Source organism: Euleptes europaea, chromosome 1 (genome assembly GCF_029931775.1).
Source record: "Euleptes europaea isolate rEulEur1 chromosome 1, rEulEur1.hap1, whole genome shotgun sequence".
Classification (NCBI taxonomy): Eukaryota; Metazoa; Chordata; class Lepidosauria; order Squamata; family Sphaerodactylidae; genus Euleptes; species Euleptes europaea.
This window is the reverse complement of record NC_079312.1, coordinates 181,178,631-181,281,584: the sequence shown is the minus strand read 5'-3', so window position 1 is coordinate 181,281,584 and position 102,954 is coordinate 181,178,631. Positions and strand designations below refer to the sequence as shown.

At 48.9% G+C, this 102,954-nt stretch overlaps 3 protein-coding genes across 3 annotated transcripts; 1 reads left to right on the top strand and 2 right to left on the bottom strand.

Moving 5' to 3' along the window:
* Positions 1-1,213: 1,213 nt before the first annotated feature.
* PODNL1 (podocan like 1) lies at positions 1,214-19,585 on the top strand. Its single transcript, XM_056850531.1, has 13 exons — positions 1,214-1,285; positions 3,124-3,136; positions 4,724-5,108; positions 5,290-5,350; positions 9,008-9,253; positions 10,362-10,455; positions 11,415-11,479; positions 12,674-12,783; positions 14,382-14,538; positions 15,675-15,790; positions 16,254-16,911; positions 17,514-17,662; positions 19,435-19,585. The coding sequence occupies exons 1-13, from the start codon at positions 1,214-1,216 to the stop codon at positions 19,583-19,585; spliced, it is 2,277 nt and encodes a 758-aa protein (XP_056706509.1).
* Positions 19,586-24,630: 5,045 nt separating this feature from the next.
* Positions 24,631-66,703, bottom strand: CC2D1A (coiled-coil and C2 domain containing 1A). Its single transcript, XM_056850525.1, has 30 exons — positions 66,658-66,703; positions 65,100-65,312; positions 62,173-62,293; positions 61,664-61,773; positions 60,615-60,683; positions 57,841-57,978; positions 55,977-56,343; positions 55,216-55,340; positions 54,645-54,717; positions 53,040-53,153; positions 52,708-52,838; positions 51,434-51,506; positions 50,467-50,585; positions 49,067-49,205; positions 47,496-47,668; positions 46,064-46,180; positions 44,181-44,239; positions 42,683-42,799; positions 42,057-42,130; positions 40,605-40,663; positions 40,199-40,250; positions 38,655-38,754; positions 36,964-37,054; positions 35,701-35,832; positions 34,194-34,249; positions 29,924-29,990; positions 26,939-27,065; positions 25,999-26,075; positions 25,746-25,793; positions 24,631-24,680 (listed from the first exon to the last, which is right to left on the bottom strand). Exons 2-30 carry the CDS (start codon positions 65,151-65,153, stop codon positions 24,660-24,662), a joined length of 3,003 nt encoding a protein of 1,000 aa, XP_056706503.1. The 5' UTR covers positions 65,154-65,312; positions 66,658-66,703; the 3' UTR covers positions 24,631-24,659.
* An 18,887-nt stretch (positions 66,704-85,590) lies between these two features.
* Positions 85,591-86,969, bottom strand: NANOS3 (nanos C2HC-type zinc finger 3). Its single transcript, XM_056850520.1, has 2 exons — positions 86,568-86,969; positions 85,591-85,596 (listed from the first exon to the last, which is right to left on the bottom strand). The coding sequence occupies exons 1-2, from the start codon at positions 86,967-86,969 to the stop codon at positions 85,591-85,593; spliced, it is 408 nt and encodes a 135-aa protein (XP_056706498.1).
* Positions 86,970-102,954: the final 15,985 nt, after the last annotated feature.

The following is a 102,954-nucleotide window of genomic DNA, read 5'->3' as shown; positions in this document are numbered from 1 at the left end:
CCTGGCAACCCTAAATACCCATCTCCTCCATGAATATGTCCACTCCCCTCTTAAAGCCTTCCAAGTTGGCAGCCATCACCCCATGCTGGGGCAGGGAGTTCCACAGTTTAACTAAGCATGTGTGAAGAAATACTTCCTTTTATCTGTTTTGAATCTCTCACCCTCCAGCTTCAGAAGATGACCCCGCGTTCTGGAATTAAGAGAGAGGGAGAAAAGCTTCTCCCTGTCCACTCTTTCCAAACCGTGCATGATTTTATGGACCTCTATCATGTCTCCCCCTAACCGCCTTCTTTCCAAGCTAAACAGCCCTAAGCGTTTTAACCGCTCCTCATAGGGCAGTTGCTCTAGTCCTGCAATCATTTTGGTTGCTCTTGTCTGCACCTTCTCAAGCTCTGCAATATCCTTTTATAGGTGTGGTGACCAGAACTGTACACAGTATTCCAAGTGTGGTCTCACCATAGATTTGAACTTGCAGGGAGAATTCAAAAATGTGAATTATTCTTTCCTTACACTAGTCTGAAGGCAACTCTGCTAACAGGGTGGCCAACTCTGACTTGGGAGATTCCTGGAGGCTTGGGTGGGGCATTGACATTTGCATGGGAACAGCCTCTTTCTGCCTATTACGCAACTCTCTGTTTTCAAATTTGCATCCAAATCAGAGCAGATCTGAATGTTCCTATAGGCAACAAATCTTGCAAAGGTGTCCAAGCTAATGGGCTTTGGAGTGAAGATCTGTCACATTGTCCTAAATATTTGTGCTGGGCATGATTCCACTCTTGCAACAGTAGTGGAAAAGTACAGCTTCTTGGCTGTTACTACTGACCCGCATAGGCTTTTCCTCGTGCATTCATTTGAGCGCTACATTCGACTGAGCCTCGGTTTTCTGCAGGCGAGAGATCTCACCTTGATATTTCTCCTCCCCTTGTGAATACCCGGGAATACTATTACTATTATCAAACCCGGTACTCCAGACCAGAGTCCACCGCTCCAAACCACCGTTCTTAACCACCACACCACGCTGGTAAAGAGGAACCGGGTAACCCTACTCGTTGGGCATGCAGAAAGGCGTCAGTGGGTGCCAATCTAAATCTGTTTGCAGATTTCATTTTTCAGTCATCAGAGTATGTGACGTTACAGCTGCTCTTCAGATGTTTCTGGTTGTCAGCGTAGTCGGGGAACGAACGTTGGCTAGCCTGGAAAAGGACACCAGACCATGGCTGAAGTCCCACAGCGCCTCGTGAGCTGGCCCCGTGCTGAATGCGTTGGCAAATGGGACAGGGAGGAGGTGAGAAGGACAAGGACAAGGAAGGAGTGTTTACATCTCCCACTGCTGGAGCCCAGCGAAGGAAGGAAGCTGTGAGCAGAGCCCTTAAGCCAGTTTGTCAGATGTTATTCTTTGGCAGTCTGGGAAGAGCCGAGCTGCCCTTTCGCAATCAAGTAAATGTCAACCCTGTAATTCTTCTGGGGCTTTCTCGTTCTGCTGGATCTCTCAGCAGCCTTCGATAATATCAACCCCAGTATGCTACTGAGCTGCCTCGCAGCACTGAGACTAAGGGGCACCCTAATATGTCCTATTTGGGGAGTCAGGCTCAGAAGATGCTGTTGGGGGTCTCCTGGCTGCCCCACGTCCGTTGATATGTGGCGTGCCGCAGGGTTCCATCTTATCCCCCTATGCTATTTAATACCTATATGAAGCCACTGGAAGAGATCACCAGGAGGTATGGTGTAGAGCCAGCGTGGAGTAGTGGTTAAAAGCAGTGGTTTGGAGCAGTGGACTCTGATCTGGAGAACCGGGTTTGATTCCCCACTCCTTCACATGAGCGGCAGAGGCTAATCTGGTTAACTGGGCTGGTTTCCTACACACGAAGCCAGCTGGGTGACCTTGGGCTAGTCACAGCTCTCTCAGCCCCACCTACCTCGCAGGGTGTCTGTTGTGGGGAGGGGAAGGGAAGGTGATTGTAAGCCACTTTGATTCTTCCTTAAGTGGTAGAGAAAGTCGGCATATAGAAACCAGCTCTTCTTCTTCAAGTACCCCTGCTTTCCTTTCCTTTAATCTGGTGAACCAGGTTTGATTCCCCACATGAAGCCAGCTGGGTGACCTTGGGCTAGTCACAGCTCTCTCAGTCCCACCTGCCTCACAGGGTGTCTGTTGTGGGGAAGGGAAGGTGATTGAAAGCCGGTTTGAGTCTCCCTTAAGGGGTAGAGAAAGTCGGCATATAAAAACCAACTCTTCTGCTGGATCTCTCAGCGGCCTTCGATAATATCAACCACAGTATTCCACTGAGCCGCCTCTCAGCATTGGGACGAAGGGGCACCGTATTACAGTGGTTTGAGTCCTATCGGGAGGGGGGGCGGACTCAGAAGATACTGTTGGGGGACTCCTGCTCTGCCATATGGCCGTTGACCTGTGGGGTGCCATCCTATCCCCTTATGCTATTTAATACCTACATGAAGTCACTGGAAGAGATCATCAGGAGGTATGGGCTATGGTGCCATCAATACGAAGAGGAGTTGGTTTTTATACCCCACTTTCCTCTACCTTTAAGGAGTCTCAAAGCGGCTTCCAATCACAGTCCCTTCCTCTCCCCACAACACACACCTTGTGAGGTAGGTGGGGCTGAGAGAGTTCAGAGAGAAGTGTGACTGGCCCAAGGTCACCCAGCTGGCTTCGTATGTAGGAGTGGGGGAAACAAATCCCGTTCACCAGATTAGCCTCCGCCGCTCACGTGGAGGAGTGGGGAATCAAACCCGGTTCTCCAGATCAGACTCCACTGCTCCAAACCACCGCTTTTAACCACTGCACCACGAGGGCTCTCCTTTATCAGGAGATTGCAGAGAAAAACGTTAATGGCTAGACTGTGGGCCTTGGCCTGAGCTCTGATGCTGGGAAAAGGTCCTGGGGCTCAGCCTGGTTCACATTAAATCTCGCACGTAGGCTGATCCTGGAAGCTCCGTCTGTGGCTTTTTGAGCATTCCTCTATCATCTATGTAACCCAATCGCTTTTGGAAGAATCCTAGCGATCCGTTCCAGAGGCTCTGGGAATGTTCCCGGCAACGGCCTTGGGAGCCGCATTAATCTGCATGGTAATCAGAAAAACCTGAACCACCTGCTCTCTTTCACAGGCTGTCTCATTCGGTAAGGGAGGATTTCCCAGACGGAGGAGCCTCACCTGGCCCCTCCCTCTTCCTGCCACAGGAAGCCTGAAATGGGGTGGAAACGCTTGTGACTGAACGGCAAATGCTCAGTATTATGGTGCTTGCCGTGTCCCATCTGAATCAGGACTCCCATGACTTCTCCTGTTGTTAGTGGGGAGAGAAGCGGCCGAGATTCTCCCCTCCAGTCAACTATGAAAGGCACATCTGCAATCTCCCAAAGGGCGATTTGCTAAAATATCTCTACGTCAGCACCCCCTTGCCGGATTGAACCAAAGGTCCATCTAAAGAGACTGTCCAGATGCCTTCAGATGCACCATGCGGTTACAACAGCCAGCATGGTATAGTGGTTAAGAGCAGCGGTTTGGAGCGGTGGACTCTGATCTGGAGAACCGGGTTCGATTCCCCTCTCTTCCACATGAGCTGCAGAGGCTAATCTGCTGAACTGGATTTGTTTCCCCACTCCTCCACATGAAGCCAGCTGGGTGACCTTGGACTAGTCACACTCTCTCAGCCTCACCTACCTCACAGGGTGTCATAGAATCACAGAGTTGGAAGGAACCACCAGGGCCATCTAGTCCAACCCCCCTGCACAATGCAGGAAATTCACAACTACCTCCCCCCACATTATACCTGGCTGAGGTTCCTCCACGCCCCCAAAACCTGCCCTCCCCAGGCTCCACCTCCAAATCTCTAGGAAATTTCTAAACTCAGAGCTGGCAACCCCTATGCACTGATCGGGAAGGTTTCTTTTGGATATCAAGACGAACAGCTATTGATAGACGTCCTCCAAGAATTTGTAAAATCTCCTTTGAAAGCAAGCGGCTGCCACAGGGTTTTATGGCAGTGAATCCCACCCGTGAATGATATGTCCGGCGCAGAAGCAGCCAGGAACTCAGCCGGGGGGGGGGGGGGAATATCTCCCTATTCTCTGCGCTACTCAAAAGTCTGTTTTTCATTGCAGCTACCTGATTGCTAAGGATTAGCCCATGGGGGGAATCTTTGAGGGGGGGTGCTTTGGGGATGGGAGGGACCAGGGTATAATGCCATAGAGGCCACCCTCCAAAGCAGCCATTTTCTCCAGGGGAACTGATCTTGGCCATCTGGAAATCAACTGTAATAGCGGGAGATCTCCAGGAGCCACCTGGAGGTTGGCAACGGTGTCACTGAATAGGGGTTTGACTCCCCAGGTCTCCCTAGCCTGAGTCTGGCCCACTGACCAGGGGAGGGGAGAGGCCGTGGCTCAGAGGTGGAGCATCTGCTTGGCATGCAGGTCCCAGGTTCAGTCCCTGGCGGCATCTCCAGTTAAAGGGACCGGGCAGGTAGGTGATGGGGAAGACCTCCGCCGGAGACCCCGGAGAGAAGCTGCCAGTCCAAGTAGACAATCCTGATCTTGATGGTCCGAGGGCCTGATTCAGAAGGCAGCGTTCATGTGACCGCTCTCTACAGACTCAACCTTAGAGCTCCTTACAAGTCCCTTTCCAAGAACAAAGTCCTGAAGCCCTGTTGGCGCGAGGAAGGCGCTCTGCTTAGGCTCAGAGGCTCTGCGCTCGCCTCCCACGCGCTCTAGGGAATTCAGGCCCAGGGGGTCCTGTGGCTGAAGTCATCTCGGGGCGGGGGGGCGAGGTCAGGAAGCCCCAGAAGGGTGGGTGGTGGCGCCCCTACCCGGGGAGGGGGGCATCTGGGAGGGCGCGGGAGCGCAGGCGGCGAAGCGCGGCGGATCCCCGGCCCCCGGGGAGTCCTCCGTGCCTGGCCGGCCTTCCCCCAGCCTCCCCCGGCGGGGGGAGCCTTATGCAACCGCCCCCGCCCCTCCCCGGCTGCCAGGGGTTGCAAGACGCCGAGACGCGCCGGCTCAGCGCGCCCCGTCCCCGGCTGCGCGTGCAGACCGGCGGGGAGGCCGGAGCCAGCGGCCGGCGGCCCCGATCCGGGAGCGGCGCCTACCCAGCAGGGCGATGGTGAGCCGGCGGCGCCTGCAGGGGGCGCGGCGGGGAGGGGGCTACAACCCCGGGAGGGCGCCCCAGGCGGCTCACAGGCGGGTTGCCAACTCCAGGGGCGGAGATTCCTGGAGCGCTGGGGGACCCTCAGCAGGGTGTCAGGCCCTCGAGTCCACCCTCCCGAGCTGCCCCTTTCCTCCAGGGGAACCGAGCTCTGGGGTCCGGAGACCTCATTCTGGGAGGGCTCCAGGGCCCACCTGGAGGTTGGGAACTCTGTGTTAGTCTTTTAAGGAACCGCAAGACTCCTCAGGGCGGGTAGCCGTGTTAGTCTGTCTGGAGCCGGAGGGAAGCTCCAGTAGCTCCTTAAATTTCTGGCAGGGCGTGAGTTTTTCGGGGCCACCTGATCCTGACCCAACTTGGAGGCTGGCATCCCTAATTGGGGGGCTAATCTCTGCAATCCGTCATGATTTTGGGAGAGCTCCAGGCCACACCTGGAGGGTGGCAACCCTAGCTGGGAGAGTGATCTCTGTAGCCTACAGATCTGTGGTGATTCTGGGAGATCTCCTGGCCCCACCTGGAGGCTGGCAATCCTAACTGGGGACTGTCCTCTAGTCTGGGGATCCCTCATGATTCTGGGAGATTTCCAGCACTTACCTGGAGGTTGGCAACCCTTAGAGGGACTGTTATATGTAGTCTGGGGATTCTGGGAGATCTCCAGGTCCCACCTGGCGAATGGCAACCCTACACCCCGCAGATCTCCTGGCTGCACTGGGTAGAGTTGCCAGGTTTTTCTTCGCTACCGGCAGGAGGTTTTTGGGGCAGAGGCTGAGAGGGCGGGGTTTGGGGAGGGGAGGGACTTCAGTGCCATAGAGTCCAGTTGCCAAAGCGGCCGTTTTCTCGAGGAGAACTGATCTTTATTGGCTGGAGATGAGCTGTATTAGCAGGAGATCTCCAGCTAGTACTCCCGGGCATGCATTAGCGATGGTCAAGGAATGCGTGATCTGGCCAATGTGGCTGGCTGCCAAGGGGGGCTGACTGGGAAGGGTTGCTGTCTGCCCCCCCCCCATATCGTTAGCAGCTGCATGAAAGCTGCCCTTTCACACATGCAGGAGCTGCTAGCATGGAGATGTTGGGATGGAGAAAGTGCTACCTGGGGAGAGTCTGCCTGGCAGGAAGCTTCTGGCACTTGGGCTCGCTTGGCAAGGGTCAGCCCCCAGCTCTTCCCCTGCCTCTTCTAGCCCTCCACCCAGAGACGCGGTGCAAGGGTTTTTAAGCAGAGGTTTTTAAGCAGAGGCTAGGTGGCCATCTGTCAGCAATCTGTCAGATTCTGTGGACTTAGGCAGATCATGACAGGGAGGGCAGGAAGGGTTGCGTCAGTGCTTGGCTCTTGTGGCCCTTTCTCACATACCCAGGGTAGTGCCGATCGCCACTTTGGGATCAGGAAACAATTTTCCTTCTGGTCAGGGATCCTGGAGGTTTTTTTTTTTTTTTGCGGGGACATCTTCTGGGCACTGAAAGGGGTTACTGGGGGTTTTCCTGCATTGTGCTGGGGATTGGACTAGATTAACCTGGTGGTCCCCTCCAACTCTACGATTCTATGATAGTTCTGGGGCTTATTCCTTTCTCCTTCCTCCCAGGGATTTTGCGTAGTAGGTGGGGTGGAGAGAGGGTAACAATCCCTGGCCGAGTGGAGGTATTCAGGGCTTCCCTCTGGCCTTGACATGCCCAGATTTTGACCTCTGCTCTTCCTTGGTCAGCCACATCATTAATAGGGTTCTCAGCCTCCAGGTGGGGCCGGGAGATCTCCTGAAATTGCAACGGAGAGCCAGTCAACAGAGATCAGTCCTCCTGGAGAAAATGGCTGCTTTAGAGAATGGACTCTATCGCACCACATCCCTGCAGAGGTCCCTCCCTGAACCCCATCCTCCCCAGGTTCCACCCCCAAATCTCCAGGTATTTCCCAACCCAGAGTTGTGCAGCTGCTTTAGACTAAACTTTAAAGGTAAAGGTCCCCTGTGTGAGCACCGGGTCATTCCTGACCCATGGGGTGACATCACATCCTGACGTTTCCTAGGCAGACTTTGCTTTTTACGGGGTGGTTTGCCAGTGCCTTCCCCAGTCATCTTCCCTTTACCCCCAGCAAGCTGGGTACTTGTTTTACCGACCTCGGAAGGATGGAAGGCTGAGTCAACCTTGAGCCGGCTACCTGAAACCGATTTCCGTCAGAATCGAACTCAGGTCGTGAGCAGAGCTTGGACTGCAGCTTACCACTCTGCGCCATGGGGCTCTTAAGACTAAACTTTAGGCACCATTAAAGGAGACAGAATGGGAGGCAGAGAGCCACAAAGCAGAAATAATCCACCAGGAAGTTAACTGCAGCTCTTGCTGATGTGAATAGGCGTGGCTCACAACCGAGGAATTCCAGGTGGATTCTCTCATCCATCAATGAGAGGGAAAGGGTGCTATTGGATTTCCTGCTGTGGGAACCAAAATATTTTGGGCTGACCCTGAATGGGACATGCCAGAATGGGGGGGGGGGCAGAAAAGATCCAGATACTTCAAGTCCCGGGGGAACCTCCAAACGCCTCCCTCCTTCTCAACAATCAACCCCGACACACACAATGCCGCATCCTGCCTCTCAGTCGTCCCTTTTTCTTTTATTGTCTGCTTCTTCCCCCACCCCCCGCCAAGAAATGCCACGGCCATAGAAGTCGGCTCAGTGGGAGAGCATCTGCTTGGCATGCAGAAGGTCCCAGGTTCAAACCCCTTCCCCCCACCCCCAGCCTCTCCAGTTAAAAGGACCAGGCAGTAGGTGACAGGAAAGACCTCAGCCCGAAACCTCAGAGAGCTGCTACCAGTCTAAACAATACTGGCCTTGGTGTAGTGGTTATGAGCAGTGATATGGAGCAGCAGAGGCTAATCAGGTGAACCAGGTAGGTTTCCCCACTCCTACACATGAAGCCAGCTGGATGATCTTGGGCTAGTCACAGTTCTCTTAGAGCTCTCTCAGCCCCACCTACCCCACAGGGTGTCTGTTGTGGAGAGGGGGAGGAAAGGTGATTGTAAGCTGGTTTGATTCTGCCTTAAGTGGTAGAGGAAGTCGGCATATAAAAACCTCCTCCTCCATCATGGTGTAGTGGTTAAGAGCGGTTTGGAGCGGAGAACCATGTTTGATTCGCCTACTCCTCCACATGAGCGGCGGAGGCTAATCTGGTGAACCGGATTTGTTTCCCCACTCCTGAACCTGGATGGTCCAGGCTAGCCTGATCTCATCAGATCCTGGAAGCTAAGCAGGGTCAGCCCTGGTTAGTATTTGGATGGGAGACCACCAAGGAATACCAGGGTTGCTGTGCAGAGGAAGGCACTGGCAAACCACCTCTGTTAGTCTCTTGCCATGAAAACCCCCAAAAAAGGGTCGCCATAAGTCAGCTGCGACTTGACGGCACTTTACACACACACAAACACGAAGCCAGCTGGGTGACTTTGGGGTAGACACAGCTCTCTCAGCCCCACCTATCTCATAGGGCTTCTGTTGTGGGGAGGGGAAAGGAAGGAGATTGTAAGCCGGTTCGATTCTTCCTTAAGTGGTAGAGAAAGTCGACATATAAAAACCAACTCTTCTCCCCCTCCTCGTTTCCTTAACCTCCTCGTTCAAGATACCCATTTGCGTAGCACCCCCTCCCTGAAAGGGACAAACACCCCCTTGTGCCTTTGAGGTCCCCCGCCCCTACAGCGAGTGACGCATTTCAGGGCTCGTAAGGGGCTCTGTGTTCCCAGGAGAACTAGGCAGGGGGAGAGAAGGGGAGGGGGCTTCCGGCCTTGCCCGGCGAAGCAGACAGGGGAAGCATTGAGAGAAAATCCGGGGAAGGTGGTGTATAGAGCCCCCATTGACTAACCTTGCCGGTCTGTCCCCCGACCAGCTGTGCGGCGGCGGCCTCTTCCTGCTGCTACTGAGCATCCCGGACGGCTTGCCGTTCGAGAGTCAGGAGGACGATGACCTGCCACCGGCGATGCCCCGGCCCATGTCGGGCACCTCTGCCCGGAATGTGCTCAGCTGCCCGGCCAATTGCACCTGCCCGGTGGAGGAGACGGTGGACTGCGGCGGCCTCGACCTGCACATCTTCCCCAGCAACCTCTCCAAGAGCATCCAGCATCTGTCGCTGCAGGTGATTGAAAGCCCAACAGTGGGGAGAGCCAGCGTGATGTAGCGCTTAAGAGTGGTGGACTCTAATCTGGAGAACCGGGTTCGATTCCCCGCTCCTCCACATGAGCGGCGGACGCTAATCTGGAGGGGCTGTGGCTCAGCGGTAGAGAATCTGCTTGGCATGCAGAAGGTCCCAGGTTCAATTCCCCGGCATCTCCAGTTAAAGGGACTAGGCAGGTAGGTGATGTGCAAGACCTCACCCTGAGACCCTGGAGAGCCGCTGCCAGTCTGAGTAGATAAGACAGACTTTGATGGACCAAGGGTCTGGTTCAGTAGAAGGCAGCTTCATCATTCCCGCTGCTCCAGATGAGCAGCGGACCCTTATCTGGTGAACCAGGTTCGATTCCCCACTCCTCCACATGAAGCCTACTGGGTGACCTTGGGCTAGTGACAGTTCTCTGTGAACTGTCCAAGCCCCACCTACCTCACAAGGTGCCTTGGTGTGGGGAGAGGAAGGGAATGGGATCCGCTTTGAGACTTCTTAAAGGTAGAGAAAATCGGGGTATAAAAACCAACTCTTCCTCTTCTTCTTTGGGGGTGCAGGTGGAGGTCAGTGGGGGCGTGGCAGAGCCCTTGAACCGCTCAGTTTGTGGCGTGCACTGCTGAATCTGGCGGGCCCCGACCTCCGCATGGTTCCTTTTTGGCAGCGGTCGCAAGCGGGGCCAGCCTCGCCCAGCAAGTAGAGATGAATGATGTTCCTAAATCAAACTGGAAATCAAGGGCAGTACTTTGGCGTCACCATCTGAGCCATAGGCTCAGTGGTATAGTCTCTGCTTAGGATGCAGAAGTTCCCAGGTTCAAGCCCCGGCATCTCCAGTTAAAGGGACTAGGCAGGCAGGTGGCTTTGCAAAGCCTCTGCCTGAGACACTGGAGAGCTGCTGCCGGTCTGAGTTGACAATACCGACCTTGGTGGACTGAGGGTCCCAGATTCCTTTCAACCGGACATGATGTGGATTGAATCGGGGACCTTCCACGTGCCAAGCTGATGCTCTACCACTGAGCCACAGTTCCTCCCCAACGCATGAAGCTGCCTTACATTGAAGGAGACCCTCTCGGTTTGCCTTCCACAGAATAATCGGCTTCAGGAACTGCCCTACAACGAGCTCTCTCGACTGGCTCACTTGAAGACCCTCAATCTTCACAACAACCACATCACCTCGGAGGGTGAGTGGCTAACCGGGGGCGGGGGGAGAAGGGGGCTGTCGGGCATTCAAAGGGACGGCTAGCATGCCATGGGATCCCCCTCAAGGGGTTACCGCTGCTGAACAAGCCCAGAATTCTGGGTTGGGTAGGCGGGAGGGAGGGAACTCTCAAAACCTTGGAGTTGCCTTACACCACAGGTGCTGTTTGGGCACTTTCAGTGTGGTTCTGCCCGAACAGTCATGCCAAACCTGGAAAAGGCTGTTAAACTAGCAAACGAACTCAAAACCCAACATGGGAGCCTCAGCAGGAGGGCCAGCGTGGTGTAGCAGTTAAGAGCGGTGGACTCTAATCTGGAGAACCGGGTTCAATTCCCTGCTCCTCCACATGAAGCCTGCTGGGGGACCTTGGGCTAGTCACAGTTCTCTCAGAACTCTCTCAGCCTCACCTACCTCACACTGTGACTGTTGTAGGGAGGGGAAGGGAAGGTAGAGAACTGCTGCTTTGGGGGCATGGGTCCCAGGCGGGGCTTGCGCCAGGTTTTGGGGGGCTGTGGGCAGACAGTGCCCGGGGGTCCCCGTCTGCCCACCACTGGGGGCCCGCTCATGCCCCCTTTCCACCCCACACCTCCTGCATGCCCCCACGTACCTGTCCTTCCACCGTCCACCCCCACACCTACCTCTGCCCCCCCTGTGCCCCACACCCATCCTCAATGACTCAGAGCCGTCAGGAGCATGGGTACAGACAAGTGGCACAGGAGGCGTGTGGGTCAGGGTCTCTGGCAGTGGGACCCACCAGATGTTCTGCACCCTGGCAGCTGCCCCACCTCAGGGTATGCTGATGCCGGCCCTGGTCCTAGCAGGAAGAGGTGGGTTTGGCCCTTGGCGAAGAGGGGTGGGCTTGTGCCGGGCAGGCAAAGCAGGCTGACCCGGAAGCTCGGCAAGACCACCGCATGCCTTTTTCTAGTGTGTCCCGTTTTAAAGGTCTCCCGGATGAAGCCTTCGAGTCCCTGCAGGCGCTTCAGTACATCTACCTGGCCAACAATCAGGTGAGTGGCTTCAGGTGAGGCTGCCTCCTGGCTTTGGCCTGCCAGGTTACCGCATGACAGCACTCACTTGTCTCACAAGGAGATGCCCGACCACAGTCATTATTCTCTCCCACTCCCCCAACGGCCTCCTGCTTCATACAGAAGAAATCCTGAATGCCTGACCCAGGCAATTGTTGGGGGTCTCATAAGAACATCAGAAGAGCCCTGCTAGATCAGACCACTGAATGTCCATCTAGTGCAGCATCCCGTCTCACACAGGGGACAACCAGTTCCACTGGAGGTCCAACAACAGGGCAGAGAGAGGCAGAGGCCTTCTCCTGATAAGAACCTCAGAAGAGCCCTGCTGGATCAGACCAGTGAGGGTCCATCTAGTCCAGCATCCCATCTTACACAGGGGCCAACCAGTTCCTCTGGCGGTCCAAGAACAGGGCATAGGGGCCGAGGCCTTCCCCTGATAAGAACCAAAGAAGAGCCCTGCAGGATCAGATCAGTGAGGGTCCGTCTAGTCCAGCATGTGGTAGAGACCCCAACAAGACCCCACTAGAGACCCCAACAATTGCCTGGGTCAGGCATTCAGGATTTCTTCTGTATGAAGCAGGAAGCCGTTGGGGGAGTGGGAGAGAATAATGACTGTGGTCGGGCATCTCCTTGTGAGACAAGTGAGTGCTGTCATGCGGTAACCTGGCAGGCCAAAGCCAGGAGGCAGAGGCCTTCTCATGATAAGAACCTCAGAAGAGCCCTGCTGGATCAGACCAGTGAGGGTCTGTCTAGTCCAGCATCCCGTCTCACGCAGTGGCCAATCAGTTCCTCTGGAGGTCCAACAACAGGGCAGAGAGGCTGAGGCCTTCCCCTGATGAGAACCTCAGAACAGCCCTGCTGGATCAGACCAGGGGTCCCTCTAGTCAACAGGGTTGCTAGGTCCCTCTTTGCCATCTCTTAACGGACGAGGCCAGGCATGGTCAGGGATGCTAAAACAGACCTGCAGGATGCTGAGCCCGGAGGCCCCGGTGGTTCCGGCCGTGCCCCAAAGGTCTCTGGGCTCAGCTTGCTTCTGGCCCAGTGGCTCTACAGGATCATTCCCAGTTAGGTCAAGGGACTGCCCACCCCTGGTTAAGGCATAACTCGTCTTTATTAGAGGGTTGCCTTGTCTCTCCATGGGGCCACTTTGACTTTCTTCGTGGCTCTCCGCTGCAGCTCTCGGATGCCCCGCAGTTCCTGCCTGGCACTGTGCGCATTGTGGACATGGCGGCCAACCACCTGACTCAGCTCTACCAACTCACCTTTGGACATAAGCCTGGCCTCAGGTAAGGCTGGGGTGGGGTGGGGTCCAGCCCACAGGCACGAGCAGATGTCCTGAGATGTCAAATGGCTCCATGGACTCTGAAGGTCCCCGAGGAACAGGCCCTCAGCCAAGATCATCGTCAGACAACCGTCTCCTGGTCGACTTTGTGGAGTAGCCACTGAGAGCCAGCGTGGTGTAGTGGTTAGGCGCGGAGGACTCTAATCTGGAGAACCGGGTTCAATTCCCTACTTCTCCACATGAGCGGACGACTCTAATCTGGTGAACCGGGTTTGTTTCCCCACTCCTCCATGTGAAGCTTCCAAGGTCTGAAAAGATTGGGCTAGCCTGGCTCATCCAGGTCAAGGCCCCCTGTAAATAACATCTCATTAACCGTTTGTTAAATCACGATGGGTGGCCGTGTTAGCCTGTCTGTAGCCGTAGAAAAGAGCAAGGGTCCAGGAGCACCTTAAAGACTAATGGAATTTCTGGCAGGGTGGGAGCTTTCGTGAGTCACACAGGTGATTTTTCCTTTGGCAGCTGGCAATCCAAAGTTTGAGGGAGAACATTTTGAGCAGAGAAATAACTGGCATGTAAAGAGCTTAAGCAGCCTGAATAACCCAGACTAGCCTGAGCTTGCCAGATCTCAGAAGCAAGGTTGATCCTGGTTAGGACTTGGATGGGAGACCACCAAGGAAGTCCATGGTTGCTACGCAGAGGTGGGCAATGAGAAACCGACTCCATCTCTTGTCCTGACCTGGATGGACCAGGCTAGCCTGATCTCATCAGTTCTTGGAAGATAAGCAAGGTCATCCTTGGTTAGCACTTGGATGGGAGACCACCAAGGAAGTCCAGGGTTGCCACGCAGAGGCAGGCAACGGAAAACAACCGCTCTTGAAAACCTGATGAGGGGTCACCATAATTCAGTTGCAACCTGACAGCACTTAATTATTATAAAAAGCCTAAGTAACCTCCTACACCCCATTAGTTTCAAACCGTTTTAAAAACCTTCAAGTTTGGGGTGAATGATTCTCACCCTAATGTATGGGGGCCAGGATACTGTGAGGTAGGGTTGCCAGCTCTTGGTTGGGAAATACCTGGAGATTTGAGGGGGGTGGAGCCTGAGGGGGATGGGGTTTGGAGAGGAGAGGGTCTTCGGTGGGGTATAATGCCATATAGTCCACCTTCCGAAGTGGCCATTTTCTCCAGGTGAACTGATCTTTGGTTGCCTGGAAATCAGTGGTAATCCAAGGAGATTTCCAGCCACCACCTGGAGGTTGGCAACCCTAGGGTTGGGAAGTACCTGCAGATCTTGGGGGTGGAGCCTGAGGGGGATGGGGTTTGGAGAGGGGAGGGTCTTCAGTGGGGCATAATGCCATAGATTCCACCTTCCAAAGTGGCCATTTTCTCCAGGGGAACTGATCTCTGGTCGCCTAAAAATCAGTGGTAATCCCAGGAGATTTCCAGCCACCACCTGGAGTTTGGCAACCCAAGTTTGAGGGGTAGAGGGTGCTCTTCTTGCAGGGTCAGCAGCCTTAACCCTTATAAGGGTCTCAGTAGGACTCCACGATCCTCTCCTTGATCGCCGCGCTCCTCATCTTGTCCCACCTTTTCCCTTCCCAGGTCTGTTTATCTGCACAACAACCAACTGAGCAATGGGGGCCTGCCTTTCGATGCCTTCAACGGCTCGGATGCTGTCAGCACCCTCATTCTCTCCAGCAACCTGCTCACCTACGTGCCCCAGAACTTGCCCCTGGCAGTCGTCCGCCTGCATCTACAGGTTTGGCAGCAGGTTTCCCCAAAAAGCAGGAAGCAGCCTGCTCTTAGCCAAAAAGGAGAGTTAGGGCAGGAAGGCCAATGTCCTCAATCAGAGGCGCTGAGAACTATACACGAAAAGCAAACCTCCAGATTCTACAATCCCTTAATATTGTGCCGGCATTTCCTAGGGTTGATATCTGTAACCACGTACCAAACGCGTTTCGGCCTATTGGACCTTCATCAGTGGTTAATTAAAACTCATGTTAAGCCTGCACACATTTACAGAAATAAATAAATACATACATATACAAACAGTTCAAATCAAACCAGGCATGTGTATAGATTGTAAAATCTATTACCAATTACTCAAACATCTGGTCAGATTGGTTCTAGTTGTAATACTGGTTTGCATATGTCTGCCATATACGATGTGTGCAGGTATCAACTGCTCTACTAGGTGTTTGAGTAATCGGTAATAGATTTTACAATCTATACACATGCCTGGTTGGGTTTGAACTGTTTGTATGTATGTATGTATTTATTTCTGTAAATGTGTGCAGGCTTAACATGGGTTTTAATTGACCACTGATGAAGGCCCAGTAGGCCGAAATACATTTGGTACGTGGTTACAGATATCAACCCTAGGAAATGCCATTGTGCTATTTTAATGTTTTTTAATCTTTTTAACCTTTACATAACGCTTCAAATAAATTATATTTTCAGTATTTATATACATATATATATACATACACACACACACACACACACATATATATATATATATATATATATATATATATATATATATATATATATATATATATATATATATATATATATATATTTTTTCTTTTTTCTACCCAACCTTGGGTACCCAGCTTTAAAAGGGGGTTAGACAGATTCACGGAGGAGAGGCACATCAGAGGCTACTAGAGACAGTGAAGACATTTTCAGAGGGTGACCGTGTTCGTCTGCTGTTGAACAACTAGATTGGAGTCCAGGAGCACCTTCGAGACCATCATGGTCTCTAATTTTGATCTTAGTGTGACATTGTCCAGGGCACAATGTTATGTATGTCTTTCCTTGGTGTGTGTGCGGGTGTTGAGGGGGGGGGAGATAGAGGGGTCCCGTCCCTGACCACAAGGCTCCACTTCACAGAACAACCGCATCTCCCGCATCCCTAAGGGGGCCTTGAGCAGACAGTGGCGCCTCCGGGAACTCTACCTGCAGAACAACAACCTGACCAACGATGGCCTTGACCCCTCCACCTTCAGGTAAGAAGGGGCGCCTTTAGGGGAGAGCCAGGATCCTGGAAGGGTCCGGGTGGGCAGCTCTGGGATGGGGGAGAGCTGGAAGACCGCTCCCCCCAACCAGGCAAGAAAGACGAGCCCACATACATCTCAGTGTAGCGAGCATGGCGTAGTGGTTTAGAGCGGTGGTTTGGAGCAGTGAACTCTGATCTGGAGAACTGGGTTCGATTCCCCACTCCTCCACATGAGTGGTGGATGCTAATCTGTTGAACCGGGTTGGTTTCCCCACTCTTCCATATGAAGCCAGCTGGGTAACCTTGGGCTAGTCACAGCTCTCAGCCCCACCTGCCTCACAGGGTGTCTGTTGTGGAAGGGCAAGGGAAAGGTGATTGGAAGCCTGTTTGATTCTGCCTTAAGTGGTAGAAAAAGTCAGCATATAAAAATCAACTCCTCTTCTTTTTCCTCTTCTTCTTCTGCCTCTCTGCAGCAAGCTGAAGAGCCTGGAGTACCTGGATCTTTCCAACAACAACCTGACCGAGGTGCCTCCCGGCCTGCCCGCAAACGTCGTGATCCTGCACCTGGGCCGGAACCGCCTGAACTCTCTCCCGCCGGAGCGCCTGAGCCGCGCACGGGGCCTGCAGTACCTCCTGCTCCAAAGCAACGCGCTGACCGCCTCCGGCGTGCACCCGGAGGCCTTCGCCCGCTTGCGCTCCCTCCACACGCTCCACCTGTACAACAACCGCCTGGAGAGCGTGCCCCCCGGGCTGCCGAGGCGGGTCCAGTCCCTGATGCTGCTGCACAACCGCATCGCGCGCATCGGGCCGCAGGACTTCGCCACCACCTACGCCCTGGCTGAGCTCAACCTCAGCTACAACCGGCTGTACAGCGCCCACATCCACCGCCTGGCCTTCCGGAAGCTGCGGCGCCTGGAGTCCATCGACCTGTCCGGCAACCGGCTGACCCTCCTGCCCGCCGGCCTGCCCCCCAGCCTGCAGGTCCTCAACCTCCAGAAGAACCAGATCAACTCCCTTTCGCCAGAGCTGCTGGCCAACCTCACCGTGCTCAAGGAGCTGCACCTGGCCCACAACCGTCTGCGGATCGGCGGCATTTCGCCCGGCACCTGGCAGGAGCTGCATGGGCTCAAGGTGAGGGCGCAGCGGCAGGGCTGGTGGCAGTGTGCAGTCAGGTGGGGCAGCTGCCAGGGCCCGAGGTTTCCAGAGGGGCCCCCTGCCCACTCACTTGCTAGCCCACCACCTCCCACGCCCCTAGCTGCACGAGGTGGCTGGTGTTGCCGGGGAAAGGCCTGCAAGCCTATCGCTGGCTGAGAACAGCCCAGCAATACACACACGGAGCTGCCTTCGACTGAATCAGTCCCTCGCTCCATCAAGGCCAGTATTGTCTGCTCAGACCGGCAGCGGCTCTCCAGGGTCTCAGGCAGAAGTCTTTCACATCACCCATTCGCCTAGTCCCCTTAACTGGAGATGCGGGGGATTGAACCTGGGACCTTCTGCATGCCAAGCAGAGGTTCTACCACTGAGCCACAGCCACAGCCCCTCCCCAGTAGCACCTTAAAGACTAACAAAATTTCTGGCAGGGTATGAGCTTGTATTTGTATTAGGGCACAAGAGCATGGTGGTAAGCTCTTGGCCAGCTCTCATTAATGTCTCAGACTTTCCTGCTGGGTTTTGTCAAATCTCCCTCCTACTCTGTGCGCAAAGTTGGCCTTCCTCTGCTTTTCCTTTCCCAGCTGTTGGACCTGAGCTACAACGAGCTGTCCTACGTTCCCCCAGACCTGCCCGAGTCGCTCGAGTATCTCTACTTGCAGCACAACCGGATCGCTGTGCTCACAGCCGAGGCCTTCCTCACGACACCCAACCTCCGCGCGATCGCTCTGCGGTGAGGATAGAGGCGGGGGACACTTTCACAGACTGCTCACTTCTGTGGCATGGACAACACGTTCACGGTGGCAGCGGAACGTGCCGTCAAACCACAGCTCACAGACAGAACAATACACAAATAGACATTACATACTATAGCAATATTAAGACTGACACATAGTGTTTTCTTAATCTCTTGCCGATGATATGAACAACGAATACATCACAGAAGGGTTAAGTGGAAAAATAGTAGTCCATATGGCTGGAAGCAATAGCGATATGACGCTGACTATATGATGCATCTATAAGAATGTTATGTTGGAGAACTGAAAAAGCTTAGCTCATTCTGAGCAATGTGAAACTGTCTTTAAGAGAGGCAGCCAGGCCGTCTTCTCTTCTCTTCTTTGAGGTTTTCTCCTTTGGAAAAAGGAAAAGAATAAAATACAAGCTTCAAGCCATATGGACTACTATTCTTCCACTTACCTTTCTTCTGTGATGTATTCATTGTTCATATCTTCTGCAAGAGATTAAGAAAACGCTGTGAGTCAGTCTCAATATTTGTATAGTATGTGATGTATATTTGTGTATTGCTCGGTGAATATGTGTTATGGACATATACCTTATGGCTGTGATACTTTTTGATTTACATGTCTGTTGCACCTTTTTGGCTTATGCTGCTTATTTGTAATTTGCTGATATTGTAGCATAAGGGTATTCCAGTTTTGTATCGTCAAACTACAGCTGTTTTATGGTGACTCCGTAGGGTTTTCAAGGCAAGAGACAAACAGAGGTGGTTTACCATTGCCTGCCTCCCCATCGTGACCCCGGTATTCCTTGGTGGTCTCCCAAGTACTAACCAGGGCCTGCTTAGCTTCTGATACCTGGTGAGATCAGGCTAGCCTGGGCCATCTAGGTCACGGCAAAATACATACAAAAGTGGTTTTCCATTGCTTGCCTCTGCGTAGTGACTCTGGACTTTCTCAGTGGTTTCCCATCCAAGTACTAACCAGGGCTGACCCTGCTTAACATTGGAGATCTGGATAGCCTGAGCCATGCTGCTTACTAAGTGGGAAGGGTACATTTTGGAATACTCCCCTTTAAAAGGCATATGAGAAGAAGAGTTGGTTTTAATATGCCAGCTTTCTCTACCTTTTAAGGAGAATCAAACCAGCTTACAATCTCCTTCCCTTTCCCACAACAGACACTTTGTGAGGTAGGTGGGGCTGAGAGAGTACCGAGAGAACTGTGACTAGCCCAAGGTCACCCAGCTGGCTTCATGTGTAGGAGTGGGGAAACCAACCCAGTTCTCCAGATTAGAGTCCGCCACTCATGTGGAGGAGCGGGGAATCAAACCCGGCTCTTCAGAGTCCACCGCTCTTAACCACTACAGCCCGCTGGCTCTCAGGGCCTCAAAGTTATTTTAGTAGCTAAACTGAAAGGGCATTTAAGAAATCTGCTACTTGGAAATGCAATTTTATAGGTGGTTGAGGGCATGACAGAAAAGCAACCACTGCCCTTATGAGGAACATGAAAGGCAACTTCAACGTTGTGATCTGTGTGCAATCTTACTTGAGAGAAAAGTCCCATTGAAGGCAGAGGGGCTATCTTTCTAGTTAAATACCCATCGGATGGCACCGAAAGGAACTCATCCTGATGCTTCCGAATTAAACCCACCAGCTGGCCTTGAGTCAAAATTCCAGGAGCCGTAAAAAAGGAAACTTCCTTCCCTTTTGTGTTTGCAAACAAAGCCTGGCCCCCTTTTGCAGACAAACCCTCCTTCTCTTTTTCTAGATCCAATCGCTTACTGGCAGCCAACGTGTCTGCGGAGGCGTTTGCGGAGCTGAAGCAGCTGGAGGTGGTGGACACGACCGGGAACCCGGAGCCGATCAACATCCTTCTCCTGCAGGCCGGACACTGGGTCCAGCCCCAGTCGGGCACCTAGGAAGGGGGCACACAGGTTAGGCGTTGAGCCCACTGGAGCTAAACGCAAACGAAGTTGGCACCCTCCTGGGAATCTTCCAGGTTTCCAGCTTTTGCTGGGATCGGGGCCCAAACCGTCATTCACTGATGGTGAACCCTCAAAACAAGAATCTGTCATTGGGGGCTAATTCACCCCAATGTCCTTCTGTCCATCCCACCCCCCGCACATCCAGCTGACTGATGGGGTCTGGGAATTCCATGTTCGGAAGTCATAAGAACGTCAGAAGAAGAGTTGGTTTTTATACCCTGCTTTTCTCTACCGAAAGGAGTCTCAAAGCAGCTCAAAATCACCTTCCCCTCCCCACAATAGACACCTTGTGAGGGAGGTGGGGCTGAGAGAGTTCGGAGAGAACTATGATTAGCCCAAGATCACCCAGCAGGCTTCATGTGGAGGAGTGGGGAATCGAACCCGCTTCACCAGATTAGAATCCATTGCTCTTGACCACTACACCACGCTCAGGGTTCCCAGCTCCAGGTTGGGAAATATCTGGAGATTTTGGGTGTGGAGCCTGAGGAGGGCGGGATTTGGGAAAGAGGAGGGACTTCAATGCCATAGAGTCCAATTGCCAACGTGGCCATTTTCTCCAGGGGAACTGATCTCGGTCGCCTGGAGATCAGCTCTAATAGCAGATCTCCAGCCACCACCTGGAGGTTGGCATCCCTAACCACGCTGGCTTGTGGGGGCCGCAAGGACTTTGACCAGGGAATTGGCCCTGGCCGGAGGGGCTGTTTCTGAGACCGGGCTACAAGCCCCAAGGCAATCAGTGGCCTTCCCCAACACACACACAGGATCGGGGCCCTGCTGGCTCGAACAGGAGTGCGTGTTGAGTCGGACTTATGGCCCACCACAGCTTCGGGCTGGGCCAACTGACCGACCTCTCTTCCTCCCGCAGCTCGCCGTCCCGGGCTCTCTCGGTGCCGCACCTGCTTCCTGTGGCCTCTCCACCAACACGGTGTCAGCGGCCTGCTTATCTCGGGGAAGGATCCGCGCTGCCCCGCGCTTGCCCTTCCAGCCTCTGTCAGCTGCACAGAGCAGGGCTCAGCTGCTGCCCCTTAGCATGAGGAACAAAGAGAGGGAAGAGCAGGAGAGAGAAGAGGACTCCGACCACAGCCGCTCCCGGATTTTAACCGCTGGGTGTGTGTGTGTCTGCTTACTTTGGGGTCAGCAACCCTACGTGTGAAGAAGCCCAAACCACCGTGAAGCGGGGCTCTGGCAGCAGGCGGGGTCATCAGGAGCAGGCCCCAGCACCTCGGCCCTCCCCTCCTCGGCTGCTTCGTTCTCTAAAGCAGCGGTTCCCAAACTTTTTGAGTCACGGAGTCAGTATTGTCTACTCAGACCGGCAGCAGCTCTCCGGGGTCTCACATGAACACATGAAGCTGCTTTCTACTGAATCAGACCCTTGGACCATCAAAGTCAGTATTGTCTGCTCAGACCGGCAGTGGCTCTCCAGGGTCTCAGGCAGGGGTCTTTCACATCACTTCCTTGCCTAGTCCCTTTAACTGGAGATGCCAGGGATTGAACCTGGGACCTTCTGCACACCAAGCAGATGCTATACCACTGAGCCACAGCCCCTCCCTATAGGAAGCCTTAAATCAGACCCTTGGTCCATCAAAGTCAGTATTGTCTACTCAGACCAGCAGCGGCTCTCCAGGGTCTCAGGCAGGGGTCTTTCCCATCACCTACTCGCCTAGTCCCTTTAACTGGAGATGCCGGGGATTGAACCTGGGACCTTCTGCACTCCAAGCAGAGACTGCCACTGAGCTACAGCCCCTCCCCATAGCGTGGTGGGTGTAGCCACAAAACTGCTTCCCCAGAAGGCGGAGCCCGCCACAGGAGGCGGAGCCATCCATAAAATGACTGCCACAACTTGCCTTCAGTCATACAGTGCTGTGCTGCCGAAGCACCATTTTTAAAAACCAGCAAAGCCAATCAAATCTTTAATGGCCAAACCGAAGCCTTGTTGGGGAAAGCCCCATTTGGCCCTGCCCATTTTCTAAAAGCATTTGGCAGGCACCATGTTGGAGACCCCCAGGCTTAACACATCAAGCCAACGTTTCATTTTGCAGACGCTGGAAAGAGTGACCCATTTTAGTTAAAAGCGATCCGAGAAGAGGAATTACTTGAAAGACTCAGCGTGACGTCTTTCTCCTGCGGAGCCGACCCATGAACACAACACAAAAAGGCTGCGGTTTCCACAAGGCTTTAATTATTGGTGCAAGATTCTAGAGAGAGGGTCTTATTCGAGATTGTTTTCCTTTGCATTTCCCCCCACCCCCTAAAAACTTTATATATAATTTATGTCACTCTTAAGCACAAAAATAAAACACAGTCAGCTTCCCGGCCTCTTTGTTTTCAACATTGGCTTTTCGACACCTCGAGGTGAGCCGCAACCGACCTCCGGGGCAGGCACTTGGGATAAAAATCGGACCCCCAAAAGAGGGCCGGGTGAACGAGGTCGGGGAAGCGAGGAAAGGGGGAAAGCTGTCAGGGGGAAACCTCCGTTTTCCTTTCTCGCCATCTGGAGAGGGGAGGAGTCTGTTTTGGTTTTTGGAGGAATGTAGGAGGGGAAGACGCAGCGCATCACCTAATGCATCCCGAACAACAACAGCAGCAACAGTCCTGAGTTAATTTCCTACACACAGAATCCCTTTATCCCACAAGAAAGCCCGGGGGTTCCTCTTCGTTGGACAGGTCAAGAAATGGGCCATCGTGGGCCACCTCCCCTTACTTCCAGCAGGGTCAGCACCGTGCCGGCCGGCCGTTTTCCAGGGTTAAAACAGGGCAGGATGGAGTGCGGCCCGTCAGCCAATCGACCCTTCTTTGGGCTTGAGTAAGAGGGAGGCTGGAGAGAACAGGGAGATCTTTGCTCCCGGCAGCGGAGGAGCAGGTGGGTGGGCCTGCCCAGCAGGGAAAACTAAAGGGGTTGAGCTAAGCAATACCTAATATAGCAACCAATAAATCTATTTTTATTATATTCTGTGCACAATTGTATTAAAAGCACAGGGCCTAATATACAGGCTTCCTAAAAAGCACAAAGTTACAAATATAAACAGCACATAAGAGTTGATGTTAGTACACAAAGTGACCAGAAACTGACCAGATGCGTATGCTTGGAAGGAGAAAAAAAGAGGGGTAGAAAAATCAATTAGTATTACCACAAGATAATACTGATTTTTCTACCCCTCTTTTTTCTCCTTCCAAAAGGCTTTTAAATATTTTTTTACCTTGTGCAACGTATATGTCAGGATGTGAATTGAGGAAGGGCCGTAAAAGGCCGAAATGTGTCTGGTCAGTTTTTGGTCATTTTATGCACTAACATCAACTGTTACGTGCTGGTTATATTTGTAACTTTGTGTTTTTTTAGGAAACCTGTATATTAGGCCCTGTGTTTTTAATACAATCATGCACAATATATAATAAAAAATAGATTTATTGGTTGCTATATTAGATATTGTTTAGCTCAACCCCTTTGGTTTCCCCTGACTTTTAGGTAGAGTTTCTTTGTCCCCCTTTTTCTTTAGTTGCTATCTGGCAGGGAGCCGGAAGCGCAGAAAGGAAAACGCAACAACCGATCCCACGCCGAATGGCACGCGGGGCAGGAAAAGCCAGCCCAAACTCCGCTGCAAACCACACCGCGGCCAACTGATTGTCCTTCACAAGCCGTGGGGTGTTTCAACCCCCAGCGGTTGCTCCACTGAACTGGGTGCTAACAAGTCACTACTGGTAGAGGAGCACCGGCTGGGGACCCCTTAGGAAGCCGGAGAAAAAGGAGGAATGCCCCTCAACAAACCGTTCTTCCTCAGAGAGGAGGGAATCCCAAGTCCCTGGTTTCTTCCTTTGGCAGCTCCAAAATCAAAGCAACAAAAAGAGGCAGCGGCTTAAGCGATGCAGGCTCTTCACGGCCCTCTCCTGAAAGCAGACTGCAGACAATGCACGGCAGGAGTGGAGAGAAGAGGGTGGTCCGGGATCGCCTTCCCGGAGCCTGAGACGGGGCAGGAGCTGGGTTATCTGGGGGGGGGGGGGCTGGCAAGCAAGGCCTCACACACACCATCCCGCCTGGGACTTTGGGAGGGAACAAGGCAGACAAAGCGAGGAGCCCTTTGCCAGTCAGCCGGGATGAGATGAAACCCACTCAAGAACAGCTCAAAGAGGGACGTGCAAAGTGCCAGGTGCAAGAAAGGAGGGGGGGGGAAGAGACCTCAGAAGGGAGCTGAGAACTGAACGCGGCCAAGGGAGCCGCAGAAGGACAAGCAAGAGGTTCAGGGCTCAGAAAGTGCCAAATCCCTAAATGCTAAAAGCTCAGTGTGTCTTGGGTGCCGCAGGGTCCCTTCTACGTCTGGGGGTTTGGAAAAGCAACGTGCTACAAATCACGCTTCCATTAGAAAGAGTGGACGAGCATGCTACTTAAAATAGTTTTCGTGCAGACTTCACTGTTTGTGGCGCTGGGCCCGAGGAATCGTGGGGGTTGCAGTTCTGCCGAGGGAGCTCGGGAATTTCTAGCACCCTCGACAAGATGGTAATTCCTACAAAGCTTTGGAGACGGAAACCCACTAGAGTTCCAAACCGGTAGACATTTTTAGAAGTGATATATCCTAGAGCTACTGCGAGAACTCCTGTGAGAAAGTGGAGAAGAATTCGTCGCCTCCTCCGCTGGAGTCCAGCAACAGGCGTCCTGCTGCAGAATGGCTCCGTAGGCTCTTTTAAGACTTTCGTTGCCCAGAGGGGCAGGGTGGCAGTGCCATCGCCACCAGGATTGTCTCTCTTCACCTGGCAGTGCCCCGTGCCTTGCCGTACCCGTACTCTTACCCCCTCGCTCGTTGCGTGAGGACAGGAAAGCGAGGAAAAAACCCCCACCACCACCAGAACAGAGCGAGTGAGCAAGGGGTCACCCCCTTTGTGTCCTCACCATCCCGTGCCTCCTCTGCCCCCCCTTTACTACGCCCCCCACACCCTTGCAGGAAGAAGACAACATGTGACCAATGGTGTGATTACTTGATGGGGCAAATCTCGGGCTTTCACATCTTCAACGCTTCTTTCATTGGTGGAACTTCTGCAGCTGGAAGACAGATGTGCATGCCAGTCAGAGGTTGGCAGGAAAAGGGGCCCTGTCCCACCCCCTAAGAGCCTGCCCTGCTCCCCCCCCTGAACCACACACAGCCCAGGGCATTCCTCCTTCCCCATCTGTCATGAGCAAAGCCCTGTGGATTTGCGGCAGCAGTGGCTACTGCCCACGCCACACCGATCGAAGGCCACCCCTCGCTCGGGGCTGGAATGGCACCCGCCCAGACCACGGGCCCACCTGAACTTTCCCCCGTGGCCTTAACGGCCAATCCACCCGTCACTGCCTCCGTTACTCATTTGCTCTCCAGGAAGACGGAAGGAACATGAATGTCAAACAGGAAGGGCCGGAAAATAACGTTATACCAGGGGTGTTGATAGGGTTGCCAACCTCCAGGTACTAGCTGGAAATCTCCTGCTATTACAACTGATCTCCAGATGATAGAGATCAGTTCCCCTAGAGAAAAATGGCCACTTTGGCAATGGGACTCTATGGCATTGAAGTCCCTCCCCAAACCCTGCCCTCCTCAGACTCTGCCCTAAAAACCGCCCACCGGTGGTGAAGAGGGACCAGGCAACCCTAGGTGTCTAACTCATTTGTTATGACGGCCAGATATGACATAAATGTCACTTGGCTGGGCCGGGCCAAGCCATGCCTCGCCGGCCCAGATCGAGAGTGGGGGTGGCTGCCTCAGCTGGCTTGCAGGCCGGATAAGAGCTCTCAAGGGGCCGGATCTGGCTCACGGGCCTTATGTTTGATACCCCTGCTTTATTCGCTTAGCATCTTGCTGTGGAAGACCTGGAGGTAATCCGAGACCACCCCTCACGGCAACGGTTATGGAAAGGGAAGTTTGGGGGGAAAAGGCCACCCTGCGAGGCTGAGCTGTGGCCTTCGGGGACCCGAGAGACGCCCATCTTGTGCGTTAGATTTAGTGGGCCACGGGAACCACGGGAGTCCAGGCAGAGCAGGATCGAGGCTCAGCAACTCTGTTCTGGTCGTGGGGTTGGGGAGGACAGAACAGCAGCAGCACCAGCAGACCCCTGCCCTAGAGGAGACACTCACCTCCCGCTCCACCAGATTCCGTTTGTAAAGAGCATCCTTGGCCGCCTCCTGCCAAAGTAAGCAGAACAACAAACGCCCGTCAGCGGAGGCGCCCGGGCCCAGACAACAGCGGGCAGCATGTAAACAGCCTATTCCTTTAAGCGGGCAGTCGACAGCCCGGCCAAAAAGCTACCCTGATGAGGCTCACAGGGGTTCACAATGTCTCTCACGCCTCTGTCATGCAAGGTAATGGAAAAGAAAAGGGGCACCGTACCCGTTTGCCTTCGATGCCAAGACGCCGCGCTGCCTCCGTGTAGAGCTGCAGGTACCGTTCCAGCTGCACCAGGTACTCTGCGGGATGAAGAAGAGGCACCGCTGGGAAACAGCTGCCATGTAAAACTGACTCTCCCCTCCCCCCAGCCTTTAGAGCAGGTGCCCCCATCGCGCCACGGTGCCGACCAACACCTTTCCTGACACCCGCCAAATGTTTTAAGTGGGCAGAGCCAGGCGGGGCTTTTGCCCAGGGAGGGTTCAGATTGGCTGAGCAGATTTTAAAAAAAAACGTTGCTTTGGCATCCAGCCGCCACCACAGCAAGAGGATCGCTCACTGTGGTCAGCGGCAGCAGCAGCCATTCTGTTACTAGCTCCGTCTCCTGCGGCAGCCATTTTGTGGCAGGCAATTTGTGGCTGCGCCCGCCTTGCTGGGTCAGAACCTCAAAGGTGCCGCCTGGCTCAAAAAGGTGGGGGACCCCTGCCTTGGATAGTCCCAATTCCTCCTTGGACAATCTCATGTGAATAGAAGAAGAAGAGCTGTTTTTTATATGCCGACTTTCTCTACCACTTAAGGGAGAATCAAAACGGCTGACGACCGCCTTCCCTTCCCCTCCCCACAACAGATACCCTGTGAGGTCGGTGGGGCTGAGAGAGCTCTAAGAGAACTGTGACTAGCCCAAGATCAACCAGCTGGCTTCATGTGGAGGAATGGGGAGATCAACCCGGTTCACCAGATTAGCGTCCGCCGCTCGTGTGGACGAGTGGGGAATCAGACCCGATTCTCCAGATTAGAGTCCCCCACTCCAAACCACCGCTCCTAACCACCACAACATGCTGGCTCTCCAGAATGGGGAGGGGGGAAACATCAGATTGCCTCATCACAGAGAATGGGGCCTTCCTGGAGCAGGGCTTTCGGGCCAGGCATTCCTTTCGGTCTGTACCTTTCCTCACCGCAGGGCCTCCGTGCTGAAGCTGGGTCTTCTGCGATTGGATCATCCGGGTAATCTCCTGGTGCTGCTTCACCAGCTCGCTAGGAAGCCGCTGGCCGGCTTGCTTGTACGCCATCATCTGCCGCCAAACGCAGGAGGTTGTTAGGATCCCAAAGCAAGGACAGGAGCTCACACAACAGCTGAAAAGCAGACGATGTGGGGGCAAAGTTCTGCCTAGCTTGTGAGCGAACACACAGGCTGGGCACCACGGCAGGCGATAAAACGCTTTCCTGGGACTAAGGTCCCCGTGAACTATGTGTCTGAACGAGAGAGTGAGAGATCCGAGAGGGAGCTAAGCTACCTGAGCACACTGGCCACGGACACAGCAGGAAGGCCACGCTTGTTTGGGATCCTCTTTTATAGCTTTTGAATTGGGGGTAATGTGCGGCAGGCAGGCACCGCGTCCACGGGGCTCAGGAAAGATGTTGACAAGCTGGAACGTGTCCAGAGGAGGGCAACAAAGATGGTGAGGGGTCTGGAGATCAAGTCCTATGAGGAAAGGTTGAAGGAGCTGGGTATGTTTAGCCTGGAGAGGAGAAGACTGAGAGGGCATAGGATAACCAGGATGGTGCTGCTGTACTCGTCTTGTTAGTGGCTTCCTAGAGGCACCTGGTTGGCCACTGTGTGAACAGACTGCTGGACTTGATGGGCCTTGGTCTGATCCAGCAGGGCCTTTCTTATGTTCTTAACCATCTTCAAGTACTTGAAGGGCTGTCATAGAGAGGAGGGTGCCGAGTTGTTTTCTGTTGCCCCAGAAGGTCGGACCAGAACCAATGGGTTGAAATTAAATCAAAAGAGTTCCCATCTAGACATTAGGAAGAATTTTCTAACAGTTACAGCGGTTCCTCGGTGGAACGGGTTTCCTCGGGAGGTGGTGAGCGCTCCTTCCCTGGAGATTTTTAAGCAGAAGCTGGATAGCCATCTGTCAGCAATGCTGATTCCATGACCTTAGGCAGATCACAGGAGGGAGGGCATCTTGGCCATCTTTTGGGCATGGAGTAGGGGTCACTGGGGGAGGCAGTTGTGAAATTCCTGCATTGTGCAGGGGGTTGGACTAGATCAGGGGTCTGCAAACTGCAGCTCCCGAGCCGCATGCGGCTCTTTGGCCCGTTAAGTGCGGCTCTCTGAACTTGGTTCGGAGCCCCTGCTCTCGCGCCCGCTCGCGCCGGCAGCCGGGCTGCGAAGCCAGCGCGCCTGAGAGAGAGAGAGAGAGAACAGGCGAGCAGGCGCGCTGTCTCTCCCTCCCCCCCGCCGTGGAGAATGGCCGGGTCCCCCTTGCCCTTAATGGTTGGGAGGCTAAAGCCTACCCTCCGCTCTAGCCAGGCGACGGCTGGGCGGGGGGCTCAGCGGTTCCTCCCCCCCCGCCTATCAGCTGTTGGGCGGGGTGGGCTTCCTTTGGTAGACCTGGCCTCCAGCTGAGTTCATTGGGAGGCCATGTCTACCCACTGGCTTTCTTGGCGGTAGACCTGGACTCCAAGGAGGGGAAAAAGTCCCCCTTCAGAGGCCAGGTCTACCAATTGGCTTCTATAGGCCTCCGGAGGCCAGGTCTACTGCCAAGAAATGGGACTCAGCCGGAGGCCAGGTCTACCAATAGGCTTTTATGGCGGTAGACCAGGCCTCCAGACGAGGACTCCGGACGGGGAGGGGGATATGGCAGGGACTTACAATTTAATTTTTATTAATAAATAAGATCACTATTAAGTATGATATCAGGTTTTATTCAATGTACCTATAGTTTAATTAATACTTAAAACTTTAATTAAAGTTTATTAAGTTAATAAACAGTGTACCTACCTATATAGTTTAAGAAATTTGGCTCTCAAAAGAAATCTCAATCGTTATACTGTTGATATTTGGCTCTTTTGACTAATGAGTTTGCCGACCCCTGGACTAGATGACCCTGGTGGTCCCTTCCAACTCTATGATTCAATGAAAAACAGGCAGACTCCCACCCCAAAATGAAACTAAAGCCCGGGGGGAAAATGCTTTCCTCCTTATAGAAACAAAAGTGGTTTAATTAAGGAACAGAGACAGACAAAATAGCAGGGGGAGCTCAACACACATGATTACGACAGCGGGCTGCCTTTCTTTGCTATGGGGCTAAAAGGGGGAATTCCAAGCACAGACCAAGACTCACTTCCGTGAGGTGGAAGTCCTTTGTTTCGAGCCATTTCGAAGCTGCATCAGCCCCCGAATGCCCCAAACTTGCTTCTGCTAGTAAGTACGCAGAGGGCAGGTTCCCAGGTACGATGCAGCAACCGCTTAAAGCTTTTGTGCAGCTGCCACTGGGTACTAGGAATTTGCCTGGGAGTACTCTGCCAGATGGGCAGATTTCATGCCAATGGCTTGCCCGAGGGACTACTGCTTTTGGATAGTGCTGAGATTTCCACGCGAGATCCCCGGATCCCTCCCCACTCTCTCGATTTTATAACAGAGATGTGCCCAGTGCACTCCGTTAGTACCTTTGATCGAAAATGAAGCCAGTTTTGCGAGCATGCGCGGAGTCAAACAGGAGCCAAAATTCATGGTGTGTTTGCAGTTTGGCTTCTGAAGACCTCCCCCCTATTCTCTCTGGGGCAAAGACTACAAAACCCAGGTTGCTCTAGAGTCTTACCCAAAGTCTCCCACTCCTGTTTTCTTTGGGGCAAAGACTACAAAACACAGGGTGCTCTGGAGTCTTACCCAAAGTCTCCTGTTCTCTCTGGGGCAAAGACTACAAAATCCAGGGTGCTCTGGAGTCTTACCCAAAGTCTCCCACTCCTGTTCTCTCTGGGGAAAATACTACAAAACCCAGGTTGTTCTGGAGTCTTACCCAAAGATTCCCACTCCTCAGTTGCCCCCTACACCGTCAAAATTGGCCAGTGCTCTACTGTGCCGTAGCCATGGACAGGTTTTGTAAGGATTACCACTCCTCCTTCCCCAATTCACATCACCAACCTTTTTCTCCAGCTTCTCCTTGTCAAAGACTAGGACACTGAGGCTGTGCGGAATGTAGACAGGTTTGCTGCAGGGAGACAAAAAAACACAACGTGGTGATCTCCGGAGAAGCTAGCCCCCGGGCACCCTGTGCAAAAGGCTGCAGAAGGAAGCCCTCTGCAACTCTTGGGGAGGCATGCACCGACTCCAGAGGAGGCAAGCCACCCAGGGCAATGCCCCAGGGTATGATAAATTTCGCATGGCCAGAGAAGGCCCATTTCTAAGTGCAGCATAACACCCGAGCAAGGCTGGAAGCGAGATCCTGGGAGCGAAGCAGGGGCTGGCTGTAGGGATGCAAACCATTAAAACCATTTTGAACAATTAACCAATAAGGATCTGTTGACCGTTTATGTATTCCTGTAAGCATTTATACTGTATGGCCGATAAGGAGCGGGGCTGTTTTATTATTTGAGAGCCGAGAGAGGATCCACGGGGATCTCTCCCTGTATCGGAGGCAGTTTCCAATTAATGTCCAAACTGTAAACATTTTAATAGTTCACAGGGTTGCTCTTAAAAACAAAATTTACACTCCTAGCTAGGCATGGTGGAAGGAAAGGAAGGGCAAATCTGTCGCAGGGACCAAGGAGGTAAGCAGCAGGGAAGCCCCCCTTGCTTTGGGGACTCAAGTTTTAATGAATCTCTCCCCAGCATCCCTCAGGGTGGAGGATCAGGACCTGCTGTGGGCTTGTCTCCTTGTGAAGAGAAGTGGTAAGGCAGCGGCAGGCCAGGGCTACAGAAGAATCCCACGCTTAGCCCCGCCGGCACGCAGCCTGCTGATTCCTGGTTCTGTTGGCGGCTTAAAAGGGGCCTGGGAGCTCAGAATGGATCAGCAGCTGAGTGCAGGAGGGTCCAAGTCTGCTTTGTGGCTCGGGGGTCTCTCAGCAAGGACTAGGAAAGTGTGCTCCCATCTTAGAAAAAGAAGAAGAGTTGATTTTTATACCCCGCTTTTCTCTACCTTTAAGGAGTCTCAAAGCGGCTTACAATCTCCTTCCCTTCCCCTCCCCTCAACAGACTCATGAGGAGGAGTGGGGAATCAAACCCGGTTTTCCAGATCAAAGTCCACCGCTCCAAACCACCGCTCTTAACCACTACACCATACTGGATGAGGGGAGAGAGAAGCAGGTTTGCTCCCGAGGGGGGGGAGGCACAACCTCACAGCTGTTCTCCTGTGCAAAGTGAACAAGAGTAGCATAACAGCCCCCCTCCCAAAAAAAGTTAATTGGCGGGGAATAAGGTGACCTTTAGATTATTCCTCTCGGGCACCCAGAGAAGTCACATGAACCAGACCCTTGGTCCACCAAAGTCAGTATTGTCTACTCAGACTGGCAGTGGCTCTCCAGGGTCTCAGGCAGAGGTCTTTTGTTATCACCTACTGCCTGGAGATACTGAGGATTGAAGCTGGGACCTTCTGCATGACAAGCAGATGCTCTACCACTGAGCCACGGCCCCGCCTTTCTCTTTTGGGTCTTGAATAACTTGGGTTTCCTGCTGTTTACCACTAAAAGCTAAGTTCCAATAAAGCCATCCAGAACTCCCTCCTGCCCTCCCTGGTCACCCTACATTTTTTCTCGTCCAGGGCCGGCAGAAGGAAAACATTCCGCGCAAGAGAGCGTCCGAGGCCCGAGAGAAGGAAGTCCAATCAGAGCTGGCTTGGCTACAGCAGTGAGCAGATGGACGTTCTGGAAGGAAATTAGAAGAGACCATCAACAGCTACCGCAGAGCAAAAAAAAAGGTGGCGGCTCGGACACCTGCCCAGGTATGCACAGTCCAACCTTCCATTTTTCTCCCTTCAAGAACCTCAATGCAGCCAAACACCTGAATTTCCAAAGCCCCATGCAAGGCGGTGATAGCCAGCTGACAAAATGCCAGACTTGAATTTAGGAGACACATGAACCTGCCTTATACTGAATCAGATCCTTGGTCCATCAAAGTCAGTATTGTCTGCTCAGATCGGCAGCGGCTTTCCAGGGTCTCAGGCAGGGGTCTTTCCCATCCCCTTGCCTAGTCAGGAGCCCTGTGGCGTAGAGTGTTAAGCTGCAGTACTGCAGTCAAAAGCTCTGCTCACAACCTGAGTTTGATCACGACGGAAGTCGGTTTCAGGTAGCCGGCTCAAGGTTGACTCAACCTTCCATCCTTCCGAGGTCGGTCAAATAAGTACCCAGCTTGCTGGGGGTAAAGGGGAGATGACTGGGGAAGGCACTGGCAAACCACCCCGTAAACAAAGTCTGCCTAGTAAACGTCGGGATGTGATGTCACCCCATGGGTCAGGAATGACCCGGTGCTTGCACAGGGGACCTTTACCTTACCTTTTTACTTGCCTAGTCCCTTTAACTGGAGATGCCAGGGATTGAACCTGGGCCCTTCTGCATGCCAAGCAGATGCTCTACCACTGAGCCATAGCCCCTCCCCAAAGTCTCTCACAACTGCCTTATACTGAATCAGACCCTCGGTCCATCAAGGTCAGTATTGTCTACTCAGACCGGCAGTGGCTCTCCAGGGTCTCAGGCCGAGGTCTTCCCCATCACCTACTTCCCTAGTCCCTTTAACTGGAGAGGCCAGGGATTGAACCTGGGACCTTCTGCATGCCAAGCAAATACTCTACCACTGAGCCACAGCCCCCCCCGGGTTCAGATCCTAACTCTGCCAGTGAATTATTGTCCTTGGTGTTGAACAGACTTATGCCCCACCCCCCCGCCCCCAGTTCCCTGTGCTGCAGAGAAATTATCCTGGACTGCACTAAATGGAACTGAGGCAGTGGTTTATGGAGGCTTCACGTGCCATCTGCAGAGTTTCTGCAAGTCTTGCCTGCTACGTGCGAGCACTAAGGATGCTTTGTAACGAGGCATTTCAGCAGCGAGGCGATTTACAACAATCCCATAAGAACCTATGTTGGACACTTCTGAAAGCTGCTTCCTGCCTGGGTTATTCACACACCCCAACAGCCAAGAATGCTGCACTATCTCTGGAAGAACTGCTCCTTTTCACAAGGCCTTCCCCTCCAAGAGCAATGTGACACAGCAAGGCCAATCAGGAGGTCACACAGTGGGAGATGGACAGATCTGACTTGTGGGTCGCTGGGAGAATTCTCTATGCAAGCCCCCCTGGCCAGGCGCTTCTGTGGTCTCATGCCCTCCTGTCCATGCCAGTGGGGCTCACACAGGATGGCTGTGTGGGTTACGGCCCCTGGATAAATCAGACTGTCTATCTCCCGCGCTGTGGCCCTTAACGGCACCAAAAACCTACCCCTGCCTTGTGGTAGGTAGGGCTGCCGACCTCCAGATGGGGCCTGGAGTTCTCCAGGGATTACAACTGATCTCTGGGCTACAGAGATCAGTTCCCCTGGAGAAAATGGCCACTTCAGAGGGGGGACTCTACGGCGTCACATCCCTACTCTCCCCAAACTCCGCCTCCAAATATCCAGGAGTTTTTCAAGCCAGAGCTAGCAACCCTCATGGTAAGCTTCCCTATCGTGATCGTTTTTTTAGCAGAGGCACCAGGCCCTGTAGGCCCAGACTCTGTCTAGCAGTCTATTCAGACCGAGGCCCATCAAGTCCAGCAGTCTATTCACGCAGGGGCCAACCAGATGCCTCTAGGATGCCCACAAACAAGACTGCAACAGCATTTATCCTGTGCTGTGCTCCACAGCACCTAAGATAATAGGCATGCTCCTCTGATCCTGGAGAGAATAGGCATGCATCTTGACTAGTATCCATTTGGACTAGTAGCCATGGATAGCCCCATCCTCCATAAGAACATAATGAAAGCCCTGCTGGATCAGACCAAGAGCCATCAAGTCCAGCAGTCCGTTCACACAGTGGCCAACCAGGGGCCTCTAGGAAGCCCATAAACAGGACAACTGAAGCAGCATTATGCTGCTTGCATTCCACGGCACCTTATATAATAGGCCTGCTCCTCTGATCCTGGAGATAATAGGTGTGCATCATGAATAGTATCCATTTTGACTAATAGCCATGGATAGCCCTCTCCTCCATGAACACATTCACTTCCCTCTTAAAGCCTTCCAAGTTGGCAGCCATCGCCGCATACTGGGGCAGGAAGTTCCACAATTCAATTCTCCCATGGTGGGTACCCAAAGCGCGAAGGCAGAAAGGATGCAAGAGGGAATCAGCAAGAGTGATGAGACCGAGATGGGTGAGCGCTCCACTGCCCCACTGCTTTCTTAGGCACAGAAACCCAGCAGAGCTCCTCCGCACCCCGAGAAGAGACGTACCTGCTGCCCGGGTCCTTTGTCGGAGTCGCTGTTGGCGTGGGTTTGGGTAGCGCCACCTGCGTGAAGAAAGCAGAGCTTGTTTACGACATCCCAGCACCCTCTAGCACAGCAGAGGTCTCTCTCCCTCACAGAGATTTCACAACGATCTCATCGGCCTGGTTGTCAGAAAGAGAGAAAAACAACTCCCAGAGGTTGGCAGGCAAGCCAGGGCCATAAGAAACAGGGCTGCGCATACAATTCTGCGGGAGGGCAGAAAAGCCACTGACTGGGCAGTGCCCGCAGAATTCTGCACTTTAGGAGTCTTGTGATCAGAGCCCTGTGGCGCAGAATGGTAAGCTGCAGTCAAAAGCTCTGCTCACGACCTGAGTTTGATCCCAACGGAAGTCGGTTTCAGGTAGCCGGCTCGAGGTCAACTCAGCCTTCCATCCTTCAGAGGTCGGTAAAATGAGTTCCCGGCTTGCTGGGGGTAAAGGGAAGATGCCTGGGGAAGGCACTGGCAAACCACCCTGTAAACATAGTCTGCCTAGTAAACGTCGGGATGTGACTTCACCCTATGGGTCAGGAATGACCCGGTGCTTGCACAGGGGACTACCTTTACCTTTAAGAGTCTTGTGAAGATCTACTAGAAAATGGGGAGGCGACTCCTCTTTCTCAGAGGGCTGGTTTGAGTTTTGTCTAGCCTCCCCGATAGCAACATCAGAAACAAATACGCCACAGAATTTTTTTCCTCATCAAGCTGCAGCTGAGCTATGGCAACCCTGTAGGTTTTTCATGGCGAGAGACAAACAGAGGTGGTTTGCCATCGCCTGCCTCTGCACAACAACCCTGCTTAGCTTCCAAGATCTGACAAGGCTGGGCTAGCCTGGGCCATCCAGTTCAAGGCAAGAGACAAACAGAGGTGGTTTGCCATTGCCTGCCTCTGCGTAGCAACCCTGGACTTCCTCAGGGGTCTCCCATCCAGGTACTAACCATCCAAGTACTAACTCTGCTTAGCTTCTGAGATCGGGCGAGCCTACGGCAAAATGAACTCTGCAAATGGTCATGACTTGTGCAGACAGCAGAATTCTTGCCGTCCACATTAAGCATACTGTCCACACAGAGCCAGATATGACTTGTCCCGTGACACGGAGAAAAGACCAGCCTTGTTATATCAGCAATCGTGGGAGGCACTGGGCAAGGAAGCCAGGAGGATCACAGCCTTAGCCAAAGCTGTCGGGCCACATCCGTTTCCGGAGAAAAACCAACATCAACCTGATCCCTGCCAACTCATCTAGAATCCCCTTCTCAGAGACAATGGAGCCTTAGAAATGTAGCTGACTGAGGTTTTGCAGCAGGCCACAGATTTCAAAGGGTGACTGCTCTCGCCAGACCCAAAACCACAACGCCTCAGGGAGAGACAACCGCAAAGCCACGCCGAGACAGCTGGCAGGGGGCTTAGCCTTCTGGATCCCAGCCTGGTCCTCTCCGCTTTCAAGGAAAAGTCCTCGGATTGCAGAAAACCTCTTACGGGTGGCATTGTCAGGGGATCGATGACCAGCCACCTTTCGGTCGTCATCTCCAGCTGCTGGGAACTCAGCGGTTCTCTGAGGCGGACGATGACCTCCAGCTTGCCTCCTGTGGGCCGCCGACCATCCAGGAGCTGAGTAGGGGGAAGAGGAGTGAGATGGGAGGAAAGGCAAACAAACCTCTGTCAACATGGCAGGGACTCAATGAGAAAAAACAATCTGCACCCGCAAGCTCTATGCTTTATCTTATCCTTCCATATCCTCTCGGTCGTTACCATTTGACATGCATTATGGAACAGGTCTGTCTCTCCCCCCCACCCCGCCCCCGCTCGCTAGAAGCCTGGCATAGCTAAGTTTCCACTCAACCACAGGCTGCAGACAGACAGCGTGGTGTAGAGGTTAAAATGTTGGATTGGGATCTGGGAAACACACATTCCAATCCCCACTTGTGCCATGGAAGCTTTCTGGGTGACCTTGGACTAATCACACACTCTCAGCCTAACCTATCCCACAGGGTTGTTAGAAGATAAAATGGAGAGGAAAACAATGTAAGCCACTTTGGTTCCCGGCTGGGGAGAAAGGTGGGATGCAAAGGAAGGAAGGACCTTCTACTGAATCAGACCCTTGGTCCATCAAAGTCAGTATTGTCTACTGAGACCGGCAGCGGGTCTCAGGCAGAGTTCTTTCACATCCCCTACCTACCAATAAAGGAAGCCACGGCCCTCAGTTTGCAAGATCTGAACAAGGCTGTCAAAGATAGGACATTTTGGAGGACTTTCATTCATAGCGTCACCATGAGTCGGAAGTGACTTGACGGCACTTAACACACACACACACACCCCTACCTGGTTCCTTTAACTGGAAATACCTTGGATTGAACCTGGGACCTTCTGACTGCCAAGCAGATGGTCTACCACTGAGCCACAGCCCCTCCCCATGGCTCTCCAGGGTATCAGGCAGAGGTTGTTCATATTACCTATCAACTAGTTCTTTTAACCACAGATGTCAGGGATTGAACCTGGGACCTTCTGACTGCTAAGCAGATGCTCTACCACTGAGCCACAGCCCCTCCCCAGAGCCCCACAGCCCCTTCCTCTGAGAAGGAAGGGAAAAAGGAAGTGAGAAAGGAAGCGAGACAGAAAGCCTGGAGAACCACAGCCTCAAGTCAAACCAGGAGGCTGGGTAAGCAGGAGACAGGTTATCTCTAGCCCAGGATCTTTATTTATTTGGGTGTCTAGAATATCCCACCTTTCTCTCGTGCTTACCTCCAGAATCTCCCGAAGCTCACAGGCTGTCTCTAGCGCCTCCAGCTTCAACTGTGCTGTTCCCAACACACGGTCCATCTTGAAGAGCCCTCTGGGGAGAAACGGCAGCCGTTAAACCGTGGGGGCCCAATTAATAGCCCCCAGGTTCCAGTTTGGTCTCTGTCAGTTCCCCTCAGCCCCAGCGTTCCAGCAAAGCCAAGCAGGTGTCCCGACAGATAAACTTCTCTTCATTAGGGAGACCGTTTCATAGAATCATAGAGTTGGAAGGGACCACCAGGGTCATCTAGTCCAACCCCTTGCACAATGCAGGAAATTCACAACTAACTCCCCCACACACACACACACAGCGACCCCTACTCCATGCCCAGATGATGGCCAAGATGCCCTCCCTCTCATCATTTGCCTAAGGTCATAGAATCAGCCTTGCTGACAGATTGCCAAGTAGCCTCTGCTTAAAAACCTCTCGAGGAAGCCTGTTCCACTGAGGAACCGCCCTAACTGTTAGAAAGTTCTTCCTAATGTCTAGATGGAAACTTTTTTGATTTAATTTCAACCCGTTGTTTCTGGTTTGACCTTCTGGGGCAACAGAAAACAACTCGGCACCCTCCTCTGTATGACAGCCCTTCAAGTCCTTGAAGATGGTTATCCTATCCCCTCTCAGTCGTCTCCTCTCCAGGCTAAACATACCCAGCTCCTTCAACCTTTCCTCATAGGACGTCTATGCTAGCTATGCCTCAGTTCTCCACAAATACCTGTAGATCTCATTTACCAGTTGCCCTTGGGTCTGGTTAGGCCAGAAGTTTCACTTGGTTTCCCCCCACATAAAAATCACTCATTAATCTCACCTTCAATCCATTTCCATTTGAAAAATACATTATTTGATACTTGAGGTAAAATGCCTCTCAGACTCCCATCACTGGGTTCTAGTGGCACTATGCTTCCCATCCTAAGATGGTTGTTTTGTTCCCCCTTGAAGAAGCCAATATTCATAGAATCATAGATTTGGAAGGGGCCATAGAGGCCCTCTAGTCCAACTCCCTGCTCAATGCAGGATCAGCCTAGAGCACCCCTGACAAGTCTTTGTCCAGCCTCTGCTTAAAGACTGCCAGTGAGGGGGAGCTCACCACCTCCCTAGGCAGCCCATTCCACTGCTGAACTACTCTTACTGTAATTCCCCCCCCCCCCCAATATCCAGCTGGTACCTTTCAGTCTGTAAGTTAAACCCATTATTGTGAGTCCTATCCTCGGCTGACAACAGGAACAGCTCCCTGCCCTCCTCTGACAGCCCTTCAAATACTTAAAGAGAGCAATCCTGTCCCCCCTCAACCTCCTCCTCTCCAGACTGAACATTCCCAATTTCCTCAGCCTTTCCTTGTAGGGCTCGGTCTCCAGGCCCCTGATCCCCCTTGTTGCTCTCCTCCGCACCCGCTCCATTCTGTGTACATTCTTTTTGAAGTGAGGCCTCCAGAACTCCACACAATACTCCAGGTGCAGCCTGACCAACTCAATGTACAGTGGAACTATGACATCTTGTGACTTTGATGTTATGCCTCTGTTGATGCACCCCAAAAATCGCATTAGCTTTTTTTTCCATTCATGAATGAGTCATGACGGGACATAAGAGTCAGAGGAAAAATCCCCCCTCCCTGCAAGTTTCTGTCCAAGCAGCTCCAGAGATATGTTTTGTTCACCCTTTATGGACAACTTCAAACTTGATCCCTTTCGTCTGAATGGCTCTCTTGAGGCCACGATGCCCCCGGTTGATAAACAGCTTGAACTGCTCTTGGAATTCTGCCAGAGGGAGACAGCGAGAAGGGAGATGAGCCGAGCAAAAGGCAGAAAAACATAGCAGAGTCCCTCTAGTGCAGCAGTTCCCAACCTGGGGTACACGTTTCCCTCCCCAGGGGTACAAACCAGGACATTCAGGGGTACGCGGGGGGAAAATTGAACAATGGCAGAAAAAGGCATTTGAAATAACAGCAACTATATTAATTACAAACATTTTGGTACTACGAGGGGTGCATTTTATGGAAACGGGCTGCCAAGGGGGATGCAAGCGAAGAAAGGTTGGCAATCACCTGCTCTAGGGGTATATGGAGTACAGCCCACCTTGCCTCAAGGGCTCTCCTTCCCTAGGCTATGAGAAATTCACCTCCACCCATAAACCTTTTTTTATTAATAAAAATGGACAGTCAACAGTAAATATACATATACACTAAAAACAAATAGTCACATAATCACATGAAGTGACATAAAGTACTTTACAACCCTTCATCCGTAACCCCCTCTCGCTTAACCAAAACTATATCTTATTATAAAATGGACATTTCCATTCTCTGAATAGTTCTCGTCCATAACAGGTCTACACTATTAATATCATTATTATTTTTTTGTAAGCGGTTAGCTTCTCTAAAATATACAGCTCTTTTATTTTTGACGACCAACCATGCATCTTAGGGGAGGTTTTCTGGTTCCGTTGCCTAGCAAAGACCATTCTAGCTGCAGTTAACATATGTAACGCTACTATCTGTTGGTATTTCGGGAAGATAGTTCAACAATAAGGTTTTGGGCTTAAATGGAGTTTGTTTCCTCAACCTGCATCTGGAACGACGAAGGGAGCTGCGAACTCTTGAAAGCTCATACCCCAAAAATCTTGTTGGTCTCTAAGTTCCTACTGGATTCAAATCTATTAAAAAAGAGCTAGATTCAAGTTCATCCCCGTCCTGGAGACCAATAAGATTTGGGAGGGGGGAGCCAGCGTGGTGTAGTGGTTAAGAGCAGTGGTTTGGAGCGGTGGACTCTGATCTGGAGAACTGGGTTTGATTCCCCACTCCTCCACATGAGCGGCGGACGCTAATCTGGTGAACTGGATTTGTTTCCCCGCTCCTACACATGAACCCAGCTGGGTGACCTTGGGCCAGTCACACTCTCTCAGCCCCACCTATCTCACAGGGTGTCTGTTGTGGGGAGGGGAAGGGAAGATGGTTGGTAAGCTGGTTTGAGTCTCCCTTGAGTGGTAGAGAAAGTCAGCATATAAAAACCAACTCTTCTTCTATAAGCTTTCAAGAGTCAAAGCTCTTTGTAAGATACATGATGATGGTATCTGACGAAGGGACTCTTGAAAGCTCATACCCGAAAATCTTGACAGTCTCTACAGTTCTGCTAGATTCAAATCTAGCTGCTCTGCTGCAGACCAACAAGGGTAGCCTCTGAAACTATCTTCAAAAGTATTTACCGGGAGAGTTGGAATTTTTGATCACGTTGGTCTTGTCTTTCTGAGCTTCCTCCTGCAAAGCAGAGTGCAAAAGAGAGAATTAGAACCAGACCTCCCGACTGCTGCTTGGAGGGTCTCAAAGCAGATCTGCCCACATTATACTTTCCTATACACTCTATCGTAGAATCATAGAGTTGGAAGGGACCACCAAGGTCATCTAGTCCAACCCCCTGCACAATGCAGGAAATTCACAACCACCTCCCCACCAAACCCCCAGTGACCCCTACTCCATGCCCAGAAGATGGCCAAGATGCTATCTTCGTGTCTGCACAAAACATGTCTATGTCGTTGGGAAATTCTGACTGGCTGCTTCGCGTGTAGGGACAAAAAAAAGAAGAGAGCAGTGTTTGAAGTTACCCAAACTCACCACGCTGGGGTACGAGAACTCAAAGCGCACAAAAGCATCGAGATCATCAGGAGCCGTGCCTGGAAAAGAAAAAAACAAATGCAACCCAATAGCACCGGGGAAGTTTTAAAAATTGAAAACGTACAATAAAGAATAGCTCTGAGGAGTTCTTGCAAGCATCGCCAGCCTGGTGGCCGCTGCTGTGTGGGCGGCCTTCCAACTCCACTGCTGCCGCATGAAATTGAGGATCTCCCTCAGCCAGTTCGTTCAGATTGGCTCTCTGTATACCTCTGCAGGCCCTGCAAGTCAGCTTTTTGCAGACTTATTGCAAGACACCAGACAGTATAGCTGCCTCTCAGTATGCAGAGCCCCAGAAGCCATCAGGGCGACTAGCGGACTAGAGATGATTGTGAGAAAATAAGGCCCTTGGCTCGGGCCACTCAGAGCCAGGAACCATCCTGGGAAACAACCCTGGGAACCAGAGCATTCCTGCATAGTGAAAAGGAGTCAGGGGAAAGGGAAGCACTTCAGCAGAAGAGCAAAGGAAATTTTACTGGAAGCGTAAACGAGATTCTGGGGATTCCCTCTCAAAGTCTTTTAAGAACATAAGAAAGGCCCTGCTGGATCAGACCAAGGCCCATCAAGTGGCCAACCAGGTGCCTCTAGGAAGCCCACAAGCAAGATGGCTGCAGCAGCACCATCCTGCCTGTGTTCCACAGCACCTAAGATAATAGGCCTGCTCCTCTGATCGTGGAGAGGATAGGTATGCAGCATGATTTTGAGGGTTTTCCTCAAGGACTGCAGAGTAACAAACCAAGGTTTGCCACCAAATATACACAGAACATCGTGCCTCAGCCAGTCCCAAGTATCTGAAAGAGGCATGTCTTTCATTGCCTGTTTTTTTAGGTAGATCATGATGGGTAGCCATGTCAGTCTGTCTCTAGCAGTAGAAAAGAGCAAGAGTCCCAGTAGCACTTTAAAGACTAACAAAATTTCTGGCAGGGTAGGAGCTTTCATGAGTCACAGCTCACTTATCTGAAGATACTTGAAGGTATCTGAAGAAGCGAGCTGTGACTCACGAAAGCTCATACCTTGCCAGAAATTTTGTTAGTCTTTAAGGTTCTACAGGACTCTTGCTCTTTTCTACTGTTTTTAAGTGTACGCTGAAAACGAAAAGTGGGAATGCAACAAATACAAACCTGTTAATCGGCCCTATGTCCAGGGGATGCCTAGCCCCAGGCTGACGCCCTCCGTGCCAAGTAGAGACACCCCCCCAGACCTCCCTTTCCTCCCTACACAACAAGAATTATGAACTTTTTATCCTCTTACTCAGCATGGATGTTCCCCCTCCAGCACCCAACTCTGCCCCTAGGCCAGCCGTCCCCTTTCCAGCCATTCGTTACCATGGCAGCCACAGGCTCCGCTCCTTCCACCCCCTCCCTTCCCAGAAACAGGAGCTGTTCGCTGTTTTACCGGGAGGAGCTGGCAGGTTGACGGCTTTCACTATGGAGAGAACCATATCATTACTGTTCAGTTCTGGAAAGATCCTGAAAGAAAGGGGGGAACACAGTTAGCCAAGGTCTGTAGAAGACATTTATTTTTCACCAAACTGAAAGTCAGAGGCTTCAAGTTACTCTGCGGTACCTGCCAACCCCTATTTGTAAAATACAGAAACTGCTGAATCTGATCAAAACCCCACCTAGACCAGCATCCCTGTTTCCAACAGAGGACAGCCAGCTCCATCCAAGAGGCCAACAGTGCACAGGGCAAGCCGTTTCCTTAATCTATTTCTATTTTAAAGTTTTCTAAAGTTTCTATTTACCAATCACGGCTAATAGCCATTGGTAGACCAAGAATTGGCTTAGCCCCCTTTTAAAGCCCCCCAAAGCTGCTGCAGTTTAATACATCTTAGAACCATAGAATCATAGAGTTGGAAGAGACCACCAAGGCCATCTAGACTAACTCCCTGCACAATGCAGGAAATTCACAACTACCTCCCCCTCTCACACACACCCAGCGACCCCCCATGCCCAGAAGATGTCAACAAAAGACCCTCCAGCTTCCAGGGTGGGAGCTGCCAAAGCCAACGGCACACGCACTTGACCACGCTGAAAGTCCGCTGCTCGTAGTGATATCTGGGCAGAGGGAATCCCTTGGCGTGGGCTTGCTTCAGGATCTCCATGTTCTTTTTGCAGTCCTCGGCCATCTTCTCAAACCTGAACAGGGGGAGACCGGAACAGGAGCCCAGTTAGAGATTCCATTACAGGCCAAGTACGGAGAGGAGGAGAAGTGTGGTGTAGTGGTTAAGAGCAGTGGTTTGGAGTGGTGTACTCTAATCTGGAGAACCGGGTTTGATTCCCCACTCCTCCACAGGAGCGGCGGAGGCTAATCTGGTGAACTGGATTTGTTTCCCCGCTCCTCCACACGAAGCCAGCCAGGTGACCCTGGGCTAGTCAAAGTGTTAGAGCTCTCTCAGCCCCACCTACCTCACAGGGTGTCTGTTGTGGGGAGGGGAAGGCGATTGTAAGCCAGCTTGAGTCTCCCTTAGGTGGTAGAGAAAGTAAGCATATAAAAACCAACTCTTCTTCTTTTTATATGCCAATTTACTCTACCTTTTAAGGAGAATCAAAGTGGCTTACAATCATCTTCCCTTCCTCTCCTCACAACCGACACCTTGTGAGGTAGGTGGGGCTGAGAGAGTTCGGAGAACTGTGATGGGCCCAAGGTCACCCAGCTGACTTCATGTGGAGGAGCGTGGAAACCAACCTGGTTCTCCTGATTAGAGTCCAGTGCTCTTAACCACTATACCACGCTGGCTCTGCTCCCAAGCAAGGAAGACCTGGCTAACTTTAGAAGGCAAAGGGAGGCTGCAATACAAGGTGGGGGTACCATATGGCATGCACCTCAAAAGCTCTCTGGATCAGGGTTAACAGGTTGAGCATCATATATAGTCAGCCAGAAGAGGGAGGAGTTAAGAAGCTCTAATGAAAAAGCCATAAATCACGGTGCACATAATAGGTTATAAATGCTTATTATCTAGATCAGTGGGTCACATAAACACATGAAGCTGCCTTGTACTGAACTCCTGATCCATCAGAATTAGTATTGTTTACTCAGACCAGCAGCAGCTCTCCAGGGTCTCAGGCAGAGGTCTTTCACATCACCTGCCTGCCTAGTCCCTATAACTGGAGACACCAGGGACTGAACCAGGGACCTTCTGCTTATTAAGCAGATGCTCTTCCCCTGAGCCTTGCCCCCTCCCCAATGCTTACACATGAAACTGCCTTCTACTGACTCAGACTCTTGGTCCATCAAAGTCAGTATTGTCTACTCAGATTGGCAACAGCTCTCCAGGTTCTCAGGTCTTTCACATCACCTACTGCCAGGTCCTTTCAATGGGAGATGCCGGGGATTGAACCTGGAATGTTCTGCATGCCAAGCAGAGGCTCTGCCACTGAGCCACGGCCCCTCCAAACAGTCCCAAATAGGCAAGGAGTGATTTCAAGTGGGCTGTCTGCTTTCGTGCTTGGCATACACAAAACGAAAGGAAAGCAGACAGGAACAGAGATGTATTAGTAACGGGATTGGCATGCTTACTTGGTTGTTTCTGCGATGTTCCCTAAATGGGTGAACTGTGTGGAATAATTCGTGCACATCTGGAATTTAAAAAAAAATAGAAGCCACGTGAGAAGCAGACAGGCACATGACAATCGCGGCTCTGTACCTTCCCAGTCGAAGTCCTGCAGGCCAGACTCAGATTCCTCCCCGTTAATGAGCTGTGATATTGCACCAGCCTCGGCCTTCATACGTTCGTATCCCTTCACCTCCAGCCAAGGCTGAGCTACCTGAAGGAATCTATGCCCTCTCATTAGCTCTACACAGTCCATCATCCCAAGCATTCTTCTCCCAAGTGGCCTTACTTCTACTGGAGCTGGGAAGGGGGGGATGGACTGCAGGGAGATAAGGTGGGGAGTGGAGGGTTTTGCTCCTCTAATTCACATGTCCCTTTTGATGGTAATTTTTAAAAAAAGAACTCCCAGGCCATTTATGCTTGGCAATTAGCAGCGCGTTCCAGGCTGAAGTGCCCTGCATATTTTTTTGAGTTTTTCATGCTATTCAGGAAGTGACTGTGAAGCCGGCGCATACCAGCTTCGCATTTCTTAAGAACCCCTTTAACGTGACCTTTTGTGTTTGCTCCGCCCCTACACTGAAGAATCCCCTCAAGGAAGCATGCAAAATCACAGCCACACGTTAGCTATGCAAACGGCGGTTTCTAATGGAAGGAAAGGTGGAGCAGGCGAGTGGGGGGTGGAATTTCTCCTTTTGTGTCAGGACCGTGACTAGGCATTTTAAAGGTCGCATTTTAAAAAGAGCTTTGAGAACATCAAAATTGACCTTACATAAATGGCCCCACTCCTTCACTTTAAACATAAACGGGGCAGGACTGTGAGATGAAGCTGCTGCCCCTATTGTGCCTCCTTTCCACTATCGCCCAGAGACCCCCTTCTGAAAACTTCTAATCCAGCCTGCTGCGACCCACAGGGGCCAGCCAGAGGCCTCTTGGTAGTCATGAGCAGAGAATGAAGGCTGTGACCCCCTCCCCGGTCATTCCTCCCAACACCTGGCAAGCAACTGTTTCGGCAGAGAAAGAACAACTGCAATCCAAGCCTTTCAGAAGGTACAAACAATGAATACAAAGTGGAATGAAAGTACTAAAAATATCAAAACTGCAAAATCCCACAATAGCACTTCTTATCAAAAATAACAATGAAACCAATTATAAGTTTATAAGCATCAGTCTTTTAAATTAAGCATACAGCATTCACCAGGCAAAGTACAAAATGAACATATGCTTAATGAAAATTTAAACAAATTCCAGTTGTAGGTAAGTCTAACAAATTAAAGTAATAATATTTCTAAATACAATCAGGTTGTAATTCCACAGGCAATATTATTACTTTAATTTGTTTTACTAACCTACAACTGGAATTTGTTTAACTTCCATTAAGCAAGTGTTCATTTTGTACTTTACCTGGTGAACTGACAACCTGTATGCTGAAGCTTAACTTAAAAGATTATAAACTTATAATTGGTTTCATTGTAATTTTTGATAAGAGGTACTATTGTGGGCTGTTCCAGAAGGTAGCCACGTTGGTCTGCAGTAGAACAGCGAGATTGGAGTCCAGTAGCAGTTTGGAGACCACCAAGATTTTCGGGGTATGAGCTTTCAAGAGTCAAAGGTCCCTTCATCTGACAGGAACTTTGGTATCTGATGAAGGGAGCTGTGACTCTTGAGAGCTCATACCTGGAAAATCCTGTTGGTCTTTGAGGCGTTACTGAGCTCAAATCTAGCAATCCAAGGCTGCTCCTTTTCACGTTGGTAGGCCTCCTCCCACAAGATACCTTCACGCTTCCCAGCTCCCGCTCTTCCTCCCGGCAAACCCTGCATCATCTCCAAAGCCTGCCCCAACCCTGCCAACCTCATACTGCTGCCTCATCAGTTTGACGAGCTCCGTGTACTGGGCAGCCGTCTCCGGAGAGATGCTGACTCCGCGGCGCAGCGCAAAATCTTCCTTGTTCATGGGGGCTTGAGGCACCTGAAGGAAGAAGGAAGCAAGTCACAGAGCACAATCCTCCCTGTTTAGCTGCACAGCCTACTTGCCTCCATGGCAAAACTCAAAGGTTACCATCGTAGCAAGAGAGTTTCAGAAGGTAGCCGTGTTGGTCTACAGAAGAACAGCTACACAATCGAGTCCAGTACCTTAAGAGACCAATGCGATTTTCAGGGTATCCGACAAAGGAGGAAAGCTCATACTGCGAAAACCTTGGTGGTCTCTAAGGTGGTACTGGACTCCAATCTAGCATAGGAAGAGAGAAGATGACAGAAAACAGGGCTGTGCTACACTTAGGAAAGTTACAGCAGAGCAATGGGGAGGGGCCGTGGCTCCGTGGCAGAGCATCTGCTTGGCATGCAGAAGGTCCCAGGTTCAATCCCCAGCATCTCCAGTTAAAGGGACTAGGCAGGTAGGTGACGTGAAAGGCCTGAAAGCCACTGCCAGTCTGAGCAGAAAATACTGACTTTGATTTAAGGGTCTGATTTAAGGTTTCTTTAGGGAGGGGCTGTGGCTTTGTAGCAGAGTATTTCCTTGGCATGCAGAAGGTCCCAGGTTCAATCCCTGGCATCTCCAGTTAAAGGGACTCAGCCAGTAGGTGATGTGAAAGACCCTTGTCCGAGACCCTGGAGAGCCGCTGCCGGTCTGAGTAGACAATACTGACTTTGATGGACCAGGGGTCTGATTCAGTAGAAGGAAAGTTCATGTCTTCGTGTGTTCAATGCTCAAATTTCCTGTAGAGGGCTCCCCCCCCGCATTTTGAACCAAACTCATCCCCTGCAAATTGGAATGGCCTTGTCCCAAGTCCTGCTACAAAGACCTTCTGCACCATAGCAAATGGTTCAAGATGAGCCGTTAAACCAAGCTTTCTTCTGAGGCTGAAAAGACAATACTGAGGCTGAAAAGTAACAATACTGCAGAAGAACTGTCCAGCCACAGCAGACCCAAGAAGCCATCTAACTCTAGAGTTGCATTCAGAAAGATCACAAACAAGACATGAAGACAACAGCCCTTTCAGTTGTCTGCCCCGAGACCTGGTATTCAGAGGTACGCTCCCTGTGAATATGGAGATTCTATTTAAGTTGCGCAGCCAAAACCTATTTTCCACCCTTCTGTCTAATCCAAGTATGTTCAGGACTGAGGATGGGACGGGATCTACCCTGACAGATTAAACACATTTTTTTTAAAAAGGACAGTTCCAATTAGTATTGGCTCACATCTTAAGATTCCAGCGCCGTGTGGCACAGCGACAGGGGGGAAAGCCAATTTTGAATATCTGCACACTTTCTGAACCGCTTGCCTTGGTTATATCGACCGGGAGCCCGTTCTGCGACGCCTCGATCATGGGGCCCAAGCCCTTGGCCTGGCGGAGGAACAGCTTGGCGCCCTCGATGTCATTCTGCTGCTTCGCTCGGAGAGCTGCCTGCGTCAGCTGCTTCTTGCGGCTCTCCAGGAAGGCCAGCTGCTGCTGAGCTGTCGGGAGGAAAAGAAAGAAAGAGGGAAACTCCTTGCGAGGAGCCCCTCGGGAGCAGACAGCAAGGGGCCCCCAAAAAGGGCGAGGGATGAGAATCCTTTATCTCCAGTCACATTTGTGGGTGCCATGTTCATTTTAGGAGCCCCGTGGCACAGAGTGTTAAGCTGCAGTATTGCAGTCAAAAGCTCTGCTCATGACCTGAGTTCGATCCCAACGGAAGTTGGTTTCAGGTAGTCGGCTCAAGGTTGACTCAGCCTTCCATCCTTCCGAGGTCTGTCAAATGAGTACCCAGCTTGCTGGGGGTAAAGGGAAGATGACTGGGGAAGTCACTGGCAAACCACCCCACAAACAAAGTCTGCCTTGGAAACGTCAGGATGTGATGTCATCCCATGGGTCAGGAATGACCCGGTGCTTGCACAGGGGACCTTTACCTTTTTATGTTCATTTTACACAGAACAGGCGTCAGCATATGGTGAGGCAGGGCAGCTGCCGGGGTTTCCAGGAGTGCCCGCTGCCGCCAGCACCCCCTGCCCAATCACTTGCTAGCCCTCCACCTCCCACACCCCCGGCTGCACGAACTGCCCGGTGCCACTGGTGAAAGGGCTGCAGGCAGTTGTAAGCACGAGTGGTGGGAGGAGGAGGAGAAGAAGAGTTGCCTTTTATACCCCGCTTTTTCTTTACCTTTAAGGAGTCTCAAAGCGGTTTACAATCGCCTTACATAAGAACATAAGGAAACCCCTGCTGGATCAGACCAAGGCCCATCAGGTCCAGCAGTCTGTTCACACAGTGGCCACACAAGGTGCCTCTAGGAAGCCCACAAACAAGATGGCTGCAACAGCATTAGCCTGCCTGTGTTCCACAGCACCACATATTTAAGGCATACTCCTCTGATCCTGCAGAGAATAGGTATGCATCATGACTAGTAACCATTTTGACTAGTAGCCATGGATAGTCACCCTCTCCCCCATGAATATGTCCACTCCCCTCTTAAAGCCTTCCAAGTTGGGTCCATCACCATATCCTGGGGCAGGGAGTCCCACAATTTAACTATGTGCTGTGTGAAGAAATACTTCCTTTTGTCTGTTTTGAATCTCTCCCCCTCCAGCTTCAGCAGATGACCCCGCGTTCTGGTATTACGTGAGAGGGAGAAAAGCTTCTCCCTGTCCACTCTCTCCATACCATGCATAATTTTACAGACCTCTATCTTGTCTCCCCTTAACAACCTTCTTTCCAAGCTAAAGAGCCCTAAGTTGCAAGGACAAAAGAGAGGAGAACGATGTAGATAAAAGAGAGAATGATGTAGGATGCTTTGGGTTCCCATTGGGAAGAAAGGCAGGGTACACGTAAATAAACTGGCACAAAAGCAGTCTATGAATGCAGCAAATAATCCAGGGTACCTTTCGCGACGGTCTTGGAGGCCGTTTTCGCAGGCCCAGCTGCCTTTGGAGCTGCAGGCACAGCTCGTGAGCCCGGCTGGGGGGGCTGTTGAGGCTGCGGTGGGCTGGCTGGTTTGGATGACGGAGGGCGGCTGTCAGGCTGTCAACAGAGAGGAGAGGGGCCGGTAAAGATGCTTCGTAACACCAGCTCCGCAAGGCACGTTGTAATAGAAATCAAGGCCAGAAAAGCCCAAGGCCTGCTGAGGACATGGTGCCTGATCATAAAGCATTGATTCACAGACTAACTCCGCTGTCTGTAGAGATGCTTGATGTATACAAAGCATCGCAACTGGGTGGAACACAACCGGGTGGGAAGGTACACAGGCTGCCCTGTGATGTAGGGACAGCCAACCCCAGTCATGTTTCCGCTTGCCAACAGGATGCCCTTAGCATGACCAACAGGCGAATGCTGAAGTATCCTTCTCCCATAGGACCCCCGTCAGAAGCCACCCTGAAAGGTAATGTTCCCCACCTCCAGGTGAAGCCTGGAGATCTCCTGGAGTTACGACCAATTTCCAGACTACGGCGATCAGTTCCCCTGGATGGCAGCCTCAGATGGTGGACTCTATGGCATCACATTCCTGCTGTACTCCCTCCGCAAACCCCGCCCTCTCCAGGCTCCACCCCCAAAATCTCCAGGAATTTCCCAATCGGGAGTTGCCAACCCTACTGAGAAGGGTCAGTGGTGGTGGTAGAAAGTTTCGTCAAGTCACAGCTGATTTATGGTGACCCCCTGGTGTTTTCAAGGCAAGATACCTTCAGAGGCGATTTGCCATTGCCTGCCTCTGCGTAGCAACCCTGGATTTCCTTGGTGGTCTCCCATCCAAGTATAAACCAGGGCCGACCCCGCTTAGCTTCCTAGAGCTGATGCGATCAGGCTAGTCTGGGCCATCCAGGTCAGGGCAGAGACAAACAGACGCCATTGCCTGCCTCTGTGCAGCAACATTAGATTTCCTTAGTGGTCTCCCATCCAAGTACTAACCAGAGCCAACCCTGCTTAGCTTCCTGGAGCTGATGAGATTGGGCTACCCTGGGCCATCCAGGTCAGGGGTCAGTGGGGCAAGCTCAAATTGTGGCTGGCTTGTAAATCAGGCCAAAGCAAATCCCTCCAGTTTTTTTCAGAAGCAACAATGAATCATTTGAAACCTGTTTTATGACCTTGGGCAAGCAAGATACCTAACTTCAAGCGTAAAAAATCCAAAACTATTGTTTTACTAAATTGCTCGCACAGAAGGAGGTAGTAAGCAAGACGAGGAGCTCTAAGTTGGTCTGAAGGAGGAACCACAGTTCTCGGTCATTTCCGATTTACAGTCAGAGCTTCTCCCAGATCCCTCAGGATCTGTACTAGCATGCCACTCCACCTTTTTAGGCTCTTCAGGATCTTCGTCCTCCTCGCTGGCTAGTTTCATGGCTGTTTCAAGGATTCCCACGAAGCTCTGGTCTCCTGACGAAGCTTCCATCCCTTGGATTGGAGGGAAACCTGCCAAAGGAAACAAAAGTCTAAAAAAGGAACTGTGCGGCAAGAGGGCAGTGTTTGCCAGGAGGGCACTGACACCCCTTGCCCAGTCAAGAGCTGCTGATATAGAGCAACGTTATAATTAAGGTTGCTAACTCCAGGCTGGGAAACTCCTGGAGATTTGGGGTTGAACCTGGGGAAGGTGGAGTTTGGAGAGGGGAGAGACCTCAGCAGGGTATAACACCATAGAGTCCACCCTCCGAAGCTTCCATTTTCTTCAGGGGAACTGATCCCTGTAGTCTGCAAATCAGTTGTAATTCCAGGAGATCCTGAGGCCCCACTTGAGGAGGGGCTGTGGCTCAGTCTCTAGAGCATCTGCTTGGCATGCAGAAGGTCCCAGGTTCAAACCACAGCATCTCCAGTTAAAGGGACTGGGCAAACAGGTGATGGGAAAAACCTCCACCTGAGACCCTGGAGAGCTGCTGCCGGTCTGAGTTGACAATACTGACTTTGATGGACCAAGGGTCTGATTCAGTATAAGGCAGCTTCATGTGTTCAGGTGTTCACTTGGAGGTTGGCAACCCTTGTTATGGCCTGCTTTTGAGATGGCTGTTCAATGCCCCTGTCACATCTGGCCTTTGTGATGTGAAGATGACTCGGCATCTATGGCAGTGTTATACCCGATCCTCTATACTTATCTAAGAGACATGCACAGATGCAGACTGAAACATCAACAGTCCCCTCCCCGTTACATCACCTGTGCCCTGCACCTGCTTCGCCTGGTGGCAGCTGGGGTCTGGAAGCTTGTTGAAGCAACCAGAAAGCAACCCCCCCGCCCCACAAACAGCAAAACAATCTTGGGAAGCAAATACCTGGGGGAACAGGTAGGTCGGCAAACTCTACAGGTTTTCCTGCCTTGTGAGCTCTGATGGCTTCTTGGTATTGCTGAAAGAGAAACACAGTCGTGATCTGAGGGTGCTTTCTCCAGGAAACAGGACTTGGCCAAACCAAAGTTCTTGGGCTAATCACAGCTGGCAGGGCATGGAACTTTTCCCCTGGAACTTTACTAAGCAAAGCAGTCACGAGTACTGATTGTTTGCAAAGTATGAAGGGTCTGGGCTATGAGGGGCAAAAACATGGCCGAGGAAGGTTCACGTCTGGGGTCTCCATAGCCCACCCCCAGCTTGTTGCTTCTGGAGTCACACCAGAAATGCATGGCGAAAGAGACTGAAATTGTACCGAACAGAAATCAAAATTCAGTCTCTCTAGCCTTGCATTTGAATCTTTTTGTTTCATTCTCTGCTGTTCTTCAGCGCCATTTGGGCTTTTAACACTTTCACATTTAGGTGTTAGAAAAGAGCCAGAGTCCAGTAGCCGCTTAAAGACTAACAAAATTTCTGGCAGGGTATGAACTTTCTTGAGCCACAGCTCTTCTTCAGATATCTGAAGATATCTTCAAAATTTCTGGCAGGGTATGAGCTTTTGTGAGCCACAGCTCACATCTTCAGATACAAGTTATCTGACCGAGAACTTCAGTTATCTGAAGAAGCGAGCTGTGGCTCACGAAAGCTCACACCCTGCCAGAAATTTTGTTAGTCTTTAAGGTGCTACTGGAATTTTGCTTTTTTCTACTGCTACAGACAGACTAACACAGCTCCCCATCGGGATCTATCTTCAAGTGTTGCAGAGTTTTAAAAGATCAATTTTAAAGGAAACATCACACATGCTGCTAGCAGTGACCTTGAAATATCCACGCGAACTAGCCCCATACAGTAAATCAAGAACTCTGCTGGGGAAAGTACAAGAAGAGGGAAAGAGGGAAAGAGATGTGAAGCCAAACCCAGAGACAATTCAGACTTTGGTCTGGTCTGTCTTTGCTGCACCAACACTACAAGTCACCATTTGCATCATCTCTCTGCCCCACTGTGAACTGGTAGGTCAGGAAAGCCGACCCCCCCAAGTTATAGAAGGGTGTAACCTCTCATTTGTCCTTACTGGACTACTGGATGCCGTTCAGTGATTGAGTCCAAGTAGTATATGGATGCTTTTTAGGGACATTTCTGTTTTCCTCCAAGAACCATCTGGTTCAAACCTAGATCTCTATCCGAACACAAGCCGAAGTTTGCACCTTGGGCAGGTTGCTCACCTTCACAATCCGTTCGTGCATCCTGGCTTTCCTGTCATCCCCTTTCCCTTTGGCTTGGGCTGCCGCGGTCTTGTACCTCTCCATCCTCTGCTGCAGCGCTTCCATCACGTCTCGAGGGGGTGGAGGCATATCTGGAAACAAGGAAGCCATCAGAAGAAGAAGAGTTGGTTTTTATACCCTGATTTTCCTCTACCTTTAAGGAGTCTCAAAGCAGCTTCCCTTCCTCTCCCCGCAACAAACACCTTGCGAGGTAGGCGGGACTGAGAGAGTTCGGAGGGAACTGGGACTGGTCCAAAATCACCCGGGAAAAGAGAGTCTTGTGGGGTTCATACCTCCTGCGCCTGAGAGTCCTGGCGCCAATGGGGCCGCAGCCTGCATGACGGGTGTTGCTGTTGCTACTGGGCACGGCTGCATGCTCAAGGTCAACATTTCTTTGGGTAGCTGGTCTGCGGGAGACAGACAGACAGCCGAAACATGGCAAGATTCAGAAACCCACAAAACGCCACCAACTCTGCCCCCCTCCACGAAACCATCACCCCCACCAATCCAGATATTTCAGTAGTGATGTTGCAGGACCCCCCCACAAGACATCCTTCTTAAAAAAGACAGATGAATAAGCTGGGCGGGCAGCCCATCTTTTCTGTGCGCCACGGTGTACGATCAATTAGGGGCTGGGAATGAGCCCCAGGGATTCCAGCCCCTTCCTGCACTACAAGCAAAGAGGACTTTTGCCACGGAAGCCTTCCCTGGTGCCCGGATTCCCTGCACATCTAAACGCTCCCTTGAGAAAAAGGTAGATTCGAATCCAGTGGCACCTTAGAGACCAGCAAGATTTTCGGGGTACGAGCTTTCAAGAGTCAGAGCTCCCTTCGTCAGACACAAGATGTATCTGACAAAGGGAGCGTTGTCTCTCGACAGCTCATACCCCGAAGATCCTGTTGGTCTCTAAGGTGCGACTGGACTCGAATCTAGCTGTTCTACTGCAGACCCACCTGGCTACCCTCTGGAACCCTCCTGAGAAAAAGTAGTTCATTAAGGCTGAATACTAGCACGAGGGCAAGCCGTCATCGTAAGACACAGCGGAGAGTCACAGGTATGCTTTTACCCAGCAAATAATCTGGGATATCATGGGACAGGAATTCACAAGGATCAAGAGATACTGAACAATGATCCACCAGTATTGAAAGCAGTATTTAAAGTCCTCTACATATTTAAAGCCCTCTACTAGAAAAGACAGTCATGCTAGGAAAAGCTGAGGGCGGCAGGAAAAGAGGAAGATCCAACAAGAGATGGATTGACTCAATAAAAGAAGGCACAGCCCTCAATTTGCAAGATCTGAGCAAGGCTGTCAAAGATAGGACATTTTGGAGGACACTGATTTATAGGGTCGCCATCAGTCGGAAGCGACTTGACGGCACTTAACATACACACACTTATAGATGGACCATCAGAATCCTGGATGATGGCTAAAATGTGCAGAGGCATTTAAATAAGACAGTCTTTGGAAGATTCTGGCAACCTGAGGACTGCGGTAGCAGTTACTATTCCCTTCTGCGCCTGGGAAGATGAGCTACCTAGACTGGGAGCCACGATAGCTCAAAGACTATTCCAGAGTTTTGGAATCCTTAGCTTTCTGAAATTACAGTAAAAGAAATAATTCATGGCTTTGAGTTGTTTGGTTATTTGTATTAAGGAATTATGTTGATAAATCCCCCCCTGCTTTTGGGCACAAATCAGATTAGTACACCGTGATGTGACAAGAGAATTCAGTGGTGAAATACTGAACAGAAGGGACACCTACAGCTTTTCTTACAACATTTTCCAGCACAACTGCCTCTCAAGTGGAGCTCTGGAGCTATGCAGATTACCACCATCTCATTTGCTGGCAAAGTTCATTCAAAAGGCACCTGGGCAAACTGCCAAGGAACCACTCTCACCTGGAGGGGGAGGCAGCCGGCTGAGATCCACTGTCTCTCCTTTACTCAGGGATTCCAAAAGAGGGTCAAAGCTCTGAAAGAAGAAGAACAAAAAAGAAGATGAGTTGGTTTTTATATGCCGACATTCTCTGCCACTTAAGGAAAAATCAAAGCAGCTTACAATCATTTTCCCTTCCCCTCCCCACAACTGGCACCCTGTGTGGTAGGTGGGGCTGAGTTTGGAGAGGACTGTGACTAGCCCAAGGTCACCCAGCTGGCTTCATGAGGAGGAATGGGGAAACCAACCCAGTTCTCCAGATCAGAGTCCACCGCTCTTAACCACTACACCACACTGGATCTCAAGAGGTTTACGTAGGGTCAATGGTTTGCTCGTGGAGCCAAAAAGCCTAATGGGGTTTTTAACAAATCTTCACAGTCCAACTGCAGAGGGCACAGAATGACAAATAAATGTATAAACCTGTCTCGACACCTTCCCAACCCAAAACTGGCAACCCTTGATCCAAGAGCAATGGCTTCTTAGTCGAAGGCAATCCTCCCTTCAAGCTCTCCCTTGTTGCTTGAGAGCACCCACCTTGGCTACGCGGAAATACTTGGCGGCCATTTCTATGCTGCCTTCCTGTTTCGCACGCAAGGCCGCCAGCTTGTACTCCCGCTGTCTGCCCTGCAGGAGCGCCTGGGTAGGAGAGGCTTCGGAACCTGAGGACAAGCCAAAGAAGCAGGTCATGCTGTTTGCACATCTCAGTCAAAGTGACCCCGGCCAACTGGAAGCCGGAGAACCAATTTGGTGCGATCCAAAGCCTTAGGGTCTTCTAAGCAACAACTCAAGGAAGGTTGAACATGGCATTTAATGCAGAGCGAAAGAGGCTTGTATTCTAAGGTGCCCAGCCTTTCCCAATTTAAAATACATATCAGCTGCCTTTCTTCTTCCAATATAGATAAAATGCATAAACTGGAATACACAAAACCAAGATTAAAATCCACCATTTAGGACTGCTTTAATCAGAGGTAGTCCTAAATAAACCCATCTTCAGCTGCCTCCTGGGGATCAAGAGGGAGGGGGCCAGGCGCACCTCCCTGGGAAGGCTGTTCCAAAACCGTGGGGCTGCCACCGAAAAGGCCCTCTCCCGTGTACCCACCAAATGAGCTCCTTTGATTGATGGGACAGTCAGAAGGGCATCTCCCGGAGATCTTAATTTTTGGACAGGAACATATGGGAGAAGATGGTGCTTCAGATATCCCGATCCCAAACCATGTAGGGCAACACCTTTAATTGCGCCACCCACTCCCCACTCCCTGGTCTTTTTATGCAGGTAATTTATGCCAAGCACTAACCCGGAGTAGGAGAGGGTGCCAAAGGGGTGGATCTTTGTTGGGGCGTCTCTGGGGATCTAAGAGGCACAGCAGGGGCTGGAGAAATCTTTGGCTTTGGAAGTACCGGCGGTGACACCTTGGGGGGCTGATCGGACTCAGGCGATGCTTTCGGGGACAACTGCTCAGCATCTGCTGGAACGGAGTCTGGAGGATGGTGGCTGGATAAGGGAGTGCTTTCATCAGGTGTGGAGGCTTGTGACAAGGGAACCGGCTCCAAGGGAGAAGCCTGCTGGGAGAGGGCACTTTTTCCTGTGGCTACCGGGGGAGGAATCTCATCCTCGTCAATCCTTTTGCCCTTCCGCGCAGAGATCAACAGGTTTTCCAGGGTCTGGGGAATAAAGACGACATTGAGATACAACAGCTGCATTTTGTCAAGAGCTAAACATAGAGCAAGGACAGGACCCCTCTAAAGGGATGGCAGTTGGGAAGCCCTTTAACCCAAACTAACAAGGAGGGACAGAACTTTATCTTGTTCCCCCAATATCACTTGTGCCAGGCCTACAAGAGTTATCACAGGTTGAGTATCCCTTATCCGGACAGCTTGGGACCAGAAGTGGTCCGCATTTTGGATCTTTCCGTATTTTGGAATATTTTGGAATTTTTGCATATACACAATGAGATATCTTGGGAGATAGGACCCGTCTGAACACGAAATTCATGTATGTTTTATATATACTTTAAACACATAGCGTGAATGTAATCCTAAACAATATGTTTAATAATTTTGTGTACATTGGACCATCAATGGAGCTGCTGAGGGCTTGGGAGTAATGACTTCATGCTGGCTCAAAAGGTGCGGTTTTCGGATCAGTCCGGATATTGGATGTCCGGATAAGGGATACTCAACCTGTATTATCATCATCATCATCATCTTTAATCCTATATCCCGCCCTTCTCTCGGCCGAAGCCGGTCTCAGGGCATCTCACAACAATGAAACCAACATAAAACATAGCAACATATGCATTATTAAGTTAAAACCAACAGATCTAAGTTTTAAAAATCCAGATCACAGAGGCCAAGGGAACTTAGCTGAAAAAGAAACTGATCAGAAGCCGAACTGGAGATGGCCACGGATAGATTAAGAGTGCTGGATTTTATTTATTCACCTCATTTATACCCTACCTTTCCCCCCAAAGAAGGCCCAAGGTGGCTTACATAATTCTCCCCTCCTCCATTTTATCATCACAACCACCCTGTTAGGTAAGTTAGGCTGAGAGCATATGACTGGCCCAAGGTCACCCAGCAGGCTTCCATGGCAGAGCGGGGATTCGAACCCGGGTCTCCCAGATCCTAGGCCGACACTAACCACTGACCCATGCCCTTTTGCAGTAGCCCTTTTCAAAAGAACCTTTTCAAAGGCCTCTCTCATTAATGGTTAATAGAAAACACCCGAAGAAGCAACGACCATCCAGTTACACAACTATATTCCACCAAAGCACGGGTGTCAAACATAAGGGCTTTTATCCGGCCCGCAAGCCAGCCGAGGCAGCCGTCCCCTTCCCCACTCCTGATCTGGGCTGGCGAGTCTGCTGTGGGCTTGCCAGCTGAGGCAGCCACGCCCCCTCTAATCCTGAGGTGTCAGTTAAATAAAAGAAAATACTGTAAGAGTGTTAATGTCTTTAAGCATGTTTGTATTTTAAGTAAAAAAATAAAGTAGACAATAATATCATTAATTGGTTTTGCCTCTGTCTTCAATAAAGTTTGTATCTCCGGTACTTGGCTTTAAATTTTATGGTACACGTGGCCCGGCCCGGTCGAGTGACTTTTATGTCATATCTGGCCCTTGTAACAAATGAGTTCGACACCCCTGAACGAAAGTCTTACCTTGAGGCCCCTTTCATACCGGCGCACCTTGGAGCTCTCCCCAGCTTGCTTTGCATGCGCCACCGCTGCCTTGTACATATTCAGTCTCTCCAGCAAAAGAGATTCAGTCCCACTGGAATCAGCCGGAGCATCATTCGTCTAGCAAAAACCAAAGCAAGACCCTTTCTTTCAAAGGACAAAGACAAAACACAATTCCCAGCCCTTTCGTATACTACTAGTTTATAGAGAACTCTGCCAAGTTGCATATTGCAACCCTAACCTAACAATTCCAGACACAGGACAGAGAGATGCTCTTTCCTATGGCAATCGCATCTGGCTTGGGCTCTATAATCTTATGGGCTTGGCTTGTTTGCGTGATGGTGGAAAGCGCCATCAAGTTGCAGTCGACCCTGTAGAGTTTTCAAGGCAAAGATGTTAAGAGGCGGTTTACCATTGCCTGCCTCTGCGTAGCAACTCCGGAATTCCTTGGTGGCCTCCCATCCAAGTGCTAACCAGGGCATACCCTCCTTAGCTTCTGTGATCTGATGGGATGGGGGCTAGCCTGCGTCATCCAGGCCAGGGCAGATCATTTGTGAGGGACAAAAAGCCTGATTACAACTTAGCATCAGAAACAGAAGCTGCAACTCCTGCATCAAGCCTGTGCTCTCCTGTATTGTCACCATAATCATTATCAATTTATCTTACAGGGTTGTTTTAAGGCTTACTGAGACCGTGTGTGCCAAGTATACATTAAGATGCCATACAATTGCGAATTATTGTTACATTAGCATTTATATAGCACCATAGGCTGTCCCAAGACACTTCATGGACATTGCCTCGGGAATCCTGAGAGCAGCCCCATAAGGTAGAAGAAGAGTTGGTTTTCATATGCCAACTTTCTCTACCACTTAAGGGAGACTCATACCGACTTACAATCACCTTCCCTTCCCCTCCCCACAATAGGCACCCTGTGAGGTAGGTGAGGCTGAGAGAGCTCTAAGAAAGCTGTGACTAGCCCAAGGCCACCCAGCTTGCTTCGTGTGTAGGAGTGGGAAAACCAATCCAGTTCACCAGATCAGTCTCAGCCGCTCATGTGGAGGAGTGGGGAATCAAACCCGGTTCTCCAAATCAGACTCCACCACTCCAAACCACCGCTCTTAACCACTACACCACACTGGCTCTCAGCATAAGGTAGGTCACATTATCATTCCCATATTACCGACGGGCAGGGCTGAGTGCTTAAAGACAGTTGTCTGTCTAGTAGGTTCACGACTGAAACAAGATTTGAATAAGGAGTGCCCAAGCTCATACCTACTGCACCATACCAACTCCGAGCCATTTTGACAGACTCTGTTTTTTAGATCACGATGGGTAGCCGTATTAGTCTGTCTGTAGAAGTAGAAAAGAGCAAGAGTCCAGTAGCACCTTAAAGACTAAAAAATATTCTGGCAGGGTCTGAGCTTCCATGAGACTCAGCTCACCTCTTCAGATACAGTTAGAATTCAACTGAATTCAGGACATTCAGTTGCTGATTTCAGAGTAGCAGTTCTCTTACAAAGGGAGATTAGAAAGAGGGACTGCTGAATTACAACTAATAATAAAGCTCAAGACAATGCATTCTCCTGGATTGTACAGAGACTTGGGATTGATGTCTCATTACCAATGCTGATTTCTTCATGCCTACTACCCCTCTGCATATCACACCTGATCCAATCACGCCTGCTAATGTCATTTACCCGCTACTGACATTTACATGCTATTGCCATTGGGTATTTGAATTCACTCTTCTGTGGACTCACAAGGATAGGTGGACTCACATTCTAGCTGTTATCTGAAGAAGTGAGCTGTGGCTCACAAAAGCTCCTACCCTGCCAGAAATTTTGTTAGTTTTTAAGGTGTTCCTGGACTCTGGCTCTTTTCATCTGTTTTATAGGAGATATCAGAGGTGGGATCCCTATTTCAGTTACTGGCAACAGGATTGAAATGAACAAGGCTTTCTAAAGCCCAAGAATCTGTAGCACTGGCTGCTTGTTTGTAGTACTATAAACCAGTGCCAGAAAAAGAAGACAATTTTCCCAATTTCAGGATTCACAGCAATTGAAAAGCAGCTGCCTGCTCCTGTTCAGAAATTTAAGCACCTCTGTGTCAATGCATGTGGGCAATTTTTTTTTTTAAGGTCCAAAATTATTAACACGTCCAGAGGAGGGCAACAAAGATGGTGAGGGGTCTGCAGACCAGGACCTATGAGGAAAGGTTGAGGGAGCTGGGTATGTTTAGCCTGCAGAGAAGACTGAGAGGGGATATGATAACCATCTTCAAGTACTTGAAGGGCTGTCATACAGAGGAGGGTGCCGAGTTGTTTTCTGTTGCCCCAGAAGGTCGGACCAGAAACAACGGGTTGAAATTAAATCAAAAGAGTTTCCGTCTAGACATTAGGAAGAATTTTCTAACAGTTAGAGCGGTTCCTCCCTTCTTGGGAGGTGGTGAGCGCTCCTTCCCTGGAGGGTTTTTAGCAGAGGCTAGATGGCCATCTGTCAGCAAGGCTGATTTCTATGACTTTAGGCAGCTCATGAGAGGGAGGGCATATTGGCCATCTTCTGGGCATGGAGTAGGGGTGACTGGTGGTGTGTGGGGGGAGGTGGTTGTGAAATTCCCGCATTGTGCAGGAGGTTGGACTAGATGACCCTGGTGGTCCCTTCCAACTCTATGACTCTGAAAAAAAAATTAAATCCCTTTGTTAAGTGGCTGCCAAGAACACAACAGAAAGAGAGTAGCATCGGAATGGAAGGTTGCACCTGAGCAGAGGCAGGAGTCACAGCTTCCTTGGATTCGCCTTCTTCTTCAAGTACTTCATTGAGTTCTGCCTACACAGGAGGAAAGGGGGGAAAAACTTTTAAAAGTGTTTGAAATTCAAATTTAGCTCTCACAACGTTATTTTGGAACCATTCTATTTTATCAGAGGCCTACCTAGTTCTAACTAAGCAGGCTTCATTAGATGCTGGAGCAGAATTATTTTTGTTGCAACCGACTATCACAGCTAACCATCTGGAACTGGTAAGTACTGTCACAGTTTTAGGCCAGGTGTGATAGGTCTCTGCTGGCTTAGGCTGGGCTCTGGGCTGCCAGGTCGATTTTGTGGTTTTTAAATTTAAAAAAAAATTATAAACCAAATCCCCAAACAGGAAGAAACGGAGTAGTTCAAAAGAAGAAGCATTCCAAGACTCCTCCCGTATTCTCTGTTGCCCCTTCTTTCCTCTCTAATTGCTTGGCCATCCTTTTTATTTCTCTGCCCTTAAGCCTTGGGAAGGTCAAAATTCTCTCAGAGGAACCCACCAGCTCCTCAGCCACCCTCTTAACTGCTCTCCCCCCCATGATTTGCCTCTCTGTCTACATCCCTGAGTTCCTCATTTGCTGTCCTCCGTCTGACCACATGGTGTAGTGGTTAACAGTGGTGGTTTGGAGCGGTGGACTCTGATCTGGAGAACCGGGTTTGATTCCCCACTCCTCCACCTGAGCGGCGGATGCTCATCTGGTGAACTTGATTTGTTTCCCCACTCCTCCAAACGAAGCCAGCTGGATCAAACCGGCTTACAATCGCCTTCCCTTCCCCTCCTCACAACAGACACCATGTGAGGTCGGTGAGGTTGAGAGAGTGTGACTAGCCCAAGGTCATCCAGCTGGCTTTGTGTGGAGGAGTGGGGAAACAAACCCAGTTCACCAGATTAGCCTCCGCCGCTCATGTGGAGGAATGGGGAATCAAACCCGGTTCTCCAGATCAGAGTCCACCGCTCCAAACTACTACACAATGCTTAAGCACGCTAGCTACACTGTGCACTATTTTTACCAGCAGCTCATCATCATCTTCCAGATCATCTTCTCCTCCTCCATCCTCTTCATCAAGATCCTTCATACAGAGAGCAGCCATTCTCTCAATGGCCTCCATTGGCAAAGGAGCTGTGAAAAACGAAGCGGAACAATTAGTTGTCGGGCATCCCATATTCAACCTTGAGACCGGTCCAAAGAGTTTCCAGGTGTAATTCAACAAAAGAAGGGGTTAGGAAAAATAGTAAAAAGCCACAGAACTGGGCAACTCACAAACTTTACAGAGAAGCCAAGGAGTCCTTGGCAGGAGTCCTTCGATTTCATTTGTAGAAATCTGTTCTATTTGTTTGTTATGCTTTCTTTTTTGTTTGTTATGCTTTCTTTTTATCAATATTATATAATAATAAAGACAGAATGAAACATAAATAAGCATCCCACCCAAGGGGATAGGGAGGTACACTCAAAGCAGCTTCCATCCCTCCCGAAGGCTTAAACAATGACTAACACCACAGATAGCTACAGAACACTTACTTTTCCCATTTGATTTCTGCTTGGGATCCGGCTGGCCTCCAACAATCGCCAGGAATTCGGCCTCCAGGTCTGCGTCGTCAGCCATCATGCTTTCAGGAGACAAATCCATCAGTAAACCCATCTGCAGGAAATAAGAGATAACCACAAAAAGGTACTGTAGATTTACTTGGTAGTTATGCTGCTCCTAGTTTTCCCAGACACTTGCTGCAATGCTGATCTTAATTGCAAACTGCTGGTTTGGCTTGCAGACCGGCAGGCAGGGTTTGAAGAAGAGTTGGTTTTTATTTGCCAATTTTCTCTACCTTTTAAGGAGAATCAAACTGAGTTACAATCTCCCTCCCTTCCTCTCCCCACAACAAACACCCTGTCAGGTAGGTGAGGCTGAGAGAGTTCAGAGAGAACTGTGACTGGCCCAAGGTCACCCAGCTGGCTTCACGTGTATGAGTGGGGAAACCAACCTGGTTCACCAGATTAGAGTCCACCGCTCTTAACCACTACACAATGCTAGCTCTCATCCTAGTGTAGGATTCCAGCCTATCAGGAGAAGGTCCTTTTCATCCAGAAGTCACATCACAAGTGTATAACTTCCTGTTATGAACGCAAGGATTATCTTGAAGTTACGGTGGCAGCTTCATGAGATCAATAGTTCATTTCCCATGTCATCCCTATCAAGTGCCAAAGACCTTACAATAGGATGTGGGCAATTGGCAGTGGTTTTCAAACTCTGAGGAAACCCTTGCCATGATGACATATATGCCAGGGAACCCGCTGGGCATCTGTCACAGAACCCTTGCAAGCTGCCAAGGTTTCTGGGGTGCATTCTAAAGTATTTTCTTGATTCACAGAAGGCATTGGCCATGCCTGTTGGGTCTCACTGCTGTCCTGCTCAAACTAAAACTATGCCCTAAATCACGCATGACTTTTTCTTTTGCTACAAATCACAGGGAAAGCCAATGAGGGTAAACAAGCCACCTTTCCGGGAATTTTTGCTAGTGTGACTGTTTATCTCATCGAGAAAACCCCTGATAAGCTTGCAAGGAACAATAGTTTTAAAACCAACCGGCGAGTAGAACAATTTCATTACAATGAGCTGCAAACAAACACAAAATTCTTCGGAAATATACAGCAGCTCGTAACTGTGCCCCTCAAAAAAGGGTAAAGGTTTTGCAAGTGGGTGTGGTAAGCATGCTCCTGGCAACAAAGTTTTCCACCACAGGGAACAGGGCAAAACTGTGACCAGTTTTCAAAGGGGCAAAGTATACTACGTGACTGTCGCAAATCAAGTGATAGGTTGCTAGCTTCTTATAGGGGCACATCTGAAATTTCTATACAGCTTTTCCCCCCAAACAGAGTCAGGGCTGCCCAAGGGGGATGGGATGATTTATTCAAGTGTCCAGCTGTGTAATCTGCATGAATAACACTATGAGGCCTTATCACAGCAGGGTCCCAAGAACAACAGAGGAAACATGGATGAAATCCTGCCCCAAACAAGCATATTATTTTAACAGGAATGCTCCTCCCGCTTTGATATTTTCCCTTCATTATCTGCAGAAGTAACAATAAAGACCTGTCTGAATAACAACATCCATACATTATGACTGTCCAAAGGTCAGCACAGGGAGGAACCTGACAGTAAGGACAATTGCACCTTTGTGCTCTGCAAACTGTGGCACTGACTATAGAACCCGAGCAGATGAAAGAAACAAAATGTAAACCCCTAAATTCCATGGGGTCTCTGAAGGACCATCTTCTCCCATACGTTTCTACCCAGGTAGAAGAAGAAGAGAAAAGCCCCGTGGCGCAGAGTGGTAAGCTGCAGTACTGCAGTCCAAGCTCTGCTCACGACCTGAGTTCGATCCCAACGGAAGTCAGTTTCAGGTAGCCGGCTCAAAGTTGACTCCGTCTTCCATCCTTCTGAGGTCGGTAAAATGAGTACCCAGCTTGCTGGGGGTAAAGAGAAGATGACTGGGGAAGGCACTGGCAAACCACCCCATAAACAAAGTCTGCCTAGGAAACATCGGGATGTGACGTCACCCCATGGGTCAGGAATGATCTGGTGCTTGCACAGGGGACCTTTACCTTCAGCAGAAGAGTTGGTTTTTATATGCCTCAGTGGCAGAACATCTGCTTGGCATACAGAAAGTCCCACGTTCAATCCCCGGCCTCTCCAGGTAAAGGGACTAGGCAAGTAGATGATGTGAAAGACCTCTGCCTGAGACCCTGGAGAGCCACTGCCGGTCTGAGTAGACAATGCTGACTTTGAGGGACCAAGGGTCTGATTCAGTAGAAGGCAGCTTCATGTGTTTATGCATCGTAATGTCCAAACTGGGTGATTTAACAAACTATGGTTTGTTTCTTGCTAATAAAATATGGTTCTAAACAAGCTTTAAACAGTCGTTTAAACTGCAATCTATCACATTAGCCAAAATGGTCATCACAAATTGTGATGACAAACCAGGAAGTATTGCAGCTCAGGATGGTAAATGGGAGGTCAGGGGTGGGTCAGAGAGCGTAGAAAGGATCAGATTGGCTTATTCTTACCACAAGCCAATTATCAGTAATTTGAGAGTCTGAATACAGGCTCTGATTTTAGAGGGACGATTAGAAATAGCACCGGGAACTACAAAAGGACTGGCATTTTTAGCAACATAAAGACAGAAGAGGTGTTAACTCAGCTATGGTCAGGATTATACCGGTTCTTTTTACAACTGCTGAGAAGCTTCCTGCAATGGAAGATATCACATGCCGCATGTGAAAGCCAAGGCAGAAAGAGCAGGCTCCCTTGTCACATTGTTTCACATGACGCGGCAGCAGCAACCTGTTTGGCATTTCCCAATGCAACATCTACAAGTCCTTGAACAAAGCCCTTGAAAAGAAGTCTATTTAGAAACCCAAGAAGACGAAAGCAACTCAGTAGGAGGACTTACCTGGCGAGGTGTGCCAAGGCCTTTGCCTCCCGGTGGCTTCCTGCTCCTGCTCATTTCTCTTTACTCTGCTCTCAAGCGGTAGAAAACAAAGTTAGAGCCCCAGGCCAGATGGAGCCAGATTTTTAATGGGATCAGGCAGCCCTTGTCCCAGTTATCTGCATTATCTCCCTCTTCTGTTCATCCCTTCTTTCACTGGCTGTCGCCCAACCTCCACTTCTTCTCCAAAGAAGAAGAGAAGTTGGTTTTTATATGCCGACTTTCTCTACCACGTAAGGAAGAATCAAACCGGCTTACAATCACCTTCCCTTCCTTTCCCCACAACAGACACCCTGTGAGGTAGGTGGGGCTGAGAGAACTGTGACTAGCCCAAGGTCACCCAGCTGGCTTCCTGTGTAGGAGTGGGGAAACAAATCCAGTTCACCAGATTAGCCTCCGCTGCTCATGTGGAGGAGTGGGGGAATCAAACCAGCCAGCGTGGTGTAGTGGTTAAGAACAGTGGTTTGGAGCGGTGGACTCTGATCTGGAGAACCGGGTTTGATTCCCCACTCCTCCACATGAGCGGCGGAGGCTAATCTGGTGAATTGGATTTGTTTCCCCACTTCTACACACGAAGCCAGCTGGGTGACCTTGGGCTAGTCACAGGTCTCTCAGCCCCACCCACCTCACCGGGTGTCTGTTGTGGGGAGGGGAAGGTGATTGTAAGCCAGTTTGATTCTGCCTTAAGTAGTAGAGAAAGTCGGCATATAAAAACCAGCTCTTCTTCTTCTTCAGAGCCCCTTCAGACATGCGCTGGGAGTTCAAGGTTCGAAACTCCAAGTGACTTTTAAAAAAATAACTAAATTTTCACACTTAAGGGGCCCTGATTCAGATAAGGACCACGGTTAGGGCTGCCAGGTCCCTCTTCACCACCGGCGGGAGGTTTTTGGGGCAGAGCCTGAGGAGGGCGGGGTTTGGGGGAGGGGCTTTAATGCCATAGAGTCCAATGGCCAAGCGGCCATTTTCTCCAGGCAAACAGATCTCTATTGGCTGGAGATCAGATGCAATACCGGGAGATCTCCAGCTACCACCTGGAGGTTGGCAACCCTAGCCACAGGGAAGGGAGGCTAGTTTATTCCTTAGTTAGTTAGTTAGTTCACTTATACCCCACCTTTCTCCCCAATGAGGGCCCGTGGCACCCTACACCCTTCTCCTCTCCTCCGTTTTACCCTCACAACAACCCTGTGAGGTAGGCCAGGCTGAGAGGTCAAGGTCACCCAGGAGGTTCCCCAGGAAGATGGGGGGGGGATTCGAACCGGGGTCTCCCAGATCTTAGCCCGGCACTCTAACCACTGCACCAAGCCGGCTCTCCCAAGGGAGCGTGGAGCCGGGCCCTGAAAATCGCAGGGAGCTCTGTACACGGATCTCCCGGCGCACGTCTGGGCGGACCGGCCCCGCCGACGCGTGTCCCGCTGCAGCCCTCAAACCGCTCTTTGCCGTCTTCTCTAACCACTGGGCCAGGAGACCCACCCGGGAAAGGGGGTCCCCGTCCCCTTCGCCCCCTCCCCTCATCCACACTCACTTCCTGCTTTTCCTGAGGCGGCCGTCAACAACCCGCTCTGCTTTACGGCTCCCCCGGGCCTGGCACTGCCGCAAAACGATGCCGCCCTCACGACACATCCTTCTTGCTTTACGGCATCCTCGCCCTTCGTGCGGGCGGGAGGGGGCGCTAGAGGGAAGGTTCTTTTGCCCGCAAACTACCAGTCCTGGTTTGCTTTTGACGCCAAGGAGAGGGGCGGAAGTGAGCCTAAAGAGAGGGTTTTTTTTTTTAACCATCTTGCAACGTAGTCCAGTGTTATATGTTCCATATTTTCCTTTCCTTTATTCCTCAGAAGCTCCTTGATCCATTGATCTTGAGCAGCATAATTTTACATCTAATGTTTGTGGGATATGAGGAATGAAATAAATCTTGCCACTGACAATGTAGCCTTGGGATCCCTGTCACTTAATAGGGTTGCCAACCTCCAGGTACTATTAAGTAAGAGCATGTTGTGTATAAGTGCTGGTTAATCTCCTGTTCAGAAATAATATCTCAACACGCAGCCACTTAAAAATCTTTTGTTATTTTTTATGTTTTTCTCATGCCTTCATTAGTAAATAGTACCAGTCAACAAAGCTATTATAACCACGATCTACAAATCCTAAACAAGACTTATAACTAAATACAAGTCTGTGCAATAATAGAGACAGGGTTGATATACTGTCCACAGAGAAATCTGTGGACAGTATATCAACTCTGTCTCTATTATTGTACAGACTTGTATTTAGTTATAAGTCTTACTAATGAAGGCATCAGAAAAACATAAAAAATAACAAAAAGATTTTTAAGTGGCTGCGTGTTGAGATATTATTTCTGAACAGGAGATTAACCAACCTCCAGGTACTAGCTGGAGATCTCCTGCTATTACAACGGATCTCCAGCAGCTAGAGATCAGTTCACCTGGAGAAAATGGGCACTTTGGAATGGGACACTATGGCATTGAAGTCTCTCCCCTCCCCAAACCCTGCCCTCCTCAGGCTCTGCCCCAAAACCTCCCGTCGGTGACGAAGAGGGACATGGAAACCCTATCGCTTAATTAAAAAGGCATTACATCGGACTCAGAGGCATATTCCATATTGTAGGGCTGGGGCTAAAACCCTGCAGTGTAGCGCAGTGTTCTTGTCTGCATGTCGCAGGTGCACGGGCTGAGACAGGGGCTTACGACGACCCCCACAAAGTAAGGGTCAGCAATTCTGCCAGCAATGCTGATTCTATGACCTTAGGCAGATGATGAGAGGGAGGGCATCTGGGCCCTCTTCTGGTCACGGGGTGTGTGTGGGGGGGGGAGGTAGTTGTGAATTTCTTGCATTGTGCAGGGGGTTGGACTAGATGACCCTGGTGGTCCCTTCCAACTCTATGATTCTATGAGAGGGAGGGCACCTTGGCCATCTTCTGGGCATGGAATAAGGGGTCACTGGGGTTTGTGTGGGGGGAGGTAGTTGTGAATTGCCTGCGTTGTTCGGGGGGTTGGACTAGATGACCCTGGTGGACCCTCCCAACTCTGATTCTATAATAATAATCAATGTATAATACTGTTTTGTGGCACCATTCAGAATAATTCATAATAACTTCTGCAGTTTTGTGATCCTACTTTATTGTACCTTTATACAGTTTACTAGTTTATTCTATAATTTTTGTAATTCCAGCCTTTATGCAACTTTCCCCCATCTCTATCTATCGCGTCGAGCGGTTTGGAACGGGGAGGAGGGGGCGTGGCTGCCTCGGGGCAAGGGGCGTGGCTTCTGCGCGCCGAGTGGGCGGGGTCTGCTGGGCGGGCGTGGCAGAGGTGGGCGCGTTCGGTTGGTTGAGAGGCGTCGGGGTCTTGGCTGAGGCCAAGAATTGGCGGGAAAAGTTTTGGCGGGAATTCTGGCCGGCGTCGCCCTCTCCTCTTATCCGTTTTTGGTCTTTCTGGCGCGTCAGGCGGTTCCTCCTGTTACATAAAACGGGGCGGTTGAATTCTGCGCTGTGTAGCACCTCAGGTTGGGGGGAGGTTTGGCAACGGTTGTAGCAAAAATAAAAACTAAGCCCCCTGGCATCTTGAAAGACTGAACAGCGTTTATTCCAATATGAGCTTTTCTGAAGTGGGGGGGGGGAAATCTGAGGAAAATTAGAGGCAATTAGAGACAAGGTTTTGGCGTGAACTACACCTTGATTCTTTCAAGTATGAAAATGCAAAGAGAAAAGGGAGGAGCATGTAGAAAGGCCAGGTGTGTCTGAGATGGGGTTGCCGGGTCCCTCTTCGCCACCGGCGGGAGGTTTTTGGGGCGCAGCCTGAGAATTGGGTTTCAGGGATGGGAAGGACTTCCAACTCCATTGAGTCCAGTCGCCAAAGCGGCCCTTTTCTCCAGGTGAACTGATTTCTATTGGTGGGAGATCAGTTGTAACAGCAGGAGATCTCCAGCCACCACCTGGAGGTTGGCAACCCTAGTCTGAGAGGTGATGCCCGTCGCCTTTGCAGACGTTGCCGGCCCCAGCAAGCTTCTGCTAGTGGCTCAGGGTCTCGTCTTGGTTGCTTAGGCACAAAATCAGCCCTGCGTGCCAGGTAGGGTTGCCAACCTCCAGGTGTAGAAAGGATAATACCAAGCTCGAAATTATTCAAATTGAAACTTATATTCTACTGTTAGAGTATACGTTTCAATTTGAATAATTTCTAGCTTGGTATTATCCTTTCTACAGCTTGTCTATTTAATGCCAGGGCATTTTTGGGTTTAACCTCCAGGTGTAGGCTGGAGATTTCCTGCTATTACAACGGATCTCCAGGTGACAGAGATCAGTTCACCTGGATAAAATGGCTTTGGAAGGTGGAATCTATAGCATTATGCCCCGTTGAAGTCCCTCCCCTCTCCAAACCCCTCAGTCTCCACCCCCAAAATCTCCAGGTATTTCCTGACCCGCTGGCAACCCTAGTTGCCAACCATCAGGTGGTGTTTGGAGATCTCCCAGAATTACAAGTGATCTCCAGACTACAGTGATCAGTTCCCTTGGAGAAAATGGCCGCTTTGGAGCTGGCATTCTACCCTGAGGAGGTCTCTCTACCCTAGGTTTGCCAACCTCCAGGTGGTGGCTGGATACCTCCTGCTATTACAAATGATCTCCAGCCGATAGAGATCAGCAGATAGAGAAAATTGCCGCTTTGGCAATCGGACTCTATGGCATTGAAGTCCCTCCCCTCTCCAAACCCCGCCCTCCTCAGACTCTGCCCCAAAAACCTCCCGCCGGTGGCGAAGAGGGACCTGGAAACCCTAGTGCTAAGAGTGATGCTGGGGCTCAGCTTGTGTATCTCCAAGGACAATATGTGTATCTCTCCCCCCCCCACCCCCATGTTGTTTGCCAGCACACCCCTTTTCACAGGCAGACAGCAGGCTTTTCTCTGCAGGTCTGCATCAAATGTGGTGAAATCAAGCAACATACATGCCTGCATGAGCCAGGAACTGTTGCTATCGCCAACATCATTTGTTTATGATCAACCTTAACATGAGAGAGAGATATGGCATAATATCTACTACAAAAGCAGTATGTTTTATGTTGATTGATCTTGAGTGCTGTTTCTTTTTAAGATTTATCAAGGTCCCAAGATGGGTAAAAGGAAGAAGACACAAATATCAGGTACGGTAATATGGTTAAGGCGTGCCTGTGAATAAGATCTTTTATTCAGATTTACTGTGCAAATTTACATCATTCAACACCTGATTGGATTGTATAAGAATACATCTGTATATACTGGATGGTCCTGGGTTATTCCAACAATAAAGGAGGGATTATCTAACTAATGAACTCCCCCTACTTTTTATGCGCGTTTTATACCTTGGTCAGAATTGTTATATTTTTTAATATTTTGAATGACTGCACTTTATTGTATGTGTATTTTACAATTTATACCACTGAGGTGTTGACATGTAAGACTGGACATGGCAAGCAGATGTAAAAGATCTAAGTGACAGCCAGGTGATTGGTGGTGTCACATGACAGCTCAATGACTGAGCAGAAAAACTGGCTTGCACTGGACTGAGCTAGATGGTCCTGGAGACAAGGCAGCCAACAGTTGATTGGCTGGGAGACTATGCCAGTTATGTATATAAGTGTATCATATATGTATTTGGTTGTGGGAAGTGGTTGCTTTGCGAAGCACTTTGATACTGTACAATAAAATAGCACTTTTATATACGTGCTGACTCTGCTGTAATCACTCGCCGCTGGGGTGTCTGTTACTTCTCCCAAACCAACATGAGGAAGGCCTATTTGCTGAAACACATTTGGTTTTAAGGATATTTTTTATTATTTACAATGTATTAAAGCTTTGTCTGTTTTTTTCTTTGTAATCCATTGTTATTCTGTCTGAGTGGTACTTGATGCAGTAAGCTCTTGTTTCAATAAATTAGGGCCTAGTTTACTTAAATGTTTGATTTAAGTAGCACAAAAATATAAATATCTATGCATATGCATAACTTTATTGTTGCAATCAGTGAGTCAAAAGTGCTCATTTAGTTACTGATGGCTTTCAAGACACAATTAGTAATGTTTGCTATACTAGGTTTGCATAAAACTCCAATTTCATTGGTTTATGTGGATTTTTATTTGTATTTTTAAAAGAAGAAAACCAGGAGCTCAACATTCCCAAAGCAAAGAAAACCCATAAGAGGAAGACTCAGGGGACAAAAGACTGTGATCTAGAAAAGCCAGCAGAGACTTCTGACTCCAGTAATACCCTTTCAAAAGCAACGGTAGCTGAAGCTGTTCAAGAATGTAAAGCCCATATCCTGGACAACACAGAAACAAAAAATTTGGCTACAGATCTGGACACAAGGTAACCACGTTCCTTCCACAGGAATACATGAAATTAACAAAACTTGGTCGGAGAATGTGACATGATGTTAAAGGGAGAAAAAAAAATCACATTCTGATAACTCCTGAGCAGTTGTACTATAATGAGATACTTTGGATAAGTCTTCTTTCAGAAGAGGTTTTATTAAGTATCAGATATGTTAGTTGACTTACTATCTGGAAAAGTTCTTTGATACCGGTTGTCTCAACTGAAGTCTGGCATTAGCAGGATTAGAACACATGGCACAATCCAAACTGGTAATTGTGGAGCAAATATGGAGTGCTTGTTGGTACCTTTCTCCACATATGGTGCCACAGTGGTACACAAGCAAGGGGGAATGTTGCTGTCAGGCAAACAATCCTTAGCAAGTGCTTTTTTGTTTAAAGAAAAAGTGCCAGTACATATACATAAAGTTGCATTGATTCCACCTATCCCCCCCCCCCCGGCTGCATTCATATATATCCCTCTCTTCCCTTGTTTTCTTCTTCTTGATGTAATTGTTATTTATTGACATTATGTATAGTCTTCCTTTTTCACTGTGTCTCGAGGCAGATTACACAGCGTAAGTCAATAAGAACATAAGAAGAGCCATGCTGGATCAGACCAAGGCCCATCAAGTCCAGCAGTCTGTTCACACAGTGGCCAACCAGGTGCTTCTAGGAAGCCCACAAGCAAGATGACTGAAGCAGCATTATCCTGCCTGCATTCCACAGCACCTAATTGAATAAGCATGTTCCTCTGATCCTGGAGAGAATAGGTATGCATCATGACTAGGATTCATTTGGACTACTAGCCATGGATAACCCTATCCTCCATAAGAACATATGAAAAGCCCTGCTGGATCAGACCAAGGCCCATCAAGTCCAGCAGTCTGTTCACACAGTGGCCAAAAAGGTGCTTCTAGGAAGCCCACAAGCAAGACGACTGCAGCAATATCCTGCCTGTGTTCCACAGCACCTAAGATAACAGGTATGCTCCTCTGATACTGGAGAGAATAGGTATGCATCATGACTAGTATCCATTTTGACTAATAGCCATGGATAGTTCTATCATCCATGAATATGCCCACTTCTCTCCTAAAGTCTTCCAAGTGGCCATCACCACATCCTGGGGCAGGGAGTTCCAGAATTTAACTATGCGTTGTGTGAAGAAATACTGCCTTTTGTCTGTTTTGAATCTCTCACCCTTCAGCATACAATCAGTAGGATGAGACATCCTGTAAGCAATGTTTAATAGATTACAGAAACCTGAAACAAAACAGAGTGTTAGACACGAAATGCTAAACTAAGCAGAAAATAGTATTCCATAAGTAGAAAACAATGGAGTGAAGGATAATAGATTTCCTTGCTTGCAATGCATTACACTTCTTTTAAATGACACTAACAAGTGTATGCCGTTTCAGAAATAAGGACCTTGCCCCCAAATAGGGTAAGACACCTGGTATAAGTGCTGCAGAGGCTGACCTCTAGGACAATAATTTGCAATTCTATGTTATGCACCAAATGCCCCCGCATCACAAGACCTATTTACTTCTCTGTAGACTGGTCTGAAAATACTTAGGAATAGTCAATAGCCATGTCTACAGCAGTTGTCCACAACAGCTTGATAACAAACATTTCCAAATGCAAGGGATCCTCATAAGACTTTCAGAGGGAAATAAGAGAGTAAAATAATACAGCCATGAATGAACCATAGCAAAAATAACCACAGCAAGAAGTTCAGCATCTGTGGTTGAGCAGTTATCACAAAGTGTGAATTGTCTGGCATCTAACAAACCTCTAAGAGCCCCGTGGCGCAGAGTGGTAAGCTGCATTACTGCAGTCCCAAGCTCTGCTCACGACCTGAGTTCGATCCCAACGGAAGTCAGTTTCAGGTAGCCGGCTCAAGGTTGACTCAGCCTTCCATACTTCTGTGTGTGTGTAAAGTGCCTTCAAGTGCCGACTTATGGCGACCCCTTTTTGGGGTTTTCATGGCAAGAGGCTAACAGAGGTGGTTTGCCAGTGCCTTCCTCTGCACAGCAACCCTGGTATTCCTTGGTGGTCTCCCATCCAAATACTAACCAGGGCCGACCCTGCTTAGCTTCTGAGATCTGACGAGATCAGGCTAGCCTGGGCCATCCAGGTCAGGGCCCATACTTCTGAGGTCGGTAAAATTAGTACCCAGCTTGCTGAGGGTAAAGGGAAGATGACTGGGGAAGGCACTGGCAAACCACCCCGTAAACAAAGTCTGCCTAGTAAACGTTGGGATGTGACATCACCCCATGGGTCAGGAATGACCCGGTTCTTGCACAGGGGACCTTTACTTTACTTTACCTTTAACAAGCCTCTATCCTGTCATCCTGAAATAGATCTCCTGGGGTCTGTTACACTTGATACCAGTAGATTGAATCTTGGCAATTTACAGCTATCAGTCCACTATGAAGGGCCTGAGGTTACACATATTATGTTGGAGGATGAGCAGGTGAATGGCCTCCTAATGTAATGGTGCAGTAATAGTTGTTCCTGAGAGAATACAGGGACAACAGGCCTGCTTCTATTGCTAAATTGCTGTTTTAGACTAAGAAGCTATCATTGGTATGCTGGGATGGGTCTATTGCCCAAACCTGTGAGGGGAAAAAGGTTGCTGTTGGTTCATGGGCTACAGCTAGAGAGAGAGCATAATTCAATAGTGGAACTCCCTGCCCCAGGATGTGGTGATGGCTGCCAACTTGGAAGGCTTTAAGAAGGGAGTGGACATGTTCATGAAGGAGAGGGGTACTCATGGCTACTAGTACAAATGGATACTAGTCATGATGCATACCTATTCTCCAGTCTCAGAGGAGGATACCTATTATATTAGGTGCTGTGGAATGCAGGCAGGATAATGCTGCTGCAGTCGTCTTGTTTGTGGGCTTCCTAGAGTTACCTGGTTGGCCACTGTGTGAACAGACTGCTGGACTTGATGGGCCTTGGTCTGATCCAGCAGGGCCTTTCTTATGAGTCTGTGTGGTGGAGTGGTTAAGAGTGGCGGATTCTAATCTGGTGAGCCAGGTTTGTTTCTGCACTTCTTCACCTGAAGCCTGCTGGGTGAATTTGAGCTAGTCACAGTTGTCTCAGAACTCTCTCAGCCCCATCAACCTCACAAGGTGTCTGTTGTGGGGAGGGGAAGGCAAGGCAATTGTAAGCCCATTTGAGACTCCTAAAGGTAGACAAATTGGGGTTTAAAAACCAACTTTTCTTCTTTGGTGACATCATTATGTTCGGTCACTTTTTCTGCTGGGCTTGTCATGTACTAGGCTACTTCTGAGTAGTAATCTGGCCTTGTTAAGCTGTTTCTTCACTCCATTAGGTGGATATTGTATTTTGTAAGAATGTTTGGTGTGAATCCCTATCCAAGGTCCTAGAAATACAGTTACTAATTTGTAGTTTCTAAGTCGGAGTAAAATTATATTTTGTTTTTTCCTTAACCAGCTCAGCAGAAGAAAGCAAAAAGGCTTCCTCTGAAAGAAAAGTACGTGCTAAGATCTTTGTGCCTCCATCTCAACTAAGCATATTTCAGACTTTCATATGAAATTTCAACGTTAGCCCGAATTGTCCTGTTCTGTGCCAGTTCCCGTTCAGGTGGCAATGAAATTTCAAAGCATAGTTGATTACGTTTCCATTTTGCCTCTTGATTTTTTAAAATGTGGATATACTGCTTGAACAAATTCAAAACTTGGTGGCCTGTAAAACATTGCTGTCCCAGAAGAACTGGTGTGATTAAATAGGAGTGGTGGAACAGGATGTACTGGGCAATTTTCCTGTATTAAATGGAAACAGAAATGCTACTGTTATCTTTTTATGCATAATCTTTTTTTTTCCATTTCAGGATGTGTTGGAATCCTCTGAGGCAGAATGTATGGTTAGAAATGTACCATGTAACACCATAGAGAAAGCTATCCAGAGCTCTTTAGTTCCCTCAGAGTCACTAGAGTTGATGGATTTATCAGTAACAAACCAGGAAGATACTAGAGATCAAGGGATTCTTCATTGGGAGGAAACACAAGATGTAAAAATGCAAAATGAGGATAGGATCGTAATCATAAAGAATCATGATCCTATGCCAGGATTCATTGATTCTCAGCCAGAAGAAGCTCAGAAACCAACCGATATCCCAGCAAACATCTCTGAAAAACAAAAGATGAAAAGCAAAAAACGGGTTTCCTTTTTTCTGTGTACATCAGATAACAAAGATGCCCGAAGTCTTGAAGAGAGAGAACCATCTACGGGAACTCTTGACCATGTTAAAAGTGAACAAAACAAAGAAGCACCAGAAGGTCCAGTTCTGCAGACTAAACAGGGGACAGAAAATAGAGGCGAGAAATTAGTGCCAATTATAAAACAACCAAAATTTGATATCTGTGACTTGAGACCCGATAAAAGAAGCAAAACTTTGTCCAAGAGTGATACTGACCAGCAGAATATGACCCAGATTCCTGAGGTGGAAATAAGAACAGAAAACTCTCCCTCTTCCCTTTTCCACGTGGATGGGAAAGAAGAAAAAACAGTAATGTGTGGGGGAAACCAGCTTGTCTGTGTGGAGGGCTGCCTCTCCTCTTCAGAGGTTACTCCACAGCTGGAGGGAGCATTATTGAAGTGTGATTCTAGCGGAGAAAACCTTGGATCAGAAGCCCAGGGGCCTCCCCTTTCAACAGGCACAGGATCCAGTATCAGCCTTGATGCTGTGACTGTAGCGTGCTCTTCTTTGAAAGATCCCCTTTCTGTGGATCTAGAGTATCTGCTTGACAGTCAGCTACATGGCGTCTTTAAAAGCGGCAACCTTGAACATCCACTGCATAAGGTAATTCAATTGTGTTCATCTAGACTGGACTGTTGCAATGCGCTCTGCTTGGGGCTACCCTTGAAGAGTGTTCGGAGGCTGCAGCTAGGCAGAACGCTGTGGCTCCAGTTACTAGGATCATATAACCTTAATATTACAGCCATTATACTGGCTTCCAGTCGACTCCTGAGCCCAATTCAAGGTGTTGGTTTTGACCTTTAAAGCCCTACATGCCTTGGGACCAGGGTATCTGACGGATCCTCTTCTCTCATATGTTCCTTGCCTGGGAATTAAAATCACAGGGGGAGACCCTTTTGACTGTCCTGATGAAAGGCGCTCGTCCGGTTGGTACACGAGAAAGGGCCTTTTCAGTGGCATCCCCAGGGAGGTGTGCCTGGCTGCCTCACTCTTGATCCTTGGGAGGCTGCTGAATATAGTTTTATTCATGATAGCATTTGATTAGTTCTTCTGCCTACTGGCAGTTTTAAATTGTTGTTTTTAACTGGCAGTTTTTTAATGTATTGTACTGTATTATTTATAAGAGCCCCACAGCGCAGAGTGGTAAGCTGCAGTACTGCAGTCAAAAGCTCTGCCCACGACCTGAGTTCGATTTCGACGTAAGTCAGGTTCAGGTATCCGGTTCAAGGTTGACTCAGCCTTCCATCCTTCCAAGGTCGGTAAAATGAATACCCAGCTTACTGGGGGTAAAGTGTAGATGACTGGGGAAGGCACTGGCAAACTACCCCGTAAACATAGTCTACCTAGTAAACGTCGGGATGTGACGTCACCCTGTGGGTTAGGAATGACCCGGTGCTTGCACAGGGGACTACCTTTACCTTTTTGCTGTATTATTTACATTGTGAGCCAACTTGAATTCCTATAAGGTATAAAGCTCCTAAAAGGTAGAAATAAATGTTTTAAATAAACAAATAAATAAATAATGCTAATGGGCACAATCCTAAAAACAACCTATAAACTGCCTAGGGCAACAACTAAATCTCATGACACCAGAATTTGGAGATCTCGGCGTACCTCCAGAGATAAACTGGCAGAATGCCCTGCTAACCCCATACTGGTATAAATCTGGTATTGGCACAGGCATACCAACATAGGGGCCAGAAATGGGTGGCACTGGAGAGGGCAGGGCTTAGTATCCTAATCCCCCTCAGTCCATGTCCGGCCCCCTGCATATCATTACACTGGTGAAAATTCCAGTGTAAATATAAACAGTCCCATTTAATTCAATGGGAGTGAAAAACAAATCCCTCTGCCAGCTTCCTGCCCCACAAAACAGCTGAGGTTGTTACCATCTAACAACTTCATCCTAACATCCTTCTAATTCCACTGAAGTCAGTTGTCTTAGAAAAGGGTGATTCTTGCCAGATACGCTGCAGTCCTAAGCAATCACGGCTCTCCTGTTACTTCACACTGTTAGGAGCAGAATCCTAAGCTGGAAGTTTTGCGGGATTTGAAGAAGACCTGCTCCACCCCTGCCACTATCTAATTATGGTCTGTGTGCTGGCATTACTGTTAACGCTGGCATGATGTTGCATCAATGTGGAATTCCCTAGAGCAGCATAGCTACAATCTACTAAACCAGAAGTACACTGCTATATTGAAACACATCCCTGTACTCTGTACTTTATTTCTCTCCCTCCAGTCGCTCTCTCCAGATGATTCATGTGCTGCAAGTGGAACAGAATCTGTTGATAATATAGTTCTTCCAAACAATGCCAGGTAAGTGGATTTCCCAGCATGATCTTTCTTTGCTAGTGCGGGAGTGGACTTCTTGGAACATCAGAGCAAGTGGGTATTGTCATCTTCATTCTGTCCTTGGACAAGGTAACAGAAGTTTGAGGGGCAACATGCAGTAAAAGAGAATGCGCCAATAAATGTGTATACTTTGTAGAGATCTCTGCATATATCATATATAAGATGCCTCTTTTTAAAGTTTGGGTTAAGGATATAATGAATTGGGATACAATGAACTACCAGACGGAACATTGCTTCATCTAGGCCAAACCTGATTAGCAGCAAAGTTTCAGGCAAAGAACTCTATCCCAGCAGTACTACCTGCGACCTTTCCACTGAAAATGTTGGATGCTGAACCTAGACAATGTAATCCACCACTGAGCTATAGCCAAGTGGATTCTTGTTCTTTCTGTGAATGGGGAGATGAATTCCAATTTGCACCTGTCCTAGTAGGTATTGCTGGCTACAAAGGGAAGACTGAGTATCTCTGCTCATAGTTTTGATGGAGGGAGTACACCTGGGTAGCAGGATTGGGAATTCTAACATAGGGATCTAATAAACATTTGGAGAGAGGGGAAGCGTCATGTTTGCTGATCACAAATGCAATGCATGGGGAGTTCTTTTCTCTGAGACTCTGGTCACAAGTAGCTGACCAACAATAATACTTAGAATTTTAAGTGCTTAATGTAGAGTCACTATATATGAGTGTTGATTCAAATCAGCCATGAACTCATTAGGTATCCTTGTGCCAGTCACCTTCTCTGAGATAAAATGAGGAAGGGTACTGTTTACCTTCTTGAGAAGGGCGAAACAAAAATGTAATTCAACATCAAAGCTGAATGGTACATAAATACAGTGGTGTGATTAATGCTTATAGCTATAATCAGAGCATTTGTGTGAACAGTTCATACTGGTAGATCACGATGAGTAGCCGTATAAGTCTGATCTGTAGCAGTAGAAAAGAGCAAGAGTGCAGTAGCACCGTAAAGACTAACAAGATTTCTGGTAGGGTATGAGCTTTCTTGAGCTCACTTCTTCAGTTCATACTGGTGTTTTTAGATATGTGCATGAGCCCAAAACTACCTGTACCAACCTGAAGAGGGTCAAGATGACAACTAGTAATATCACACAGAATTGAATATGCTTACTATCATGCAGACAGTTAACCTGGTATGGGAAGTAAGTTTTCATGGAACTTCAAATTCAGCAACACTATTGTAATATCCCGTCTACTGACTTGTGCTGATAATCCATCCCAGACACTTGTGTGCTAAAAGAGCAACTGTCAATCATGAGCCAGTCAGTCAGAGTTTTACATTAATACCTATGAAAACATTTTGAATATAAAATGTCCTAATTTCTGTTTTGCACTGCCATGTTTTCATTTCAGTTGAGCTGTTTAAAAAGGCACGACGCGTGCAGTTTTAAGGCCTCTTTTTAAACTTAGGAACATAACAATTTTGATCTGTGCTCTAGTTTTTTTCATTTTAAAAATAAAATCAGGGAGGAGATGATGGCAGGAATTTGTGATCCATCCAAGGAAGAAGATGCAACAGACGTTGTTTGTGGACTGATTAAAGAGCTGTCTAATCTCAAGTAAGGTCATATTTTCATGTCATATACAGTGCTGCATACAACAGGTGAACTCCTAAATTAAAGGGCAAAAGAATAATTATACACTGTGACTACCAGGGCATCCAAAGCAACAGCATAGCCTCCTGCACTACCAAAACTTCACTCGACAGTCCTATTGACTGCTCAGAGAAAGCCTAAACCACCATGAACAATGTCATGGCTACACAATTGTGAATGCTCACAGCTTTGGATGTGATGGGAGTGGTTGTGTTTTATAAGCACGTTGGCTGATTACATGAATATCTAACAGCTCAGTGGAATTTGCTAATAAAACCTGTCTTTCCTATTAAATTCCTTGTATTCCTTTTGGTTCTTAATCAGAGCCGGCTTTAGTTAATGCTGATATACTGAGGGCGAAGGAAGTTTGCATGTGACTAAATCTTGGAGTGGGAGGGTTGATGCCTAATTTTATTTCTGTAGGTTGGGTGAGAAGTTTGCTAATATGGAACACATTGTGGGTTGTGTTCTTTCTAGCCGGCTGGTCATGAATACCCACCGGGATCTGGATTCCTTCAAGAGGCTGAAATTTCGGAGATACAGGCAATCAGGAAAGCTTTTGCCTCACAGCCTGAGTGCTATGACAAACATGCAATGTACAGTGAAGAAGAAAAAAGTGTCGTTTGTGAATGCTAGCTTTAACGTATGTAAGGATTTTCTCTGTTCTAGTGATGTTCCATCATCTGTGACTAGCAAAGCAGTCATAATGCACAATGTAGAAGCAGATGTTTAAAACCACAATGGCAGAGGTCAGTGGCTTATCAATGATAATTACTTACCAATTCCAATTAAAACTTAATTGGAAGTTTTTTGTTTTATATTGCTTTTAAAGTGTTGTTACCTGCTCTTAGCCCGGCCTGGCTGGGTATGAGGGTGGGCTATAAATTTAAATAATTAATAAAATAATAATAATACCCAAATGTTAATAACCCTTGAACTGTTGCAAGGTGAAACTCGACATTATGTGGGGAAACCTTCATCAGGAAACCTACAGGTTTGATGTTGCTTTTTTAAACTAGTTAACTGCTCCCCTTACTGCCACACTCCTGCTTTTGAAGATTGGGGAAGCGGTGCTGGAAGTCGAGGGTATGAAATCATTCTTTCTTGCACTGTTGAGTCCATCTAAATCCACCCCCTTCCCCAACTACAGCAAACTCCTTCAGAAAAAAAGGAGCAGTTCATACCTGTGTGAGTGTTCCTTTCCTAATATTCAAAGCAGTGGTGTAGAACTATTAGCTAGCATTAAAGGAAAGCTACAAAGAGCAGAACTGTACCATGGATCTTCACTTTGCATTGATGTAATTTGGCCAACAGCTATGTAAGGAATCCTTGCAGATGATAATTGGGTTTTGCATCTTGGTACAAAACCATTCCCTTGACATCTCTAACAAACAGCATGCACAAATTGCTGTATTCTCAACCCATATCAATGGTCAGATTTTCCCATGCAAAACGTGAAGAACTCTGCCATGTGGTCTTGCAATTATCTGCAGTCCTGTATTAGTCCAAAACATAGGCCTTTTAGAATGTAAATGGTAAAAACAAAATCCTATTTAATGGCCAGTTTCACTCTGTTAATGGCCAGTTTCACTCTGTACCTGCAAAATGTTGATAATCTTTACCGATATAGACCGGTTTTATTTTATTGCTTTAAAATTTCCCAGTTTTGAGAGGAAACAATGTGCTATATTTGGGCACCATGCAAGCAGTGTCCCACTGATGTTGATATAAGAGTTACCTTATATTTAAATTTTTCCCACTGAAACTTAAAAGTACTCCATTGAGGTCTTTGTTTGTAGTTCTTGTTTGCCTTATGTGCCTTATGTGTGAATATGTTCCAGTTAAAAATCCATCATCTTTCATTCAGCTTAGAAATTTCTTGGAAAAAGACAGACACAGCAGAACATTTGCGTTTTAAACATAAACAAAATATATATTTGTATAACAAAGAAATTTGTATAACAAAGAAATTTGTATAACAAAGAAATTCAGCTGAGAAATTTCTTGGAAAAAGACAGACACAGCAGAACATTTGCGTTTTAAACATAAACAATATATATATTTGTATAACAAAGAAATTCAGCTGAGAAATTTCTTGGAAAAAGACAGACACAGCAGAAAATTTGCGTTTTAAACATAAACAAAATATATATTTGTATAACAAAGAAATAACATTAACTATACAAAAACCGATTGCCAGATCCCGGGTGTGATATGCCACCAGGGTGAAGTCTGTCGTCTAGGTTTCTCCCTGTGTTTTCTCTGGATTGCTTCTGGATGTTTAGATTGATTCCTGCAGATTAACCACTCCATGGGAGCTGTAACAATCCCAGCCTTCCTAAACTTCAGGAAAAGTGCGAGGTGTGTGCCTAAAAGTGCCTAAAAAAGGAACAAACACATATTTATTTTTAATCAGTTTTTCCTCTCAAAAATGGTTATTCCTGGCTGGCTTTACTCCATTAGAACTGAAGCATGGTTCTTAGAAATACCCATGAGTGGTGGTGGGTAAAGCCCCGTAAATAAAATTCCCTGCACCTAGAAAATTACTATGTCAGGGAAAGGGCTAGACTTTCTCTTAACAGTTTTCTAAGAGCAGGTGTGTGTGAGAGAGAGATTAATTAATTAATTAATTGGTCCTCCATCTGCAGTCTGACATGGCAGGGTTTAGATATAGTTTTATCTCCTGTTAAGAATTAGTTTTATCTCCTGTTTAAGAATTAGACAAAGTCTAAAGTTATACCGGACAAACTAATGCCTGAGTTCTGACATAAAATGTGGGGACTAAATTCCATATATCGTCCAATCTACTGAGTGCACGTGTGTGTACCCAAAACACGGGCAAACTCTCACTCATCAGAATTCTTTCTTAAAGGACTATTGCGTTTTCCCAAAATGGAATTTCCAGAAGACCTGAATGCCTTTTTACCGTCTGCCAGACTTTCAGGAAACTCGACAGTTTCTCTGCGGTCTAGAGATCTGTTGTGATTCCAGGAGATTTCCAGGTCCTACCTGGAGGCTGGCAACTCTAGCTCTCAAGGTGCATTCTAACACCCTCACCCTACTCTGTGCATCGTCAGGGAAGATAAATCGCAAACAAGTTAACTTATGCTACTTGCCTGCAACTTTTGGAATCCTTCAGGGTTCTTGGGAAAATAGAAAATCATCAAACCAGTCCAGTCTTCCTATATTCCTGTATTTAACAGCAGAGTGGCTCATTCTACTTGAAGTTATGTGGGTGCTACTTTTTATTTTTCTGTTTAATAGGGGAAAGCGATCTGGAATCTAGTCAGCTCGAAATGTATTTTATTTTACTTCACTTATACCCCGCCTTTCTCCGCAATGGGGACCTAAAGCAGCTTACGTCATTCTCCTCTCCTCAGTTTTATCCTCACAACAACCCTGTGAGGTAGATTAGACTGAGAGCATCAGAGGAGGGCGACAAAGATGGTGAGGGGTCTGGAGACCACGTCCTATGAGGAAAGGTTGAAGGAGCTGCATATGTTTAGCCTGAAGAGGAGAAGACTGAGAGGGGATATGATAACCATCTTCAAGTACTTGAAGGGCTGTCATAGAGAGGAGGGTGCCAAGTTGTTTTCTGTTGCCCCAGAAGGTCAGACCAGTATGAATGGGCTGAAATTAAATCAAAAGAGTTTCCGTCTAGATATTAGGAAGAATTTTCTAACAGTTAGAGTGGTTCCTCAGTGGAACAGGCTTCCTCGGGAGGTGGTGAGCTCTCCTTCCCTGGAGATTTTTAAGCAGAGGCTAGATGGCCATCTGTCAGCAATGTGGATTCTGTGACCTTAGGCAGATCATGAAAGGGAGGGCATCTTGGCCATCTTCTGGGCATGGAGTAGGGGGTCACTGGAGGTGTGGGGGAGGTAGTTGTGAATTTCCTGCATTGTGCAGGGGGTTGGACTAGATGACCCTGGTGGTCCCTTCCAACTCTATGATTCTATGACTGGCCCAAGGTCACCCAGCAAGCTTTCATGGCAGAGCAGGGATTCGAACCCAGGTCTCCCGGATCCTAGCCCAGTATTCCAATCACTACACCACACTGGCTGTCTTGCAATAAAATGCTACCTAACTCATTTCTTGGTTTCAGTCAATTAAGAATGATTGTCTTGTTGGGTAGGTTGGCCAGCCTACACCACTTGGGGTGGAATCAGAATCTACAATCAGAATGGAGCATGCAAGTTTGAACATCCCCATTCTCATACTGAATTGGGAAAAATTTGGTCTGTGTGAGCAGCCCAAGTTTACCCAGCAAGCTTCCATGGCAGAGCGGGGATCTGAACCTGGTTCTTCCATATCTTAGTCTGATACTCTAACCACTACACCACACTGCCTCTGACTTACCCTCTCCACCCCCCACCCCCCGCACCAACTGCACAAGCCATGGCAGGCTGGGGATGCCACAGCCTTTTCTCGCACCCAGGAGTCTGCATTTTGAAATTGCATGTCTGTGGGCCTTGGATAGGGAACAATCATTCCATACGCAAGAGGGTATCTTTCTAATGGAATAGCAATGATTATGGTAGATATTGCCTGCTTTTACTGCATTGTCTTATAACCTTGTAATCCACTATCTTCATCATTTACAGCACACCTTGCCTTATATAGTTTTTCAAAATCTTAAGAGTTGGAAGGGGCCATACAGGATCAGCCTAGAGCAGGGTTGTCAAACTCAATTGTTATGAGGGCCAGATATGACATAAATATCACTTGGTAGGGCCGGGCCATGCCACACCAGCCCAGATCAAGAGTGGTGGCTGCCTTGCCTGGCTTGCGGGCCAGACAAGAATTCTCAAGGGGCCAGATCCGGCCCTCAGGCCTTATGTTTGACACCCCTGGCCTAGAGCATCCCTGACAAGTGTTTGTCCAGCTGCTGCTTGGAGACTGCCATTGAGGGGGAGCCTCACCACCTCCCTAGGCAGCTGATGCCACTGCTGAACAACTCTTACTGTAAAATTCCCCCCCTAATATCCAGCCAGTATCTTCCCACCCGTAATTTAAACCCAATTTTGTTTGCATTGCTCTTCAACTCTGCAACCCTAGTCCTGCATTGTTCTCATTGGTCATTTTACTCTCTGATCACCCTCTTTCAAATCCTGTAATCCGCCTCTAGCCTCAGCGAGAAAGGCAGACTAATCCAGAAAGTAAAAACACATTCAATCAAATAAAAGTGTGCTGGAGCTGGCTGGCCTAATGCAAGTCCTTGGCACGAAAGCAGTGAAACCCCTTCCGACCAAGCCATTTGTAGGGTTGCCAACCTCCAGGTGGGGCCCGGAGCTCTCCTGGAATTACAACCAATCTCTGGATGACTAGAGATCAGTCGAGAAAATGGCAGCTTCAGAGGGTGTACCCCATGGCATCATACCCCGCTGGGATCCCTCTCCTTTCCAAAGGCCATCCTTCCCAGGATCCATCCCCAAATCTCCACGAATTTCCCACCCTGGAGCTGGCAACCCTAGGCCTAGCCCTGGCCTCTCTGCTCCCCTCCTTTTTTTAAAAAATAATTTTTTATTAATTTCCCACCACTTTAACAAACAACGATAGCAAACCTTTTAAAAACAAACAATGTAATTTAAAAAATACATAAAACCGAATCAAATTATTGACAGAGAGCTTAGTATTGAATGCATTTTTCTATTTATCTTGACAATTACAGAAAAGGGAGAAATTTTTTGATGATATTGATGATCACATTCTAGCTGTATCTGAAGAACTGAGCTGTGGCTAACAAAAGCTCAGACCCTGCCAGAAATTTTGTTAGTCTTTAAGGTGATACTGGACTCTAGCTCTTTTCTACTATTGATGACACTGAGTTTTAATAACAACAACAACAACAACAACTTACTTCGTTTGACTTAGCACTCTGCGAAGGGGGAACTGGCTGAGCAGTCACGGTACTTTTAAACCTGCGGGTGGAGGAAAGAAGAAGGGAAAAAAGGAACACATGAAGCTGCCTTCTACTGAATCAGACCCCAGGTCCACCAAAGTCAGTATTGTCTACTCAGACCAGCAGCGGCTCTCCAGGGTCTCAGGCAGGGGACTTTCATATCACCTACTTGCCCAGTCCCTTTAACTGGAGATGCTGCCGGGGATTGAACTGGGGACCTTCTGCACACCAAGCAGAGGCTCTACCACTAAGCCACAGCCTCTCCCCAACACATAAAGCTGCCTTCTACTGAATCTGGTCTATCAAAGTCACATGAACACATGAAGCTGCCTTCTACTGAATCGGACCCCAGGTCCATCAAAGTCAGTAGTGTCCACTCAGACCGGCAGCGGCTCTCCAGGGTCTCAGGCAGGGGTCTTTCACATCACCTACCTGCCCTAGTCCCTTTCACTGGAGATGGGGGGACTGAACCTGGGACCTTCTGCACGCCAAGCAGAGGCTCTGCCACTGAGCCGCAGCCCCATCCGAATTCTCAAAACTCTACATGGGGGCTTATTTTGGAGTTTTAAGAATTAGGGTAGGGAGAATGTGCATCTAGAGCACTGGTTCCCAACCAGGGGTCCATGGACCCCCAGGGGTCCGCGAGAACTAAATTAAGGTCCGTGAAACAAAGTTATAAACCCATAATAAATTAATATTTTAATTAAAAGTTTTCTATTATAAAAATATATATTCAAATATTATTCTAAGTTTAATGTTTAACTAACAGTTATGATTAAAGTTTATTTTCAAATTCTCGGAATTTTTATTTTGAACCTTGGGGTCCCTGCACCGAACAAAAAAGTCCTAGTGGTCCCTGGTCAAAAAAAGGTTGGGAACCACTGATCTAGAGAGCGGCAAACCCAAGGCAAAACCTCCCGTGCGTAAATGGCCCCCAGACCGGCCCCCCTTCCTTCCTTCCCCGCCCGGGTCTCGAACCCCCGGACTCGCCTTCCTCTTCTTCCTGCCGGCGGAGTTCCGCTGGCTGCTGCTGTAGACGGAGGTGTAGCCCCGCCGGGTGAGGGGGCAGAAGCGGCGGGTGTGGGCCGCGTCGCCGGTGGCCCCGCACTGGGGGCAGGTGTACTGCCGGAGGATGGGGCAGCTCACCCGGCCCTCGGGGTCCTTGAGGCGGTGGGAGGCGTACACGCCCCGCGATTCCCCGTTGTGCTTGCAGAAGGAGCAGAAGTTGCACCCCGCCGCCGCCGCCCCGGGGGAGCCGGCCTCGGCCGGCACCTCCCGCGTCCCCGGGGCCGCCTGCCTGCCCATCTCCGCCACCAGGCGGGCCAGCTGCAGGTAGTCCCGCCAGACTTCGAAGCGGCGCTCCCGTTGGGGCGGCCACGGGCTCCTGGCCATGTGCAAAGTGCGCTCCCCGCCTGCCCGCTGGGGAAACGAGCCAGCGCCGGCTCCTGCGCCGCCTCCGCACCCCTCCGCCCCGACGACAACAGCCTGGAGCCAAGAAGTCTGCCTGGCTGTGGCCCTTCCCCTGCAAACCTTTTATAAAGGGCTTCACGGGACTAGTTGCAGCTCAGGCTCCAGCCCCATGACCCAAAGGACAAGCCCAAAGGGGGGGGGGGCAGAGGCTCTGGAAAGAGCTCCTCTTTCCCTCCTGAAATCTTTCAGGCCCATCCTTCCTAACTTCAGCAGCTTCTGTCCAAATGTTCCCCAAAGTTCAAAAAAAGAGAGGAGGGGGGACGACGACAAAAACGTAACCCTATAAACAGAATGAAGTACCTAGAAGGTCAAGCAAAAAACAGCGGACAAGGCCAACAATATGATTAAAAACTAAACCATGAAAATGTTTTCTGGATACGTACAAGTTTAATGCAAGTTAAACTCCAAATGATGCAAATAATTCCTATATGGCACAAGAAGCCTTCTAAACACCAGGAGCAAACAAGCAAACAGACAAAGCCTCCAAACCTGGTGTGTTCCATAAATGTCGTGAAGGGAACCATACAAAGCAAACCCGTCGCTTCCAATTTGCGATGGTTAACTTGTGGAACTCCCTGCCCCAGGATGTGGGGATGGCTTTAAGAGAGGAGGGGACATGTTCATGGAGGAGAGGGCTAGCCATGGCTACTAGTCAAAAAGGATACTAGTCATGATGCATAGCTATTCTCTCCAAGGTCAGGGGAGCATGCCTATTCTATTAGGTGCCGTGGAACACAGGCAGGACAGTGCTGCTGCAGTAGTCTTGTTTGTGGGCTTCCTAGAGGCACCTGGTTGGCCACTGTGAGAACAGACTGCTGGACCTTGGTTTTATCCAGCATGGCCTTTCTTATGTTCTTAATAGAGTCATAGGATTCCCAGCCTACAGATGGTGGCTGGAGATCACTGGGGGGAAAGCAACCGTTTAAAAAAGGACTTCACAGAACTGGCTGCAGCACCAGCTCGAGCCCCGTGACCCAAAGGACAAGCTCGAAGTAGGGCAGAGGCTCTGGGAAGAGTTCCTCTTTCCCTGCTGAAATCTTTCACTTCCATCCTTCCTAACTTCAGGAGCTTCTGTCCAAATTTCCCCCCACCAGGAACAACAAACAAACAAACCTGGTATGTTCCACAAACGTCCCGAACAAAACCATACAAAGCAATTCCATCGCTTCCAGTTTGGAATAGACTCATGGTCTTCCCAGCTGACAGGTGGTGGCTGGAGATCTCCTTAAATTACTCCTGATCTCCAGGTGACAGAGATCAGTTCCCCTGGAAAAAATGGCTGCTTTGGAGTGGGGGTGGGGGTGGGGACACGAATCTAGGGCATTATGTTTTATTTATTTATGTATTGTTATTAGTATTTATTAGATTTATATCCTGCCCTATCCCTGCCATGGATGGCCAGGCTCAGTGCGGGTCACATCAATGCATACCATAAAATGATAAAGCATTCAATTATTTATTTAAAGCATTTAGTATCCGCCTTTGTCTCTTGGGGAACTCAAGGTGGCTTACGAATAAAACATTATGGAAAACACAATACAAGCAACAACCACTCTCACTGTTAGAAAATTCTTCCTAATGTCTAAATGGAGGAAGGCCTTTCCCTGTGATTTTAATTCCTGGGCAAGAACGTATGGGAGAAACATTATACCCTGCTAAGGTCCCACCCCCACCCCCCTGGCTCCATTGCCAAATCTCCAGGAATTTCCCAACCCAGGGTTGGCAACCCTAACTCGATAGCACCAGAGAACACACAGTAAAGGAGAACAGATCTGTGGCAGCTGCATTGTATGTGAGGGTGAAAGGTGGCAAACAATAAAATACGTGCAAAAGTGACTCGCTGTAGTTGTGCATCTGAAATAAAGCCAGCTGCTGGGCTTCCTAAAGGCACCTGGTTGGCCCCTGTGTGAACAGACTGCGGGACTTGATGGACCTTGGTCTGATCCAGCAGGGTTTTTCGTATGTTCTTGAGAATGGCAGATGTACCCCTCTGAGCATCTGAGATTTCATTCATTTTTAGAAGGTGAACACATGAACACATGAAGCTGCCTTATACTGAATCAGACCCTTGGTCCATTAAGGTTAGTATTGTCTACTCAGACTGGCAGCGGCTCTCCAGGGTCTCAGGCAGAGGTCTTTCCCATCACCTACTTGCCTAGTCCCTTTAACTGGAGATGCCGGGATTGAACCTGGGACCTTCTGCATGCCAGCAATGGACATAGAGTTGCCAGCTCCAGGCTGGGAAATTCCTGGAAATGTGGGGATGGAGTCTGGGAAGGGTGGGGTTTGGGGAGAGCAAGCATCTCAGCAGAGATATGATGCCATAGAGTCCATCTTCCAAAGTAGCCATTTTCTCCAGGGAAATTGATCTCTGTAGTCTGGAGACCAGCTGTAATTCTGGGATCTCTCCAGGCCCCACCTGGAGGTTGGGAACCCTGATATGGACAGAGTGTCTGCTGCAGTGCAAGAAGAAACCATGCACAACTTCACCTGCAAGGAATTTACACTGGAAAACCAATAGTGAGATAGTGCAAAAGTAAATGGAAGCAAATATGGACATAAGGGGATACACTTGGCTACAGTCACAAATACACTATGTAATATTTACTATAATTAATGCAACATATTATCAAGGCTATTCATGTCACAGAGACGACTGAGAGGTGATATGATAACCATCTTCAATTACTTGAAGGGCTGTCATAGATAGGAGGGTGCCGAGTCGTTTTCTGTTGCCCCAGAAGGTCGGACCAGAACCAACAGGGTTGAAATTAAATCAAAAGCGTTTCCATCTGGACATTAGGAAGAATTTTCTAACAGTTAGAGCGGTTCCTCAGTGGAACGAGGCTTCCTCGGGAGGTGGTGAGCTCTCCTTCCCTGGAGGTTTTGAAGCAGAGGTTAGATGGCCATCTTTCAGCAACGCTGAGTTTGTGACCTTGGGCAGATCATCAGAGGGAGTGAAGCGTTTCAGTGCGTTTCAGTTGACTATGCTCTTAGAATCGACCCCTTCCTGAGAAGTGGTATGTAATCTTATTCAGTTAGTCACCTACTAAGCAGGACTCAACTTATTCACTCACAAAAGTAAGTCTTTTTTATTGAATAGCTTCAATGTAATAAATGTGTATATATATGTGCATATGCAAATATTCCAAAGTCTTAAAAGCAATAACAATGTATACAATAAAGCAAGCAAGTTCTGTATACTATTTAGTTTTAAAATCCAATACTTAAAATATAACAGTTAAAGAAGTCCGATTTAGTTAAAAGAATCTTTCGCACTATCTAGAATAGTATATAAGTAAATCCATACATACCCAAAGCCAATCTCCTTTGAGATTCTCTTAGTCCAAAGACTTAGAGAGTCTCCCTTTCTAGCCTTTCCTTGCCTGTATTTATACTGTCAGAAGTCACAGCATTCCAACTTAGCCGGATTCCTACGGCTAGATTATTTTACTGCTTTCCTGCAGACTACCATATAAGGATTTCCACTTCCTTTGCTGATCATAGCTATTTCTTAGACAGTCAGTTTTTAGCATTAATATACCTCTATAATGATTAGTTTTATCAGCATCTTCATCTCCTAAAGAGCATGATCAAAATGAATCTATTTTCAACATTCTATTACAACTCTCATATTTAAACTTAAAACCCAATGTAACATTATATAACACCATTTGACAATGTCTTCAGTCATTGTTAGTGACAGATTGGAAAAATCCAAAGGCGTAGGATTCCAGAAACTTACTTTTCCAAAAGCGTAGGATTCCAGAAGTGTCCTCAAAAAAAGTCTCTTAGCCAGGCATGTTCATTTTAAATGTAAGTCAAGCCTCTAATGGTCTTTCATAAAAAATATGGTTTTACATTGAAGAATTCTACATATGCTCTATGTAGTTCATATGCTCTACTATGTCAAAGCCTGTAACAGGAGGGCACCTTGGCCATCTTCTGGGCATGGAGAAGGGGTCACTGGGGGTGTGGGGGTTGTGAATGTCCTGCATTGTGCAGGGGGTTTGACTAGATGACCCTGGTGGTCCCTTCCAACGCTATGATTCTATGATTCTAAGGCAAGAGACATTCAGAAGTGGTTTGCCATTGCCTGCCTCTATGTAGCAAGTCCAACCCCCTGCACAATGCAGGAAATTCACAACTACCTCCCCCCCACACCTAGTGACCAGAAGATGGCCAAGATGGCTTTATTAAGCCACACTTTTACCTCTAAAGCCATTTATGCATGGGAGGTTTTGCCTTGGATCTGCTGCTCTCTAGATGCACATTTTCCCCATCTAATTTCTCAAAACTCTGCATGGGGGCTTATTTTTGAGTTTTGAGAATTCAGATGGGGAAAATGTGCATCCAGAGAGCGGCAAATCCAAGGCAAAACCTCCCATGCATAAATGGTATCTGTCTTGAATATTCTGCATCTATCTTAAATATCTCCCAGCTCTTAGCCATGGTAATCCTAGCAAACATAAGCATATCTATTGCCACTGAGCAATACTTCTTGAGGTCTTCTGGAATATTCAGTTTAGCCATGTGAAATTCATTCCTTAGGGTTTTCTGTTTGAAAAGTTTTACATATGGATGTGGCCACCAGATTTGCCTATGCTTAGCATCTAATGCTCCATATTTGCAAAATTACAGACACAAAAATGTAGGAATAGGGAGCATTAGAAGCTAAGCATAGGCTATTCTGGGGGTCACATCCATATGTAAAACTTAAACCGAATCACACCACTGGCCCATAAAGTTCTACTCAGACTTGCAATGAGGCTTTCCAGGGTCTCAGGTGAATGTCTTTCACAATACCTATTACCTGGTCCTTTCAACTGGAGATGCCGGGGATTGAACCAGGGACCTTCTGCATGCCAAGCAGAGGCTCTGCCACTCAGCCACAGCCCCTCCCCTCTCTTTACCTCTTGCCGTGAGTGTTGAAGGCAAACATCTTAATGCTAGTGGCATAGCCACGGAAGTGTTGGGCAAGCATCCTTCCGAACTGCTTCTGCTGACCAGCAGGGTTGTCTTCCAGCATCACAATCCAACAATACAATAAATGTGGATTGTGTCTTCATAGGTTTCCAAGAAGCTGGCTGGAGAGAATAAGCCTGCTGCCTAGAAAGGTGGGGGCGTGGGTGGAGGCATATAGCTTTAACCCTCTGTGACAAAGATGGTGAGGGATCTGGAGACCAAGTCCTATGAGGAAAGGTTGAAGGATCTGGGGTATGTTTAGCCTGCAGAGGAGAAGACTGAGAGGAGATATGAAGACCATCTTCAAGTACTTGAAGGGCTGTCATATAGAGGATGGTCCTGAGTTGTTTTCTGTTGCCCCAGAAGGTCGGACCAGAACCAACGGGTTGAAATTAAATCAAAAGAGTTTCCATCTAGACATTAGGAAGAATTTTCTAACAGTTAGAGTGGTTCCTCAGTGGAACAGGCTTCCTCGGGAGGTGGTGAGCCTCTCCTTCCCTGGAGGTTTTCAAGAAGAGGTTAGATGGCCATCTGTCAGCAATGCTGATTCTGTGACCTTAGGCAGATCACGAGAGGGAGGGCACCTTGGCCATCTTCTGGGCATGGTCACTGTGACTGTGTGTGCGGGGGAGGTGGTTGTGTATTTCCTGTATTGTGCAGGGGGTTGGACTAGATGAACCTGGTGGCCCCTTTCCAATTCTATGATTCTATGACCCCCTCCCCCCAGTCAGGGTTGATTCCAGGATTTAGGGGACCCTGGGCAGAGAGTGCCCAGCAACCCTCCTTCACTTACTAACCATGTAACCCCATTCAGACTTCCCTTCCTGCCACCCACCAACATGTTTCCCCCTTGCCTTCTTGTAAGCCATGCCATCACTTCCACTCATGGCCACATGCACAATCTGGATGGTGCATGCGGTAGGGCCTCCAACCAGGGCTGCCACGAGAGCTTCTCCTGTGCGCTACCTGAGCAACCTTTCCCAGAACCATTGGGTAGTACATGCAGCCATGAACATGGGTGGTGGCACATTCACAAGTGATTGCATGGGGGAAGAGCGCACCAGTGGGGGCACGGAGGCAGCAGTTCCACCAGAAGCCCTGGGCCCTGGCAGCTGCCTCATCAAAGTGTTGGAAGAGTTGCGTGCAAAAGAATTGAGAAGAAGACCCAACAGGGGGCAGGCAAGTGGTCAGCTAGTTAGGGCTGTTTGACACCCCTGAGCTAGAGGATCTGTCTCTCAGCTTTCCTATCCGAAATGTAGTTCCCCCAATAAAGAGCAACTTTATTTTTAATCAGTGAGTCTGGCGCTTCTCTGCGTACGTAGCATATTCCAACACGAAGGGTACGCCAATGCCGGCCCCAGGTTTTCAAGCAGAGGCTAGATGGCCATCTGTCAGCAATACAGATTCTATGACCTTAGGCAGATCATGAGAGAGAGGGCATCTTGGCCATCTTCTGGGCATGGAGTAGGGGTCACTGGGGGTGTGTGTGGGGGAGGTGGTGGTGAATTTCCTGCATTGTGCAGGGGGGTTGGACTAGATGACCCAGGTGGTCCCTTCCGACTATGATTCTAAGGCAAGACACATTCAGAAGTGGCTTGCCATTGCCTGCCTCTGCATAACAACCCTGGACTTCCTCGGTGGGCTCCTACAGCTGCAGGAATTAGTTCAGCTGCACAAACTCACACCAGATTCCTAACTGGCTGCTCAACATACATCATGTTGGCCTTGTGTTCCTATGGGATCAGCGCCAGAATAGAAGTGAGATACAACTTATTTAATTATCTAGAGAATTTAGATGCCACCTTTCCTGAGGCCCTCCTCATGGTACAGGAACCGTTTGGGAATAATGGGAGCTCTTTGTAGTGGGGCAGTTCTTTTCTCTTTTTATATTGAAAAAAAGCACCAAACAAAAACAGAGTGCAGAATTATGCAGGATCATATACATATTTTTTAATTTTTATTGAATTTTATAGGGTACAGAATAAAAATGGAAAGGAAAAAAGGGGGGAGAAAATAAAGCAATATCAACAAGTCATGATCCGTGTCCAAAATAATTCACCCTCCCCGTCCTACCCCCAGAATTAACCTCTATACCTTTTGGTCCTAAAGTACTTATAATATTTGTGTTTGTTAACCTTTCATTTAAGTTACAACACTTATCTATCAGTCTAATATATCTCTACTTTATCTTAACTTCTTAATCTTCATATCTTACCTAAAACTCATTCATACTTAGCAACTATTATACTCTAAAACAATTGTCTTCTTATACTTCTGTTTCTTTTGAATTCTATCCTATTTACTATCACCTCTTATCCACATATTCCGTTCAATCTAATATTATCTCACATTTGTAACTTGACGCTAAAAGTTATTACAGGATCATATATTTTAAAGATACATACAATTCCAAAATATTCCAAACATAGCATTTTCTGAAAACCATCCATATGAATTACAACATTTCTTCTCTAATAGTCTTCACAGGTTGGTCTTTATTCCCCACGTTGATACACTGTAAGCTGCCTTGAGTACTGGAAGGTAGAAACTTGGCTAATAAATGTTTTAAATACATGCAAATGTACAATGTGTAATACAGGGTAGCCAAATTTTGACTCTCCAGTATCAGAGGAACATGTCTATTATATTAGGTGCTCTAATAGTCTTCACAGGTTGGTCTTTATTCCCCACGTTGATACACTGTAAGCTGCCTTGAGTACTGGAAGGTAGAAACTTGGCTAATAAATGTTTTAAATACATGCAAATGTACAATGTGTAATACAGGGTAGCCAAATTTTGACTCTCCAGTATCAGAGGAACATGTCTATTATATTAGGTGCTGTGGAAAGCAGACAGGATAACGCTGCTGCAGTCGTCTGGTTTGGGGGGGCTTCCTAGAGGCACCTGGTTGGCCCCTGTGTGAACAGACTGCTGGACTTGATGGGCCTGGGTCTCATCCAGCAGGGCTTTCCTTATGTTCTTATGACATTAAACCCGTCCTCCCCAAGCCCCATCCCCCAAATCTCCAGGCCTTTCCCAACCCAGAGCTGGAAACCCTACGAAAGGGCAGGATACATATCTTCCCAATACATAAACCGTCCCCAGTAGATGCCGCATGCGTAGACCTTGGCGTTTTGGTAAGCGAGGCTAAAGACCCCTCTCAGGCTCTTCCTCTTCATCCCGCTACTGCCTCCAGCCTCCTGTCTGGGAAACGACGGGCCTTTCAAGCAACGTGAAGGTCCTGGTTCTGCCCACCTTGACCGGGTACTGCCCGATCCTCTGGTCCTGCTGGCCAGCTCATCTGTCTCGGATGGTCCCCTTTGGGCGAAGCCTCCTCCAGCCCCGCCGGTTGCTCAGGCCAAGCCACAGGGTACACTCAACAGTCGATGGTTTGAGCGCACGGACAAAACTCACCGACAGCGTTGAATGTTCCACGAAGCCGTTTTAGGGGTCAGGGGCGGAGGGGAGACGCATGACATGGGGAGGGTGCTGAAGCTGTAGACGCCCGATGCCAGGGTGCCGACTCTGGGTCACTTCTCCATCTGTTAAACTGAAATACGTATTTATTTATTTAAAACAATTTATTAGCTGCCTTTCTTCCTTAACGGAGCTCAAGGCGGCACGCGGCACAGAGAAGACACAAAGTAAAATATGTTAGAAGTCATTAAAAACAAGATACAAAATCACAATTTAAGACCACTAATAACTTCATCAGATGTGGTCCTAAATAAAACCACTACAGCACGCTTAAGAGCGGTGGTTTGGAGCGGTGGACTCTTGATCTGGAGAGCCGGGTTTGATTCCCCACTCCTCCACATGAGTGGCGGAGGCGAATCTGGTGAACCGGGTTCGATTCCCCACTCCTCCTCCTTGGGCTAATCGCAGCTCTCTTAGAGCTCTCTCAGACTCACCTACCTCACAGGGTGTCTGTTGTGGGGAGAAAAAGGGAAGGTGATTGTGAGCCGCTTTGAGTCTCCCTTAAGTGGTAGAGAAAGTCAGCATATAAAAACCAACTCTTCTTCTTCATCATCTTCAAACTGCATTCTAAAAATCAAAAGCGAGGGGGCCAGGCGCACCTCCCTGAAGAGGCGGTTCTAGAATTGTGGGGCTGGCACCAAAAAGGCCCTGTCTCGTGTGCCCCCCGGATGAGCTTCTGTGATTGGTGGGACAGTACGGAGGGCCTCTCCCTGTGATCTTAATTCCTGGGCAGGAAAGTATGGGGGAAGACGGTCCTTCGGATACCCCTGGTCCCAAGCTATGCAAAGCTCTAAATACGTCCTCAGAGGTTTCTTAGGAGGCTATCAAGGTGTGTTAGTGACTCTGTCCTGTTACCCTGACGCTCTTTTGGAATTTCCAAAGGGTATCCCTGCTGGTCTGTTGAAGCAAAGCAAAACCGAAATCTAGCGGCACCTGGAGATTTGATGGTAGAGCCGGGGGTTGGGAGCCGGGGGTGGAGAGGGCAGGGACCTCAGCAGGGTATAATACCACACAGTCCACCTTCAAAGCAACCATTTTCTCCCGGGCAGCTGATTTCTGTTGTCTGAAGATCATTAGGAATTCTGGGAGATCTCCAGACCCCACCTGAAGGTTGGCAACCCTACCCAGATCAAGCAACCTGGCCCCGAAAAGCCCCCCTTCCTTCCTCAGGCAAAAGGTCTCCCCACCACACCATGACTCACTGATCCAGCAACAGGATGGTTAATAAACCCCTGGCAGGTGTGAACTCTGCAAGCCTATCTTGGAGAAAACATCTCCCAAAGCCCAGGATTTAGGGTTTTTACACCCATTTACAGGTATTCATAGCTTAGTATAGCTAGTGAATGGTCTCTATTGTCTCTCCTGAATAGATTTGCAGCTTAAATAAGTACGGTACTTCCTGCATTTCATGACCTCTCGACCATATGCTGTTGGATTCTTCTAGTTTATAAGGAAGACCCTTTGCAAGACCTGAGCAAGGCTGTTAAGGACAGGTCCTTTTGGAAATCTATTAATTCATAGGGTCATCTAAGTCAGAAGCGGCCTGAGGCTGCTTAAGACACGCATAACTCTGCTTAAAAGGACATGCACTCGTTGCAACCAAAGAAGGGGCCTATACATGCAACCTGAGGCTGGAATGAAATTCTGTTTGTCTTTTGCCAACTATGGGTTGGGACATTCCTGGAGATTTTGGCGGTGGAGCCTGGGGAGGGCAGGGTTTGCCCTGTGAGGTAGGCTAGGCTGAGAATGTGTGACTGGCCCAAGGTCACCCAGCGAGCTTCCACAGCAGAGAGGGGATTCGAACCCAGGTCTCCCAGATCCTAGCCTGATATTCTAACTACTACGCCCCTCTGGCTCTCAAAGGCTATGAACAGAAAATCATTTTTCACATTTTTATAACGAAAATTACCAAAGGGGGTGGGTGGGAGGAGTTGGGGGCAGAGAGGAGTTTGGTGCAGGTCCCGCCATAGATCTGTCCGGGTTGACTCTCTGTAAGAGAATGGATTGTGGAGAGGGCAGAGGTGCCATCAAGTCGGATAAACAACAGCTTATGGAAAGGCTAAGAGTCAGAATTACAAATGGGAGGGGGCGTTGTAAATCTTGGAAGCCTGTGTCCCCGGCCTGGCGGCGTGAAACTCAGGAGTTTGTTCCAAGAGCAATTGTTCCAAGAGCGAAGTCTCGAAAATAAACAGGAGGTAAAAACAAAACGCAATGAAAAAAGTAATAAATCCACTCAGTGTATCAGGGCCCCCACAGAGTGACCATGGGCCTTGAATAAAGAGACACCCCCCCAAAAACCCTAAATCTTACAAAAACAAATCACTTAACTAGCTGTGAGCATGGACAGACTCATAACTTGCTTAAGAGGTACGAAGAAGTGCTAAAGGTGAAGGGAAAGAGTTTACTTGATGTGATTCATACAGGGCAGGCTGTAACATTGCAAAACCCGGCATTTTGCGGGGACACCATCGATCCAGGTCAACAGGTATGGAGCATTTGAGTGGAAGTAAATAAATACTTGCAAATAAATAAAACTATGTAGTCACCAGAAATGTTTCAGAATCAAATACGAATCTGGTAGTGCCTTAAAGACCAACAAAAATTTTCAGGGTACAATCTTTTGTGGGTCAAACCTCCCTTTGCCAGAAATATTTCCGTTTCATTATAAATACAAAGGAACAGAAATATACGTTTACAAAATATACACTCTTGGCTTTCACACTGTCAGCAATAACATGCTATCTTAATTGTTACCTGTACAAAGTATGTGAGAGCCAGCATGGTGTAGTGGTTAGGAGCGGTGGACTCGAATTTGGAGAACCGAGTTCGATTCCCCACTCCTCCGCATGAAGCCTGCTGGGTGACCCTGGGCCAGTCACAGTTCTCTCTGAACTCTCTCAGTCCACGCGGAGGCAGGCTCTGGCAAATCACCTCCACACGTCCCTTACGGTTCGCCATAAGTGACTTGACAGCATGTGCGTGCGTGTGCGCGCATGCACGTGCACGCACACACACACACATGCACACACACACACACTGTTTTTTAATGCAAGGAGCAGCTACATTCAAATCCAGTAGCACCTTAGAGACTGACAAGATTTTCAGGGTATGAGCTTTCAAGAGTCAAAGCTCCCTCCAATGGGAGGGGCCGTGGCTCAGTGGTAGAGCATTAGCGTGGCGTGCAGAAGGTCCCAGGTTCAATCCCTGGCACCTCCAGTTAAAGGGACCAGGCAGGAGGTGATGTGAAAGACCTCCGCCTGAGACCCTGGAGAACCGCTGCCAGTCTGAGTAGACGATACTGACTTCGATGGACCGAGGGTCTGGTTCAGTACAAGGCAGCTTCATGTGTGTTCATGTGTACCGTTCAGAGCAGAGGTCAGACAGACTGGTCATTGTTAAAGTCACAAACAGACCCTAAATGATATTTTTCAGAGGGTAGCTGTGTTGAAGAAGAAGAAGAAGAAGAAGAAGAGTTGGTTTTTATATGCCGACTTTCTCTACCACTTAAGGGAGACTCAAACCGGCCTACAATCCGGGAGCCAGAGTGCTGTAGTGGTTAAGAGTGGTGGTTTGGAGCAGTGGACTCTGATCTGGAGAACCGGGTTTGATTCTCCACTCCTCCACATGAGCGGCGGAGGCTAATCTGGTGAACTGGTTTCCCCACTCCTACACACGAAGCCAGCTGGGTGACCTTGGGCTAGTCACAGCTCTCTTAGAGCTCTCTCAGCCCCACCTACCTCACGGGGTGTCTGTTGTGGGGAGGGGAAGGGATGGTGATGGTAAGCCGGATTGAGTCTCCCTTAAGTGGTAGAGGAAGTCGGCATATAAAAACCAGCTCTTCTTCTTCAATCACCTTCCCTTCAAGGCAATAGACAGAGGGAGTTTGCCATTGCCTAGATGCCTAGGTCATCTAGTCCAACCCCCTGCACAATGCAGGAAATTCACAACTACCTCCCCACCCACACCCCCAGTGACCCCTACTCCATGCCCAGAAGATGGCCAAGGGTTCCCTCCCTCTCATCATCCGCCTAAGACCACAGAATCAGCATTGCTGACAAATGGCCATCTAGCCTCTGCTTAAAACCTCCAGGGAAGGATTGCTCACCACCTCCCGAGGAAGCCTGTTCCACTGAGGAACGGGATTTAAACCAGAGACTTGCCAGTTAATAGATGCATGCTCGTTCAAGAACTGGATTGTGTGTGTGTGTTTGTTTTTAATCTAAGAAAATTCTATTGATTTATTTGTACCTTGCCTCTTCTTTTCCAGAGCCAACAGAGTTGGCATCGTGCAACTTGACCAGCAGATGGCGCTGGCAAGCCTTAGGAATTCAGCAAAGTTGTCAAACCAGCAGGTTCCTGGAAACGCAGAATTAATGCAACAAAACAGAAGTTGCGTGGCACTTTACTGACTAACAGCATTTCTTTCTGGAGAGGGAAGATTACACAGGAGTCGAGGGAACTTTCGGCCACATGGCCCCTGCATATGCTGATTAGCGATTTAAAATTTAAATCAATTTGATTTAAATCAAATCCACGTCCACTGGTGACATCATTCTCTTTGTAGCTGCTCAGCCATAACTCTGATCAGACACTATTCTGTGAGTCAAATTTTAAGGATTTGTGGGTTGGGGACTGCACCCACCTCCCTCCTTTCTTAATTGGGTTTTGCTCGCTGGTTTATTTTTGCAATCAACCACAAGGTGGCTGTTTGATTTTTTTTTACTTTAGCTTATCATAGAATCGTAGAGTTGGAAGGGACCCCCAGGGTCATCTAATCCAACCCCCTGCAGAATGCAGGAAATTCACAACTACCTTCCCCCCACACCCCCAGTGACCATGCCCAGAAGATGGCCAAGATACCCTCCCTCCCTCATGATCTGCCCAAGGTCATAGAATCAGCATTGCGTACAGATGGACATCTAGCCTCTTCTTAAAATCCTCCAGGGAAGGAGAGCTCACCCCTGAGGAACTGCTCTAACAGTTAGAAAATTCTTCCTAATGTCTAGACGGAAACTCTTTTGATTTAATTTCAACCTGTTGGTTCTGGTTCGACCATCTGGGGCAACAGAAAGCAACTCGGCCCCCTCCTCTCTGTGACAGCCCTTCAAATACTTGAAGATGGTTATCATATCACCTCTCAGTCTTCTCCTCTTCAGGCTAAACATACCCAGCTCCTTCAGCCTTTCCTCATAGGACTTGCTAGATTGTGAAGTCGAGCGCTGGATGGGAAGGGGAAATGTCCCCGGAACAGCTCACCACCTGCGGTGGCATACTCCGACTTCATCTAAAAACAAGGATTCCAGACTGGTAGCACCTGAGACCCCAACAAGATTTCCAGGGTATGAGCTTTCGAGAGTCAATGCTCCCTTTGGTATCCGAGGAAGGGAGCTTTGACTCTCAAAAATTCACACCTCGAAATGTCTCGTTGGTCTTTACGGTGCTCCTGGACTCGAATCTAGCTCTTCTACCGCGGACCAACACGGTTACCCTCTGAAACGAAAAACAAGGAGTGTCCCGTTCAGTCAAATTCCTCCATCAGAGGCATGTTCTGGGATGCGTCAGCCTGTCCTATTTTCCTTAATCTGCTCCTGACTCTGTAAAATCCCTCACGTACAGCTTTAACCTCTCCTCTCCCAAAACGGTGACTTCTTGAACCAAAAACATCTCCCTCCACACCTCTCCTGCTGATTTGCAAATCTCTTTCTTGGCCGTGTGAGTTTCTAAGCTGTGGCTCTGAAGCTCTGTAACAAGATATTTTCCTTTTAATTTATTTTGCTTTTATCACCATCAATGCATTTTATAGAAAAATAGTAGTGCTGTCTTACGCTAAATTTCTTTTAACTTAGAAGTCATAGAATCATAGAGTTGGAAGGGACCACCAGGGTCATCTAGTCCAACCCCCTGCACAATGCAGGAAATTCACAACTACCCCCCCCCACACACACACACACCCAGGGACCCCTACTCCATGCCCAGAAGATGGCCTCCCTCTCATCATCTGCCTAAGGTCATAGAATCAGCATTGCTGACAGATGGCCATCTAGCCTCTGCTTAAAAACCTCCAGGGAAGGAGCGCTCACCACCTCCCGAGGAAGCCTGTTCCACTGAGGAACCGCTCTAACAGTTAGAAAATTCTTCCTAATGTCTAGACGGAAACTCTTCTGATTTAATTTCAACCCGTTGGTTCTGGCCCAACCTTTTGGGGCCACAGAAAACAACTCGGCCCCCTCCTCTCTATGACTTAAACATGAGATTATCATTTAGATAAATGATTATCTCATCAGTAGCTAAGAACCACACAGGCGCAAAAGACGAGAGAATGATATTCAGCCTTCTTATCATTTATTCAAGTGTTCAAAGTACTTTACCTATGCTGACTTTAAAAAAATAATAATTAGAACGACCCTGCGAGGTTGGCCAGTAGGGAAGGGAGCAGCCATAGAGAATGTGTGTCTTGCCCAAGATCAACTCACACAAGCAGTGAGATTTGAACCAGCAAATTTTTGATTCATCATTTTAGGTCATGTTTTATTTAGATGTATCTTTTATGAGGAAATGCGCCAGAAATTGATTTCCCCACTTATTAATGCAACAGATTTTAGCTCAGAGGTGGAGAAATTGAAATACCTCATGTGGGAAGGAGATCTTAATAGATTGTTACAAGTAGCTAAATTCTGTTCTGCAGCGATCAAAATTCGCTCGGAATAGGTGGGTATAGTCAATAATTTTAAATCCTAAGTTATTAAAAATGCTGGCCATATTTTTAGGGAGATAAATATTTTATCTGGGTTTTTAGTAATTGCTTAATTGATCCATCATTCACTTGCTTACAGTTCTACCCTAAAAAGAGTTACACCTACGTAACCCCACTGGTTTTCATGGGCTTAGCAGGGTGTGTCTGATTAGGAATGCGTCGTTTAGCACCAGTCTCCACCAGCCCTTAGATCAGGGGTGGGGAACTTCAGGCCCGGGGGCCGTTTTAGGTCCGTGAAATTATTTGGTCTGGCCCTTGGTGGGTCCTGGCAGGTCTCTCGCTCAGAAGGATCGAAGACTGGTGATCCGCCCCCCCCCCCCAACGCGGACAGGAATAGCCTCTCTTCAAGGCAGAATAGCCTCTATTCAAAGCGGATGGTCTGTGGACGCCCAGCTGGTGCAACAGACCATCCTGTGCCACCAGGTGGGCGAGTGCGCCACCGGTTGGATGCCTGCCTGCTTGCCCGTGCGGGGGGTCATTTGGGGCAGCTGCCTGCTTGGGGCTTAGTCGGCTAATTTTTAAGTTGATAATTGTGTATGGCCCGGGAGATGATGTTATAAATATCCAAATGGCCCTTGTGGGGGGGAAAAGGTTCCCCACCCCTGCCTTAGATCTTCCTTCTCCAGTCTCATAAGTCTTCCAACAAAATCAGATCTGAAGCGAATATACTTTTTTTTTTAATAAAGAGGAACTAAGGAATGGACAATTTCC

Bases quoted from the DNA above. Each gene is read 5' to 3' on its own strand.
- PODNL1 (XM_056850531.1), top strand. From the start codon at position 1,214: ATGGCTGAAGTCCCACAGCGCCTCGTGAGCTGGCCCCGTGCTGAATGC. The intron at 9,254-10,361 runs GTGATTGAAAGC...TGCCTTCCACAG, and splicing joins TCCAGCATCTGTCGCTGCAG to AATAATCGGCTTCAGGAACT. The intron at 11,480-12,673 runs GTGAGTGGCTTC...TCTCCGCTGCAG, and splicing joins TCTACCTGGCCAACAATCAG to CTCTCGGATGCCCCGCAGTT.
- NANOS3 (XM_056850520.1), bottom strand. From the start codon at position 86,969: ATGGCCAGGAGCCCGTGGCCGCCCCAACGGGAGCGCCGCTTCGAAGTC.
- CC2D1A (XM_056850525.1), bottom strand. From the start codon at position 65,153: ATGAGCAGGAGCAGGAAGCCACCGGGAGGCAAAGGCCTTGGCACACCT. The intron at 55,341-55,976 runs GTTAGTGCTTGG...GCTTGTCCTCAG, and splicing joins GGCACCCTCTCCTACTCCGG to GTTCCGAAGCCTCTCCTACC. The intron at 49,206-50,466 runs GTGGAGTGGCAT...CTCTGTTGACAG, and splicing joins ATCCTGAAGAGCCTAAAAAG to CCTGACAGCCGCCCTCCGTC.